Genomic DNA, 144,179 nt, shown 5'->3' with positions numbered 1-144,179 from the left:
AAAGATAAGGACTTGCCTGTGGAACGCGCTCAACTAATGAGAGCTGAAAATTGTTTGAAACATCCCAATGACCTCACAGATGGGGGATGCTGATTAAGGTAGCTACATGAGGCTCCTTTTTTGTCTGACAGCCCATTGAGAAGCTTTGGTGAGATGTGACTAACAGGCCGTGAAGGTGTCTCCATCTTCTCTGACATGGTCCATGCTTTGGGCAAAACAAACACGAAAAATAAGTCCAAACTGACACACATGTTTGAGTTTAGTTTCCAGAGACATGTTTTGGGAAAAGAGCACTGGTGGGGCCGTCAGCTAGGATTTCTTCATGGCAAGGGGGTTTGTGACTCCTTGCGTGACTAATCGCATGACTGCGCTGGGGGTGAGCCAACGGCAAATTTAGGTCTTGAACACTCGACAAAACAACCCCACTGTTCTGTGGGCAAAATTCTATGAGGCTTCATGTGTAATTAAATGAAAGCCTCACAAGGGTCTACACCTCAGTCATTCTCAGTGCTGATATGTGGCACAAAGGGAGGATTTTTGCCACATCAGAATGCTTCCATGAAACAGTGGAGAAATGGAACCAGATCTTTGTTTGCTTTGTCCAACATTTACTGAGACAGAGACATCTCACAGAAGAAACCCTGAAGTTCTCTGAGTCTTCATTTAATGTCTGGGAAAAAGACCCACCTTTGAAAAAAGACCACCTTTATGGATGCCTTACCCCACTATCTTGTACTAGAGATGAAGATGAGATCAAAACTCTTACAGTTCATCTCAACTCCTTCTCCAGCAAAACCGAAGTAATACCTGTCCATTTGCCACTTCCTTTAAAACTACAAGAATCACTTGCAAATACAGTAATATCGCCTCATCAGTTCAGTTCAGTCGCTCAGTCTTGTCTGACTCTTTGTGACCCCATGGACTGCAGCACGCCAGGCTTTCCTGTCTATCACCAACTCTCGGAGCTTATTCAAATTTATGTCCATCACGTCAGTGATGCCATCCAACCATCTCATCCTCTATCGGCCCCTTCTCCTCCCACTTTCAATCTTTCCCAGCATCAGGCTCTTTTCCAATGAGTCAGTTCTTCACATCAGGTGGCCAAAGTATTGTAGTTTCAGCTTTAGCATCAGTCCTTCCAATGAATATTCAGACTGATTTCCTTCTCCTTGCAGTCCAAGGGACTCTCAAGAGTCTTCTCCAATGCCACAGTTCAAAAGCATCAATTCTTCAGCACTCTTTATAGTCCAATTCTCACATCCATACATGACTACTGGAAAAACCATAACTTTGACTAGATGGACCTTTGTTGGTAAAGTAATGTCTCTGCTTTTTAATGTGCTGTCTAGGTTGGTCATAGCTTCTCTTCCAAGGAGCAAGCGTCTTTTATTTTCATGGCTGCAGTCACCACCTGCAGTGATTTTGGAGCCCCCCAAAATAAAATCTCTCAACATTTCCATTGTTTCCCCATCTATTTGCCGTGAAGTGACAGGACCAGATGCCATGATCTTAGTTTTCTGAAGGTTGAGTTTTAAACCAACTTTTTCCACTCTTCTCTTTCACTTTCAAGAGGCTCTTTAGTTCCTCTTAACTTTCTGCCATAAGGGTGGTGTCATCTGCATATCTGAGGTTACTGACATTTCTCCCAGCAATCTTGATTCCAGCTTGTGCTTCATCCAGCCTGGCATTTCTCATGATGTACTCTGTATATAAGTTAAATAAGCAGGGTGACAATACACAGTTTTGACGTACTCCTTTCCCAATTTGGAACCGGTCTGTTCCATGTCCAGTTCTAACTGTTGCTTCTTGATCTGCAAACAGATTTCTGAGGAGGCAGGTCAGGTGGTATGGTATTTCCATCTCTTGAAGAATTTTCCACAATTTGTGGTGATCCACACTGTCAAAGGCTTTGGTGTAGTCAGTAAAGCAAAAGTAGATTTTTCCCGGAACTCTCTTGCTTTCTTGATGAACCAGCAGATGTTGGTAATTTGACCTCTGGTTCCTCTGCCTTTTCTAAAACCAGCTTGAACATCTGGACGTTCACAGTTCACATATTGTTGAAGCCTAGCTTGGAGAATTTTGAGCATTACTTTGCTAGCATGTGAGATGAGTGCAACCGTGTGGTAATTTGAGCATTCTTTGGCATTGCCTTTCTTTGAAATTGTAATGAAAACTGACCTTTTCCAGTCCTGTGGCCACTGCTGAGTTTTCCAAATTTGCTGGCATATTGAGTGGAGCACTTTCACAGCATCATCTTTTAGGATTTGAAATAGCTCAACTGGAACACCATCACCTCCACTAGATTTGTTTGTAATGATGCTTCCTAAGGCCCACTTGACTTTACATTCCAGGATGCCCGGCTCTAGATAATCACACCATCGTGGTTATCTGGGTCGTGAAGATCTTTTTTGTATAGTTCTTCTGTTTATGCTTGCCACCTCTTCTTAATATCTTCTGCTTCTGTTAGGTCCATACGATTTCTGTCCTTTATCACCTCATAAAAACAGCTTATTACTGTATTAAATAAGATGATACAAGAGTTTTTATAAGAATACTTGGGACAATTTTCTCAAGCTTTCCTAACTAGTTGTACTAGTTATCAATTGCTTCATAACAAATTTTCACAAAACACAGTGGCTCAAACAACAATTCACTGTTACTATTTCACAAAGTCTCTGTGGGCAACCTCACAAGGTTGTAGTCTGGATGGTGACCAGGGCTGCAATATCATGTGATGGCTTGTCTGGGGCTGGAAGATTCACTGCCAAGCCGGCTCACTCACTTGTCCGCCAAATTAGTGCATACTGAATTACAGAGGCCTACCAGCTTCCCTGTGGAGCTGACTGAGTGTCCATGGGACGTGGCAGTAGCTTCCCTCAGAGCAATGATCCAAGAGAGAGAGACAGGGAACTTTCATAACATAGCCTCCGAAGTCAAGCACCATCATATCCAGTACCCAAGTAGTCATGCAGGTCAGCCCAATTCAGTATGAGAGGGGATTATGTATAAGTGTGACTATCAGAAGCAGGAATCTTTGGGTAACATCTTGTCTTGATATTTAGAATATTAAAAGTATTCCAGTTTGATTAAAAGATATGAACAATATGGTTGTTGATCTACTCAACCAGAATTCTACCAAAGAAACAAAAACAAAGAAATCCACAGCAAATTTTCTGAAGAAAATATACTCCATTTGACTAATTTTTTTTCTCATGCTAATTAAAATAAGTCTATATATTATTCCTGTAAAGCCAAAATGATGAGATGAATTAAGAGATTATTCAGGAGAAGCTGATTTTAGATTTTTTTTTTTAAGATTTTTGCAAAACAACCTACTTTTGACTTAAGAGCAGGATTTTTGACCTAAAGTATCTAGAAAATTTCAGAGCTGCCCTTTTTCAGTAGATATCTATGGAATAGTCTACAATCATTCACCAGTTTGCCACGTACAGAGAATTCAGGAGTAATACGGTAGAGAAAATCTAAACTGGCTAATTCTAGAATCCATTTTAGGGAGAGACCCATCTCTTTAGAGAAATGGACTTGATAAACTTATTTAGGAAAAGTGAGTCCTTGTGAGTATGAATGTGACCAAGGTTTATATATGTTCCATATTTATTAGAACTAAACTCAGTTATAAAATTTATCAGTATTTTATTTCATAAAAGAAATTCTTAAACACTTGATGAACCAGTTTAAATGAATCAACTTACGTCTTTATAAAATATGTGGTACATTTGTTCACCTAATCTGGTATTATCACAAAATTAGATATTTCATTCTTTCATTTATATTTAATTCCTATTTTCTTTTTTTTTAATTTTTAGTTTTTTTTTTTCCTTTACAATACTGTATTGGTTTTGCCATACATTGTTCTCAGACTGCTTTTGTTTCATTTCACTTCTATCATCAACACTAGAAGTTAGTATTCTTTTCTGGGCTATGTTTCATTAAAAGAAAAAAAATAGAATTGTCTAAGATACAAATGAACTTACCTACAAAACAAAAACAGACTTGCAGACGCAGCGAACAGTCTTATGGTTGCCAAGGATGAGGGAGGGTGGGAGAGAGGTGGACTGAGAGTTTGGGATTAGCAAATGCAGACTATTACATATAGAATGGGTATACAACAAAGCTCTACTGTATACCACAGAGAATTATATTCAAAATCCTGTAATAAATCATAACTGAAAATAATACGAAAAAGAATATAAGCATGTATGTATAACGGAATCACTCTGCTGTTCATCAGAGACTAACACAATATGGTAAATCAACCGTGGTGTGAGCTCAGTCGCTCAGTCATGCCTGACTCTTTGCAACCCTTTGGACTGTAGCCCTCCAGGCTTCTCTACCCATGAGATTTTTCAGACAAGAACATTGGAGTGGGTTACCATTTCCTCCTCCAGGAGATCTTCCCAACCCAGGGATCAAGCCCGCATCTCCTGTGTTTCCTACATTGCAGGTGGATTCTTTACCTGCTGAGCCATTGGGGAAGCCTATACTTCTGTAAAACAATTTTTTTTTAAAGAAGGAGAAAAGTGGAATTTTCTTTATCTCATAAGAGTTATGAAATGCACATGAATGAGTAGAGAACCCTAAGATAGATTTAATAGGTAGGTAGTCAGCTGGGCTCACCCACAAATTCAAGACTCAAATTCCTGGAAAATGACTCTACGTTGTGTGTCCTCAGGATCACAAGTGAAGAATTAAAGTCACAAATGTTAAATTCACACATACCGAGTCTACTATCTACCATATATCTTTTAAATAAAAGTAATAAAAGTTATTTATTTATAAGTAATAATTTAAATACTATTAAAATTGCTCATTTAATAGATCCACGTATATTACACAGAGCTAAAATCTAGATCCAAACAACCATCAGTATATATTAGATCTCTCCTTTCATTTAAATATTTAGTCAAGATTATCTAATTAGTGATGTAGTTTTAATAGTAATAGAATGTTCTCGGCACAATTAATGGAAATCAAGAAGTCAAAAAAAAAAGGCTTATTTACATGAAGTAATAAGGTTCAGCTCAGTTCAGTTCAGTCGCTCAGTCGTGTCCGACTTTTTTCGACCCCATGAATCACAGCACGCCAGGCCTCCCTGTCCATCGCCATCTCTCAGAGTTCACTCAGACTCATGTCCATCGAGTCAGTGATGCCATCCAGCCATCTCATCCTCTGTCGTCCCCCTCTCCTCCTGCCCCCAATCCTTCCCAGCATCAGAGTCTTTTCCAATGAGTCAACTCTTTGCATGAGGTGGCCAAAGTACTGGAGTTTCAGCTTTAGCATCATTCCTTCGAAAGAAATCCCAGGGCTGATCTCCTTCAGAATGGACTGGTTGGATCTCCTTGCGGTCCAAGGGACTCTCAAGAGTCTTCTCCAAAACCACAGTTCAAAAGCATCAGTTCTTCAGTGCTCAGCCTTCTTCACAGTCCAACTCTCACATACATACATGACCACAGGAAAAACCATAGCCTTGACTAGATGGACCTTAGTCGGCAAAGTAATGTCTCTGCTTTTGAATATGCTATCTAGGTTGGTCATAACTTTTCTTCCAAGGAGTAAGCGTCTTTTAATTTCATGGCTGCAGTCACCATCTGCACTGATTTTGGAGCCCAAAAAAATAAAGTCTGACACTGTTTCCACTGTTTCCCCATCTATTTCTCATGAAGTGATGGGACCAGGTGTCATGATCTTCGTTTTCTGAATGTCGAGCTTTAAGCCAACTTTTTCACTCTCCTCTTTCACTTTCATCAAGAGGCTTTTTAGTTCCTCTTCACTTTCTGCCATAAGGGTGGTGCCATCTGCATATCTGAGGATACCATTTAGGGATGGACATTTAGATCAATGGAACAAAATAGAGTCAAGAAATAGACTGATCCATTTAATATTTGGATTGTTTCCAATTTTTGACAAAGATGCCAAGGCAATTCAATGGAGAATGGAAAGTCTTTCCAATACATGCACTAATTATCCATGTTAAAAAAAAAAACATCAATCCTTACTCCCTGTCATACAGTATCCCACAGCTTAATGTGAAACCTGAAAATCTGAAACTTGTAGGAAAGGGAAGAAAAAAAATTGAGACCTTAGGGCAGGCAAGGATTTCTAAGATATGACACCAAAAACACTAACGATAAAAGAAAAGATATTAATAATTAAACTTTATCAAAATTCAAAACTTTTACTCTTTGAAATGTCCCAATAAGGAAACAAAAGGGTAAATAAAATACTGGTACAAAATATTCACACAACACATTTATCTGATCAAGACTTGCATCCAAAATATAAAGGCCTCTTAGAAACTTGAAATGATATGAACAGACTCCTCACTAAAGGCTATATATAAATAGCCAACAAATACATGAAAACATATTCAACATCATTAGTCATCAGTTGTGACATACGTATAACAATGCAAATTAAACCACAATGAGATACCACTACACACCCATTAGTTTAAGATTAAAAAGACTAATGTATCACAAATATTTGTGAATATGTGGAGGAATTAAAACTCATACCCTGACGATAGGAATATAATATGGTACAAACACTGCCAAACAATTTGGCAAGTTCTTAAATTTAATATATACCTGTCATGCAACAAAGTCATTTCACCCCGAGGTATTTAACCAAAAGAAACAAAATTATATATTCACACAAAGATTGTGCATGAATGTTCTTGGCAACTTTATTTGTAAAAGCCAAAAGTTGGAAACAATTCAAATATCTATCAATTGATGAAAGGATTAATAAATTATCATCTATCCATGCAGTGGATACTGTATGTACTACTCATCAATTAAAGACACGAATTATCAGTATATAAAATGACATGACTGAATCTCAAAATCACTATGCTAAATGAAAGAAATGAAGTAAAAATAGACATTTGAGCTCAAGAATCAATTCCACCTGGCTATGCAACATCAAGTAAGTGACTTACTATCTACCTGCTTTAGTCTCCCCACCTGTTAAATAGGAATAAAAATAATAATATTGCTACCACTTATTGAGTCTTTACTATGTTCAAGGTCTTTACTTTCAATGTCCCATTTAATCCTCAAAACCCCATTATATTTGATATAATATATGTTTAGCACTTACCATTATACTCAATAAATTGTAGTTATTGTAAGAAATTGTTATTGTAAGTTATTGCTTTCTTACTAATTTCTTATTGAAACGTGAAAGTGAAAGTTGCTCAGTCATGTCTGACTCTTTGTGACCCCATGGACTATAGTCCATGAAATTCTCTAGGCCAGAATACGGGAGTGGGTAGCTTTTCCCTTCTCCAGGGGATCTTCCCAACCTAGGGATTGAACCCAGGTCCCCCACAATGCAGGCAGATTCTTTACCAGCTGAGCCACAAAGGAAGCCCAAGAATACTGGAGTGGGCAGCCTATCCCTTCTCCAGTGGATCTTCCCGACCCAGGAATCAAACCGGGGTCTCCTACATTGCAGGTGGATTCTTTACCAACGAGAAATCAGGGAAGTCAATAAATAAATGAATCAATATATGCTGAGACTTAGTTATGAGAAAGACCCAGTGGAATGTCCTATAGAGAGACAGAAAGATGAATGAGACAGAATCTTACAATCCTGTCCTCCAGAATCTTACAACCTGGACTTGGAAACAAAACATAGAGACATGACTAAAGCACAAGATAGCATTAAGTAGAGACAAACATGGTATTATGAGAGAGGGCCATGGGAAAATCTCACAGAGAGATACAGCGCTTAAACTGGGCCCGGGGGGAAGGCGGCATCTCCCTAGGAAAAGCTGCTGGGGATGGGGAAACTTCGGATACCGTAGCATGGAGAAAGCAAGCAGGAACACTGAGAACAGCAGCAAGCGATGCAGCATTAGTGGAGCGCAGGTTGCATGAAAGTGTGTGTGAGCAAGGAGGGCCGGATCCTGGACAGTCTGGGAGAGCGGGCAAGGAGTGGGTTTCATTCTGAATTCACCCCAACACTTTGGGGTGTTCGGAGTCAAGAAGTGATAACATGTTGTGTTTTAGCAGGATGGCTACAGCAGGGATATGGCTAAAGGAGAGATGAGAGGCGGGAAGAGCGACTTAGAGGTGTTTGTGACGAGCTAAGTGGAGCCTGAACAGGGATGGTGGCTGAAAGAATGATAGGTATGTAAGAACTGATTCTAAAGTAGCATCAAATTGATATAGTGACTAATTAAATTGGACCAAAGCAGAGAAACAAATCAAAGGGACTCCAAAATGGCAAACTTGCTTGACTGGAAAGATGGGAAGACCATTATTAGAAGTACAGAAGTTAAGAATAAAAGGATATTTATTTGAACAGGATTAAAGGAGCGCTAACAAGAAAGGGTAGAAAATGGATATTTGGATTACATTAAAATTAACAGCTCTTTTTCATCCAAAAAACATCATTAAGAGAATGGAAAGCAAACCACAGAGTAGTTGAAATACCTAACAAAAGAATCACCTCTGGAATATACAAAGTACTGGTATAAATCAATATGAAGAAAATAACTCAATAGAAAAATGGATGGAAAGATACCAACAGGTACTTAACAGGATGCTTTGCAAATGCACAGTATACATGAAAAGTTGCCTAACTTCATAGTCACTGAGGAGATGTAAATTATAAATCATAATGAGATATGATTGCATATATACCAGAAATAAGTTAAAAAAAATTTTTTTAAATAGCCAATACTAAATGTTGGCAAAAGTATGAACCAAATGGATTTTTCATACATTTCTGGTAGAAAAGTTAGTTGATATTGGAAGAGCCACTTTGGAAAATCGTTCAGCAATATCTCCTAAAAACGAACTTGCATCTAGAGACCTAGCAATTCCATTCTTAAGCATGAACACGAGAGAAAAGCATATGTCCCCCAAGAAAAACTGATGAGAATGTTTAAAGCAGCATTATTCATAACAGCCTAAAACTGGAAACTACCCAGATGTCTATGAAAAGCAGAAAGAATTTTAAGAAATATGGTATATTTGCATAATGGACTATTATTTATTAATGAGAATGAATAAACTAAATCTACATGTAACAACTTGGAATGATACTATAAACATGATGCTGAATGAAAAAAGGCAGTCACAAAACATAAATATGATTCCATTTAAGTTCAGAAAAACAGAAAAACTAAACTATTGCATTAAAATCAGAATATTGGTTATTTTGGGGTGGTTACTTGGCAGTAATGACTAGAAGGGAGCAGGGGTGGGATAAAGGGGATAAAGCTCATAATATTCTCTTTCTTGATTTTGGTTCTGGTTATAAGGGTGTGTTCCTTTTGTGAAAATCTCTTGAACATGAATACATTTCTGTTCAGTTCAGTTCAGTCACTCAGTTGTGTCTGACTGCTTGCAACCCATGGACTGCAGCACGCCAGGCCTCCCTGTCCATCACCAACTCCTGGAGCTTGCTCAAACTCATGTCCATCGAGTCGGTGATGCCATCCAACCATCTCATCCTCTGTCATCCCCTTCTCCTCCTGCCTTCAATCTTTCCCAGCATCAGGGTCTTTTCCAAGGAGTCAATTCTTCACATCAGGTGTTATACATTATAAATGTATGTTATTCATTAATAAAAAATTGTTTTTCTTAAAAAAGCAAGTTTGGGGGTTAGATGATGCAGTCAGAATTAGAAATGATGATTTTTATAGAAATACAGATGTTAACAAGCAAGAAATGTGAGTCTATGTTAGGAGATGACAGGATGTTACTGGAGATAAATATATTTGTCATTCACTACAACAATCAAAGATAGTGATAAAGAGAAAGAAGAGAGAAAGCTAAAGAAAGAATCTTGGGAGACATTTACCCATAGGTATTAGAAGAAGAAAAATAGAGGAGAAGATGTTCAAAAAATGCATGCACGTAAGCCAACCCGGAAGACTGCTTCACAGAAAGAAGAGCAGATGATCAGCAACTCCAAACGCAGCGCCGTGGACAAAAGCATGGGCTTTGGAGTCAGAGTTTCTGGGTTCACATCCTCCGTTTCCTTGTCTTGTAAATTGGGGTGACAAATGGACATCATGTTATTATGTTAGTTTATCTGAACAGTGGCTAACAGCTGGTGATCTAAACAGCTCCAGGAGGGTGAGAAAAGTGTGAGGAAAGACTGCTGGATTCAGTAGTTAAGAGAGTAATCGGAAGAGAGGCAAAAACCAGACTGCATGTATGGTGAGAAAATAGATTTTAAAAAGAGTGGATCAAAGTTCAGCAAACAGTGTCCAAAACGCTACCAGTGGGTCCTCCAGCTTTCTAGCGTGACACCACTGTCAACTTCTTCAGTTTCCAAGTATTTATTCACTCACACTCCAGCCAGGAGGGTGGAGGCCACAGGTTGGCCGGAGTCTCCATTAGGCAGAGACCTCCAGGCACACGGCTCTGAAAAGAACCACTGGTTTTCTCAATTGTCTGAGAAGTCTGAAAGCAGCCATAACTAAAATCAAGAAGCCTCTTGAACAAAACCCATCCAGGAAAAGGAATCCTAGACAACTATCTGCGCAAAAGGCTAACTCAACAGTTCCATCTCGAGTTTCTTTTCTTTCCTTTTTAATATTTATTTATTTGGCTGTGTTGGGTCTTAGCTTCGGTACTCAGTACCTTTGTTGTGGAGCATGGGCTCCTCTTTGGTTGTGGCACACAGACTCAGTGGTTGCAGTGTGGGGGCTTAGTTGCCCCTGCAGCCTATGGGATCTTAGTTCCCCACCTGGGGATCAAACCTGTGTCCCCTGCATTAGAAGGGAGATTGTTAACCACTGAACCACCAGCAAAGTTCCAGTATTATTATTTCTTACAAGTGCATATGAATCAATGCTGCTGCTGCTACTGCTAAGTCGCTTCAGTCGTGCCCGACTCTGTGTGACCTCATAGACGGCAGCCCACCAGGCTCCTCTGTCCCTGGGATTCTCCAGGCAAGAACACTGGAGTGGGTTGCCATTTCCTTCTCCCATGCATGAAAGTGAAAAGTGAAAGGGAAGTCGCTCAGTCATGTCCGACTTTTCACGACACCATGGACCGCAGCCTACCAGGCCCCTCCGCCCATGGGATTTTCCAGGCAAGAGTACTGGAGTGGGTTGCCATTGCCTTCTCCAATATGAATCAATAATTGTCTTCAAGTAAAATAATGTCTCCTGTGTCACACTCTTTTTTTGTAACAAACCCTTTGATATTGAGAATAATGTGTCCAAACCTTTGTGCTTTGTGCTAAGTTGCTTCAGTTGTGCCACCCCAAGGACTGTAGCTGGCCAGGCTATAGTCTGGCCTGTCCATGGAATTCTCCAGGCAAGAATACTGGAGTGAGTTGCCATGCCCTCCTCCTGGGGATCTTCCTGACCCAGAGATCAAACCCACGTCTCTTACATCTCCTGCATTGGCAGGTGGCTTCTTTACCACTAGTGCCACCTAGGAAGCCCACCCAAACCTTCAGGAACCCCCCAATTTCAGAAAATCGACGTGCTCCAAAAGGCTTACTCCAACAGGCTTGCTCCCACATCACACTTCCTCTGGAATCACAGGTCCCCTGCAACAGTCCTCAGTTCACCTCACCACATTTTCAGCTTTTGATGGAGTTCTATCCTTCCCTTTATGTTCATTTCCACAGAGCCATCTTTATTTCCCCAGAATCGCTGCACGCACAGATGAATCAGGAGCTGTGGAGCTGCTTCACAGGGCAGCAGATGCCCAGTCCTGGACTGCTCAGATATTGGCAATAAAATGCCAAATGGCTGCAAGCACTAGGAAGAACCACAGTGTCAAATCTGGAGATGTCTAGGGCATGCCACTTCACTTTTTTCTTTCTTTCTTTAAGCATGAAAAAAAGGGGTCATTCATAATCACACTACTATAGATAGATATATAGATATAGATAACTAATAAGAACATATTGTATGGCACAGGGAACTCTACTGAATACTCTACAGTGGCCTACATGGGAAAAGAATTAAAAAAAAAAAAAAGAGTGGATTTACGTATAACTGATTCACTTTGTTATATACCTGAAACTAACACAACATTCCAAATCAACTACAATTTAAAAAAGAGTGGCTCAGAGGTTAAAGCGTCTGCCTGTAATTCAGGAGACCTGGGTTCAATCCCTGGGTCAGGAAGATTCCCTGAAGAAGGAAATGGCAACCCATTCCAGTATTCTTGCCTGGAGAATCCCATGGACGGAGGAGCCTGGTGGGCTACAGCTCACGGGGTTGCAGAGTCGGACACAACTGAGCGACTTCACTTCACTTCACAGTTTAAAAAAAAAATTTTAAGGGACAGGCATTAAATACCCATTCAGATGTGCCACAAATACATATGTTGCCAGATAGGAATTATTATTTACATTACCATATGTAATAGATAGCCAGTGGGAATCTGCTATATAATACAGGGAGTTCAGCTCCATACTCTTTGATGACCCAGAGGGATGGGATAGGGGAGGGGAAGGGAGGCTGAGGAGGGAGAGGATCTATGTATACTTAGAATTGATTCAGGTTGTACAGCAGAAACTATGTAAAACATTGTTTTACACAATGTAAAACAATTATATTCCAATTTAAAATTTTAAAAATGAAACTAAATTTTTTAAAAGAAGAAAAAAAAAATTTTTTTAATAAATAAAGGAATTATTCAGAATTGAAGATGATGGAGGTCTTCTGCTTGTGGCCTGACTCTTTCCATCTGAAGTTTAACTATTTCAGAACAAAGCTATATCCTAGACCTTCATCTCACTCCATTCAACCTGCAAGTTAAACACCAATCACACCTGGCTGAAAGCCTTTCATTTGGGAAAGATGTTGCCTTAGTCACCTCTGGCTGCTAGAACAAAAATACATAGACTGGGCAGCTTAGCCGCAAGAGAAATTTCCTTCTAGTCCTAGAGACTGGAATTCGGAGATCCCTGTGTGAGCATGGTTTGGTTCCGGTTAGAGTTCTGAGTTATAAACAGCTGTCTCCTCACCATACCGGCACGTGTAGAAGGGGCTAGACACTACGTGGGATCTCTTTCATCTGGGCACTAATCTCAATTCTTTTCTTGACGATTATTTTTTTCTAAGAGAAAAACCAGAATCCATGCCGAGCTGCTGTCAGAAGCTCATCATAGCCTCAGAGGGGTGAGGCCTGCTGGTGGCAATAGGGAAAAAATGAATGACTCTCCCTCCTGACTCAGACTGACTCCGGTCGAAGGTCCTCGACAGCGGCGGGGGTCCTCCTCAAGGGTGGGGGTCCTGGGCAGTGGCGGGCTCAGAAAGACGGCTTGGCGGCCCCGGGGCAGCTGCGCAAGGGGCCTCGCGGCTGTTGCTAAAGGCCCTCTGAGCGCCTCCCAGATGAAGTCCCAGCTGGACGCCAGAGCTGTTTTTTTAACCTTAACAAGATCTGTCATTAAACGTTACTGGAGCCTGACTTTGCCTCTTTCCCTCCGGGCCTTGCTAGTGGAGGTCAAAGGTCACATTATCCTTCCACACAGGCTCCTGGGCCTCTGGCTTTTGTTTGCCAGACCTCATGGTGGTGATGAGCAAGGAACCCCTGGGTCCTTGGAAGCCACACAAGAAACCAGCGAACCATGGTCTTTAACGAACGGCTCCTCCAAGGCCAGCCGGCAACAACCACTTACGATATTTACAGCTTTCTGTCCGTGCAGATTAAACACAGGCAACAAAAAATGGGACTCTTTTGTCCGGTAAACTTATGTCATTCCTTGTTAAGACAAATTGAGAACAAACCTAGATTTTGTTGGGAAGCAGTTTTTGCCTCTAAAGACAATCTTGGATGAGGATCGGAGGATTTCTGGCGACAAGGACATCTTGTGCAATATTATTATTAAGTGACAGTGTTTTCTGATAATTTCATAAACGGTTTAGCTGTATTGTTTTCTAGCAACAGGCTATATTCTTGGCCAAGGGCAATATTTCTCCCTCGTTCATCGGCAATTCATATTATAAACAGATACCTTGTGGGTGCATTCCTCAGCAGAGGGCCAACGCCAAAGCAGCAAGAGCTTAGCAGCCTGAGTTACCGCTTTTTCTTTGAATTCTGAGCATCTTTCCACAGGTACATCAGCACGTTGGGTGCTGAGATTGAGGGAAGTGCTTGGTTCATTGTCTTTGCAATCAGAGAAACCTGGGGTTAAGGGCAATGGATTTTAGCAGAGAAAAAAAATTTTTTTTTCAAAGAAGGCATTATTGTGAGCCCAATATGTCAATTTAAGTGGTTTAATTCAAACTAAGTAGGAGATTTGATAGACAGAGTGCCTGAAGAACTATGGACGGAGGTTCATGACATTGTACAGGAGGCAGTGATCAAGACCATCCCCAAGAAAAAGAAATGGAAAATGGCAAAATGGTTGAAAAAAGCAAAAAGGTCTGAGGAGGCCTTACAAATAGCTAAGAAAAGAAGAGAGGCTAAAGGCAAAGGAGAAAAGGAAAGATATACGCATTTGAATGCAAAGTTCCAAAGAATAGCAAGGAGAGATAAGAACGCCTTCCTCAGTGATCAATGCAAAGAAATAGAGGAAAACAATAGAATGGGAAAGACTACAGATCTCTTCAAGAAAATTAGAGATATCAAGGGAACATTTCATACAAAGATGAGCTCAATAAAGGACAGAAATGGTATGGACCTAACAGAAGCAGAAGATATTAAGAAAAGGTGGCAAGAATGCACAGAAGAACTGTACAAGAAAGATCTTAATGACCCAGAAAACCATGATGGTGTGATCATCCACCTAGAGCCAGACCTCCCGGAATGTGAAGTCAAGTGGGCCTTAGTAAGCAGCACTATGAACAAAGCTAGTGGAAGTGATGGAATTCCAGTTGAGCTAGTTCAAATCCTAAAAGATGATGCTGTGAAAGTGCTGCACTCAATATGCCAGAAATCTGGAAAACTCAACAGAGGCCACAGGACTGGAAAAGATCAGTTTTCATTCCAATCCCAAAGAAAGGCAATGCCAAAGAATATTCAAACTATTGCACAGTTGCACTCATCTCACATGCTAGCAAAGTAATGCTCAAAATTCTCTAAGCCAGGCTTCAACAATACGTGAACTCTGAACTTCCAGATGTTCAAGCTGGTTTTAGAAAAGGCAGAGGAACCAGAGATCAAATTGCCAACATCCCCTGGATCATCAAAAAAGCAAGAGAGTTCCAGAAAAACATCTATTTCTGCTTTCTTGACTATGCCAAAGCCTTTGACTGTGTGGACCACAATAAACTGTGGAAAATTCTGAAAGAGATGGGAATACCAGACCATCTGACCTGCCTCTTGAGAAATCTTTATGCAGGTAAGGAAGCAACAGTTAGAACTGGACGTGGAACAACAGACAGTTTCCAAATAGGAAAAGGAGTACATCAAGGCTGTATATTGTCACCCTGCTTATTTAACTTATATGCAGAGTACATCATGCGAAATGTCAGGCTGGATGAAGCACAAGCTGGAATCAAGACTGCCAGGAGAAATATCAATAACCTCAGATATGCAGATGACACCACCCTTATGGCAGAAAGTGAAGAGGAACTACAGAGCCTCTTAATGAAAGTGAAAGTGAAGAATGAAAAAGTTGGTTTAAAACTCAACCTTGAGAAAACTAAAATCATGGCCTCTGGTCCCATCACTTCATGACAAATAGATGGAGAAATAATGAAAATGGTGAGAGACTTTATTTGGGGGGGCTCCAAAATCACCACAGATGGTGATTGCAGCCATGTAATTAAAAGATACTTGCTCCTTGGAAGGAAAGCTATGACCAACCTAGACAGCATATTAAAAAGCAGAGGCATTACTTTACCAACAAAAGTCCATCTTGTCAAAACAATGGTTTTTCCAGTAGTCATATATGGATGTGAGAATTGGACTATAAAGAAAGCTGAGTGCCAAAGAATTGATGCTTTTGAACTGTGGTGTTGGAAAAGACTCTTGAGAGTCCCTTGGACTGCAAGGAGATCCAACCAGTCAATCCTAAAGGAAATCAGTCCTGAATATTCATTGGAAGGACTGATGCTAAAGCTCCCAATACTTTGGTCACCTGATGCAAAGAACCAACTCATTGGAAAAGACCCTAATGCTGGGAAAGATTGAAGGCAGGAGAAGGGGCTGATAGAGGATGAGATGGTTGGGTGGCATCACTGACTCAATGGACATGATTTTGAGTAAACTCCGGGAGTTGGTGATGGACAGGGAGGCCTGGCATGCTGCAGTCCTTGGGGTCACAAAGAGTCAGACACAACTGAGCGACTGAACTGAAGTAGGAGACTAGAGCTCGCCTGATCAGCAACCCTACTTCTCATGCGTATCCCGACCCACCACCCAGACCCATGAGTGTCCCCAAAGAGACTCAGTAGAGCAGAGCTTGAAAACCACAGTTCTGTCAAATGTGCCTGGACTGGTTTCGAGGAGAACTCACTGCCAAATAGACCTGTAAACCACAGTGAGCCCAGGGAAGCCCCATGGTCTCACTGAGTCTGGCTTTCTCATCAGGTAAATATGAACCCCTTATTCCATGGGCCCAATGGGCCTGGAATCAATTTGGAACAGAGAGGAAAATCTGCCCATAAGCCCATGGCACCCCACCACTGCCCATAATGGTTGTTTCTTTTTTTTTCACCACAGGGATCAGACATGTGCCACCTGCAATGAAAGCGTAGCATTCTAACTACCAGACCAAACGAGAATTCCCCCTAATGGTTGTTTCTTAAAAATAACTTTATTGAGATGTAATTTACATACCATAGATGTCACCCATTGAAAGAATACAACCCAATGACTTTAATATGTTCATAGAGTCAATATTAGAACATTTTCATCACCCCGAAAAGAAACCCTGTTCTCATTAGCAGTCAATCCCCATCTCTCCCCACCCCACATGCAGCCTTAGGCAACCACAAATCTACTTTCTGCCTGTATAGATTTACCTATTCTGGACATTTCATAAAAACGGAATCATATAATATACAATTCTTTGCGACTAGTTTTCCACTCAGCATGTTTTCAAGGCTCATCACACTTCAGAATAATATTCTACTGCATAGATAGATGTATCTGTTTTGTTTATCCATTTATCAGTTGAAGGACACTTGGACTGTTTTCATGTTTCAGCTGTTTTGAATAATGCTGCTATGAACATAACTGAACATTCAGTCAGTTCAGTTCAGTGGCTCAGTCGTGTCTGACTCTTTGCAGCCCCATGAATAGCAGCACACCAGGCCTCCCTGTCCATCACCAATTCCCAGAGTTTACCCAAACTCACATCCATCGAGTCAGTGATGCCATTCAGCCATCTCATCCTCTGTCGTCCCCTTCTCCTCCTGCCCCCAATCCCACCCAGCATCAGGGTCTTTTCCAATGAGTCAACTCTTCGCATCAGGTGGCCAAAGTATTGGAGTTTCAGCCTCAGCATCAGTCCTTCCGATGAACACCCAGGACTGGTCTCCTTTAGGATGGACTGGTGGGATCTCCTTGCAGTCCAAGGGACTCTCAAGAGTCTTCTCCAACACCACAGTGAGGTAGTACTTTGTATCCACTAGGACTGCTGTGATCAGAATGACAAACAATAGCAAGTGTCGGCAAAGGTGTGCAGAGGTTGGCATCCTCACACACTACTGGTGGGAATGTGAAATGGTGTCGCTGTTTTGGAAGGCTGGCAGTTTAGTTAAAAAAAAACATTAAAAACATACAATTTTTTAAATGGACATATATTTCCATTTCTCCTGGATATAACCTGGGATTAGTTCTATGTTTAACCTATGGTAACTCTATATATTTAACCTTTTGAGGAGCTGCCAGCCTTCCAAAACAGCGACAGCATTTCACATTCCCACCAGCAGTGTGTGAGGATGCCAACCTCTGCACACCTTTGCCGACACTTGCTATTGTTTGTCTTTCTGATCACAGCAGTCCTAGTGGATACAAAGTACTACCTCACTGTGGTTGTGATTTGCATTTTCCTGATGGCTAGTGCTGCTGAGTAACTTTTCACATGCTCTCAACAGGTCTTTATTTGTAAGATACTGGCAGGAAACTTAATAGTGAAACGTCAAAATAGACGAAACTCTAAGCATTCATTGTTTTCTATGTCTAAGTCTGCTTCTCATTTCAAGACCTGACATATTCTTACTTAAGTTATGGGAATTCTCTGTCTCCCCCAGGACCTCCTCCTCTGCCAAATTCACCTAACTCCATTACTATACCCTGAATTGAGCCAAACTCTACTGTGAGACAGATTATTTCTACAAAACTCTGAAAAACAGATGAGCTCCAAAACCCTGCCAATAATTCACTTTCTCAATAAACCCTAGCATGCCAGAGCATCTGAATTTGACAAGGCTGCTGCTCTGCAGAGCCCTAGAGGTGCTCTTCACAATGTCAGCTATGTGTCTGGAGCCCCTGGAAGCTGGGCAGTGCTCACTTTGTGAGGCAGTCTTTCCCGGCACTCTTCTGACAGGAAGCATCCCAGAGAGTTGCTGTTTAGTCAGCCCGGAGTGATCCGCACTGACCTCAAAGCTCTGCATCTGCAAGATGGCCAAGTCGGGGGAAGGGCAGAGTGAGCGTCACTGTGAGGATCTCTTCTGTTCATCTAACTGTTGATTTAACAGCCTTGCCTGAAGCAATGCCCCACACCCCCAGCATCCTCAGAAAGCTCTTTCTCAGCCATATGTGTGTGTGCTAAGTCGCTTCAGTCGTGTCCAACTCTTTGCGACCCCATGGACTGTAACCTACTAGGCTCCTCTGTCTATGGGATTCTGCAGTCAGGAATACTGGAGTGGGTTGCCATGCCCTCCTCCAGGGGATCTTCCTGTCTGAGGGATCAAACCCACATCTCTTGGGTCTGCTGCATTGGCAGGACCCACTTTCTTTACCACTAGCACCACCTGAGAAGTCCTACTCAGTCACTGTCTGTTACTAAAGGCAGCCCTGTACAAGGTTAGGAGCCAGTGCTGGCTCTGGTACCCAAGTCATAATGAAAGTATCTCCCACCACCCACCAGCTCTGTGATCTTACAGATTCCTTCATCACTCCAAGTCTCAGTTTCCTTATCTGTACAACTAATAATACATTGCTCAAAGAGCTGTGAGAATCAATAAAACAATGTATTTACAGCATGCTTAGGACATAGTAGGTCTACAACAATGTTGCTACTGTTGTCATTTTTATTACCAGCAGTCCATTAATGCATAAGGAATTTTACTTCCAGGTATTTACTATTTCCTCTGTCCAATATACTGCCCCATATGCTTTGTCCAAGTAATTCTTATTAATTCTCTGATCTATGTTTATAGGAAGTTGCCTCTAGGAACATTCCCTTTGCTGTACCCCCAAGAGTGGGTGCCAGGACCTCACAAGCACCCAGTCTTACCCTTATTATGGTCACTATTACCCTGCCTCTAATTGGCCGTGTGCTTGTCTGCATCCTCCACCAGACCCTGGGCTCCTGCACTCAGTGGGAACTTCATAAATATTTGTTCAATTTCTGCCTGCATCTGAATCTGAGTTATGGTCTCTTTGCCATCCTCAATATCTCCACGAAAGGAAAAGAAGCCAATATTGATTGAGTTCATCCTGGGCCAGTACTGTCCATATGTTAGTTCTTATAATGCCCAACAGAATACTAGGTGAGGCAGGTATTCCTTGCTCTAAGGATGAGGAACTGTTGGCATGGGAGGTTAATTAACTTAATTAACTCCCCTTAACTTGCCTAAGGTCCCACAGGTACCAGGCTGGGATTGGCATCCAGGATAGTGCTCCCTGCACTATCCCCACAAAGATTCTCCCTGTCTTCTTTAAGATCTAATTCCCAGTGATCCACAGAGTTCACTTCAGTTACTGCTGGAAACAGGAACCATGTTTTGGGCTCAAAGAACACATTTACCCCCTTACCCTTTATTACAAAAACACTCAGTTACTTACTAAAACCTGTTCCATTCGTTTAACTGATTTTGAATGTTTAGAAGGAGATGGAGCAAATCCTCTCTGGGGCCCTTTCTCAAGTAAGACAGTTCAGGTAGAGTTAGAAAGGGGCTGGGGTCAGGGATGGGTGCCTGGGGGAGAAAGACGGGGTAGACTGGCTGGAGGAAGGTGAAGGTTTGGCAGGAAACTGACCCTGCAAACCCCACACTCATTTGCTGAGAGGCTCTGTGGTCTGAGACAACTGCATACCTGTGGGTCTGCATGCCACAGCATCCTAGGACCTTCTCTGTGCTGTCCCAGCCCTGCTCAGCGACCAGGACTGTGTATGCAAAATTGCATGGAATTGTACAAGCCTGGGGCTCAGGGGACAAACTCCCTTCCTTATCTGGAGACTCTCGTAGAGGTGGCTCTTCCTAGGGAAAGTCTATTGCTGTGAAGCTGTGAATAAGGACTCTCTTAAATTTTTTTGGCAAAATGAAGGACTCCAGAAGCAACACACGCATTGGCAGCACAGCTGCTGTGAGCCAGCGTCTGCTCGTCTCACATGATTGTTAATGAACTGAAAAGGATCCTGCTGCTCTGATTTCCAGAGCACAGGAAAGCAGAAATAGAGAAGAAAACTGAAATTAAGTTATGGTCTGTGTTCTCTAGGCAGCATGTGGCGGGGGGAGGTGATGTGGTTGACAAATTACACCACTGATGTGTCTCATGCATGTTAAGTACTCAGCAGGGGAACTTATATTCTGAAAATGACAAAACATTGTTGAAAGAATTTATAAAATCTAAATCAATGAGAAAATATCTGTGTTGATGGGCTGGAAGATTTAATATGGTTAAGACAGCAAAACTCCCCAAATGATCTACAGATTCAGTGCAATCTCTATCGGAATCCCAGCTGAATACTGAATTCACATGGAAACTCAAGAAAACCAGGATAGCCAAAAAAACCTTAAAAGTGAAAAACAAATTTGGAGGACTTACACATCTTGATTTTAAAATTCATGATCAACAGTAATCAATACAATGTGTTATTGGCAGAAGGATAGCTAAATGGAACAATGAAATAAAATCAAGAATCCACATCTAAACCCATGTATCTATACAAAAACTTGTATTTGAATGTTTACAGTGGCATTATTTATAATAGCTAAAAGATGGAAGCAGTCCAAATGTCTACCAGTTGATGAATGGATAAGCAAAATGTGTTATATCCATAGAATGGAAGTTTATGTGGCCACACAGAAGAATGGAGTACTGATACATACTGTAACATAGATGAACCTTGAAAGCAGTATGTTAAGTAAAAGAGAATAGCCACATACAACAATATACATATTATACGATTCCATTTATATGAATTGTCCAGAATAAGTATATACAGAGAGACAAATGGAGAAGGAAATGTCAACCCACTCCGCATTCTTGCCTGGTGAATCCCATGGACAGAGGAGCCTGGTGGGCTACAGTCCATAGGGTCACAAAAGAGCAGGACATGCCTGAAGCAACTGAGCATGCACGCCCATAGAGAAACAAAAGTAGATGAGCTTAGTGTCAGGAGGAATGGCTACAGTGAAGGATGACAGCTAGAGAGTATGGAATTTCCTTTTGAGCTGATGAAAAGTTCTAAAATTGGTTATGGTGCCAGTTGCACAAGTCTGAATACATTAAAGCCACTGAATTGTATACTCTGAGTCTGTGAATTATATGTCAGTAGAGTTGTAACCAAAAATCGAGAAATGAACGTTGCCTTAGAGCACTTTATGTTCTTTTTAAAATATGGCCTCAAATTGCATTTAGCTAAATTGTACATTAGATACCCTTCATTCCACAGGATGGAAGTGCACAACTGACTTCTCTAGGTTCCTGTACCCATAAAAGGGGAGAGCAGAATGTTGCACCATCTCTGACTTCAATACCCAGACTTCTACTCAGGGTTTATCCATCATATGCAGTGGATTCCTGGGAGTCCCTGTTGGTCTGGGTGAAAATTTTAACAATGTATTTTTGTGGCATAACAAAGCCTGCTATTCCCAACCCTATTCTCCACGACTTGGTGCAGAACTGTGCCGGGAAGGAGATGGGAAATGTTAATGGGGCTCAAAATACTTCTGAGGAGGAAATTGACCAAGACTTATACCTTTTCCCTCAAGATCAATGTTATTAGATTCTGTGTAATATAGTAAGTTCTTACAGAGGTTCTCAGGCAAGAAAGGACACCTAAAAGAATCTAAACAGGAAGGAAAGAGACTAAAACAGAGACTGGTCTAGAAGAGAGATTGCCTCAAGAGCAGGCTCTTGGTTGGGGTGGGGGTAGGGGTGGAGCAGAGCCCATCCAGGTGTCCCTCATGCCCCAAGACAGGAACAGGCAGAATGTTAAAGAATAGTGAACATCCAGTCTGGGAGGGGAGTTTGGGGAAGAATGGATATGTGTATATGTGTGGCTGAGTCACTTTGCTGTGCACTGAAACTATGACAACATTGTTAACCAGCTATACAGTAGCTGGTTATTTTTTATTCAGTATAAAATAAAAAGTCAAAAAAAAAAAAAGAACATCCAGGGTCATGGGCCTATAGGTAGAGGGACTCTTTCTTGAGAGGGAAAGTCTGGAATTTCTGCCCAGAATACACATAAGTATATCATACAGAATGGTACAACTAAGGCAGAGCTTTGTTTGCTGGTTTCAGATACTGAGATTTCTTCCTTAAGGAAAATTCTGCCAGCAGGCAAATTCTCCAATGCCAATTTTAGTAAGGTGTTACCTGCTAATTAAGTAAAGATGATTATCTTCCACTGAAGACAGATTAGCATTGTGATATTTACTGGAAGCAGCATGAAATGGGTATCTACCTTTATTATTTCTGGGACAGAAATTAGAAATGAAATTTAAAAGGGTTTTGAATGTGGTCATTGCCATGGTCACTACGGTTGTTACTGAGTTGCAGCAAGTCAGCACATATACAGATAAGGTACCCCCACATGGTGTGGGCCCCATCATGAATCTGGTTCTGTCTACTTCAGGGCAAGCTCTTCTTCGCATCGCGTGATTCGTTCGCAAATTTCTCATGTACTTACTCAATTCACTCTCCATGTTCTTAATTTTATATTCCCAAGAAACCTAATTTGTAATCTTCATTTGGCCTCATGATCATAAACACAAACACTGATGCTGAGATCATGTGATCATAATCATCTAAAGATCTTCTCGAGCAAAGATAGTGAACTCTTTTGGGGATGTGCCAGATGGTAAGTATTTTAGGCATCGTGGGCCATACACTTTCTCCACCATTTTCAGCTCCACCACTGTAGCATGAAAACAGTCATAAACACTACATAAACACATGAACGTAGCTGTGTTTCAATAAAACTTGTTATACAAATAAACAGGTGGTGGGCTGGATTTAGACCATGGGCCATAATTTGCCAACCTCTGTTCTATAATATCCTTAAGCTATCCTAAATTTTATGTTATAATTAAAATGCAAACATAAAATTTTAAACTGTTCTTGGGGAACTCTTGAACTCTTCAGAATGTGGATCGATGGACTTGTTTGAGAAAAAGTTGTCTGAGGAAGTCAGAATATAAACACACAGACCAGGAATGGGGAACCTTGGCTCAGTTTGAGAGACAAAGTATGCACCATAAAAATGACCTCAGATGGTCCCTAAGGATAGGGGCTTGGACTGGCTATGCCTATGTCCCAACTAGATTAAGTATAAGGTCCTAGCAACAGATCATGCTCAATAAGTTGTCCCCTTCTCCTCCTGCCTCCAATCCCTCCCAGCATCAGAGTCTTTTCCAACGAGTCAACTCTTCTCATCAGGTGGCCAAAGTACTGGAGTTTCAGCTTCAGCATCACTCCTTCCAATGAATATTCAGGACTGATCTCCTTTAGAATGGACTGGTTGGATCTTCTTGCAGTCCAAAGGACTCACAAGCACCTTCTCCAACACCACAGTTCAAAAAGCATCAATTCTTCAATGCTCAGCTCTCTTCACAGTCCAACTCTCACATCTATACATGACCACTGGAAAAACCATAGCCTTGACTAGACAGACCTTTGTTGGCAAAGTAATATCTCTGCTTTTGAATATGCTATCTAAGTTGGTCATAACTTTCCTTCCAAGGAGTAAGTGTCTTTTAATTTCATGGCTGCAATCACCATCTGCACTGATTTTGGAGCCCCCAAAAATAAAGTCTGACACTGTTTCCACTGTTTCCCCATCTATTTCCCATGAAGTGATGGGACTGGATGCCATGATCTTAGTTTTCTGAATGTTGAGCTTTAAGCCAACTTTTTCACTCTCCTCTTTCACTTTCATCAAGAGGCTTTTTAGTTCCTCTTCCCTTTCTGCCATAAGGGTGGTGTCATTTGCATATCTGAGGTTATTGATATTTCTCCCGGCAATCTTGATTCCAACTTGTGCTTCTTCCAGCCCAGCGTTTCTCATGATGTACTCTGCATAGAAGTTAAATAAGCAGGGTGACAATATACAGCCTTAATGTACTCCTTTTCCTATTTGGAACCATGTTGTCATGAGGTCATTTTCATGGTGCATACTTTGTCTCTCAAACTGAGCCAAGGTTCCCCATTCCTGGTCTGTGTGTTCCATGTCCAGTTCTAACTGTTGCTTCCTGACCTGCATACAGATTTCTCAAGAGGCAGGTCAGGTGGTCTGGTATTCCCATCTCTTTCAGAATTGTCCACAGTTTATTGTGATCCACACAGTCAAAGGCTTTGGCATAGTCATTAAAGCAGAAATAGATGTTTTTCTGGAACTCTCTTGCTTTTTTGATGATCCAGGGGATGTTGGCAATTTGATCTCTGGTTCCTCTGCCTTTTCTAAAACCAGCTTGAACATCAGGAAGTTCATGGTTCACGTATTGCTGAAGCCTGGCTTGGAGAATTTTGAGCATTACTTTACTAGCATGTGAGATGAGTGCAATTGTGCGGTAGTTTGAGCATTCTTTGACATTGCTTTTCTTTGGGATTGGAATGAAAACTTACCTTTTCCAGTCCTGCGGCCACTGCTGAGTTTTCCAGATTTGCTGGCATATTGAGTGCAGCACTTTCACAGCATCATCTTTTAGGATTTGAACTAGCTCAACTGTAATTCCATCACTTCCACTAGCTTTGTTGGTAGTGATGCTTCCTAAGGCCCACTTGACGTCACATTCCAGGAGGTCTGACTCTATGTGAGTGATCACATCACCATGATTATCTGAGTCATGAAGATCTTTTTTGTACAGTTCTTCTGTGTATTCTTGCCACCTTGTCTTAATATCTTCTGCTTCTGTTAGGTCCATACCATTTCTGTCCTTTATCGAGCCCATCTTTGCATGAAATGTTCCCTTGGTAATTAGTCAACTCTAATCGACTTATTGGAAAAGACTTTGATGTTGGGAGGGATTGGGGGCAGGAGGAGAAGGGGACGACAGAGGATGAGATGGCTGGATGGCATCACTGACTCGATGGACGTGAATCTGAGTGAACTCCAGGAGTTGGTGATGGACAGGGAGGCCTGGCATGCTGCGATTCATGGTGTCGCAAAGAGTCGGACACGACTGAGCAACTGAACTGACTGAATCCCCTCTAGTCTTCTTGTATTATATAAAGTAAGGGAAAAGACTGAGGGACCTTTCTGAAGGTCACAGCCCAGGGACTCAGGCTCACTAAAAAACTAAGTTCTAATCATAAGATTATAAATCACCTCCCCCCCACCCATAGCCACCACTACATCAGCAGAGTTCCACCACAATTACAGTGGCATACAACCGAGAGCTCTAAGACACAGATTCTACTTAAGAAGGCTTTGAAGTGAAGTCGCTCAGTCGTGTCCTACTCTTTGCAACCCCATGGACTGTAGCCTACCAGGAGGGGGTTGCCATTTCCTTCTCCAGAGAAGAGTTTAGGGAGACATAAAGACAACATGAGGAAAAAAACAAGTAAGGAAACTAGAAGAAAATGAAGCCTCTGGCACTACAGCTGCAAAAGACATTAGACATAGCACAGCTCACACTAAGAGCCTAATTATCTCAGTTACTTTACCCAATATATCATGTCTGGATTTCAACAAAAAGGTAAATGATATGCTAGAAAGCAAGGAAAAACACATTCTGAAGAGACAAAGAAAGCATAAGAAATAGACTCAGGCATAGCATAGCTTTCAGAATTATCAGACAGAGAGTTTAAAATAGCTATGACTAATATGTTAAGGGCTCTCAAGGAAAATGAGAAAACATGCAAGAACAGATGGGTAATATAAACAGAGCAATGGAAGCTCTAAAAAGAATCAGCGAGTTTGAAGATAGGCCATCCTCAAACAGAAATGCAAAGAGAAAGAATGATTTTTTTTTAATGAAACAGAATATCAAGGAACTGTGAAACAACTGCAAAAGGCAAAACAAATGTGAAGCGGAAACACTAGAAGAGGAGGCAAAGAAGAAGGGAAAGAAAGAGAGAAAGGAAAAGAAGATATATTTGAGCTAATAATGGCTGAGAAATTCTCAAAATTAATGACAGACACCAAACCGCAGATCCAGAGAAATTCAGAGAACACCAAGTAGGATAAATACTCAAAAAAATCTATACCCAAACATACTAAACTATAGAAAGCCAAAGATAAAGATTTAAAAAGTTAAGAAAATAAGAAATCTGATTTGTAGAAGATCAAAGATAAAAATTACCACTGGACTTCTCTTCAGAATCCACACAAGCCAGAAGAGAATGGAGTGAAATGTTTAAAGTACTAAAAGAAAAGCCATCAACCTAGACTTGTGTATCTGGTGAAATTATCACTGGACACAAAGAATGCTTAAAACTCAACAATAACAAAAAAACAACCCAATTAAAAAATAGGTAAACTATCTGAACACACTTCTCCTTAAATAAAAAATACAGACTTCAAATAAGTATGTGAAAAGATGACATCATATATCACTAGGGAATTGCAAATTAAAACAAACTGAGCTACTACTACACACCTATTAAAATGGTTAAAAAAAAAAAACACCTCAGAGTACCAAACGTTCCACAATAATGCAAGATGTTAATAATAGGGAACCTGTGCTGGTGGAGAGGGACTACATATGGAGATTGCCTGTATGATCTGCTCAATTTGTGTGTAAATATAAAACTGCTCTAAAAAAATGAAGTCTCCTAATTAAGAAAAAAACAATTAGTGTAAAGTGGAGACACATGGAAGATTCGTGGAATAAAAACATGATAAAGATCAAATGGGTTTAGAGCTAGAAAAGACCTCAGGGTTGGCCATTCATTCATTCCATAATTATTGGGTGCTTACAGAGTGTCACTCTCTGTGTGAGACATGGGAAGTACAATGAAAACAAGATGGTGCCCTCACAATACAGTACTGAGTGAACAGAGTCAAAAGTTCCCACTTTTGATACATGTGTGCATATGTTTTGGGGATGAAGAAAAACTTTGAGAGGATGGTCACTAAAACATTAACAGTAGTTATTTCTGCTTGGGCTTTGTTTCCTTTTACTGTTTCATATCATTTCACAGTGTTTCTGTGATATATGTGCTTTGTTGTAATAAGAAAATAAAATAATAAAAGTACTTTTTCTTTTATTCTAAAGATGCTACTTTACAGAATACACCAAGGCAAAGGTGAATTCAGAGCCAGGATTGTGAAAGCACAGGAACTGGACAGGAGTGAGAGAGTGAGTGGGGTAAGGTCATTTTTGGCAGGGAAAGTATACAGTGAGGGCCCTGGGGACGGCCCAGGAGTATATTTTGTGGCTGCAGAGGGCAGGAATGGGGCTTCCATGGTGGATTTCACTCAACAGCAGCAATTCTTGACCATAGCTAACCACAGCCAGCTTTGTGACCCTGAGAGTTTTTAACACTTGTTCATGTCCACTGAGTTTCTGCCACCAACGTGTTCCAAATGTGTTTCACAGAAAACTAAGTATTGGTAGGTGGATTTCCTACTGATGCTTTTGATAAATGCTATATTGAACAAACAAAGAATACCACGATTATTGATAGCAGAACCTATCAAAAACTTTTTTATTCTATGATATGATACATGACCCCAAAACAGAGTATACCATATTTCCCAAATTTATTTAAGAAAAAAAAAATCGCCATCTCCACTTTGTTTGGGTGAGAGCAAAAGAGTTGTATGGAATTGGTGTCATCATTTGATACACAGTTTGAGAAGTGTTACTCTGCCATATGCCACGTCAGTGATTCATGGGCCATGACTGATCTTTTTTATTTATCCCCTAGTATCTCCAGCACCATGCACAACCGCTAGCATAAAAAAGGCTCTCAAATCTTTGCTAATTGAGTGAATGCACTTCATTAAGAAAAACTGATTTAGCAAAGCTCTACATCTTGTGTATCTCTTCCAGATTTTATTTACACTTCCTTACAGAAATCATCCCAATTTGATCAATCCATGTAGGTGTGGAAGAATTAAAAATCTAGATCCTTTCCACAAGACTCTCTCTCCCAAGGGTTTCTGACACTTGCAAATGAAATTCTCTCACCCGCTGAGAGTCAGGAACAAATCCAGGAGATGTGCTGGTGGTTACTCTTACCACTTCCCCTCCAACAAATTCAACTTGCTTCCCAAGAGTCAGTTGAGAATGGCCTCCAAAGAAAACAACCAGTTGGATGATAGGAAGTGAATGCGTGACTGTCAGAGCAATAAAGCCTTGCCCTTTGCCCTACTCCATCAAAAGTTTAGCAAGGACATGCTTTCCCCACATAGTCTGATAACAGCTGTCCCAGAAGACAGATTGCACACGGATTACAACTAATTGGGGTCAAGAAGAGATCGCCTATAGTTCCAAGAGCTCTTCTTGGGCTGAGAAAGTATGTGTTCCTGCAGATGTTTTCCTGTCCCCTATGGAACTTGTGCCTACCCTCTATGGACCTGTGTCATTGAGCAACTAAGAAGTTATTGATTTCATTTCTTCTAAGGGCTGAAGGAGTTCATGAGCTCCTCGAAGTACAACCAAGGGAAAAAAAAACTGCTCAGCCAGAATTTAAGCCCAAATGGGTCATAATGTCCACATGTTACAAAAATATAACTGTCTTTAAAAACAAAAAATTTCTGGTGATTGTACAATTTTGTGCAGCAGGCTGTTTGGTCTAGAGCTATTTCAAACTCTCAAAACTTTATACATGCAAGGCAAACACACTGAAAGCGAAAGTCGCTCCTTTTCCTTATTTCTAAGATTAGTTGCAACCTCCCTGGTTTTCAACACTCGTGCCAGTGTCCAGACTACTCAAGGGATTTCCTCAGTCGCATAGAGAACCTGGACTAAATTAGTCCAGAGGGATGTGTGCCATTTCTAAATTTGTGGTTGGCTTCATTGTGTTTAAAGCAAAGGTTATTAGACACCAATGCTGTGCAGATTTTCTAAATACTCTGGACTGCCAATGGCAGAACCAGATGTGAACTATATCAGGAGAGACATGCGTGACAGCGTCTTCCTAAATGCCTATGATGAATTATAACCTGCAGAGGAGAAAATTGCAACTGTGTGGTGCCAGGGTAATTTCCTCCAAATACCCCTTCCATCATATTATTTTCTGTCAGGGGAAGCTAGGGAGGGCTCTGTTGTGTGAAATCTAAAATCCAGTGTTAAGGACCTCAGTCATCTGCCTGTCCTACCTTGAGACAAGCCAAAAGGATCCCTAAACCCCAGGACAACCTCTTTATTCTCCTCCTCTATACTTTGCTTGAGTGCCACCCTCTGGAACCCATAGCTCCAGCGTCCATCAAAATCTGGCTTAAACCTCATTATTGTCAAGTCACCTTCCCTATCCAGCCCCGCCCCCTCCGTGCTGATCCTTCTCCTTTATTTGGCATTCCCTGTAGTTGTCTGTAAGTTGTCACTGTTTCTATTGGTGGGGCCACTGGAAAGCTTAGCATTGAATATGAGTACCCCGTAACACAAGTGTGTGGAAAAGGCTCCTTGGTGTGCATTTTCTGCACTTCCTTCTTCCTACCTTCACTGTGAGGGTCACCCTTGATTTTTGCTTTGCTTTCCGTCACTTCTAAGTTGTTGCCTTGCTCTAATTTAACTATTTTACATGCTATCTTAAGTCTTTTGTGGATCAAAGCAGAGTGTCAACATGATTTTTTGGACTTTATTCAGTTCAGTTCAGTTCAGTCACTCAGCCGTGTCCGACTCTTGGTGACCTCGTGGACTGCAGCATGCCAGGCTTCTGTGTCCCATCACTAACTCCCGGAGTTTACTCAAATTCATGTCCATCGAGTCAGTGATGCCATCCAACCATCTCATCTTCTGTCAGCCCCTTCTCCTCCTGCCTTCAATCTTTCCCAGCATCAGGGTCTTTTCCAGTGAGTCAGTTCTTCGGATCAGGTGGCCCAAGTATTGGAGTTTCAGCTTCAATATCGGTCCTTCCAATTAATATTCAGGACTGATTTCCTTTAGGATTGACTAGTTGAATCTCCTTGCAGTCCAAGGGACTCGCAAGAGTCTTCTCCAACACCACAGTTCAAAAGCATCAATTCTGTAGTGCTCAGGTTTCTTTATAGTCCAACTCTCACATCCATACATGACTAATGGAAAAACCATATCTTCGACTAGATGGACCTTTGTTGGCAAAGTAATGTCTCTGCTTTTTAATATGCTGTCTAGGTTGATCATAGTTTTCCTTCCAAGGAGCAAGTGTCTTTTAATTTCATGGCTGCAGTCACCATCTGCAGTGATTTTGGAGCCCCTCAAAAATAAGTCTCTTTCCATTTCCATTGTTTCCCCATCTGTTTGCCATGAAGTGATGAGACTGGATGCCATGATCTTGGTTTTCTGAAGGTTGAGCTTTAAGCTAACTTTTCACTTTCGTCTTTCACTTTCATCAAGAGGCTCTTCATTTCTTCACTTTCTGCCATAAGGGTGGTGTCATCCGCATATCTGAGGTTATTGATATTTCTCCCAGCAATCTTGATTCCAGCTTGTGCTTCATTCAGCCCAGGATTTCACATGATGTACTTTGCATATAAGTTAAATAAGCAGGGTGACAGTATGCAGCCTTGATGTACTCCTTTTCCAATTTGGAACCGTCTGTTGTTCCATGTCCAGTTCTAACTGTTGCTTCTTGACCTGCATACAGGTTTATGAACCTTTATGGACTGTGCTTTTCCTTTAGTACACATCCTCTCTGAGGGTCTTACCTCCCACTACCTCAATACTCCTCAAAGGAAAGAATATTTCAGAAGCAAGTTACCATCTTCTGTTCTAGTTTTTGAAATTAATATTTTTTGTTCTTCTTTTGATTAAAATATTATATGTACAAGATATCTTTATATATATTATCTGAACCCAGAGTTATCATAGCTTGTTATTCATAGCTTCTCTGGTCAGTCAGATGGTAAAGAATCTGCCTGCAATGTGGGAGACCTGAGTTCAATTCCTGGATTAGAAAGATCCCCTGGAGAAGGGCATGGCAACCCACTTCAGTATTCTTGCCTGGAGAATCCCCATGCACAGAGAAGCCTGGAGGGCTACAGTCCACGGAGTCACAAAGAGTCGGACATGACTGAGTGACTAAGCAAAGAACTATTCATGAAGAACCATCTGATTAGAAAATTTTAAGTATTTGGCTCAATGCTGCCCAGCTAAAAAGGAAAAAGCCAAGATTCGAACCCAGGTCTACCTGACTCTATATCCCTGGACTCTGCATCCTCTGAAAGTGCCTAAGCCCCAGAATAGATATTCAGTGTCCTGTACTAATTGATTGTTGAAGTACAACTAGGAAAACTTGGTCTAGAATTGAATAAAACGTGGAGGCAAAGCTATCGAAAGTTGAACTTGTAAAACTGAGTCGTCAAATGAATTGGCTTCATAAAAAGACAGCAGAGGCCCTAAGTAGGTCTCTCTGGGAAAGATGAGTCAGACCTACAAAGGTACCCAAAATGTGTAGGGTGTGGGCCGAACACTATATGAAAGAGATATCACGTTTGGATGCAGAGAAAAGAGTGCACAGGCACACTGGTTTATGTTTAGGTCCTGGACAAACTGATCCCACTGTGTGACCATCACAATCATTCTAGGGCTTCAGTGAGGGTAACCTTGGTGGTTATCTCCTGAGGGAGGAGGGGTCTGACAAAAACGCGATAGACAGAATTTTACATCAGCTACTCAAAGATCATAATATAATCTTTTGGAAAATCACACATAGGTGCTTCTCTCCAAACTGATCTAAAGATTGGCTACAACTCCAACGAAAAGTCAAACAGAATTGCTGAGGAACTTAACCAATAATTCTGAAATTTATGTGGAGAAGCCAAGATCTCAGAATAAACAAGGCACTCCTGAAGAGGAATATCAAGACTTATTATAAAGCTGATGTAATGAACACAGTATTTACTGGCACAGATATAGATAAACTGCCTGATGGAACAGACTAGAGAACTCTGTAGAAACAGAAAGAGAAGGAGAAAGGGGTAGGTCCCTGAGATATGATGGAGAAGACACTGTAGATCACTAAGGAAACAACAAAATTCTTCAATAAATAGTAGAGGTCAACTGGTTACCTATATGGAGAAAAAAAACTATAATCAGATCACACTATACAGAAAAATCAAATCCTGGAGAGTTGAAAATATAAAAGGCAAAAGTCAAATTTTTGAAGAGAATGTTGGAGAATATGTTTAGGACCTCAGGGTGGTAAAGACTTCTTAAAACAAAACATGAAAGTACAAATTATGAAGGAAAAAAATAGTAAATTTGACTACTTTCAAATTAAGAGCTTCTGTTTCACAATAGATCCCATGATGAAAGTGATTGGAAAGCCACAAACCAGGAGAAGATATATGCGATATATATAACCAATAAAACATACATAAAGAGGATTTCTTTTCATCTTCAAAGTCCAGTGATTAGATGAATAAATACAAAGCCAACAGCCCAGTAGAAAAATATGCAAAGGACAGAAACAGTCAGTTGACAGAGTAGTAAACTTGAGTCATCTATAAACCCATCAAAGAACACTCATCCTCTGAGACTAATTAAGACAGCAGTGAGATACCATTTTTCGCCCACTGGATTGGCAAAAATTAAGAAGTCAGACACTGTCATAGTCTTAGAGAGGGTGTGAGTCAACAGGAAGTTTTATATTCTGCTGGTAGAAGTCTAAATGAGTACAACTCCTTTGGAAAAAAATTAGTTGAATGTTCAAGTATTTTATAGCCTAGTTACTCTACTTTGAAGAAACTCTTGCACACATGCCTAAGATTCAAGTGATTCTACTTCTTTCTCAGTATAAACTCTAGAAGTTTATAGAGTTTTGCACAGTATTTATATAGAGAAATGTTCACAGTAACACTGTAAAAATAACTGGACAACTCTTGTCCCAAAGTAGCTGGAGAATGAGAACAACTACATATTCATACTCCTGCAATAAAATGTTACATATCATAGCAAAAATAATGAACTTCTTGCCACATGGATAAATCTTAGAAACATAATACTGAGTGAAAAAAGCAAGTGAAAAGACTGGGTATAGTATAGTACAGTAACATTTTTATAAAGCAAAAGTAAATATATTGCTTGATGTTATATACATATGTGCTAACTTATTTTTCAAAACCAAGTGTTTATAGCAATAAAATTCAGAACGGTGGCTACTTCTTAAGGTAGACAGGGTGTGGTATAGGAATACCAGCTGGTATACCAGCTGATGCAATGGTATTGACCATGACCTCTAAGGCACACATATCTTCCTGCTGCCCCTCTGCTTCATCATTACCTCTGTGATAGCCACATTCTGTTGCCAGTATCAAATATGACATCATAATAATAAAAGGAAAAACTAGGTGGCCAGGCTTTTCTGAGCACATGGAAACAAGATTCTTCCATGATTTTGCCAGTGCCCACAGGCTCGCCAGCACCTAACATTAGAGGTGGATGGAACAGTGAGGTCATTGAGGCCCATCGCTAATGTTATAGATGAGGAACCTGAGGCTCAGAAAGCCCAAGCGACTGTTCCGTGATCACCTGGCTGAACCAGGAGCCAAAGCCCAGTCTCCTGAGACTTCCTGCCCTCTGCCCTGTCTCCAGGCCATGCCCTCTTCTCTGATGGATAATAAAAAGAAAAGGCAACTCTAATCTTCTCTATCTCTGCCTCTCCAAGACCTGGCACAAAGCCTGACAATATGCTGGCTCTCAAAATATCTGTTAACTGGATATTAAGAAATTCTCGATGGTCTGTCCATGAGGTGTCTCTTAAGTGATAAAAGGGAACCCTCTCTCCTGGTTCAAGAGCTTCAAACACACACACACACACACACACACACACACAAGATTCCTGGAAGCAAAACAGAAGAAGCTACCAGTCCTGCCACCCCGGGCATTCCCAGAACTCACATGTGAGGGCATACAAGAGAAGGCAACTGAGGGAAGGGTGGCCCGGCACAGCCCGGACGCACTGCCCAGCTGCTCCCAGCAGGCCAGCCTTGCGTGACAGACTGCTTTAGCTTGAGGTGTAGGATTCAGAAGAAAGGAGCCAAGCCCTGTGAATGTGTCTTTGTTGCCTCCGAGGCGAGGAGTTGCCAGGATCTGTGGTTTGGCTGTGGAATGAGCAGTGGAAGCACTTTCTCTTCCATTACATGTGCAATAACAGCCTGGCTGATCCCAGTCGTGTGAGTAAGTTCCTGGCAAGGCGAGCAGTTTCCATCTTACTTCACTGATGGCTTCCCTGAACCTCGGGTTTCCCCAGTCCCCAAAGTCTGTGTGGTGAAAGGCCTCTTAGGTATCATCATTACAGTAGTTGTTCTATGGGGGATATTTATTGACTACGAACCATTTATTCTTTCAATTAAAACATTTTGCTAGAACCCTATTATGTTCTATATGTTTTAAACATTCATTTGTTAATATGATGACAACTTCAAGTTGATCTTATCCTCAAATTACAGATGACAAGAGTTAAGCCATGTGAGTTTTGATAAGTCCATGGTGACAGAGTTGAATCAGTTATTATGGCTATGGAATAAACCACCCCAAAACATAGTCTATAATAACACATTAAGCTTAAAATTCTGAGCAGCAACAATTTAGAATCTATCTGCAGAGCAACAACAGAGACACAGACACAAAGAACAGACCAGTGGACACAGCAGGGAAAGGGAAGTGTGGGACGAACTGGGAGATTAGGGTTCACACATATACACTACCATGTGTAAGACAGATAGCTAGTGGGACGCTGCTGTATAACCCAGGGAGCTCAGCCCAGTGCTGTGTGATGACGCAGAGGGGCGGGCTAAGGGTGGGGTGGAAGGGCGGTCCAAGAGGGAGAGGATACGTGTAGCTGATTCACTTCACTGAACAGCAGAAACTACCACGACATGGTAAAGCAATTATATTTCAATAAAATGAAAAAGAAACAATTGAGGATTGTTTCGCAGTCTTGGCTAAGTTATGTCATACATGGTGGTCAGCTCTGGGTTGATTAGGCAAGAAGTCAAATGACTGACTGGCTGGTGACTGGAGCCCCTCAGGTCTCCTCCATGAAGTCTCCCATCTTCTGTAGACTGACTTGGCCTTGTTCTCACTGTGACTCGAAAAGCAAATCAGCCCGATTCAAGTATCTTTATTCTTCCTTCCCTAGTTTTGCCAGACCTTCCCTATCACGAGAAGGCTGAGGCAGGGACCTCGTCTGTGACGACCTGGACAGCCAGCCTCCTTCTCTAACTTCCCGTGAATCTTACTTGGTTATTCACATTATACCTGTTTACATTTCAGCAGCTTTTGTCATTGCAACATATCTCACCTGATCTTCGTATCTCTACCTTGGGCTCTTGATTTGATTACTTTTGAAATTAATTTCAAAACATTTTGCCATAATTTTTTCCGATAGACTTACTTCTTAGAGAATTTTTAGGTCCATAGCAAAATTGAGTGAAAAGAACAGAGTGCCCATACACCCCTTGCCTCAACACATGCTTAGCCTCCTCCACTATCAATATCCCCCCCAGTGTGGCACATTGGTTACAGTTCATGAATCTACACTGACATACCATTATCACTCAGAGTCCTTGGTTTACATTAAGGTTCCCTGATGGTGTTGTACATTCTATGTGTTTTGACAAATGAATGATGGCTTGTAGCCACCATAACAGCATCATACAGAATAGTTCCACAACTGTTGAAATCCTCTGTGCTCCATCTGTCCGTCCCTGCATCCGCACAAGCCTCTGGCAACCACAGATCTTTTTTTTTTACTGTCATCACAGTTCTGCCTTTTCCAGAATGTCATACTTGTTGTTGTTCAGTCCTAAGCTGTGTCCAACTCTTTGTGACCCCATGGACTGCAGAACACCAGGCTTCCCTGTCCTTCACTATCTCCCAGAGTTTGCTCAGATTCATGTCCATTCAGTCAGCGATGCTACCCAACCATCTCCTCCTCTATTACCCCCTTCTCCTCCGGCCCTCAATCTTTCCCAGCATCAGGGTCTTTTCCAATGAGTCAGCTCTTCGCATCAGTTGGCCAAAATATTGGAGCTTCATCTTCAGCATCAGCCCTTCCAGTGAATATTCAGGGTTGATTTCCTTTAGGATTGACTGGTTGGATGTCCTTGCAGTCCAAGGGATTCTCGAGAGTCCTCCAGCACCACAATTCATCACAGAGTTGGAGTCAAATGCTACGTAGCCTTTTCAGATTGGCTTCTTTCATTAGTAATAATATGCATTTAAGGTTGCTCCGAATCTTTTGATAGCTTAAGTCCTGTAGCACTGAATAACATTCCATTGTCAGAATGTACCACAGTTTATTCGTCCATTCACCTATCAAAGGATGTCCTGGTTGCTCAATAGTTTTGGCAATTGTGAAAACTCTTCTATAAACAACAGTGTGCAGGTTTTTGTGTGAATGTAGATTTTCAATGCATTTGGGCAAATGCTAAGGAGCACAATTGCTGAATTGTGTGAAACTGTCCAGCTGTCTTCCAAAGTGACTGGACTTGAGTCACTGCCATACAGCAGAAATTAGCACAACGTTATAAATCAACTATACTTCAATTCAGAAAGAAAAAGTGGCTGTACCATTTTGCATTCTCACCACCAGTGAATGACAGTTTCTGCGGCTCCATATCCTGGTCAGCATCCTGTGCTGTCTGTGTTCTGAATTTTGGCCACGCTAGTGCAATGTTGTTTTAATGTCATAATTTTATCAGTGGGACTACGGTGTTTTCCTGGAGCGTGTACTTGATTTAACATTTGTTTTTCCTGTTACTTTCCTTCTTTCTTCTTCTAATATCTTTGTACAAGACCCTATGGTGGTTCATTTTTTATTTCTTTTTATAGAAGCAGATGCTATTTTCCTGTAGCAGCTTTTTGCTTTCTTACTCATGTTACTTGCCTGTATGAGTCCACCGCTTATGCTGAAAATTATGACATGGAAGGAAGGAGAGAGATAAGGCACTTTCATAATTCTTTTCCTTTCAGTCCTTCCTTACCCGTCAGGAAGCTGAGAATGTAGGCAGAATGTGTACAGATCAACAGTGAAAAGAACTAAGCTCATTGTGAGCAGTGTTTCTGCTGTTCTTTATATTTAAAGACAAGATACATCTGCATGTGCAAGCTACAAAATGTGAACTGTGTAATTTCAGGGCATGATTTAAGGATGAATGGTAACATTCATGCTAACACTAAATTTTAATTTTTCTTTCCTTAGAAAAACATTAACTAGTAAATTAAAAACATCCTAACTTGGGACTTCCCTAGTGGCTCAGTGGTGAAGATGCGTGTGCCGATGCAAGGGATATGGGTTCAATTCCTGGTCCAGGAAGATCCCACACGCAGCAGAGCGGCTAGGCCTGGGCACCACAACTACTGAGCCTGTGCTCTGGAGCCTGTGAGCTCAACTACTGACCACCTGCTGCAACTACTGAAGCCCACGCACCCTCGAGCCTGTGCTCCACAAGAGAAGCCACTGCAATAAGCAGCCCGCACACCACAACTAGAGCGTAGTCACCACTCACTGCAAGTAGCAAAAACCCAGGGCAGCAATGAAGACTCAGCACAACAGAAAATAAATTTAAAAAAATTTTTAAGACTGTCTATCTAGATTTTTTTTAAATGGTTAAGTCGAAAGTGAGATAACACAGGAGAAAGAAAAGAGCTTTATATTTTAGGAACTTTAAGGGCAATTTTCCCCTGATTTTTGAACAGGGGTCTTGCATTTCCACTTTGATTCAGCCCTGCACAAGAGGTTAGTGCTGAAAAGATCCTGGAGATTATCTAGCTCAGTTCCTTCATCAGACAGGGAAGATGAGGTCCAGAGAGGTGAAGTGACGTCTTGCTCAGGAAATGAAAAGAGAAGTGTGGGAGGGGAGGACCTTCATCCGTCTTCAGACCTTAAGGAGTGAGCGAGGGGTTTACTGAAACACGCTAAATCCAGAGGGACCCACAACTTTCAGATTTGCCTTTGTCCAGGTTCTCTCACACCCACCCGTTCCCATAATGATCCCAGGGTTCCTAGAGCCAGGCTCATCCCCACGGTTTAAGGGCAGTGGAACTAAGCCATTAGTTTCTTTGCAGCTCTGCATATCTTGGCCACATTCCCACCATCCTGGATTCCTACCCCCACTCCCGCTAGGGATCACTCCCACACATTCAACAGCCAGACAAGATCTTAACCAATAACAAGTCCCGCCAGCTCTGGGCACCTGGGGACTTTCAACAGACACGTGTTCTGTTCTTGGGAATACTCAGTTTCTAGTAAGGCCATAAGGCCTTCAAAAGTTTGGGAAATGCTGTATATCTCAGGGAACTCTTCTCAAAACTCTGTAGTGACCTATATAGGAAAAGAGTCTTTAAAAAGAGTGGATATATGTACATGTATAACTGATTCACTTTGCTGTACAACAGAAACTAAAACAACATTATAAATCAATTATACTACAATAAAAACTTTTAAAGCTTTAAACACATTTTATTTAAAATACAATTATATTGGTATGAATAAAAATTATGTAATCATAAATAGAATCAAACATGTACATTACAAACATTATTTTTGATACTGTTCAGATTTTCATATACTTACTAAGGAGCTATAATGCTAATGCTACTTTTAAATTAATTTATTTATTGAAGGATAATTGCTCTACATACTATAAAAACTTTTGATAAATAAAATAGATACTTTAAAAAGTTCAGGAAATGAATTGTTCAAGGTGCAGTTTAGGGGACAACGGGGAGTCCTGACGTGGTGTCCTGAATCTTCCTCCCTTGGAAAAATGTGTTCTTTGAAGAAAAAGCAGTAGGAAAAAGAAGAGAGCACTAGGAGGGCTGAATTAGGAAAGACCTGACGTCTTTCCCTGTTGTTCTCCTAAAATCCTTGCTGGGAGGCTTGATAATGCTGATTCTGAAAAATCTAACAATTTCTTTGGGAGGCAACTGATTCAAAAACATATATAACATGAGTTGTTTATCAGATGTCATGTCATCTGATAGTCCAGCCAGCACCACACACACACACACACACAAACACACATTCTGCTTTCACTTCTACAGGGAATAAGAAAAAAAATGGACACTTTCCCTCAAATTACAGTGAGATAATTTTACTCTCTCCTACATCCCTAGAGCCCAAGCCACTCCTGAAACACAGCACCACTTGAAAGGACACCATGCACCATTTCATTCCTTTGGGTGAAAATGTGATTTTGAACTCCACCCTCCCTTCCCTCCACCTTCATTAAAACCCTAGAAGGACATTTTCTTCAAGTGATGTTTTCTGGGATTTCTTGGTTTTCTCTGCAAAGTATATATTGAATCAAAACATTTTGGCCTAGGCCATGGCTCCCTTCAGGGACAAAGCAGACTGGAGCTGGGATTGCAGAAAAGGAGGAAGAAGGACCTATCTCCCACCCCACTCCACTCCCCCCACGCCAGGTACCCAGGGACCACCACACCCTCCCCCAGCTTTCAGGCTGCTCACAGCTTTTTTGCAGGAAAAACGAGATGGATAACATCTTGTCCAGCCACCACCAGCCACAGGGTTTACAAACAAGCCCACAGCCTCTGTGTTGAGCCGGCAGCTTCAGGCTCCACGCACCCCTCACCCGCAGCCTTCCCATCAGCCTCTTCCCTTTGGTCGGGTTCCTTCTGCGCACCAGCTTCTGTGCACTGGACTTCGGGATTCTCAGGTACTTCCTAGAGCTTCCTCGACAGGACTCAGAGCTCAGTCCTCCTGACCAGTTTCCCTCCTGCTCCGGCCAGAACCGGGTCAAAGATAACAGCCCCTCCAGGCCTTCCTCATGGCTCCGAGGCCCGTCCTAGCCCATCCGAACAAGACCAGGATCCCAGCATGTTATCTCCCCCTCGTCTTTGCTTCCTCCACTCATGAACAAGGACGTATTTTTCTCTGCCCCCCAACCCCATCCACCCCAGTCCCTAGCGCAGGATGGGGGTATAGGCACACAGTAGGTATTCAGTAAAGATGAGCTGTACAGATGAACAGTTCCCCACTGCAAGCACGAGGTTCTTTGTTTACTGAGTTCTGTTGCACAGAAACTCGGTTAACATACGCGGTGAAAACTTCGATTTCAGTTCGATAAATGTGTCTCAGCTGTGTTCTCAGACCCCCGGCCCCGTCGCTGCAAAGGCCAGAGGCGGGACACCCCTGAGACCTGAAAAGTCACGTGGCCTTCTCTGGCCAGCTGTAGGGCAGTCGGGGCTGTTGTTGAGCTTTGAACAAATCCAGGGATTATTTATAATTGAAAATCAGCCTCGGCGAGCCTTCAGAGCCATGAAGGAGTTTATTATTCTCCACCCCACGTGCTCCGCCTCCCCCTCCGCCTCCCATCCGGCCTCACTCACAGCAGGCTCTCTGGCAAGCGCGGGCCTCCGAGCACCTGGGCTGGGCGGGCGGCCGCCTTCCCAGGAGTCGGGAATCGCAGACCACCCTGCACACCCACACGTACCCTCCTGACTGGGACGGAGCATCCAAGGATGGGAATGGCCAGCTGAGGCGGAAAACTCCACCAGACTGACATACTCCAGGCTTATCTCAGCGGGGGCCTACAGAGGCTGGCAGAAACGGAGGCCCCGCGGGGAAGGCCTGGATGGGAGCTCAGGCCTGTCTCCACCCAGGTGACCACCTCCCGCCGCAGCCCCTGGGCTGCCCGGCCTGTGAACACAGCAGTCTTTTAGGTCTCGGATCATGCCCAGGCCAGGTGATTAAGAAAGGGAAACCATAAAGAACATTAGCCTTGGAGAGGCTAGTAAAGATCTTCTCAGCTGGTAAACATAAAACAATTCTAGCTACAGAGCCCTTTCTTCAAAAGAAACTTCCAGAAAATCCAGTGAGCAAAAGGGAGAAAACCCCAGGAAGAACAGGCCGCACTTGGGCCCTCCACTTTCACGGCTGTCCAGTCAAAATGTTTTTATTTTTCTCACCCTTCCATCCTGCCCAGAAGAGGCCCTTGATAGTTGGGAGCCCACCTAGGGTGTGCACTCAGGGACTCTAACCCCAACAAAGTCAGGCCAGCAAGCAGCCTTTTCTTGTCCATGCAGGATTGGTATTTATGGAAAGCCCTAGAAGCTAGGTACTTTGATGAGAGCGTTAGTCAGAATATTCTTTCTTGAGACTGATGGAAACCAGTACAAACATGCTCAGTTAAAATGCGGCTTCACTGTAAAGAACCTGGAGCATCCAAACACGTCTGTGCTCTCAGTGCCTAGAACTGGGTCTCGATGAAACCTCCTTTTTCCTTACCCCACTTGGCTTTATTCCCTTCATTCTGTGTGACTGAAAACATAGCCTTTGGAATCTAGATTCCCATCCATCCCTCCAACCTCCCCAAGTTAAGATGACTTCCCACTAGCTCTTCTATCAGTCTGAGGAAAGGCCTCTTATCACCCCAGAATCTGTCATGTGCCCATCCCTGAACCAATCACTGTGGTCTGAGGGAAGGATACCCATCTAAGCCCTGGACAAGGGCATGGAGCTCTGGGCTTGGCGGGCCCTCAGAACCGCAGGGAAGGGAGACTGGGAGAAATAATTCCCCAAACAAACATGGGTCCCTGATAAGTTAATGGTGATGAACAGCCCCGACTTTTAACATTTTGACAGACACTCTTGGAAAGAGTGCCCTAACCAAAAGGAATGATCCCCACAAGTTCACTGGGGCAAAGAGGGCCTTGCAGAGCCTGGCAGACCACCCACAGAGGGCGCCATCTACTCTTTCTTCCTACACAACCAGAGCTAAACCCAAGCGTTAGCTGGGAGCATGTGTTGCTTTTCCTTTTAAACTTAATTCAACTTGAAAGGACTCTTCATCTTATCTTGTGCAAGTGAGTAATGGCGAGTGTGTGTTGGTTCAGTGGTGCAATAAATAACCTCTCCTTATGAGAAACATGATGCCTCAGCCCCTAAGCCATTTGGTAACCATAATCTGACATTACAGAAGCTTTTCTGGTGAGACCAGAGATATCTGAGCCACTTCCCTTTTCAAACAACTTCAGCTAATGGCTTTCCATGCTATTAGTGGAATGAGTCCAAGCTATCTTTGATTTGTGGTCGCTTGATTGGATCCTGAAAGGGGAGGCTCAGCTTTGCAAGGAGAAATAATTGCCTGGGAACACTGCAGAGTGATACAATTCCCGTGGAGTCTGAGGAACCACAAATTTGGAGAAGCTTGACTCCCCTGGAGAGATGAAAATACTTGTCAAGGTTTCTAACTCTCCTGCTGGCCCCTTCCTCACTCTGACAGCTCACTTCAGCCTCCTCTGCCTCCACAATGTTCCTGATGCCGGTTTTGTTTTCTTTAGAGAGAAGGGGGTCCTTCTTGGATCCTGCTACACAATGCCAGAAGCCATTTAGAAAATGACCCAGCCACATAACCTGGCTGATAGGTCCAAGTATCCGTAGGCAAATGTCAATCCTGGGAGCGCATCTGAATCTCTACTGATGAGTGACTCCATTCACTGTAGGGCAGTTGGAGTAGGGACAGGGCTGTGTGTGTGGTCATTAAACAGAGCTTCTCTTTCTAGTAGAAAGAGAAGCACCATTTTGTAACATTGCCTGACCCCCTGCATATTTCTGGGCTCACTCACAGGCACATCTTAGGGGTCCTTGGTCCCGTTTGAGCTAAAAGAAAACGACAGTTGAACCTGATACTGTACTATGCACACATCACTGAGTGGAAGAGAGAACACCACCAGGGGACAGCATTTGTTGTGACAGTGGAAACCTGGCTTCATTTTCTGAACCATAACAACCAGAGGTTATCTCAGGCTTAGAAGGGACTTTTTCTTTTTAGTAAACTTTTGATTTTGAAATAAATTTATATTTACAGAAAAGTTACAAATAGAGTTCTGAGGGTTCCCATATATCCTGTGCCCAGTGTCTGCTAATGGTAACATCTTTTCTGACCATGCTGCTTTTGTCAAAATTATTAAGAAGAAATTAACATCGGTATCATGCCATAAGCTACACTCCAGATATGATTCGGATTTCACCCATTTCTCCATTAACATTCTAGGATCCTACGTTGTGTTAAGTCATCGTGTCTCCTCTGTCTCCTCCAATCTGTGACCATTTTTCTGTCTTTCCTTGTTTATCATGACTTTGACCATTGTGCAGATTCCTGGTCAAACACTGTCCCTCCCTCCGAGTTGTCTGATGTTTTCTTCGAAATGACTAAAATTATGGGTTTTGAGAAAGAAGATCCAGAAGTGAAGTAACTCAAAGATTACTTCACACAGATGAGCAGAGAAGGCTGAGCCATAAGCTCTAAAAAATGTTCCAAAGACAACTTCCCTGGTGGTCCAGTAGATAAGAACCCACCTGCCAATGCAGGGGACATGGTTTCGATCCTTGGTCCAGGAAGATTCCCACAGGCCCTGGAGCAACTAAGCCCTTGAGCTGCAGCTACTGAAGCTCACACGCTTTAGAGCGTGTGCTCCGCAACGAGAGCAGCCCCCACTCGCCACGAGTAAAGAGAGCCCACACAGCAACAAAGACTCAGAACAGCCAAAAATAAATAAATATATCTTATTTTAAAAAGTTCCAGAGGAGTAAACCTTCAGCCTGACATGTTATTGCTGGAGCTGAGGCCCAACAGTCCGCGGCCAAAGCAGGAGCCCTCCCAGGCCTCTCCATGGAGAAGGGCTGGCTCTTCAGGGCTGAGAACCCACCAAGCCAGGAAATGGCCAAGCTCACAGAAGGTGGAAGTGCAGACAAATCATATGAGCCAAGTGGCAAAACCAAGGGAGAGAGGCACAGCCAACTCTGGGCCTGACCAGTGGGATCCTGGTGAGGAAAGATTCCTCCTCCAGGAACTCAGATGGGGTTTGTCATAAGATTATGACATTTCCTAAGATTATGAAACATTGTGGAACTTGTGGTTCCTATAATTTGTCTGCCAAGGAGGCACTAATGTTTATTGATTTTCTTCTGGAAGAGGCAGAATCATCAATTTGGGTTGCAAGTATTGAAAGTTCTCAGGTTTCTGGAAGAAGCTTGAATGCAAAAAAATTAGGCATCTCTATATTGGTGTCATTCTTAATCACAGAAAATGTTATAGTGACATTACAGGCTTCACATATAGTGATATATAGGCTTCACAAACATCCAGAATCTTACTGTTTTTCAAATTCTCAGAGGTTTAAAGTGTTGGAAGGAATGAGCAGTTGAACCGAGCGTGTGTCAGGCCACTGAGCTGGGCCCTTTGACAAGAGTGGAGGGAATTTAATATGTGCGGAATCTCCAAAAATGATTATTATATCCATTTCACTGAAGAGAAAACTGAACTGTAAAAAATTAAATAGCTTGCCCAAAGTTCCACAGATGAAATAGAGACAAAGTGAGATTTCGATCCATGTCTGTGCATTTCAAGTTCCGAATCTTTCCATGGCTCATCCTGACTCTCTGTGACTGGTTTTTCTCTAATATTTTACATAGTTTACCATCCTATTGAGTTATTTGAAAATTCCAAAACAATAATTAGTAACAATAAAAGTGGTCAATGCTATTTGTTCTTGATTTTAAAATGGCTTCTCTATTTCATAATTCAATACAGTCATCAGCATGTTTTAAAAGCCTTATTTTTTTTTAATTTACATGGAATTTCTATTAGTAATTGTCGCTAGATTTTATGAATGCCTTTACTTTCTACTGCTGTAATAATACAGGTTTTTTCTCTTTTCATCTGAACACAGTCATTTTTTTGATGAATTTTCAACTTTTAGACTACCTTTACAAATCTGAAATAAATGTGGGCTTAATTTCCTTTCGTTCTTTGTATAACTTTCTACTGGATTGTGTTTACTAATTTTTGTTTAGTAGTTTAGCTTCTATATTCATAAGTGAAATTGTCTAGTTTTCTTCTTTCTCTATCCTTATCAAGTTTTAATATTAATATTACTTGGGAGCTATTTCTACCTGTTTTCTCTGGCCTGCTGCTGCTGAGTCACTTCAGTCATGTGCAACTCTGTGCGACCCCATAGACGGCAGCCCACCAGGCTCCCTCGTCTCTGGGATTCTCCAGGCAAGAGCACTGGAGTGGGTTGCCATTTCCTTCTTCAATGCATGAAAGTGAAAAGTGAAAGTGAAGTCGCTCAGTCGTGTCCGACTCTTAGTGACCCCATGGACTGCAGCCTACCAGTCTCCTCCGTCCATGGGATTTTCCAGGCAAGAGTACTGGAGTGGGGTGCCATTGCCTTCTCCGTTCTCTGGCCTAGGACAGTTTAAATAGTAATATGCCACAGTTTCCCAGTCTTAGGCCAGAAACAAAAGGCAGATTGTTACTCACAGCAATAACAGTAGTGACAAATCAGCATTTTGTTGCTCCAGTGCAAGACACACTCTGTCTTCCAAGATTTTAAGAAATCTTCCCTTTATTCTGAAGGCAACCACTATCTCTACCTTCCACACTTGTTTACCATCCAAACATCCTTAAAAAGATGGTCCAGTAGTTCACTCCTATATGTGCAAAAAGGTGAGAGATCCATGGAGAATTATTTCCCAATGATGGATGACCGAGGTCAAACAACTAAACATTAGTACTTGTTCATTCTAGGCAGTGGGCATATGAATGTCTTTTTCTATATTTCTTAAACATCCTCCTGCCAAAAAGAAAGAAAGAAAGAAGGAAGGAAAACTTTGTAGTACTGGAATAACTGCCTCAAGATTTGGTGAGTGTTTCAGCAGATTGTGGTGACTTCCTTTGGAGACACTATAGAATTCTTGACTTGGATGGGTGGCAGGGTAAGGCCCTTCTAATTCAAAGAGTCTACAATATTGGATAGGGCTTCCCTGATAGTTCAGTTGGTAAAGTATCCACCTGCAATACGGAGACCTGGGTTCAATCCCTGGGTTGGAAAGATTCCCCTGGAAAAGGGAAAGGCTACCCACTCCAGTATTCTAGCCTGGAGAATTCCACGGACTGTATAGTCCATGAGGTCACAAAGAGTCGGACACGACTGAGTGACTCTCACTTCACTTCATTTCACAATATTGGATGGTCAACAAAAATTTATTTGGCTGTGTCAGGCCTTAGTTGCAGCTTGCTGGATCTTCATTGCCTCATGCAGGATCTTTCCTTACAGTGCATGGATTCTCTAGTTGTGGCACGTGGGCTTAGTTGCTCTGTGACATGTGGGATCTTAGTTCCCTGACCAGAGGGTCAAACTTACATTGCAAAGTGGATTCTTAACCACTAGACCTCCAGGGAAGTCTCCTAGATGGTCAACTTTGAAGACATTTCAGGACTCCTTGTATTGTGTGTGTGTGTGTGTTTAGTTGCTAAGTCATGTCTGACTCTTTGTGACCCCATGGACTGTAGCCCACAAGGCCCCTCTGTCCATGGGATTCTCCAGGCAAGAATATGGGCCTGAGTTGCCATTTCCTTCTTCAAGGGATCTTCCTGACCCAGGTCTCCCTTGTCTCCTTCCTTACAGATGGATCCTTTACCATTGAGCCTATTCAGAATTCCTTAGCTATTCCTGCTCATTACCTCTCTATTTCATCATACTCATAGATGAACCAGTGACAGGTGATTGGAAATCAGTCACATACATGCATACATACAATTCCAAATAACTCATGGCTGGGATTATCCACATTTTTAAATCTCTTTAGGCTTTTCTTAATGAGGTCAGTGGGAGGGCTGTTATTTATGCTCCTAAACACTGGTGTGTGAAAAATGTAGAGGCACAGGCAAGTCAGTGGTGAACAAGATAAACATGACCCTGGTCCACAGAACTTACTATCTATTGGGGAAGAGAAATTATTCAACAGAATAAGAAGATGTGATTGACTCTCAGACTCACTAGAGACTGATTTAACTTCCTCCCTTTCTACTCACCCACTTGCTGCCTAGGAAGTCATTGCCAAAGATATTTGGTGCAATTTTCCCGTATTTGACCCATGGAGAGTAACAGAACAGGAGGGCCAAGGAAGCCATAGATTAAAGAATGAACCCAGCAAGGTGCTGGTCGATAAAAGGCATCCGCTCAGGTAATTCTCCTGTCTAACTCAGACTTTCCTTTGTGTAGAAAAGCCCATTGCCTAGCTTCATAGCTCAATTGAATACTTACGGCTTTAGAGTACCCAGCAAACCTAATGTACCATTAAAAAGTCCAAAAGCAGAATATTCTCTCAAGGTCTTTGGCCAAATGCAACACCCCACATCCCTGGTCCTTTCCTCTCTTCTGCTCCCCTGATGCATTCTCATGGCCATAACAATATGTCACACACACACACACACACACACACACACATACACGCATGTGCAGTTTCTTTCTCTACATTTCTAACATTTCCTCTTATTCACTCTGAAGGGATGTGGGAGTTGCTACTGTTTCTGAAATGGGAATAAGGTTAGCTAAAGAAAACTATGGTCTCTCTACTCATCCTCTCATCAAAAAATCAAAGCGCGACTGCAACTCAGTTTAAGCAAACATCTAAATTAAAAAATCAGATTTGTAGACAATATTATATGTTAATATTAAATCTACTTAATAGTTGTTATTTTTTAAAGCATTGAGAATAAAATCCATTTACTTAGGAAGCATCCCTCACAACTATTCCCCAAAAATACTTACTCTGAAGTCTGAATTCAGATGTTCATTGAATATGAAGAGAAAATGTTCCTGTAGTTTGACTTTTTCCCAGACTTGATACCAGAGATACCTAAAGTCAGGTAAGGCCTGAGCAAAATGCAAAACTAGATTCCAGTTTCTTTCAAAAACTGAAGTAAAAATTCTAATCTGCTATCATTTAAAATGCTGGGTTGCCACAAATGACTTTGAAAGATGGACTTTATCTGCCCCCTGCTGTAATCTAGGTAAATGACAGGATATCCTAACTGCAGCAGGAGATAGAGCTGATTTTGGTGTGTACTAGCATCCATGGGGTCTCGAAGAGTCGGACACGACTGAGCGACTTCCCTTTCACTTTTCACTTTCATGCATTGGAGAAGGAAATGGCAACCCACTCCAGTGTTCTTGCTTGGAGACTCCCAGGGACAAGGGAGTCTGGTGGGCTGCCGTCTATGGGGTCACACAGAGTCGGACACGACCGAAGTGACTTAGCAGCAACAGCATCCCTTGCTCGGAGAAGGCGATGGCACCCCACTCCAGTACTCTTGCCTGGAAAATCCCATGGATGGAGGAGCCTGGTAGGCTGCAGTCCATGGGAAAGAGTCGGACATGACTGAGCAACTTCACTTTCACTTTTCACTTTCATGCATTGGAAAAGGAAATGGCAACCCACTCCAGTGTTCTTGCCTGGAGAATCCCAGGAACAGGGGAGCCTAGTGGGCTCTATGGGGGGCCATCTATGGGGTCACACAGAGTCGGACACGACTGAAGTGAATTAGCAGCAGTAGCAGCAGCAGCATCCCTTGCTAGAATGGAAAGGCTATGGCAAAAAGACTGTGCCTGCGGGTCACCAGTGTGTCCCCAGCATGAAATTAGCTGGAATGTAGCAGGCACTCGATTAATGTGCCGAATGCATACACAAACAGAAAAGAATATAGGCTTACATACTCTGTTTGCAGAGGCATAATACAGAGAGTATATAGGCCCAAGGAAAGAAATGTTTTGCAATTCTCTGTTCATAACTTTGAAATAAATTGGTGGCAATTAGACATGCGTGATGTCCTCTAATAATTCCACTGGGTTAAACAAATTAATAAATTGGAATATTCAGACTTAACAATAAAGATAGATTTTCTGAATGTTTCTTACTGCCAAAAAATAAAACTTTGAGAGCTTAGGACCTAAAAGCTGCAAGGTTAAAAAAAAAAAAAATATATATATATATATATATATAATGATGGTTTCCAAGATGGCAGAGCCGATTAAGGTATAAAGTTCTCAGTGTTATCTTTCATCTGTTCTCAGAGATCCCTGCTGCTAGTCCTAAGGTCACAATCAGTCACAATCTGTGTATCTCCCAAGCATCAATGTAGGTAAGGACAGAAATAGATCTTTTGAAATAGAAGGGCTTTACCCTGACCCATCCATCCAACTCAAGAATTCTACAGTGTCCTGGGATTCCCTAGTGGTCCAGTGACTTTCATCCCAATGCAGGGGGGCAGGTTCAATCCCTGATCAGAAAACTAGATCCCACATGTTGCAAGTGAGACTCATACAACCAAAAAATAAATAAATAAAACACTAAAATTTTTTAAAATTTAAAAGAATTCTATAATGTTCCCAAAGGGAAGTCACCACATTCTACCAGAACACTCATCAAATCTTGAGGCAGCTCTTCCATTACTAAACAGCTCTTCTCCCTTCTTCCTTCTTTTTCTTATAGGCATCATCTTTAGTTGGAGGTGGATTTATTGAATATGAAGAGAGTCACATTAGGAAAAAGATTTTGACATTTATTATATCTCTATACCCACCTGGTCCCATCACTTCATGGGAAATAGATGGAGAAACAGTGGAAACAGTGTCAGACTTTATTTGTTTGGGCTCCAAAATCACTGCAGATGGTGACTGCAGCCATGAAATTAAAAGACACTTACTCCTTGGAAGGAAAGTTATGACCAACCTAGATAGCATATTCAAAAGTAGAGACATTACTTTGCCAACAAAGGTCCGTCTAGTCAAGGTTATGGTTTTTCCAGCGGTCATGTATAGACGTGAGAGTTGGACTGTGAAGAAAGCTGAGCGCCAAAGAATTGATGCTTTTGAACTGTGGTGCTGGAGAACACTCTTCAGAGTCCCTTGGACTGCAAGGAGATCCAACCAGTCAATCCTAAAGGAGATCAGTTCTGAATATTCATTGGAAGGACTGATGCTGAAGCTGAAACTCCAATACTCTGGCCATGTGGTGCAAAGAACTGACTCTTTGGAAAAGACGCTGATGCTTGGAAAGATTGAAGGCAAGAGGAAAAGGGGCTGACAGAGGATGAGATGGTTGGATGGCATCAGCAACTCAAAGGACATGAGTTCGAGCAAGCTCTGGGAGTTGGTGACGGACAGGGAAGCCTGGCATGCTGCAGTCCATGGGGTTGCAAAGAGTTGGATATAACTAAGCGACTGAACTAAACCAGGTACAGGCAAACCAAGTTATGGCTGAGGGCAAGGCAACATGGAGTAAATAAACATTAACTGTACTCTTATATTTCCCCTTGCTGGTGAGTTATGTTATATAAATCTAAGTAAATCTAAATCTTTCTCCTCTCCATTCCCCAATATATATTGTATGTAGTCTCTGTTGATATATTTTATAATTTATCCAGGGTAGGGATTCCCCGGTGGCTCAGATGTAAAGAGTCTGCCTGCAATGTGGGAGACCCGGGTTCGTTCACTGGGTCGGGAAGACCTCCTGGAGAAGGAAATGGCACCCCACTCCAGTATTCTTACCTGCAAAATCCCATGGATGGAGGAGCCTGGCAGGCTATAGTCATGGGGTCGCCAAGAGTTGGACACAACTGAGAGACTTCACTTTCACATTCCAAGGCATTAAGAGTGTGTTTAAATGAGGAGAATGAACAGCAAACCAAAATCCTGAATATAGATCTGAATGCAATCCACTGAAACGAGGGGCTTCCCCTTTTGAGGAGCGAGACTGTGTTCTGCAGCCTGGAGGTTTAAGGATGGAGGAAGAGTGTGCACTGACGTAGGGCATCCACAGAGTGACTGCGGTGAACATTTATCCCTTCCTGGATCTCTCAAACAGTTTCTCCACACTTGCATAATTCCCCCAATATAAATCTTACCTCCCTCATTGGAAATAGGTTTTTTAAATGTATTGAAATGTTGAATCCATTTCAAAATGCATTTTTAATTCATTTCAAAGATACATTTGAAATTTTGAAATTAATGTAAGTGTATTAAAGTCTACCAATCAGAAATACACGTGCAAGACTTTGTTTTGAAGGCAAGTTTTCTAAAAAAAAGAAAAAAAAGAACGTCCAGGGAAGCAAAGGTAGCTGGTTCTGAAGCCAGTGGTGATGGAACTGTCTCCTCTGTCCACAGCAGATTCCACGTGTTTTGCCTGCGGCTCCATTACATGGTCGAACCTGATCTGTGGTTCTGTGATCTGTTGTTCCCAGCAGCTCCGCCTAGCTTCTCCAAAAATTCTGCAAACTTTGAAGAGCCTTTGTGAATCCCTTCCCATGTAAACTAGCTAGAGAGGATTCTGTTGTGAAAACTAAGACATCCCATTAGTATAGAAAAATTTAGTAGCTATGTGCCTAAGGCAATTTGCTTTGCCTCTCTCAAACTCAGTTTTATCATCCTTGAAAAATTTCAAGCACTGTTGTAAAGACTAGAAATAATACAAAACGTCTTATATTTTTAAAAACATTATATTATGGCTTATTATTTCATCAAAGTATCAATTCAGTTAGCTGTTCAGTCATGTCTAACTCTTTGTGACCCCATGGACTGCAGCATGCCAGGCTTCCCTGTCCATCACCAACTCCCAGAGCTTGCTCTGGGATGAACCCAAGTCCATAGAGTCAGTGATGCCATCCAACCATCTTATCCTCTGTCATCCCCTTCTCCTCCTGCCTTCAATCTTTCCCAGCATCAGGGTCTTTTCCAATGGGTCAGTTCTTTGCATCACATGGCCGAAGTATTGGAATTTCAGCTTCAGCATCAGTCCTTCCAATGAATATTCAGGACTGATTTCCTTTAGGATAGACTGGTTGGATCTCCTTGCAGTCCAAGGAACTCTCAAAAGTCTTCTCCAACACCACAGTTCAAAAGCATCGATTCTTCACTCAGCTTTCTTTATGATCCAACTCTCACATCCATACGTGATTACAGGAAAAACCATTAGCTTTGACTAGACAGACCTTTGTCAGTCCTTTGACGTTTTTCAAAGTATATCCCTAATGTATTTCTTACCATCTGACCCACAGTCATCATCATCTCTCATCTGGACTATTTCCATCACTTTCTAATTGATCTTTCTTTTTCTTTTTCTGCCCTGCCCACCCCCCTACAATCTAGTCTCATTCCAACAAACAAAATGACCCAGTCAAAATCAGTTCATATCACTCTTCTGCTCAAAATGCCCTAACAGTTTCCAGTTTGCCTTCTACTAAAACTTTAACTGTGTAGAAGCCCTACATGACCTGACCCCTAAGAGCTTGACTGATCCCTTTCACAGGATATGCACCCTCATTCCTCAGGCCCCAGTACTTCCTTTTTTCTGGCATACTCTTCCCTGAAATATCGGTATGGTTCATTGCCTCACCTCCTCCAAGTCTTGGTTCAAGTGTCACCTTCACAATGAATCGCACCTCCATCATCCCACTTAAAACAAAAAAACCTCTACAGCATCATTAAAGTACAGATTTTGTTCAAATTTCACAAAATTTTATGCTTGTGTCCATTATTTGTTTTCATACCTTATTCAAGATCCCCATTGTGTTTAATTGTATTGAGCAACTTCAGCTGCGTGCAGCAAATTCTGGTAAATATTCTTTCCATTTTTATTCTATTACAAACATTTTCTCATTTTCCTTGTTATGGCTTCTTAGATGCAACCATCATTTAAAAGTGGACATTTAATTTCCAAATACATGGGATTTTGTTTAAAGTATCATTAATATTAATTTATCATCTTGATACTAATTTCTCGTTTAAATGCTTTCTTTTGTGCAGTCACCCAATGTGTTTTTTTCAGTCTAACTTTGAGGCTTTCGATGGCTAAGTTGAAGATCTTTCTTGGTAAATGTCACACCATACTTGAAACCATGTGGGGTATTTTCGAATATCTTTAGATACTGATTTCTAGTATAACTGCACAGTGATAAGAGAACAGACTTTATATGATTTTAATACCTTTAGACTATGAAAATTTTGCACTATGTGTCCCTGGATATGTTCCAGCGTCTCCTAGTTTACAGTCTATGAGAACTTCAATAGAATTTGTATCCTACTGTTGTGTGAAAATTTTATAAATATTATGTTGAATTGGTTCACAGTGCTTTTCAGGTCTACTATATCCTTCTACTTCTCTGTATATTCATTCTATTAATTTTTGAGAGTTTGACATTGAACTCTCCAACTAAAGATCCTTCTGTAATTATTTACTTATTTGTTGGCCGGGCTGGGTCTTTGTTGCCGTGTGGGCTTTCGCTCTAGTTGCGGCGCTCAGGCTGCTCACTACAGTGGCTTCTCTTGTCGCAGGGCAGGGGCTCTAGAGCACAGGTTCAACAGCTGTGACGCAGGCTCAGTGAAGAGCCCACGTACATTGGCAAGCAGACCCCTTACTGCTGAGCCACCAGGAAAGTCCTCCAACGAAAAATCTTAGTATACAGTGGAACTATATGTAACCTTGTTCTGTATTTTCCAAGTCTCCTGTAAATGTGTTATTTTACTTTCATAATTTAAAGCAAATGTTTTTAAAAAAAAAAAGAGAGAGAGAGAGAAAGAAAGTGCTTTAGGTTATGCCTCAGGCCCCTGGGCAAAGAGGTGAACAGGACCTTCCTTTTCAACCCTTCAGCTAGGCAGTTCTTCTCCTATAACCCAGCCAAGAGACACGCATGGGAATGTCACAGCTACCCAAACTGGAATCAGTTCAGACGTCATCCATGGACATATACATGCATATCTACCAGTGGGATGCAACAGAGTGGCTACTAAAGCATGAATCCTGGCAACAACTCAGCACTACAAATGTTCAGTGTTGGCTGAAGCTGAAGGAAACCAGACCCAAGCATACATATGTGTGAATTCATGCAGATAAAGTTCAAAATCAGGCAAAACAGAGTAACAGAAAATAGGTCAGTTCCCCACCCCCCAATAACAGGAGGATTGACATGGAACTTCTTATGGAAAGGGGGCACATGGGAACTTTCTGGAACAATGGGAAGCTTCTATATTTTTACCTAGGTGGTAGTTATGTAGGTGTGCACATTTGTGAAAACTGAGCTGTACAAGATATGTGCATCTTATGTAAATTATGCCACAATTTTTTAATTAATGAATTAAACCTCCCCACCCCTAGCACTCCTCATCCTGATCTTTTTTTTTTTTTTTTTCTGTAACACTTCCCACATTCTTGTGGCTTCTCAGGTGACTTAAGTGGCAAATGCAGGAGACACAAGAGACACAGGTTTGACCCCTGGGTCAGGAAGATCTCCTGGAGAAGGAAATGGGAACCCACTCCAGTATTCTTGCCTGGAAAATCCCATGGACAGAGGAGCCTGGTGGGCTACAGTCCATGGGGTTGCAAAGAGTCAGACACGAATGAGCAACTAACACGTATACACACCACAAAGAGACTAAGAATATACATACAAGAATAACTGGGACTTCCCTGGAGGTCCAGTGGTTAAGACTCTGCACTTCCAATGCCAGGGCCACAGGTTCCATCCCTGGTGGGGAAACTAAGATCCCACATGGCACGGCCAAATTTTTTAAAAAAGAGAAGAACGGTTGTAATGCTGGACCACTGCATCTAAGCTGAGTAAGAAAGAAGTGAGATGAGTGTGATATGTATGAATAAGTGGTAAGGCCAGAGAATAAGGTTTTGATGAGATCAGAGGATTGCTTGAAAGGAAATATAGGAGTAAATGAGTTGAAAGGTTAGGAGTGATAACTGTCAAAATTTTAGATTTGGGAGGCAGTATGGATATAGTAGGACAGTGTGACTGGGGAATAGTCCTACTTAGGACCAGGCAGAAATGGAGTGGAAAACAGATATCTTGGGAGGAGAAAAAAGTTAAGCTATGTGATGGGTCATTTCTGTGGTGTTACAGTTGCCAAGAATGACCACAGAAGGAGCAGAAAAGAAGCACTGCAAGCCAAGTGCTGTAGTTATCAGTGAAGGAGAGAGGTGTGGCAAATGCCAGCAGCAAGTTGGGGTGAGGAGTGCAAAAGTCTGACAGCTCTGAAGAAGCTGGTTTGTTTGTGGTCAGTTAATGGAAAAAAAAAATATTTGAATCAGCAATCAGTTCAGTTCAGTTCAGTTCAGTCGCTCAGTCATGTCTGACTCTTTGCGACCCCATGAATCACAGCATGCCAGGCTTCCCTGTCCATCACCATTTCCCGGAGTTCAGTCAAACTCATCTCCATTGAATTGATGATGCCATCCAGCCATCTCATCCTCTGCTGTCCCCCTTTCCTCCTGCCCCCAATCCCTCCCAGAGTCAGAGTCTTTTCCAATGAGTCAACTCTTCGCATGAAGTGGCCAAAGTACTGGAGTTTCAGCTTTAGCATCATTCCTTCCAAAGAACACCCAGGACTGATCTCCTATAGGATGGACTGGTTGGATCTCCTTGCAGTCCAAGGGACTCTCAATCAGCAGCACAATTAATCTAACCCTCCTTCAGGACCTGAAGAACATAGGTGTGGAGAAAAACAGCCTTGAAAAGGCTCTAGGGAGACTTCCTACTGAGGGAGTGCAAGAGTAACCCCATTTCAATTAAGGCAAGACATAAAGAGAGAACACAGAGGGACTGGGCTGTAGACAGCACAGAGGAAGGGGCAGGAGGGCAGCGGAGGGTCTTCAGTCCTACGTGCACAACAGAATCACCTGGGGAACTTTGAGAAAATGAAGCCTGTGCCGCAGACCACCTGAAACACAATCTCCAGGGTGGGCTGGGTGCAGTGATCCTGATATACAAACAAGAATGAGAACTACTGGATTCAATGGTAATTGAAGCAGTAAGAAGATAAATGGCTTCATTTTCTGATGGTAGATGGATGACAGGAACATGATGGGGTTGGTCCTAAAAGCACTGGTGATGGGACAGTATTCTCAAACACCACTAAAGGAGGTGTAAACTGGTACAAGACTTCTACAGGTCAGTAATTCTATTTCTAGGATTTGTCCCAGTCTCCAAGTTATTAGCAGAGATGTCCACAAAGACGTAGGTACAGAGTTATTCACTGCTGTGTTATGAACATACCAAGAATGAAGATGTTAAGTATACATTATGAAACTAAGTAAATAAATTATAACAAAATAAAATAGCTGTTAAAAAACTTAGGACATGATTTACTGTCATGAAAAAGGCTTCTGATATGTTAAATTTTTAAAATATATTAAATTAAAAAAAAAAACATGCTCTCAAATTCAAACATATGCTTACTTTTATACACCAACACTGCCTGCAATGCAGGAGACCCTCATTTGATTCCTGGGTCGGGAAGATCCCCTGGAGAAGGGATAGACTACCCACTTCAGTATTCTTGGGCTTCCCTGGTGATTCAGCTGATAAAGAATCCTCCTGCAATGCAGGAGACCTGGGTTTGATCCATGGATTGGGAAGATTCCCTGAAGGAGGGAAAGGCTACCTAATCCAGTATTCTGGCCTGGAGAATTCCACCATGGAGTCGCAAAGAGTCGGACATGGCTGAGCAACTTTCACTTTCATTCTATATACCAACACAGATGACAGACTGAAGGAAATTTTAAAAAGAAGGTATCAGTGTTTACCTCCAACAAGTTCAAAGTACTAAAGATAATTGTCTTTTATATTTTCTAAATTTTGTGCATTTTACATTGAGAGGAAAAAAAGACATTTTTGCTTGGGGGGATTGTTTAAAGAAATGTGTTTAAAATGTAGTCCCAATTCTCACTGTTCACAAATGGAATTTGGTCTGTCTGACCCAATCTGTTTCTGGTGAGAGGAGTATAACATAAGCTTTGAAATATTAAGAAAAATCATCCAAAACTTGGAAATAAGCAAAAGACAGTACAACATGTACTTTCAAAGTTCTGCTGGGGCATTGTTTAACATGCCTGCCAAGGGTATTTTTTAATAAAGGGTAGTGGTTCTCAAAGTGTAATCTAAGGACTCCTGAGATTTCCCAAGACATTTTGGGACTCTGTAAGGTCCTCCCTTTCCAACTACATAAGTGTGAGGTCAGATTTTCCTCATATACTTCAACCAAAACAACTATTGCAACATGTGAATGAAGAAATTGATATGAGAATTCAGCTGTCTTCTGATAAGCCAGTTTAGTGTTCTTTTTGCAAAAGTGTAAAAATGCCTTTTTTCTGAAAACATATCTAAAGTTATTTTTCATTTAAAAATGTTAAAGGCTTGTTTTTTTATTTTTAAAATATGGTTGACCTTTGGGACTTCTCTGGCAGTCTAGCAGTTACTTGACTTCGCCTTCCAATGCAATGGGATCCTTGTAATGGCAACCCACTCCAGTACTCTTGCCTGGAGAATCCCATGGAGGGAGGAGCCTGGTAGGCTACAGTCCATGGGGTCCCAAAGAATCAGACACAACTGAGTGACTTTCTTTCTTGAGATCCTACGTGCCTCATGGCAAAAAAAAAAAAAAAAAAAAAAACACAGAAAACAGAAAAAATATTGCAACAAATTCAATAAAGACTTTTTTAAAATAATGGTCCACATAAAAGAAAAAAATCTTTTAAGAAAATACAGTTGACCCTTGAAAAATATAGATTTGGACTTCGCAAGTCTGTTATACACAGATATTTTTCTGTAGGGTCTTCCCTGGTGTCTGAATGGTAAAGAATCCATCTGCCAAGCAGGAGCAGTGGGTTCAATCCCTGGGTTGGGAAGATCCCTTGGAGAAGGAAATGGCTAACAACAACAACAAATTTTTCCATAGATACCAGCTGCTGTGCTACATAATCTGTCGCTGGTTGAATTCAGAGAAGCAGAACCCAGGATGAAGGGTGGACTGTAAAGTGACTCCTGGAGTTTTGACTGTGGGGAGGGTGGGTAACCCTAACCCCTACCTTGTTCAAGAGCCTACTATAACTAATATTTAAACATTTTTGTTTTAGTGTCTAATAAGGTTAATATTGATAGATCACTTGGGAGCCTCAGTTTTTAAGAATATAAGGGGTCCTAAGAATAAAAGTCCTTGAGACTTGCTAACCTAGAGGTTTGACTTTGCTATTCACTTTGGAAGGCTTAGATCACTCAGCACACTCATTTAAAAACACCTTTTCTGGTAGACTACATAACTCCTGTTTCTCCAATTCTGCTTCCAACCAGCTTTGCCACCTTATCAGTTTCCTCATTAAGGAGGTGAATAAATTTGACAAACATTCACAGTCAAGTTTGATTTTTTTGAAGATTATACTTTGATAAGAGGTATAATCTCTGCTGATTCATTGAGACAATTTTATGATTTAGCCCTGGGGTTCTTTTCTTTGCCTTCAAAGTTGAAACAAGGAACTCTTTGAAAAGTCTCTTATCATTCTTAAATATTTCCCTAATGAAATGAAATAAGATAATTGTGATGATCAGCTGTGGCTAAAACTACTTTGTTCTTCAAGGGAAGTATTTTAAGGGAGAATCAGTCCAAAGCTAGGGAAACCGACTGACAGTTTAAAAGAATGCCTAAGGTTGATATTGAAATTCCATCTAAAAGTCTTAATTCATCTTAAAAAATAATATATAGTGGAACTATATGTAACCTTGTTCTATTTTCCAAGTCTCCTGTAAATGTGTTATCATACTTTCATAACTTAAAAATAAAAAAAGAGAAGGGAAAATTATTCCCTTTGGCATGAAAACTAAATGGAGGTGAGGTAGTTAAATCAATCTACTTTCCTCAACTGTTGACATTACTTGAGGATTTACTGTACAGTCATGACTTAATCCCTTTCATGTCTTGAACAACAAAAAAAACAAAAACGAAAACACAAAAACAAAAAAGAAGGTCTAAGGTTAAAAATAGGTCTGTAATTTGGGAGAGACATTATTCACTTTCATATGGAAGAATGTACTTTTAATCTACTGTCAATTGCTATCCTTTCCAAAGAACACAATTTCAGCTCTCTGCAGGACACTTTCCTAGTTAGTATAAAAACAGTGGAGTTGGGCCGGGTCTGAGTCCCCGGGGTGCTCCTGGCTCCCAGCCTGCCTCCCCGACACCACAGCCTGGGTGTGACAAGAGGTACCAGGTCCCGCTGTCGCTGGACCGGCATGGGACCCTGGTCCGGCTCCACTTCACCCTGCTGGCCCGGTCACGGTCGGCAGGCCACTGTCGCCTTCCTCTTCTGGGTCCTGGTCTCTGCTCTTCCACTTAAAGGAGATTAGGGCCCCACCCTGTGGGGTGCCCAGCTCTCTTCCGTCAGTGAGCTCAGCCATCGGCCGAGAGGTGCCCGGGCCCTGCCCCGGCCTGCACTCGGCGCCCCACGTCTCGGTGGCCTTCGCCTACCGGAACCACTCCTTCAGCTACGCCTCCCGTGTCCGGGCTAGTGCCCGCTTTACCAGCTCCGCTCCAGCCTCAGCCTCGTGGAGAACCTCATGCTCCTAGTGTTCACCTACGTCTCCTCTCCCGAGGACTTCAGCGTGCCCGAAAACGCTTCCATTGTGTTCAGGGCCTCCTCCCTGTCACAGGCTCCTCACCTGCACTCTGACGGCGGACCAGGAAGCGCACAGTAAGCCAAGAGGCTCGCAAGTCCGACAGCCGGAAACAGCAGCTCTTCATCGACTCCGTCTTCTGCAGGCCGCCAGCGGTCTACTTCCGGTACATGTATCGTGAGGCTGGAGTACCCACCATGTTTGCCATCCTAGGGTACACCGCTGTCCTAACCAACATGGCAGCCTGGTGGGACTTCCAGAACAAAGAGCTGCTGGTTACCTCTCAGCCAGCCTGAGGAAAAACGGTTCTAAGCCCTCTCTCCTGTTGGAGACGAGGCCCAGTGCCCAGAAAGTAATAACAAATACCACTCTGACCTGCTCTCACCATCTATGTCCTCGCTGGGACCAGGACAAGGCTTCACCCAGCCCTGAGGGCTTCTCCTTTCCCCCACCCCAGGTGAAGGCACAAGGGCCTTCAGGCAGCACCACCAGTTCCTGAGAAACCTTCAGAAGCTGAGCTGGCCAGAGCGCTCCACCCTCTGGTGCTAAAAAAAGTCCTGAGGTTCATAACCATGATCCCGTTCTTGGCCTTTATATAGCAACCTCTCGCTGAGGTCAGGGACCACACTGCTACCAGGAAACCACAGCCATTTCTCGCCACAGGGTCATTCACTTGACTTGCGTGTCTGATGATCTGCTCCGGACATGCAGGCCTGTGACCACAGTTATCTGCTAAGGTTGCCCAGGTGTCCTAGGCCTGACTTCACCTCTGATTTGTTGTGTGCCCTTCCCTATCTGGGGGTTTCCCAGGTGGCACTAGTGGCAAAGAAGCCTCCTACCAATGCAGGAGACATACAAGACATGAGTTCAATCCCTGGACGGATCAGGAAGATCCAGTGGAGAAGAAAATGGCAAAAAAACTCCAGTATTCTTGCCTGGAGAATCCCACAGACAGAGGAGCCTGGTGGGTACAGTCAACAGGGTTGCAAAGAGTCAGGCACAACTAAAGGGACTTAGCACACACTTCCCTATCTGAGCTTCTGTATGTCTGCATGGATGAAGGGGAGTGGGGGAGCTGTCTGATTTCCAAAGGCTCTGCCAGTCTGTGCTTCTTGCTGTGGAGGTGGTGTTCTGTACCTAAAGCAGGACCTGCTCCTCCTATAATCTCTGGCTTACAGACCCTTCCTCCGTGGCAAAGGAGTCAGGTAGAGGGATCAGGCACAAATTCCTATCCCAGAATGGGCTCTGGTGTCCCCCCATCCTCCCTACTGCCTCAAGCCCTGTGCTCTTTTGGTTGTACATTCTATTTCAAAGGAAAACAAATTTTTTTTAATTGCCAAAGGGGAAAAAAAAAACAGAAGTTGATTACCCTACTTCTCAAAATACTGGATATTAAGCTCCAGTATACATCAGAATGATCTGAGAGGCCTATAGAAATACAGATTCGAGTTCATTACAGTGTGGAGTGGGGCAACAATGTGCATTTAAAACAAGCACTCCCAGGTGACTGATTTAAAACTAAAACTGTACTTTGAGAAACTAAGACAATTAAAGCCGTTGCTTAACTGACTGCCTCTATTTCTCTCCCACCACTCCATCCTTCTCCACCCTACAACCACCTCCTACACTGGAACCCAACCAGCCCACTGCTGCGCTCCTCCTTACTGTTGACCTCTTTCCTTCTCCCTTGCCCTGCCTGTGCAGGACTGTTTATTCTTCACAACAGTGCAATAGGGAGCGTAGTTTCTGGCTATCTAGACTCTAAAGCCAGTACACCTGGCTTCCAATCCCAGAACCGTTTTATAAACCGTTTGGTAAAAGTGGCCAACCTCTGTGAGTCTCAGATAACTCCTCTATCAAAGACTGAGGTTAAAATACCCACCCCAAGATTACTAGTACATCAGCACCAGCAGTATTTTATTTAGAGGCTAAACGTATTAATTTGGTTTTCTTATCTCCTGTAAAACCTTCAACACTAACAGAACAGCTCTCGTGCTTTAAGCAGTTAGCATTCCTAGAGACACTCTTATCTCCTTACTGTGCAGGTCTATAAATCCAGTTCTCTAAGAATTTAAGAGTAGACACTTAATTTGAAATTTTTTACAGCTAGAGTTTCAGAAACAAAATTTGTGTGTCAGTTTAAGTAATCACGCACTTGTTTTTCCAGAAACACTTTATAAATTTATACATTCACACACACACACAAAGAGCAGATACTTAAGAAGCTGCATTGCTGCTGCTAAGTCACTTCAGTCGTGTCCAACTCTATGCGACCCCATAGACGGCAGCCCACCAGGTTCCCCCGTCCCTGGGATTCTCCAGGCAAGAATACTGGAATGGGTTGCCATTTCCTTCTCCAATGCATCAAAGTGAAAAGTGAAAGTGAAGTCGTTCAGTTGTGTCCAACTCTTAGCGACCCCATGGACTGCAGCCCACCAGGCTCCTCCATCCATGGGATTTTCCAGGCAAGAGTACTGGTGTGGGGTGCCATTGCCTTCTCTGAAGAAGCTGCATTCGATCAGTATAAATTCTAAAGTTAATCCAAATCCCTAAGGGTAGCCTACCCTCACTTCCTCAGTTATGAGATTTAGTTAATAATCATGGTTCCTTATTTTGAGGCCAAGGTGGAATAATACAACCACTGATACTTAGGGGTCCATCAGTTCAGTTCAGTCGCTCAGTCGTGTCCAACTCTTTGCGGCCTCATGAATCACAGCATGCCAAGCCTCCCTGTCCATCACCAACTCCCGGAGTCCACTCAGACTACCATCCATCGAGTCAGTGATGCCATCCAACCATCTCATCCTCTGTCGTCCCCTTCTCCTCCTGCCCCCAATCCCTCCCAGCATCAGAGTCTTTCCAATGAGTCAACTCTTCGCATGAGGTGGCCAAAGTATTGGAGTTTCAGCTTTAGCATCATTCCCTCCAAAGAAATCCCAGGGCTGATCTCCTTCAGAATGGACTGGTTGGATCTCCTTGCAGTCCAAGGGACTCTCAAAAGTGTTCTCCAACACCACAGTTCAAAAGCATCAATTCTTTGGCACTCAGCTTTCTTCACAGTCCAACTCTCACATCTATACATGACCACTGGAAAAACCATAGCCTTGACTAGACGGACCTTTGTTGGCAAAGTATTGTCTCTGCTTCTGTTTCCAGTTTCCCCATCTATTTCCCATGAAGTGATGGGACCAGATGCCACGATCTTCTTTTCTGAATGTTGAGCGTTAAGCCATATTTGCCACATAACCACCTTGCCATCTACAGCAGATGGTATAGCTCATACAGTGGATGTTTAAGTACAGAAAGTGGGTGAAGGGATGCAGTTGACCAGCCCAGCCATGTTCAAATATTCTGAGCATTTACCATGTATAAAAAAAAAAATACTAGACAATGTGAAAGGCTAAAAGATGCATGAAAAGGCTAAAAGATGTTTCTACTTTCCAAGGAACTTAGTCCTGTTGAGGAAAGGAACTCCTGATAATGTTTTTCTCCACAAAGACTATCACCCTCCAAGAGTCATCATGGTTATTCTCTTCAGAAAGCAGAGGGTATAAAATTAAAGAGTAGGTATGATTTGTAAGACAGATGCACATTTCACAAATATCATCCCCCATAAAAGGGATTCAAAAGAATGCCTATGAGGATTTTATGTTCTCATTCTATTTTCCCAACAACCCTGAGTGGTAGGTATTATCTCCGTTTAATAGATGAAAGTGAGGCTCAACTGTTACCTAAGCGTTGGCCCAAGTTCACAAAGCTTGGAGGTGGTGGTGCAAGGAACAAAGCTGTTATAACCCCAAGGTTCATCTCCTTTCCCCTCCCGAGTTTAAATTCAAGTATTCTTCCAGCTCCAGGTCACCCAAGCATTTAGTCTTCACGTTTTGCAATTGCAAAGTCTAAACTATGACATTTTAGATGACCTTTCCTGCTGTCAGTAGCTACAGAACCATTTTACTCCACAATGACCACATTGTTCGCCATATACACTTTCAGAAAGTTTAAAATTGTTAAATAACAGCACAGGTGGTACAGTGTAAAAAATCTGCCTGCCAATGCAGGAAAATTTGGGTTCAATCCCTGGGTCAGGAAGATCCCCTGGAGAAGTAAATGGCAACCCCACTCCAGTATTCTTGCCAGAAAATCCCATGGACAAACGAGCCTGGTGGCCTACAGTCCATGGGGTTGCAGAGAGTCAGACATGACAGAGTACACACACAAATCACAGTTCAGATGACCCCCACACACCATCAAAGTATGGACAAGCTTCAGGAAGTAGTTATTAGTCAACTGGCCAAACAGAGCCAGCAGATGGACAAACAAAACGGAGTACAAACTTTCTACAGTACCTGCTTCTTCTCTCCCCAGTCCTGTGGCAGGGGGCAGAACGGCACAAAAAGTAAGGTCCAAGGTCTAGGCTCTCTCCTCAAAACCCCATCGACCCTCAGAAGGGTCAAGGCAACTGCATGAGCACTGAAGAATTACTTAATAGCCCAAGAAAAGGTCAGTGTTGTATAGGAAAAATGTATAATGTACAGGCTAATTCTATTTTTGTGTAAAATAAAAACCATGTTTTATGCATACATAAAGATGTGTCAGTAAGCACAGGGGAAGTTTTCCATAGCACACACACCAAATATATATGGTTACCTCTGGCACATACAATCAAAAGGACAGAGAGATTTCCACTACTCGCTTAATACCACTTTTTAAACCTAGTATTATGGGTCATTTTCACCTTGCTTCAGTATTAACAAAATCTTTCTTGTCCACCTTCAGTAATTTTAAAATGCAGCTAAGACAGTTCTGAGTTATGAATATCACTCGTCTGTCTGAAACTTTCCACTGACTCAAACCCCTGGTGTGGAGTGGCAGAATCCTGGTTTGCAATCCTGAGACATCCGAGACAGCTGTTTTTTTTTTTAAGTGGTTTCCTATCACACGACGGTTGAACAGCAAGTACTAATGTACGTGCAAGTGCTTGATTGACTATATGAAGGCTGTGATTCCCCCCTTTCTCCTAAGCTTTTTTTACACTCCTCTTCAGGCACTTTTGACCTGGTCAGCTCCTAGCTTTCACTGAAGAATGTTAACAGGAGCTGTATGGCCCTCAAGTATGTCAAGGGTAGATCAATTCCTCATCCTAAATTTCAGCAAACTGCAAATCTGGAGAGGAGAAATTCCTAAAATCTGATAAAAGACGTAGGTAGAGAAGGTGGCATTTCTCTGTCCTGCATGAGAAAGCCCTCATGTCGCTTGCTTTGCCAAAAGCCAAGAACTCCCCAAAGTTAAGTTCCCTTTCTGACAAAGGCTCCAGACTGAATCCAAGACAGTCATTTGATGAGGAAATTCTGGCCAAGTAGATGGCTGCCAGGAACAGCTGCCAGCTCTCCAAGCCGATGTTCGCCATCACCTCACAACTAGGACACAAATGGAAAAACGTTTAGGTGCACAGAGCAATCCTGGTCAAAGTAGGGAAAAAAACCTCACGCCAAGAATGAAACTGCTGAAACCTAAAAATGTGTGCAACAGACCCAGGCAACCCACAGTGGCAAAGAAACAGCTAACTGGAAGGCCAAAAGACTAAGCAATTGCTTAAAAACTTTCCATGAGCCCATTTTGACCTTAGGGAACCATTAACAGTAACGTTATAGTGCTTTCTGGAATTTTACGATATATCCTCAATAGGTTCTTAACCCAGTTAAGTCCACCCAAAAAAACGGTTTAACCCCGCAATAATGCAACAATGTAACAAATTCCAGCAGCAGTCACACCTACAGCAAGAGTAACTGCTCAAGCCACCCATTTCTGGAAGTAAAATGACTAATGAACGTTCAACAAATAATATAAATTCTCAAAAATTACAGCTACTCCATTTCACAAGCAGAATATACTTAATGAAGCAAGGATGACTATTTTCATCCTTCATATAAGGCATACTCAATAGTAGGGTCACAAATTACTATCTCTTCCAAAGAAGTTATTTATATATTAATGAGGAAGACAGTTTGCTTTAAAAAAAAAAACTTTGTAATATAAATTACTAAAAAATTATACCACAGAAAATATACTAATACCAAAATTATTTCAGTAAACAGTTTGAAATTGTCTTTAATCCCTTTTACTGATTCTTGCTTAATAATATTCAGTCTTTCAGCTGAAACCAAAGTACTTTCTTGGAATCCTTAATAGAATTGTATCTCTGGGGAAAATACTCTTTCCAACAAGAAATATTAAGAAATCCAACGGTCTAGATTTCACAATTCTTTTGTTAAAAAAAAAAAAAAAACAGAACAGTTACCTGTGTCTCTTTAATTTCAGAAGAATTGCTATTATACAACAAACTTTTTATTTTTTTCCATTCATAAAAACAGTCCACAACATTCATAAAACATAGTAAAAGAAATAAGACACTTTTCAGGTGGATTCTCTTAAAGAACAGATGAGTTGGTAGCAGTGTAGTTATAGATGGAAACAAACACAATCCATATAAAAACAGGATTTGAAGCGGGAGGGGGCAGATATATACCAAAGTAAATTTTGAGCTTTCGGCCATGCAACTCAACATCTGAGTTCTCCTCACTTAAAAACCAAACTAGGTGCTTTAAACAGGTGTTCACAGAAAAGGCTACAAAAGTACTGCAAAATGTTAGCCTTACATATACCAGAAAAAAGAGAAACAAAAATTAATAAATCCCCTAGCTAATCACAAGTTTTCCCTGACAGAGACAGACACAGAAAAATAACTGTTTACAAGCTTAGCTTCGAGGTACAATAGCTTACAGCTCTCACATGGGTGTTCCTCACTCATGCTCTTTTCAGTATAAACAAATAGGTTTATGTAATGGAATACATATTTGAAGAATTCCTTTAAAAAAATCACAAGTTCTATTTTATATATGCAACAAATTTTTAATTATGTACTGAAAATAAATTACAGAAAATAACTTTAAAATGCAACAGAGGACAAAGTCACGATAAACATTCCCATTGAATTCCCTCGAGGGTGGGGGGTGGGGTGGGGAGTGAGATTGCAGTGCTCAAGAAGATAAATATCACAAATGTATCAAAAACTTCAAATTGTCTATGCATTCATACACTGACATGAGCCACAAACATTCCTTCACAGGGACTGTACTCATTAGCCTACCACAGAACCAGATTTTGCCATAAACTACAAAACTTTTAATACAAAATTGTATTTATATATTTATAATTCATATACATGCCCTATCTGTGATTTTAGAAAATAAAAGCTACACACTGTACAGACACTCTTAACTCATAGCTGTAGGCAACATTTTTGGATGGAATTTCTCCCCCAATAAAATTAATGGCATATTTTATGTACATGAAGACTAAACCGCATAAAGACAGTTTAGTTTCCGAGATATGCATCTCGTTTTAGGGCAGGTTTATAAATTTAAAAAGGCAAGACAAATGTACACTTCAGAATCACTTTCTTAGCTACAAGAGTTGTCGTGTAATTTCTGTGAAATTTCTGATACATGCATTTATGTAATACTGGTATTGAAGGCAGTAAAGCAATATATACTTTTAATGTCGTGGCTCAATAAAGGCTTCATTGTCATTCCAATCTGAATCTTGCTACAGTGATTCATAACTTCTCTAAAAATTAAAATTTCAATGGGACACTGTGTTAAAAAGACTCTAAATAGATTTCTTAAAATATTTCCCTGAAATATCCTTTTACATAAGACAAATTTCACTAACATCAAAGAAGGAAAAAAAAAAAAAAGAATTAAACATGGCACCAGTGTGCATGATAAACTAATGCTCCTCAGCCAATCATCATGTCTCAGGAGCCATGAACAGAATGCTTAAAACCAACAAACAATTTCACACTCTGTGGCAGCCATCTGTGAAGCCAGTTATGCTAAACTACTTCTACAGTTGATTGTAAACTTTGGTTTATTTTTATTTGAGTTCTCATTGTACAGCAAGCATGAAAAAAAGGGAGAGTGGAGTCCATGAGGAGATGAAGTGTCAGTCTGTCTTTAATCTGGCATGATGAGACACCTGGTCAGTCAGGCCTGCTTTGATAGAGTTTGTTACAGACTGCCTTATGTTTTCCTCCATCAAATTATCACCCAGGGGCTTCAATACCTGTGGTATGAGAAATGTGCAAAACAAATAAAAACATGAGGTAAAAAAAGAGTTACATATAAAAATAGATATAAAAATTCAATTCAAAGCAATGAAGAAAATAACCAGGAATGTGGGAAATAAAAAGATGCTTCTCCCAAAAAAAAGTTATGATGCTACAAATAATGCAGTTAGACATTTTATAATGTAACAAAAATTACTTTCTTCCTATTCAAACCATTACAATTCCTATGAGATGGATGTGCAATTCCATACCCTATATGCAGCATCAAATCTGGTATGTATACAGCATTTATGCAGACCGGCCCAGACGGTCCTGCTTATTGTCCTACATGTATAAGTGTGAACACTTCAGATAGGGAAAAAAGTTAAAAATACTGTCTAATTTTTCTTCTTGTTATTGGTGGATGACAGTCTCTGTCGCTGTGCTGACGAAAGAACACGATGAACCATTCGACGTCTAGTAACTTCGAACAGTTTGGAAAACACCTAAAACATGGAGTGATTCGTTAGCAGGATGACTCAGAGGGCCTTGAATTTAAAGAGTTTAATTAAGACTATAAAAACTTGAGACTTCATAGTTTCTCACCTTCCTGGGACTCCTCTGAAGCAAAAGAAAAGAGAAATGCAAAAAAATTTAGACAAGGTTTGTTGACACTGCACAGACCTTCCGCCTACTGATCATCTTACCTCGACTATACTAAAAATAATTGTACACACTTTAGATTCCCGTTGACCTGTTTTGTGATAGTGGCACCTCTAAAATCCTAGAATCAGTGATGTACTGGAGATGACTGATTTTCAAGACACTGTACTATTACTGAAATTCCATGTGGCAGAAAATTAATAATGATTCAACACTTTTAAAGTAGATAGTACTTTAAGTGATGCTGTGATAGCTTTCTTTTTTTTTTAGATTGTGATAACTTTTAATCCATCTTCTGTCAGAACATATCAGAGGAATATAAAGAATGAACTTTTTAAAGATATAAAAATTTAATAAATATCCAGACATAAGCTTCCAAATCAGATCTGAATAGAGCATTTCTCTAAAGAAATATAAAATGCAAATTAATATAATGGGTCACTATATAAAATAATAATGACATTATTAGTAGAAAAATCAGCATCAATCAACTTCTTCAGTCTTTGACTTTAAAACCAAAACCAGCATGGACCCACATTATCTTAAATCTTCAAATAAGCCCAATACTTCATCGGCCCAGAAATGGTATCTGAAAACGCTTTTTATATTGTCCATCAGTAATAACTGTAGCTTTCATTCTTGATATGATGCTCAGGTATTTCATGATGATCATTTTAATGACAATATCCTTAAGTGGAATTTTCTGAACACAGGCAATTCCAGACAACAGTTGGCTGATACACAACAAGGCTTTCTTTAGTAGATACTTGTCAGGCCCAACTTTGAATTCTGGTTTGAGGTAAAAAATCGTGATTTGAATTCTGGTTGAGGCAACAGAGTAAGAAAAGCTGGCTCACTGTGGTACTCTGCTTTGCTCATTAGCATTTCCGTAGTACAGAAGTCAAAGATTATTCACTGTAAGAATTCCCTATAAGATTGTTCTTTGTAGTAAGTACATCAGTAAACCACTACTATCTTCATGGAAGGCAATGAAGACCTGAATATCACCCATTTTTCCTGGAATATAGGCATGCATTGCTTCTTATCAATCCTAGTAAGAAACTTCAGAAGAACTCTACTTCCAAACTTATTTCCTTACCTTCATAACTCTTGCACTGATATTTTCTCAAAAAAAAAAAAAAGGGGGGGGGGAATCCTTAAAGACTCTGGTCCTGCCCACTTGTCTGGTATAATCAGGCCTATAACTAAGAAACTATCCAGAGTATTACAGATATAAGTCAACCAAAGCACACTATAACTTTAAAGGAAAAAAAACTTCAGTTTATATATATTCAGATTATGCAACTAAACAAAACAGAAAATATCCTTTTGCCATTCTCCATATAAAGAAAAAGTAGGTGTGGAAATATTGGGGGTGAGGGTGGGGAATGGGGGACTGGAGGAGGGGTGGGGAGCCACAAGGATAAGATTAGTCACTGAAAAACCAAAAGATAGATACCAACCTGTTCCCATAGTGTTTCAGCAATCTGATCAATCACTGTTCCAATTTCTCTGAACTCCCCAGAGTATTTAACATATGCCCAAGTACAAAGAGACGTCAGTGCTAACCCCATGACAAGGTTACACAAGACGGCTATAGAGTTTAGGCCAACGAAGCCAGTCAGTCCTGAGATTATATACATAGCAAACATGACCGCAAACAGTGTGGCAGGGGTACGAGCAGCATAGAAGATATTTTTGCCATCATTGTGCTTTATAAAATTTGCATAGGTTTCTTCAATTTCAGCCTCAAGCTGGTCCTGATAACGACGGCAGAATTCATCTCCACCCATTTTTTTCACTGAACGAAACTGTTTAATCGCCACTTCCTTAAGATCCAGGTGTTTTCGCTCCAGATCTGAAGGTGCAATGTAAGGCTTGTCCCCACCACATACCTGTGCAGACAGTAGGACAGATTACATGCTGGAAATAAGTCACACTTGAAAGAAATTCCATCAGTGAAGTTAAACCATCTAATTGGTTTAGTTTTAAATTTGTTTGTAATACTACACACGTCATCATAACCCACACATTTCCTATATATTTAACTGACTCAGGCAAAATAAATTTTCCCAATTAACTATATACCAATAAAGACAAAAAGAATTACACTACAATCTGTATTGATGTCAGCTGACCCAGCAATACACCAAAAAAGACTGCTGGCAAGAAAGTGGGTTAAGAGGTGTAACACATAAAAAAGGTACTTGAATATTTGAATTAGCAAGCTTAGCACAGAAATTGCTATTGGTCTTAGGACAATGTTACTAACATCAGAAGCTACTGATAATAGCACTCTGAATCATGTGTCAAAAAATATTTTAGTGCGGTCTATGTAATAACTTACTACTCTCATCCTGCACTCTAACAATGGAAATTATAATCTTATTTATTTCCAGTAGAGATGATAAAAGAAAATTTGGGAATGATGCAACATGACAATGTATAAGCAGTACGAATTGGTTCAATGATTTTAAATATAAAAATCTTCTCACTCTAGTGCTAATATAAATGTCAGTCACCAACCTGCTCCATACTTTTGCAATAGATCTCTCTTGCTCCTGCTACTGCAGCAAGATTATTGGCTTCAGCTGTTGCCTAAAAAAAAAGTAAAATGTGCCAACTTTATGTGAAATATCTGATGACTGTAAATGCTGATTAAGACAATAAATTATGTACAGTGACCAAGTCCGAGAAAAATATTATCAACTTCCAGTTTTCCCTTCTAATGGAGGAAACACTATTATAAAGGATATAGTAACTGCTTCTAATAGGACTACCTGACTAATTTTGTTTTGTTTAGATTTGTTAAAGTGAGTTTGTAGAATAGAACACATATGCCCAGGAAATTACAAGAGAATTAAATAAATACAGCCCTAATATATGTCCCGTCTCCAGGTGCAAAGAATTAAGAATACTCATATGGTCCTTTCTCTCATAATCAGTATGACACAGGATACATTTTTAAATCCACAAAACTGTTTACTACATGGATTTTATGAAACAACAGTTTAATCCACTATAAAATTAGGAAATTGCCCAAAGTAGCAATTTTTTAAAAAATGAAACAGGTTAAAATAACATTGCCCCTAAAGAACACCTTTTTTAAAAAAAAAAAAAAGAAAGAAAAAAAAAAAACTATAATCACTAGAAGTAGCTGTCACTCATTAAAATAAAGAGGAAAATAAGCCTATTTCAAACAACATTCATTGTCAAAGACCCAGAGAACAGAAGCAGCTTGGTTCAGCAAGGCCCACATCAAGCTATCTTCTGAAACAGAAATTTTCCTACATTTCTTGAGCAACTGAAGAGAAAGCACCAAGGACCTTCATTTCTATGAAGGTACTGTGTGGGTACAAGGTCTGCAATCCGTAGTTACAAAAACTCAAAAACTTCAGGACCCATGCCTTAAGTATCTAAAATGCATCTGCATGCAAAGAAGCACCACCCCATTTCCAGCATTTCTCTCTAAAGCAGATTTTTTTTTCTCTCTCATACATAAATGTATGTACAACATACACACTACCTGAAGCATGGACTTTGGATGTGGAAGTTCCTCTCCTTGATAAATTTTAATGTAAGCCTAAAAATACAGAAGACTCATTATATTGATAGGTTATGCACTTTGGCTCCATATCCCCAAAGAAACATCATTAGATAGAAAAATGATTCACATTATTAAAAGGAAAAGTCGAAGCTTTAAAAATCATATACTTTCATTCCAACAAAGTTAACCCTATTCTCAACATTATTAAAAATGTGTGTTGCAAAATAATATCCTAGAGAAATATCTCTAAATATAACTTCAACTTGGCAGAAAAGTTGTTTCATATTGAAAGTTACATATAAAATGCCATCTACTCTATGAAAAGAAATCCACAATTCTCTCCTACTGCCAAACTGCCAATGTTTCAAATAAATATGTAACAAAACATTTTAACTCAGTATTTTACTTTGTGGTTTAAGAGTAAGAAAGATGAAAATTTTTAAGTAAGTTCCATTTAGGAATCTTCCATCTCAACTTTCATCTGACTCTTAAATTATTTCATAACTAAACAAAGATAGTATGAAAGCGATCAAGTGTCCATTAAATAACACAAAAATGCCCTCTTTCATTAACTGTATTTTCCCATCCATCTACAACTACTACAAATAATCACAACCCTCAACAGTGGCCTTGCTCTGGCAAGCAAGTTATAAAGACTAGAGAGCAGAGGGGTGAAAAAAAAAAATCTGTGAATAATTTACTTGAGCTCAGAACCCACTTTTGATAACTTTCAAAGGCTCTCATCAAGTACTCAGACTCTGAGAGGTTTTTTATGAGAACTCAAGATGCAGAATTATGCTCCCAATATCTATTATAATTTTCAAATGATAGAGTGGTAGTATAATATTATGAATGGTTCTTCTGTGCATATCAGGGCTGGAGAAAAAGTAGGGTAACTGTATAAACAAATAAAATCACTGTGTAGAAGATACATGTTGTCTGCTACAATCTTAAATATTCTAAAATATTGATACATCCAATTCAAGGCAAAAAAAATTATAAATTTTACCTAATTGCTTTAAAATACAGATGAGAAATTTTTATAACATACAAATGAGTTTTAAGTCAACTATATTTCTAACTTACACAAAGTCATTTAATGTAAGCATTTTCCTACCTTAAAGTATTCTACAAGATCTCTACAAGTGACTTTAGATCCACTTATCTCTTTTTCTACCAAATTTTCTGGGGCAAGGAGCAAGGGAACCAGATTTCGAAGCTCTCGTTTAAACTCTTCATCAATATCTGATGGGCATGAAATTAGTCAACATATTAGTGAAAAAAAAAAAGTCACCATTGGTAAGAGCTAATGAGATTCTATTTTATAAAACAAGAGTATGACACTTACGTATAGATTCATTTCAAAAAACTCATCCAAACCTGTCATACTGACACATCTCCTAGGAAAAAATATAATGCCCCCCCCAACTCTAGTACCCCATTTTCTTCATCTTCCAATAATTCTGTCAGCTCAAATAATAAAAAAAACTGTGAACTATCAAAACAAATTCCACATCAAGTATTTTAAGTAAACTATCCTTTCCAAATGACAGGCAATTCATGAAACTGTATTAAATATTAAAACTAAATTTTGTTTTTCTAGCCATACTGTTAAAGTTTTGTTAATCCTCAAGTCTTCTGCTATCATGCTCAAAATAACCCTAAAACATACACAGAAAATTATACCATCACCCCGAAACAGACTTAAATCTAATTATATCAATACAATATATTGGTAATGCTTTTTAGCAGACTGCAATCAGATGAAATACTGAAATGTTCCTTCAGTATTTTTAGGACATCAGTGCTGAGCAATAGACATTAAAAAATCTGTTAATCAATATGCTAGGTGTTTGCAACATACCAATGGAAAGCTAGAAAGACCGCAGAGAGCACTACAATCACTTCATTAACAATGCATCGAAATATCCTCCAGTATAAGAGAAATTTTAAGGAACCATATATATATATACATATATATATGTTTTTTTTAAACTTTCAGTCTCTACAACTTGAGTTCTGATTTTAACAAGAATGGGAATTCCCACCTTTCAATCTCCCATCAAAACTAGGATTAGTTGCAACTTTAAGACCAGGATGTGGCAAAAGGAAGCAACCAAGATTTGAGAAACAATTGTGAATGTGCTTCCTTACATTCTGCAGCTCTTCATGTTGATTCTGTTTTACCTGGAGGTAGAAGGTGACAGGGTAAAGGAGCAAACGAGAAAAACAAATTTTTTTTTAAGTACACACACATACTCATAGGCATGCACAGTAATTGAAATGCTACTCCAGATGGGTGTTTTTTGACAATATAAAATTTTATTAAAGACCCATTTCTAACCATTTGGTAAGACCCACCTCCTCTCCTAAACCAAGAGATTTTTTTCCCCTGTTAGCTACCCAAAGTGAAAGTGAAAGTCTGACTGGCTCATTGAGACCCCATGCATTATACAGTCCATGGAATTCTCTAGACAGAATATTGAAGTAAGTAGCCTTTCCCTTCTCCAGGGGATCTTCCCAACCCAGGCAGGAATCACCCATGTCTCCCACACTGCAGGCGGATTCTTCACCAGCTGAGTCACAAGGGAAGCCCATTAGCTACCAAGGATATGAATAAATACAAATAATAATTAATCATAATATCTAACACCAGAACAACAGGTGTGACTGTGATTTCTAAACCCGTCTTTAAAGTACTTATAATGGCAAAGAGAAAGCAAAGTACTAATCCACCTATAAATAAAAAGGTCAGCCAATGAGCAAAACAGATAAGGTGAAAAACACCAGTGTAGTCTAAAGAACTTTAAAAATTCCAAAGAACCTTAAGATTTCAGCACTCATTCCAAATGATTATTTATGACATATGCTAGTCATCAGTTTTTTGCAGAAGAGAAACCGCTATGTATTTTCTGGAAAAATATACTAAAGTTACATTTTTAATAACTACTTATCCCAATATAATTCACATATTCCCTCCTAAATTCATCTCAAAAACCATTCTAAAATACATGTACTATTAGTAATCAACAAAACCTGGAAACTACCCAAATCTCCACTGAGAGTAGAATGGAAAAACTATTGTTATTCTTACAACGGAATACTGAATATCAATGAGAATAAGTGAACTAAACTACATGCAACAATATGAACTAATCTCAGAAACGTAATACTGGGCAAAAGAAACTGGACACAAAAGAATACATACCATGTGTGATTTCTTTCATAAAAAGTCCAAAAACAAAGCCTCCTGAAGGTCTGAACAGCAATGAAGGGTTTGGGGACTAGAGGGAGTTAGTACACAGAGGTGGGTGCTTCTGGGTTGTTATATGGCTATGCTCAATTTGCACAAATTCATCAAGGTGCATACTTATGGTCTGTGTACTTTTCTGTATCAATTTAATAATGTATTTAAAAACCCATTTGTCTTTGAAGTCATAATTCTGAATTTAGTTAGTATGCCTAATGTACTTCATGTCAATTTCTTCTAACAAACCAAAGAAAATGCTGATGAATGAAAATCTTTGACAGTCTAGAAATGCCTTTCATATAATCTAAGAATAAGGATTTGGTTTTAATCTCAGTTTAGGATTAAGAAAAATTATATTATACCCTCAATCTTTGAATAAGGTTGCAAAACTAAATGCATCCTTTCCACAGGGAACAGACAAAAGTTTATTACCCCAAAGAAAGAAAACTCCTATTTATGAATAAAGGGATTTTTATGTATCTTTTGTGGATGTCAGTAGGTGGGTAGTATTTGACCTTAGGGTTTCCATGGGAGGATACTTCTAGGAATAAAGGATCATGGTGGTGAGTTTATTTTCCAGTACTGCCTTGGTGAGGCATTTTGCACGGGTCAGAACAAGAATCTCGATATTTGGGTCCTATTACAGTTACCAATAATTTGTTAAATGACCAAAGGCAAGTTACTTTTCTGGGTTCCAGTTTTGAGGTATGTGTGGAACTGTAGTGTTGGGGAAGACTCTTGAGAGTCCCTTGGACTGCAAGGAGATCAAACCAGTCCATCCTAAAGATCAGTCCTGGGTGTTCATTGGAAGGACTGATGTTGAAGCTGAAACTCTAATACTTTGGCCACCTGATGTGAAGAGCTTACTCATTTGAAAAGACCCTGATGCTGGGAAAGATTGAGGGCAGAAGAAGGGGACAGTGGAGGATGAGATGGTTGGATGGCACCACTGACTCAATGGACATGGGTTTGGGTGGACTCCAGGAGTTGGTGATGGACAAGGAGGCCTGACGTGCTGCGGTTCATGGGGGTCACAGTCGGACACGACTGAGCGACTGAATTGAACTGTGTATAAATGCTATGCTATAAATGTTTCAGATCCCTTTTCTAGCTCTCTGTATGCTGCCACTCTATGAGACAATATTCCTTGGAAAGAAAGTCTCACATCATTTGCGTTCAATGCATGCACACTAGATTACCCAGCCTGTCTCAAATGTTCAGAAGCTCAGCTGGGCCAGAAAGAGACATGCATGCAATCTGAACAGACCAAAAGGTTGGTCTACTTCAAACTCTTACCCTGTGAATACTGATTTATTGAAATGTCCCTTCAGTATGTCTCTGGAGAGAAATATCTATTCCTTAATTTCTATTCAAGGGCATTTCTACTGTCCTCTTTCACAGGAGTGCTACCAATTTACACCTCATCAATTGCGTATGGGGTTACCTAGGTTAACCAGGGATACTCAATTTGTCCTGATCACACTTAGACATTGATCTAGGCAGCAGTCCAGGCAGCCCACTCCTTCACCTGACTTGGTGCTTATGCTCGCCTATCTCAGAAATAGGGACTTACCTGCAATCTCTTTTCAAGGAATTGTTTGCCACCTTCCAAACCATATGAATGTTCATAAGGATAACTCCAGTCTCGAATCAAAAACATTAATGTCTACAGAAAAAAGGAAAAACATAGACTATTTCTTATAAAATTTTACCAAAAATTACTACCTTAACAACTGAAGCATCCCTTACTCCCCAGAAACAATCCTTATCAAAAGTTATAGCAACCAAATGGTTTACTACTACTCATAGTTATATCAAGAGCCTACTACATAAACCAGTAACACTCCCAACTCCTATACCAAGAATCTACATCCACTTGAGAAACTTACTGTATATATTATCACCACAAGCAATAACACAGGGATTTTTAAGAAGAAACAAAAGACGTATCAGGGTATACAGATCATAATTTTAAGCCAAGATTGTATAATTTAAAGACCAAATAATTCACAGAATTTTTTATTTTTACATGCTTACATTTCTCAATTCAGCATTATTGATGCTTTGGGTCAGATAATTCTTAGCTGTACACACTTGTCCTATGTATTACAGGATGTTGAACAGTATGTCTGGTCTCTAAAAACTAAATACCAATGGTATTAACTTCCTCCCCAAAACTGTGACAACCTAAAATGTCTCCAAATATCAGCAAATGCCCTCTGGGTGGCAAAATTACCCCAGTTCAGAAAAACAGATATAGGCCAAATAGAGTAAATTTTATCATATACAAAAAATGACACCATAATCTGTCCAAATATTTCATAAAAGTGATCACTTGAGCCAGACAAGACTGAGGCTGAATTAGTGTAAATCCACTAACAGTAAGAACCACCAGTGATGCTTTCATATCAGGGAAGACTTCACACACAGATGAGCAAACAGGGTTGAGTCATTCTCACCTACTATAACACAACTAATCAAGTAATACGATGTCAACTTATAAACCACTTATTTCAAAGAAGAAACTATCTGAAATTAGCTTTGTTTTCTTCTTTTAAATCTCTGTAATGTTAAGACTCCAAAGAAGCAAGCAGAACATATGCTTCTCAAATAACTCCCCCCAGATTAATTTCTGACTTAATATTCTGCATTTAGCATTTAAAGGTAATGAAAAAACATGGAGGAGAGATATAATAAACTCTGAAACTTTTCTATGAATCAAAAATGAACAATAACAGGTCTAATTTCAACTAGTAATATACTCCCCCCACACACACACAACCAATAATATGGCAGTAGTTTATGATGTATACAAGAAGTTTACATGACTATCTCAACTCTGGGAATTAACACTTAATTAAGAGAAATGTTATTAACTTCTTTAAGTAAAAATTCTAAGAATCAATCTATAATCATTTGTTCTATTTCCTTTCTTGTAAATTGCTACTGTTAAGTTGGTGATGACTCTACCATAAATTAGTTTCAATTCCGCTGGATCTGTTGCTAAAAATAAGTTTGGCATAATGTTCTTATATCTTCAGAAATACAAGATAACAGCTTTTCATAGATAAATTTATTTTAATGATAAAATACTTAATTTACCTGAAATGGTTTCTGGTAGATTTCTTCCATTGCAAGTCTGCCGTATTCTGTAAATAACTATTAAATCAAATTATTTAAAATAATGCCCCCAAAGACATTGAAAGAAGACATCTGTAAAGCTGTTCTATATCAGACCACTAGATGTCAGGGCCTTTAAAATCATTTGAAAGCCAAGCATTTAATTTTTAAGACCAAGTATACATTAAAATTTCTTTTAGTTAAGAAGTCATGTATCTGTTTAAAATCATGTAACAGTCAATCTTCATACAATATTATAGATTACTGGTGTAAAGTAACAGTAATGTAGGAATTAAATTTTCAATACTTTGGCATACACTCTTTGAGACATACATACTTGCAAGTGTTGAAGATCATCTTCCTGAATATTTTGAGACAAATTATATACCTGTTAAAACAGAATTTGGTTTTCATTAGTGCTTTACTTTGAATACCCAGCTGTGTATAACTTTGCTTCTGGAAATGAAGGCTATTTTATACCTGAACACATATGAATGACTCGATCATTATCTTAACTAGTGATGAAAAGGATTTCTTCTTTCCTAACTGTAAAACACTAAGGGGGGAGCAGTGGTGGTAAACTATGTAAAAATCAGGAATACATGCATATGGGGCCAAGAAAGCAGCAGACTTTTTTTTTAAGTATATGCAGTATACTTATATTGTACGTTTACAGACTTACACTTATGTAGTAAGTTTCTTTAATGTTACGCCATGATTTGTCTTTTTTTCTTAAGTATAGGATTTCCTGAACTATTTTTCTAAGTGAATGAATGTGAAGGGCATAGTTCTACAAAGATCAAATTCCTCCTTGGAGCATTCACAATATATAGTTTATAGTTACTCATGGGTGCCTCAACTACCATTGACTCTAATATGATTATCTTTTTACTTAAGCAAACTCAGTCTAAATAACAGGAAAATTTTACCAGACTGTAGTAGCTGTTTAAAAAAACAAAAAACAAAAAACACAACATACACAACAGTAGGTGGCACTCTTGCCCTTTTCACAAATTTTTAGGAGGCTTTGCAAGCCACACAGGCCAGAGCTGATGATGGTAAATTAAGTAAGTATAAATATCAAATCGGCTAAGTTTTCAAACTGAATACAATGACATATAATTTCTTGTATGGTAAGCCACTTCAGTCATGTCCGATTCTGTGTGATCCTATCAACTATAGCCCGCCAGGCTCCTCTGTCCATGGGATTCTCCAGGCAAGAATACTGGAGTGGGTTGCCACTCCAGTTGTCCTCTCCACGGGATCTTCCTAACCCAGGGACTGAATCCGGTCTCCTGCACTGCAGGCAGACTCTTTACCATATGAGCCACCAGAGAAGGTCTTATAATTTCTTAAGTAATTTCTTAAGTGCCTTTGGTTGGATTTTTTTTGCCTGTTTGAAAGAACTGCCATTGTATGAAAAAAAAAAGCTAAAAAATTGCTAATTTAAATACTGATTATATTTGAAAAGTAGCTTTTCAAAAGAATTATATTGTACCTTTTATAGCTTCTTTATTTGAAAATTACTAATGTTTCTACACATATTTTTGAAGGAATGTGAAAAATGCAGTTATCAAAAACAGAATTTTAGAACCAGAAGGAGCATTGAGGAGCATCTGACCCTAACTTTGTATTGTCCATGAGTAAAACTGAGACCCTTTGGGTCCAGAATCCTCCTTGCTGAGAAACATGGAGAACTCATGGCTCTTGACCCCTTTTCTCTCCTCAGTCCCCAAGTCTGAGGAAGAAGCGTTCAGCAGTCCATTGGGAGATGGACCAATGTGACCTGGCATTCTGGAAGTGGAATGGTTTGGGTTGGGGCAGGGGAAAGGTAAGAAGAACTGGGTTTGAGACCTAATATCTATGGAGCATCATTCAGGGTACCTTCTGAAACCATTATACCCTAGAATGGAGCTGCAAGTACCTCATCCATGCAGAATTTTAGAGACTTTGCAAAAATTCTGTAAAGTGCCAGTGGCCAATGGGAATTAAAGGGATGTGTCTTGGGACTGGAGCTGTGCTTAGGGAGGAGAATGAACAGTCAGACTTGACTGCCTACCCACCATGCAGGCTTCTGAGTGGATGCAGGCAGCACCCCAGTGCCCCAAAATCCCACCATTAGGGATTGCTCCTTTTTGTGAGAGGGGCATGAAAGGCATTTGGAGAAGGAAATGGCAACCCTCTCCAGCATTCTTGCCTGGAGAATTCCATGGACAGAGGACCCGGGCAGGCTACAGTCCATGGGGTCACAAAGAGTCAGACACAACCGAGTGACTATCACTCACTCAAGCACTCGCAAGAGAGAAACTGGAGAGAAGATACACTAGGTCCAGTCCTTCTGAATCAGATCTTTTACCAGATCACCTAGGCCACCAAAGGAGAAAAGTAGTAGGTGTCCATAGTTGCAGCCTCTGCTAAGAAATAACATATCTAAGAAAATAGGGTTACTCCAAATAGAGAACAATCTATTCTAACCGCAAAAAAGTGCTGATCCAACTTAACCACTTGGAGGTCAAGAAAATAAACAGCCACTATAAGCCAGCAAACTTAAAATGATTTTCTCAGCTAATTCCAAATAGGTACTTAAAAAGGAATTAATGATTGAGGTGATTAAACTCTATTTAAACTTAAAAACTGAGAGCATGACCAACCTATTCTCACTGATATGGACCTTAGCATTTAAAAAATAGGCCCAGATCCTTTCATTGTCAGGGCCAGATTATAAACAGCAGAGAAAAGATTTGTTTACTGTAGATCATTAGTACTTAGTATACTGTGTTGTACTCGTATACCACACTGTACTTAACAAGATGCTCAACAATTATTTTTTGAAAAAATAAATGACAAAGGGATCAGTCTGTCATTAGCCTATCAATCATATAACTTACATAATAAGAAAGGACAGAAATCCGGCCTCAAGAATCAGGAAAGAAGTAATAATAAAAAATAATTTCAGGGACTTCCCTGCAAATTCAGTGATTAAGACTCTGTGCTCCCAAGGCAGGGGGAATGGGTTCGATCCCTGATTAGGGAACTAAGATCCCACGTGCCGGTCAGTGCGGCCTTAAAAAACAACAAAAAATTAATCTTTTTGATTATTTAGTTTACAAAGCGCTTTTTTATGCATTATCGCATTCGGATTTCATTTCTGACTGCACACAAAATCACATTATGAGACAGTCAAGCAAAGCTAGAATTTTCATTTTACAATAAGAAAATGGCTTTAAGTTTCCAAAATTAGGCCTCTCACTATCATAAAGTTAAATAAACAACAGAACGCCACAGTATAAGTTTTAGGACAGAGAGCTTATAATTAAAGCAAGTCAGAGAGTCAGCTAATCTGAAGGGCTATAATGTGATAATACAAACACAAAAATGTGGCTTCTGGTTGCCTCAGGAAAATGGCAGTTGTGCCACCCTGTAAAATCGGAAAAAAAAAAGTAGAACAAATAGGAAAAGAGAGATTCTAAGGGTCCCCAATAACATCATTTAGTTTATAGAGACAGGTATCTCCATCGCTATAATAAAAAGAAGCCCCTTCTCTTTTATCTCGTAATAATATCCACAAGTTGTTTCCACTGACAGCTAGATACTTCGAATTGAGGAAGGAGAAGGGAACTTTAATCGAGGCTAGTCGTACACTCCAGACACCAAGGGAAAGCACAGAAGCCAAGGCACTGTGACGGCATCACCTATAGTCTCTCATCAGTAGGAAATATTTCTTGCCTCAGGAGAGGCACATACTCTTTAAAATATTTGCAAATATGTATCTTGAAACATCACCAGCTGGACCTAACCACCATACTTCAATAATTCTTTTTTCAGCCAGAGAAGTATCGACCACAGATGAGCCCATAAAAGGGAAAGTAAAAAAATACAAAATGACCTGTGGTGGTTTAATTCAGTCCAATCAGTCTACATTATACAGAAAAAAGATGTCCTAGCTCAAAGAGACTAGAACTTGACACAACACCAAACATAACTAGGGTATAGCATAAGTGAAAAAAGAAAAGAATTTTACTCCTTTCTAAGTGGAAACAGGTGCTATCCTAGATTATATAAACATTACTTAGGTTTCCTAAGTTAAATATGACCCTAGTTTATTATATAAACATACCTCCATTCATCCAAATAATCAAGTACTAGTTGCCATGCACATCCAGTAGAAAACTAAATTTAATTACTTGGTTTTGCTGTTTGGTCGATTTAGCCAAAAAATAAAAATACACTCTACATTTTACTGTATCTGGCAGCCACAGTATCAACTGAATATCCTTGAGTTCAATTAAGGATAATATACAATAATATATACTCCTTAAAAAAAAAGAGCATTGATGCCACAACAAAATACCAAAGACACTGGCTACTGGTTCACTGCTTCCCCGCTAAGCACTTAAAAGTACGAAATTTCACATTGTAAGCCCAGACAGCAAGCACAGAAACGTAAGTGAGCAATAAGAAATGTAAATAGTTTCTCTAATTTTGGTCCTTCTTTTCTTCCATCAAATAGCATTCTGAGGAAAAGCAAAGGTATTAGAGTTATGTGAACTGATCATGCTAGAGCATCCCTGTGTCTCACCTGAACAGAACTAGTCATGGTGCTCAGAGCAAACACTGTGGCACAATCCTTGATAGTTGACTGGCTGTCAAAGGCACCCTGGGTATCCATTAGCAGCACAGCCACCTAGGAATTTAAAAGTTTGAAATACTAAGTAAAAACTCACCAACAGTGATTTATGAAAGTCAAATATAAAACGGTTACCATAAATATCAGTAATTAAGTCAAGAAAAGTACATATCTCACACATTTTGACATAATAGTCCACATGTTTAAGTTACCAGATAATAAGAGTTCTGTGTTGTTTTGCTCAAGAAATAAGGAAGAAAAAACAGTAAAAAAAAAAAAAAAACTATAAAAAGAATTTTACTTTTGTTCCATTAGGTCTCTCGATCACAAATACTTCATTCCAGACTTGTATGCCTGTTGTTTCTCTTTCGCAACCACCTCGCCATGTAAAGCCAGTCAATGGTTCATTGTTTCCACCAATCCAACTCTGAGAATCCTGTTGAAATCAAGCATAAATATAAAATAAAACACACAAAAATAAGAACTCAAAAGGAATGTAGGAAATCACCCAATCTTTACAACATTGTAAATCAACTACACTTCAATAAAAATTTTAGGAAAAAAAGAAAGAAATCATCCACTCCTTATTTTATAGATAAGGCCGGTACATCCAGGGAGATAAAATATACTGTAACATTAAACAAGCAGTTACAAAAACAGTCCCAAATCCCACATCCTTCACAGAGGGACCTGAACCTTCTCAAATCTGCTCACATTTTCACTCTAGGCTTCTAGATAAGTGGGGTCACACCCACTTTTCCCACTTTGGAAAGACTTCCTATGTTCAAAATCATAAAAATAGGATACCAGCTATTTTGACACCTCCTTCTACAAAACCAAGTTCCAGACAGAATGACTGTCAAAACAGCACTGCTCTCTTAGAATAGCTTATACTAAAATGTTTTCACACTGCCTTAATTTTCTCTTCAAAAAACATCAACTTTAAAAATAACCACAAGACTTGTATAAAATCTGATTCAAACAATCCAACTATAAGTCTTTTTCAAAACCAAAAGGGAAATCTGAATCCACACTGGGTATTGTATTAGATGGTGCTAAGCTGGGGTAAAGATGACTGTGTGACATAATAATGGCTCTGAGGTTGTAATAATAATAATAATAATAAAGCCTTATCTAGTTACAGTAAATACATAAGTAAAAGGGCAGAGAGGAAAACAGATGAAATAAGACCAGGAAAATGTGGGTGGGTACACTGGAGTTCATTATACGCTACTATTTTGGGGTATATTTAAATTTTTCTATAATAAAATGTTTCAGCACATACATTACGGGACTAAACTGTTGTAATATTATAAAATTATATGAAATTTAATATGCCATAAGCTAATTTATCTAGAAAATTAAATCTGGAATGATAAATGAGTTAACTTTGACATATATTAAGAGCCCTCTACTTTAAGTATATTTAAAGCCCATATACCCTTTTCTCAAAGTACCACCCCTCATAGGAAAAATTCCTTTGTTTCAGAAATACTTCTAATAAGCTTTACTATATAGTCCAAAATAGATAACAAAGCTCCAATTAGGGGTGGAGAAAGATGTGTAAGGTGGACTTAATGAGGAAAAGGCGGGAGAAAAAAGTGTTGCCCAAATTATCACTACTTAATATGAAGATCAGTCTTAAACATCAGTAGGCTTCCCTGGTGGCTCAGATGGTAAAACACAAACCATCTATAATTATTATTCCACAAAACTCCATCCCCAGTAGTTACCAATCCTATCACTTACAAAATTCTCTTGGACTCTCTTCTTCACTTTCAGTATCTTCAACTTAAGACCCTCATCCTCTGTTGGCCACAAGGCTGACACATGGTACAACTCTATTTATACTATATACTACAGACTTGTGCTTCAAGAAGCACCCTTCACAGGGATCAGAAGATTAACAGTACACCCTAGATAAGCCCAATTATAGTCTTGCACTAACTATAGTTTTTAGATGCTCCAAATCACCTTGAACCTCCCTGCTGTACCCTCCAACCCATCCTTCCCAACTGTCACTTAATGTTCTCAACAAGAAACCTAAAATCATGCCATGGTCCCACTAAAAAGCCATCTGTGGCTCCCCATTTCTTTACAGGACCATCTGGAGACCTGTTGTATACAATCCACCTTTACATTCCCTATCTCTGCTCCTAAAGTACCCCCAGCACATACACACATCTTCCAGTTTGTCCCACAACAAAAAAGGTCAATATTCCCAAATACATAGGTTGCTTAGCATCGCTATGCCTTTGCTCCATCTGGTCTCAGCCTAGACTGAGCGGGTGGTCAGGAAAAGAAACTCCAACTTTTCTGAACTCTTAAAGCCTATTACTGACACTTCAGGTGGCTCCCTTTAAATGGCTTTGCACTGCAGTGTAAGGGTAAGTATTGCGAGCACAGGTTATAAACCATCTGATTTACAAAACTGTTTCTACCAAAGTGCCTTCCTTATTCTACGTTCTCACACGTAGTACCTCATTCCCCAACAATGGCAAACTGATATTTAATGAACTGATTCAACCTACACAAGTAACTTAAAAGAATTTATCCTATTAGAGAAATCTGCTTTTATTCTACATATTACTTAATTTTACTTATTTTTTTCCCCTATCTCTTCTATGAGAATTTAAGTTCCATGAAGAAAAAAGTTTGTCATTTTTTTCCTCTCAAAACACAGGATAGTATCCCCAGAACACAGAATAGTGCCTGGCTCGCAGTAGGTGCTCAAAATATTTGCTCAATAAATACATTAAATTTTTTAAATTATTAAGCTTCAACATGTTCCTTTTTGCACATGGGTAAGAGAGATGGAAGAAATAAAATCCTTTCAATCACTGCTAGAAACAATACATGAATAAGAGAGTAAAGCTAAATTTTAAAAAGTATAGATGACTGAAATCATAGGCTAAGTAAGATGCTTGTTAACCTTACTATCTCCAAAAGAACTTTAAAAAGAACTGGTGTCTCATTAACAAAAGATGTACTAACTATATATTACTCTTCTTGGTTTACCCTGTAATGGAGATGTTTACTGCATTGCTAGTGTTCAGCCACTAAGTCGCCCAACTCTTTGTGACTCCACCCACTACAGCACATCAGGTTTCCCTGTCCCTCACTATCTCCTGGACTTTGCTCAAACTGATGTCATTGGGTTGGTGATGCCATTCAACCGTCTCAGCCTCTGCTGCCCACTTCTCCTCCTGCCCTCAGTCTTTCCCAGCATCAGCGTCTCTTCCAGTGAGTCGGCTCTTCACATCAGATCGATGCAAGTACTGGAGCTCCAGCTTCACCATTAGTCCTGCAATGAACGTTCAGGGTTGATTTCCTTTAGGACTGACTGGTTTGACTCCTTGCTCTTCAAGGGACTCTTCTCCATCACCACAGTTCGAAAGCATCGATTCTTCAGCGCTCAACTGCAGCCTGCCAGGCTCCTCTGTCCATGTAATTCTCCAGGCAAGATTACCATTTCCCCTCTAGGGTATCTTCCCAACCCAGGGATCAAACCTGGGTCTCCCACACTGCCGGCAGGTCCTTTACTGTTAGAGCCACCACAGCTTTGACTATACGGACCTTTGTCGGCAAAGTGATGTCTCTGTTTTTTAATACGCTGTCTAGGTTTGTCATAGCTTTCCTTCCAAGGAGCAAGCATCTTTTAATTTCATGGCTGCAATTACCATCTGCAGTGATTTTGGAGCCTGAGAAAATAAAGTCTGTCAATATTTCCACTTTTTCCCCATCTATTTGCCATGAAGTGATGGGACTGGATGCCATGATTTACTTTTTTGAATGCTGAGTTTTAAGCCAGCTTTTTTTTTTTTTTTAAATTTATTTATTTTTTTAATTTTAAAATCTTTAATTCTTACATACGTTCCCAAACATGACCCCCCCTCCCACCTCGCTCCCCACAACATCTCTCTGGGTCATCCCCATGCACCCGCCCCAAGCATGCTGCATCCTGCGTCAGACATGGACTGGCGATTCAATTCTTACATGATAGTATACATGTTAGAATTCCCATTCTCCCAAATCATCCCACCCTCTCCCTCTACCTCTGAGTCCAAAAGTCCGTTATACACATCTGTGTCTTTTTTCCTGTCTTGCATACAGGGTCGTCATTGCCATCTTCCTAAATTCCATATATATGTGTTAGTATACTGTATTGGTGTTTTTCTTTCTGTAAGCCAGCTTTTTTACTCTTCTCTTTCACCCTCATCAAGAGGCTCTTTAGGTCCTCTTAGCTTTCTGCCATTAGAGTGATATCATCTGCATATCTGAAGTTGTTGATATTTCTCCTGGCAATCTAGATTCCAGCTTGTGTGCTTCCTTCAGCCCGCATTTCCATGATGCACTCTGAATAGAAATAAGCAAGGTGACAATATACAGCCTTGACATATTCCTTCCCTAATTCTGAACTGGTCCATTATTCCACATCCAGTTCTAACTGTTGTTTCTTGACCTGTACACAGGTTTCTCAGGAGGCAGGTAAAGTGGTCTGGTAGTCCCATCTCGTTAAGAATTTTCCACAGCTTGTTGTGATCCACAATCAAAGGCGTTAGCGTAGTCAATGAAGCAGAAGTACTAAATTGATCAGTCAATAAAAGAATGAGAAAAAAGGTAAATCAGAGAACCTAGCTAATTAAAACCACTTAAGTTTTGACATTTCAAAACATGAAATTAAGAAGTCTTGTTATTTCTCTAACATACTGAACACTGGTATATTTTTAATAAGTCATTCAACAAATATTTATTGAACCCCTACTGTGTGCCAGCCACTGTTCTAGATTCAAGGGACAGAGCAGTGAAAAAGAACAAATATCTCTGCCCTCAGGAGCATGCTAATGAATTTGAGAAGGAGCCTCGCTCATAACAGATACTGTCTGCTGTCATAAGTTAGCAGAAGCAAACTTAAGACCTTGAAAAACAGTAACCTGATACCATTTACTAATACAGGTACAAAAACTAAAAATTTCAAAAATTATCTTAATCCTCCAGTTAAAAAAAAAAAAAAGCTTACTGAATAAGTCCCAGTTGCAAAAGGCATCTCAGCTGGAAAGACTTGAACTTTGAATGTAGTCAAATATTATAGTGAATAAACACAAATCCTTGCCAAAAAGACTCACCAATATAATATAATTATCAACAATAAAGAACCCCTACCTGCTCTAAACAATAAGAAACAAATTCTTATTTCACCATAGGAAAGATAACATTCTCTAGCAACAAAGTGAAACAAAATCTAGGTTAATCTGCACACTGAGTTGGTGGTCCAGCCAGGTCTCCTAACTTCAACAACCGGCAGGCCAAAAGACAAAGGTGCACTGAGAAGCCTAACAACTCAACACAGCTATAAGGAAAATGGACAGAAGGATGAAATTAAAGATCCAAGTAGCTGTACAACAAAATGGCAGATCCTTCCAAGCTATGCAGCATTCCTCATAAAAACATAACAGATAAAAATCTTAATCTGTATAAACTAGTACCTAACTTAGGAGGTAGGTTATTAACAGCAAACACCCAAACGATAGAATAAGCTAATATTAACATTCTGACCACCAAGCATAACTTAAAGAGTTTTCATTTGAATACGTAAGACTACTCTGCAAGTCCTAGAGCAAATTAAGAAACATTAGACTTTGAAAACAACTTTAAAACTGTCTAACATCTTACCCATCTCCTCATCCAACTCTTCCCTTTTGGGGCTGGACAGACAGATAGCATAATGACTGACCTAAGTCACAAGCTCAGACAAAGGACAACTATATCAACTTAGCTACACGCCAAAGAAGAATAAGTTTAAATAATCTTTTTTTCTTATGATTCTGGTTCAACGATGACCTTGACCTGGAAGACACGCTTAGTAAAATAAGCCAGATACAAAATAACAAAATTGTATGATTATACTTACATGAAATATCTAGAGTAGTTAAACTCATAGAGACAGAAAGTGGAAAAGCAGTTATCAGGGGCTGGAGGAAGGAGTTTATTGTGTACAGATCTTCAGTCTGGGAAAATGAAAAAGTTCTGGTGATGACTGCACAATAATATGAACAGTCTTAATGCCATTAAATTGTACACTTAAAAGTGACTAAAAAGGGAAATTGTTATGCATTTTTTAACCACAATTTTTCAAGTGTACTTAAGTGCTACTAGAACAGGAAAGGGAAAACACTTCTAGTTTGGTGTTGAGACCTGATTTTATAGCCTTCCACTGGACTTCTGGTCTCAGTGCTCCCATGTATAAAGCTAATGTAAAAAAGCAGATCAGCCTCACAACAAGAAAAAAGCTCAACATGAAAACCAATGACCTTTCTTTCTCTGATCAGAGAATCAGGGTCACAGGGAAAATTGCACACTGAACTCTGGAGAGAGGGCAATACAAAGAATTGCAAGCCGAAAGTCAGTTTACCAGAAGCAGAAACTCCTAGAGCAAACTGAAGAAACACTTAAATTAATATGGACAAACTGCTGGAAGCTAAAGGAAACTAGCTTGAGACCTAAGAGCTCCTGTGGAGGTTCATTTTTACCACAAGAAGTTCCCTGAGGTTCTCTCTGTTTGTTTTGAACCTGCCACACGGTTTGTGGAATCTTAGTTCCTCGACCAGGGATTGAACCCAAGCCATGGCAGTGAAAGCACTGAGCCCCAAAGAACTGGACCACCAGGGAATTCCCTGCAACCATTTTCAAACACACACGGGGCAAGTAAGCCCTGAGAGCAGTCCCCACTAACAAAGGCCAGCCCTTCAAGGCAAACTACCTGATCAGAGCTTTATCTAACTCTGGGAAAGTCCAATTCATCAACTCCAGTTCCCTCTAGCCTTCCTGTTTCAAGCAAAGGGAGAAAAAAAATTTCTGAAGGTCACAGCCCAGGGACTCAGGTCCACTTACAAAACTGAAATTTAATAATAAAATGATAAAGCTCTCCTCACACACACATTACCACCACATCAATCAATGGATTACAACTGACACAGCGGCAAGACAGAGATTCTATTTAAGGAGTTCTTAGGGAAACCCAAGGACAATGGAGGAGGGGAGAGAATATCGAAGTCTATGGGATCTAAAGCAGCAAACTTTAAAAACACCTCCGAGCTAGAACTAGATTAACATAAAATTTCATAGTAAAAGCTTAACTCTCAGTTCCGATTTTCTGATAGTTCATGTCTGATAAGTACAGTTCAGTTCAGTCGCTCAGTCGTGTCCGACTCTGTGACCCCATGAATCGCAGCACGCCAGGCCTCCCTGTCCATCACCAACTCCCGGAGTTCACTCAGACTCATGTCCATCGAGTCCGTGATGCCATCCTGCCATCTCATCCTCTGTCGTCTCCTTCTCCTCCTGCCCCCAATCCCTCCCAGCATCAGAGTCTTTTTCAGTGAGTCAACTCTTCGCATGAGGTGGCCAAAATACTGGAGTTTCAGCTTTAGCATCATTCCTTCCAAAGAAATCCCAGGGCTGATCTCCTTCAGAATGGACTGGTTGGATCTCCCTTGCAGTCCAAGGGACTCTCAAGACTCTTCTCCAACACCACAGTTCAAAAGCATCAATTCTTCGGCGCTCAGCCTTCTTCACAGTCCAACTCTCACATCCATACATGACCACTGGAAAAACCATGGCCTTGACTAGACAGACCTTAGTCGGCAAAGTAATGTCTCTGCTTTTCAATATGCTATCTAGGTTGGTCATAACTTTTCTTCCAAGGAGTAAGCGTCTTTTAATTTCATGGCTGCAGCCACCATCTGCACTGATTTTGGAGCCCCCCAAAATAAAGTCTGACACTGTTTCCTATTTCCCATGAAGTGATGGGACCAGATGCTGTGATCTTCGTTTTCTGAATGTTGAGCTTTAAAGCAACTTTTTCACTCTCCTCTTTCACTTTCAAGAGGCTTTTTAGTTCCTCTTCACTTTCTGCCATAAGGGTGGTGTCATCTGCATATCTGAGGTTATTGATATTTCTGAGGTTATTGATATGGCAATCTTGATTCCAGCTTGTGTTTCTTCCAGTCCAGCGTTTCTCATGATGTACTCTGCATAGAAGTTAAAGAAGCAGGGTGACAATATACAGCCTTGACGTACTCCTTTTCATATCTGGAACCATTCTGTTGTTCCATGTCCAGTTCTAACTGTTGCTTCCTGACTTGCATACAGATTTCTCAAGAGGCAGGTCAGGTGGTCTGGTATTCCCATCTCTTTCAGAATTTTCCACAGTTTATTGTGATCCACACAGTCAAAGGCTTTGGCATAGTCAATAAAGCAGAAATAGATGTTTTTCTGGAACTCTCTTGCTTTTTTGATGATCTAACAGATATTGGCAATTTGATCTCTGGTTCCTTTGCCTTTTCTAAAACCAGCTTGAACATCAGGAAGTTCACGGTTCACATATTGCTGAAGCCTGGCTTCCTCATCAAAAGGTGAGGAAAAACAGACTGATGAGACAAAGCAATCAAAAGAATCAAACTCAGGTATAATGTAGATTTTGAAATATTAGACAGGAAATTTAAAGTAATAAGGTAAATATCATAAAAGTTCTAATTTTAAAAAGTGGAAACCATGCAAAAACAAGTAATACAAGCAGAGAGATGGAAACTCTAAGAAAGAATCAAAAGAAAATGTTAGATAGAAAAAATACTATTATAGAAATAAAGAATACCTTTAATATACCTGGGCTTTCCTTGTAGCTCAGCTGGTAAAGAATCCACTTGCAATGCGGAGACCTGGGTTCAATCTCTGGGTTGGGAAGACCCGCTGGAGAAGGGAAAAGCTACCCACTCCAGTATTCTGGCCTGGAGAATTCCATGGACTGTATAGTCCCTGGGGTCATAAAGAGCTGCACACCACTGAACGACTTTCACTTTTAATATACTTATCCACAGACTGGACACATCAACAAAAGAATCAGTGAACACAAACATGTATCAACAAAAACTTCCCAAACTGAAATGCATAGACAAAAAAGGATAAGAATAACAGAAGAGACTATTCAAGAACTGTGGGACAATTATAAAAAGGTATAAATAGTTATGGCTTCCCTGGTGGCGCAGTGGTAAAGAATCTGCTTGCAAGCAGGAGACATGGGTTCAATCAATATATAGGAAGGTATACTGGAGGAGGAGATGGCAACCCACTCCAGTATTCTTGCCTGGAAAAGCCTATGGACAGGGGAGCCTGGTGGGCTATAGTTATAGTCCATGGGGTCATAAAGAGTCGGACACGACTGAGTGACTAAACCAGTAAATAGGTATAATGGGAATACCAGAAGGAGAAGGGGAAAAAGCATAAAAGAAACATCAGAAGTAATCAATTCAGTTCAGTCGCTCAGTCATATCTGACTCTGCCACCATGGACTGCAGCACACCAGGCTTCCCTGCCTATTACCAACTTCTGGAGCTTGCTCAAACTCATGTCCATCGAGTCGGTGATGCCATCCAACCATCTCACCCTCTTGTCAGCCCCTTCTCCTCCTGCCTTCAATCTTTCCCAGCATCAGGGTCTTTTCAAATGAGTCAGTTCTTCACATCAGGTGGCCAAAGTACTGAAGTTTCAGCTTCAACATCAGACCTTCCAATGAATATTCAGAACTGATTTCCTTTAGGATGGACTGGTTGAATCTTCTTGCAGTCCAAGGGACTCTCAAGAATCTTCTCCAACACCACAGTTCCAACGCATCAATTCTTCGGTGCTCAGCTTTCTTTATAGTCCAACTCTCATATCCACACATGACTACTGGAAAAACCATAGCTTGACTAGATAGACCCTTGTCAGCAAAGTAGTATCTCTGCCTTTTAGTAAGCTGTCTAGGTTGGTCATAACTTTTCTTCCAAGGAGCAAATGTCTTTAATTTCATGGTAATAATGGCTGAGAATCTTCTAAAATTAATGACAAATACTAAAGAACAGATCTAAGACAATCAGATAACACCAAGGCATATCACAGCCTAACTGCAAAATGACAAAGACTAAAAGGAAATCCCAAAAGAAAACAAAGACAAAAACACTTATATCTATGGAGGATCAAAGAACAATAAGAATCACTTTGGACTTCTAGTCTGAAACCATACCAACAGGAAGAAAATGGAATGAAACATGTAAAGTGTTAAAAGAAAAAAGCCACCAACCTAAAATTCTGTATCCAGTAAAGTTATCCTATAAAAGTGAAGGAGAAATAAATTCTTCTTCAGATAAAAAATGAAGGATGTTGTCACCAGTACACCTGCCTTGTAAGAAATGTTAAAAGTTCTTCACAAAGAAAGAAAATAATAACGCTGGAAACTCAGACACATATATAAAAGAATATCAGAGAAAGACAAGAAAATCTTTTATTCTTCCCTTAATTCATCTAATAGACAACAGCATGTCCAAAGTTCTAATTGCAACAATGTATTAGGTGATTATGGTACATACAGAGAGGAAATTAACAACATAAGGTATAGCAGGGAGGCACTGGGAATACTCTGTCATAAGGTACCTGTACTACCCATAAAACAGTATAGTAATATTCTAAAAGCAAACTTAGATCAGTTGTAAATGTATATTGCAAACTCCAGGCAATTAGATTTTAATGTTTAAATAAATAGATACACTAAGAAAGAACAGAATGTGGAATCACATAAAATAGTGAATTCAAGCTAAAGAAGGCAGAAAAGAGAATAAAAAAGAACCAACAAGTATCAATAATCACTTCAGACATACATGACTGAAATAAACCAGTTAAATGAAAGAAACTGTCATTGGATTAAAAATAAATCCAACTATTTGCTCTCCACAAAAAAAACCAGTTTAGACACAAAGAAAAGGAATGGAGAAAGATACACAATGCTGCTACTGTTAAGTCGCTTCAGTCGTGTCCAACTCCGTGCGACCCCATAGACAGCAGCCCACCAGGCTCCCCCGTCCCTGGGATTCTCCAGACAAGAACACTGGAGTGGCTTGCCATTTCCTTCTCCAATGCACGCTAACACTAATCAAATAAAAGCTAGAGTAGCTATACTAATTTCAGACAGAGCTGACTTTAAGACAAGGAAATTATCATTATAAAGAGCAGTAATACATAATGATAAAAGGAGTCATTTCTCCAGAAAAACTTGACAATTTTCAATGTGCTTAATAAGAAAGCATCAAAATATATGAGGCAAAAACTGAATTCCAAGGACAAACAAGAAAATCCGCTATTACACTTGGAGACGTCAACACCCCTCAATCAGTAATTGACAGATTCAGAAGACAAACTATCAGTTCCCTGATAGTACAGTTGGTAAAGAATCCGCCTGCAATGCAAGAGACCCTGGTTTGATTCCTGGGTGGGAAAGACCCACTGGAGAAGGAACAGGCTACCCACTCCAGTATTCTTGGGCTTCCTTTGTGGCTCAGCTGGTGAAGAATCCATCTGCCATGTGGGAGACCTGGGTTCGATGACTGGATTGGGAAGATCCCCTGGAGAAAGGAAAGCCTACCCACTCCAGTATTCTGGCTCGGAGAATTCCATGGACTATAGAGTCCATGGCGGCAAAGAGTCGGACATGGCCGAGAGACTTTCATTTTCAAGGATACAGCTGAACTAAACAGCACCAACATTCAAGCAGATCTAACTGACCTTATAGAATCCTTCATCCAACAATGGACTACACATTCCTCTCAGTCTCATACAGAACATTTCCCAAAACAGAACCCTGAACAGATCATACAAAGCATGCTATCAGACCACAAATGAATTAAACTAGAGACCAATAATGTAAACATAGCTGGAAAACCCCACAATAGTAGAAGTGTACACAACACACTTCTAAATAACACATGGGTCAAAAAAATCCCAACAGAAAATTTTAAGTATTTTGAACTAAATGAAAATGAGAAAAACAACTTATGAAAACAGGTGAAATGCAGTGACAGCAATGATTAGAAAAGAATTTATAGAACCGGGTGCACATATTAGGAAAGAGATCCAAAACCAAAACTAGAATAATAATTTTTAACCTAAAGAAGCAGAATAAAATTACAGCAGAAACCTTAATAACACTGAACACAAGAAAAAAGGATAGCAAGACAACAGGAAAAAAAAATCAAACCAAACCTGCTCCTTTAAAAGATCAATAAAATTGTTTTGAAAGAGAAAAGATAAAAATATCAGAAATTAGAGGAATCAAAACTACTAATTTCATGGACTTTAGAAAGATAATAAAAGAATATTAAGGACAATTCTATGCCCACAATTTTGATAACTGACTTGAAGTGGATTGATTATTTGTAAGAAATAAACTACCAAACTCACATGAGGAAAAAAATACATCATCTGAATAGGTCTGTATCTACTAATGAAATTTAATCAACAATTAATAATCTTCAAAGAAGAATGAACTAAGTTCAGACAGTTTCACTGCTAAGTTCTTCCAAACATTTAAGGAAGAAATGATACTAGTTCTCTCTAAGCTTTTCCAAGACATAGAAGCAGAGGGAATACTTCCTAATTCATTCTATGAGGCCAGTGCTATCTTAATATCAAAACCAAATGAAGACATTTAAAAAAAAGAAAACTAAAGACCAATATATTTCAGGAATATAGATGTAACAATACTCAACAAAATACTAGAAAATTGAATCCAACAATGTATAAAAAGAATTATATACCACAACTTAGTGGACTACTCTAGGGATGCAAGGCTAACTCAACATTCAAAAAATTAATATGATCCATTTCATTGAAAACGTGAGAAAGTTCCAGAAAAACATCTATTTCTGCTGTACTGACTATGCCAAAGCCTCTGACTGTGTGGATTACAACAAACTGTGGAAAATTCATAAAAGAGATAGGAATACCAGACCACCTGACCTGCCACCTGAGAAATCTGTATGCAGGTCAAGAAGCAACAGTTAGAACTAGACATGGAACAACAGACAGTTTCCAAATTGGGAAATAAGTATATCAAGGCTGTATATTGTCACTCTGTTTATTTAACTTATGTGCAGAGAACATCATGAGAAATGCTGGACTGGATGAAGCACAGCTGGAATCAAGACTGCCGGGAGAAATATCAGTAACTTCAGATACACAGATGGTATCACCCTTATGGCAGAAAGTGAAAAAGAACCAAAGAGCCTCTTGATTAAAGTGAAAAAGGAGAGTGAAAAAGTTGCCTTAATACTCAACATTCAGAAAACTAAGATCATGGCATCTGGTCCCAACCACTTCATGGCAAACAGATGGGGAAACAATGGAAACAGTGTCAGACTTTATTTTGGGGGGCTCCAAAATCACTGCAGATGGTGACTCGCAGCCATGAAATTAAAAGACGTTTGCTCCTTGGAAGAAAAGTCATGACCAATCTAGACAGCATATTAAAAAGCAGAGATAGTACTTTGCCAACAAAGGTCCATCTAGTCAAGGCTATGGTTTTTCCAGTAGTCATGTATGGATGTGAGAGTTGGACTATAAAGAAAGCTGAGCACTGAAGAACTGATGCTTTAGAACTGTGGTGTCGGAGAAGACTCTTTGAGAGTCCCTTGGACTGCAAGGAGATCCAACCAGTCCATCGTAAAGGAAATCAGTCCTGAATATTCACTGGAAGGACTGATGCTGAAGCTGAAGCTCCAATACTTTTGCCACCTGATGCAAAGAACTGACTCATTTGAAAAGACCCTGATGTTGGGAATGATTGAAGGCAGGAGAAGGGCCCGACTGAGGATGAGATGGTTAATGGCATCACCAACTCGATGGACATGAGTTTGAGTAGGCTCCGGGAGTTGGTGACGGATAGAGAAGCCTCACATGCTGCAGTACAGGGGTCACAAACAGTCAGACACAACTGAGAGACTGAACTGATAAAATCAACAGACTAAAGAAAAACCATATGATCGTATGAATAGATGCAGAAAAGGCATCTGACAAAATCCAACATCCATTCATGATTTAAAAAGCAAACAAAAACTGTCTTAGCACACTAGAAAGAGAGAACTTCCTGAACCTAACAATATCTCTAAAACAATTCACACACAGCGGTGAAAACCTAAGTGTTTCTCCCTAAAGGTTAGGAAAGCAAGAAGAAGACATGCTCTTATCACCTGTATTCATCATTGTACTGGAGATTCTAGCCAGGACAATCAGCCAAGAAAAAAAGATAAGAGGTACTCAGATTGGAAGGGAAAAAGAAAAACTATATTTACAGATGACATGGTCATATATATATATAACATTTACAAAGTCCACTAAAAAGCTATTTGAATGAATAAATGAGTTAAACAAGATTTCAGGATAAAAGATCAACATAAAAATATCAATTGTATACTTACAACGAACAACCTGAAAATGAAATTAAGAAAACAATTCTATTTTTAACATCATCAAATGAGGAGTAAATTTAACAAAAGTATAAAAAATACAAACTACAAAACATTTTACCCCCCAAGCTGGATTTATTTATTTAAAGATAACCCACATAAATGGAAAAACATGCCATGTTCAAAGATCAAAGTGCTTAATATTCAGACAACATTACCCAAACTAATCTTTTAGATTCAATACAATCACCAAAAGAATCCCAACTAACCTCTCACAGAAAATGACAGGCTAAGTCCAAAATACATACTGAATTGCAAGGGACCTAGAACAACCTTGAGAAAAGAAAAATGAAAAAATAAGAGAACTCATTTCCTATTTTGAAAACTTACTATAAAGCAACAGTAATCAAGACATTCTAGTACTGGCTTAGAATAGACCAACACAATAGAATTGAGAGTGCAGAAATAGTCACATGTCTATGACCAACTAATTGTCAACAAGGGTGCCAAGAGCATTCAATGGGGAGATAGCCTTTCCAACAAATGGTGCTGGGACAACTGGATAAGCACATCCAAAAGAATGAAGCTGAATCCTTATACCATACCATTAGCATTCATTATTACATATTAATGTACTATATACATAATTAGTAAAAATATGTTAAATTAACATATTGATAATTATAGGATCAGTCATAAGCCAAAGGTGGAGACAACCCACTAACAATGAATGGATAAAGAAAATGAGGTATATTTATACAACAGAATCTTATTCATTCTTAAGAAGGAAGGAAGCACCAGTAATACTAGAGCATGTAAACAAACATTTAAAACATTATGCTAAGTGAAAGAAACAAATCACACAAAAGACAACATATTATATGACTTCATTTATATGTATGCCCAGAATAGGCAGAATCAGAGAGACAGAAAATAAGATTATAGCTCCTCAGGGCAAGAGGCTGGGAGAAGAGGTTATAAGGGATAGGTGGGTTAACAGCTTAAAAAGTACAGGGCTTCATATTTTTCATTCTGAGGTGATAAAAATGTTCTAAAATTTATTGTGATGATGATTATACAACTGTGAATATACTAAAATCATGGGACTGTGTATTACCGGTTTCAAGTAGATGAAATTATATATTATATGTGAATCATACTTCAATAAAGCTGTTAAAAGAAAAACAAAGTATCAAATACACTTCGTACATGAACTTAACAAGAGACTCCCAGTCATACAAAACCCAGCCTATAACAAACACTACAGAAGTCTAAGAGGAAAAAGAATGGTCCACTGGCAGTTCTGTTAAATGTCCATATACTACTGCAACGTGGCATAAATCCTATTATTTTAACTTGCTTCTTGACAAAAGGATTACAGTGAACATTCCCTAAAGCTTCTATAGAAAATACATCCTATTAACTATAGAAAGAAACATGGCAAGAAAAAAAATGTTTTAAAGAGTGAGAAAAAAGAAATCTTGAACTAGAACTCACTGAGTCAAACATCGAAACTGTCCCAGGGGGAATAGGGGAATGAAGCAGGGAGTTAATCACTTAAAAATTTCTTTCTCCTCCAAAAAAAGTTAGTATTAAGGAACTTAAATTCTATAAAACTGTTTTAACTCCCCAAATGTTTTAAAGCTGGTGTTTGAGTAATCAGTGCTTATGTATAACAGTATATTACTTGAGATATTCTTCAAAAAAATGACCTCATAAAGTCAATTATTTTAGAGAAAGTAAATTTTCACTTGCAAGAACAAATACTTTGGAATAGAAAAAGGTCTACTGGAAAAAATAATTAATGCTCTCTCAAGTACAAAACTGAAATAAATGATAACATAGGTATAACACTTTTGATATCACAAAACAGGCAGTACATACATTTGGAGCTTAAAACTAGAAAGGTATTTCAAAGGCTGACAGATGACTGAACATTTTCAGGGAATAGATTCAGAAATGCAACCAAGAAAGGCCCTCCTAAAACATGGCAATAAGGACTTTGAACAACGTATTGTAGCCTCCTTCACGTCATCTGATTCCTCTGGCTTTGACAACATCTGATGAAGCCTTCTAAGTGAAATCACACTAATTTTAAATCTGCATATGAAAGAACAGAAATATACAATTCAGAAATCAAGGGAAAATCTAATATGCTAACAGAAAGAAAGTAGTCAACAGTCCACATAACCTCTATACCCAACTCTTTAGTGTATTTTCAGCAGACAAAATAAGCCCACCAATTTTTATTTTTCCTTACTGAATCTTAAAACTCTGACCAAGTTCTGCCTGCTTCTTACAGAAGCAAAAATAGTAACAATATCAAATTTTCAATTTCAGCAGTTTGTTACCTAAGTTATATTCAGTGTATCACTTGGAATAGGTGAAATATTCAAAAGCAAATTCAGTTAAAGCAATAATTAAATGAATAAGCTAAACTTTTACATTAAATCTGGCAATTAAATCATGCCATTAGGAATGTTAGGATCAAAATTTTTTCAGTAGTGGTTTTACCAATTTTGTACTCCCATCAGCGATGTGTAAAGGAATTTTGATCCTAACATTCCTACTCCTGGGTATAAACTCAACAGAAATAAGTGCTTACATCACCAAGACTTTTATAAGAACATTCATTATAGCTTAATCCTAACAAACAAAAATTACAAACAACCCATAAGTCTGTCAATTCAGTTCAGTTGCTCAGTCGTGTCCGACTCTTCACAACCCCATGGACTGAAGCATGCCAGGACCCCCTGTCCATCACCAACTTCTGGAGTTTACCCAAACTCATGTCCATCGAGTCGGTGATGCCATCCAACCGTTTCATCCTCTGTCATCCCCTTTTCCTCCCGCCCCCAATCCTTCCCAGCATCAGGGTCTTTTCAAATGAGTCAACTCTTTGCATGAGGTGGCCAAAATACTGGAGCTTCAGCTTCAACATCAGTCCTTCCAATGAACGCTCAGGACTAATCTCCTTTAGGATGGACTGGTGGGATCTCCTTACAGTTCAAGGGACTCTCAAGAGTCTTCTCCAACACCAGAGTTCAAAAGCATCAATTCTTCGGCACTCAGCTTTCTTTCTAGTCCAACTCTCACATCCATATGTGATTACTGGGAAAACCTTAGCCTTGACTAGATGGACCTTTGTTAGCAAAGTAATGTCTCTGCTTTTTAATATGCTGTCTAGGTTGGTCATAACTTTCCTTCCAAGGAGTAAGTGTCTCTCAATTTCATGGCTGCAATCACCATCTGCAGTGATTTTGGAGCCCCCCCCAAAATTAAAGTCTGCCACTGTTTCCATTGTTTCCCCACCTATTTCCCATGAAGTGATGGGACCAGATGCCATGATCTTAGTTTTCTGAATGTTGAGTTTTAAGCCAACTATTTCACTCTCCTCTTTCACTTTCATCAAGAGGCTCTTTAGTTCTTCGATTTCTTCCATAAGGGTGGTGTCATCTGCATATCTGAGGTTATTGATATTTCTCCCGGAAATCTTGATTCCAGCTTGGGCTTCATCCAGCCCGGCATTTCTCATGATGTATTCTGCATGTAAGTTAAATAAGCAGAGTGACAAAATACAGCCTTGAAGTACTCCTTTCCTGATTCAGAACCAGTCTGTTGTTCCACATCCAATTCTAACTGCTGCTTCCTGATCTGCATACAGATTACTCCAGAGGCAGGTCAGGTGGTCTGGTATTCCACCTCTTTCAGAATTTTCCACAGTTTATTGTGATTCACACAGTCAAAGGCCTTGGCATAGTCAATAAAGCAGAAACAGATGTTTTTCTGGAACTCTCTTGCTTTTTCAATGATCCAGCGGATGGCAATTTGATCTCTGGGTCCTCTGCCTTTTTTAAAACCAGCTTGAATTTCTGGAAGTTCACGCTTCACATATTGCTGAAGCCTGGCTTGGAGAATTTTGAGCATTACTTTACTAGCGTGTGAGATGAGTGCAATTGTGCAGTTGTTTGATCATTCTTTGGCATTGCCTTTCTTTGGGATTGGAATGAAAACTGACCTTTGCCAGGCCTATGGTATCTTCATCCAATGAAATACCACTCAGCAATTAAAAAAGCAATTACTGATACATGCAACAACATGAATCTCTTAGACTTAATATTAAGTGAAAGAAACCAGACACGAGTGCACACTTTATGATTACATTTATATGAAATTCAAAAGTAGATAAAACTGATTGATGGCAATTTAAGTCAGAACAGCAGTGACTCCTGAGAGCTGGAAATAGTAGTAACTAGGAGAAAGAACAAGAGAGCCTTCTAGAGTGCTAAAAGTGCTGCTTTTCTTTATCTGAGAGGCAGTGGTCACAAAAGTATAACTCAATAAAAATTCACTGGCTGTACTAAGGCTTACCTACTTTGCTATATTTAACTCACACCACAAAATAAAAATAATAATAAAGTGACCCTAGGAAGAAACTTATAAAAGCATTATTCTTCCTCTAAATACATTTCTTTTTTAGAAAGCACAAGAAACCAAGTTTTTTTTTCATAGATTAACATTTCCAAGTCTTAATCTCAGATATTACTAGCCTTAGAGAAAAAAGTGAAACCAAGTTCAACATCCCATATACTGATCCTGATATAGTCATGCTTTTGGCAAATTATATGTAGTAGCACATATAATCCTTAAAGATAGTTCCTACTCTTGATCTCTGGAAGAAGTTCTGGGAGCAGCTCTTAAAATGGAGAAGAATAAAAACTATAGATAAGTCCCCTTAAAGTGCCACTAGAAATTATGATATAAACAGAGTCAAAACTCTTACTTATTAGGCACAGATTCCAGCAGGGAGCAAGAAAAGTTATCAGGCATGTACTCCTGTCAGTCTACTTCAATTTCTCAAGTAAACAATGAAAAGTAAACACTTAAAAAAGAACAACTGAGTGTAAGTATATAAATGGACCAAACATCATCTTACATAATAGTTTCTAGAATAAAGGCTCAGGCGTCCAATGGCCTGCCTTGGAATCCCGGCTGTGCCACTTACTCTGAGTTTCATTCTTCAACTCCAGGCTGAAATGCTAACACAACTCCAAAGCGTTACTGTGAATACTGAGATAATACCTGCTAAATGCTTAGGAATCAGAATACCCAGAAATCAGTAAAGATGCAAAAACTGTTACGTGAGAAAATAACATGCGCCTCCTCATAGAAGAAAGTATCATCTATGAAATGCTCTTGCCAAAAAGTCAAATCTGAGTCTAATCTAGGTTCAACTAACAATTTACAGGAAATTCACAAAACAAAAGAACAAGAAAACTGCACCAATGGGGTAAAATCAGCAAACCCAGAATGGGAAACTCTGTAAGACCAACAATCAAATTTTTTAACAAATAAGTTTACCAAGAAAAAGAAATGGAAGAAAATCTTAAAAGAATTAAAATCACTTTTTGCTAAAAATTATTAAGTACATGGGCATTCACTGTCTACTTTTATACATTAAAAATTGCTCACAAAAGTTTTTTAAAAAATAAGGAATGATTAAAAATAAATTTAAAAAATAAGAAATATTTAAAAAGGGAAGCAATTCTATAAAGGATTAAGAATCCTTATCTAAAACAGCTCCCATTACTTAGTGTTCAATATATCCCCCAAACTAAGTTTTACTAATTTAATTCTACATTACATTTCTACCTTCCTCAACTGATTCTTGAAATTGGAATCACTTTCATATGATCACTTGATCAACATTTTTCTAGCAATTCCTACTGACAACAGAGTAATCTACTTTTCTTCGGAAACACGTGAAGCAAAAATCAGCTTATTAAAACTTATTAGGATTATCCACTGACAATTAAATGGATTGAAAAAATGTATAATTATATAATGGAATATCAAAGTAACAAAAACAATGGACTATCACAGATGCAAAAACATGGGTAGTTCACAGATATGTTAATGAAATAAACCAAACATAAACCCATATCTTATGATTTCATTCATGTGAAGTTCAAAAACAGACAAAATTAGCCTGGGGTGAGAGTTCAGAATAGTGGTTACCTTTGAAGATATCAGCTGAGAAGGCTACAACAATGTGTAAGGTTCTACACCGTCTATTAGTTCAGAAATAACAAATATGACACATGTGTGGGCTGCTACGCCCCCTCTAAACAGCCACTACTAACTAATCAGAGATCAAATAAGAAATTGCACCTAAGGTGAAACTTGCTAGGCAAATGATCTAAGTTTCCTTCCCCTTCTAACATTCTATCTGTCACCTACTTGGAATCAAACACACTTGCAGTGAACAGCGCAGACACAGACAGATACAATATACACAAGCTAACTTAAGAAGTTAGAGCCTCAAAATACAGAAATCCATCATCTTTAAATGTAGTCTTTTTTTCTTTTTTTTAAAGAATAAGTCATTATACATTTCTCTATTTCAGATGTAAAATTCTGGAAAATAATCAAGTTTAAGTGGAAAAACTTTACCGTTTCTTTCTCAACTCCCAATTTCTGCAAAATAGTGTTCTTTAACATGAACTATATCCTTGATCCTCAGGTGTATTTAAGTATGCCTGCAGAGATTCCTACAAAAAGAATACTGAAAAACTTCCTGGAAAATCAACTAGGAATGTTTGCCTTATTACTTAATCTCAAGGTACATACACAGCCAGTTACAGATTTTACACAGAATTCGTAAAGATGTACACCACGACAGATGTTTAGACAATTACATAATTCTAAGTGTTACTTCCAGCACCTTCATGTGGCCTTCTGAACATTTAAAGCCTCTTACTATAAAGCCGTTCCCCCCTAAGTGTTCCACTCCAAAATTTCAATTCCTCCTTCTTGGTTCCTATCAAACTCTCATTCCCTCAGCCCAACTTTCAACTATTAGAAAAATATTCTGACTCAAGTCGGGGGGAGATTTTTTTTTTTTTCTCTTTTTCCAGAGGAGAAAGTCGAAGTCAGGGAAAGGGAAGGAAATTAACAATTGTCTGGAAAATAACAACTGTTCAAAAAGTGAAAATAGAAAGGGTGATTCATTAGTCAAAACAGAAAATAAGTGCTTACTATGGGACAGAGGATGAGATGGCTGGATGGCAACACTGACTCTATGGACACGAGTCTGAGTGAACTCTGGGAGTTGGTGATGGACAGGGAGGCCTGGCGTGCTGCGATTCATGGGGTCACAAAGAGTTGGGCACGACTGAGCGACTGAACTGATCTGATGGGCCAATTACAGTGCCAGGCACAAGAGAGATGGTAATCAAGATAAGGCCACTCCTAACAGAGGTTACACCAGCCAGGAAAAATAAGTAACTAAAGTAGTATCAATGTAACACATGACCTGAGCCATACAGTCATAACATAGTCTTAGAAATCATGGAAGGCTTCCAATGAAAAGATAAGCCAACAATACAGCAACATCTGAGAGATAATATGACGTAGTCAAGAACTGCAAAAACTACAGAGGCAAGGAATGAGGCTTAGAGATCATGGAAGGCCATGGAAGTCACTTTAAGGAACTGAATCTTACCTCAAAAAGAAAAATTCTCTAAAGGAGACTTATTTGAGGAGCATAAGTATACCTTTTCAGAAGTCTCTATCAGCCTACTTCACCCATTACTGCAAAGGTGATCAAGAAGGGGAAGGTGTGAGGAAATACAAAAAAGGAGAGACTGAACAATGCTCAGGAAATTTAAAGTATACTCAGACATTTTGAGTTAGAGTTACAATGCTTAGAGCACACTGAACACAGGTGCTCAATCATATGCCTCAATATGTACTACCTGCAAAGAGGAATTATGGAGATAGGAGATGAAGAAGAATCAAGAGCTCAAACAAACTTACATTACTGTCTTAACTGAGCAGTCTTATCAAGAACTATATCTTTTGAAACTAAAGATACAGCTCTTACTGCTTTTTATCTATTATTTTTAAACAAGACTGGTTGGTAATTTTTGTTTTTAACTTGGTTCAATTTAAAAGACACTATTCACCTTGTTATACATATATCTAAGCATGAAGTCCAGTAGAAATGATTTCCCTTTACGAAAAGCTCCTGCCACGGATACCACTACTATGTTTAGATCTCGTATGTGCTCCTGTAGTAATATCTGCTCCAAAGCTTCTTCATCAAGCTCAAAGTTATGGTCATCTTCATGTGCAAGAACAATCTGTACTGGACATGGTTTCTTCATAACCTCATCAGAGTTTACTAGGTCATCATCTTCATAATTCTCACCTAGAGTTAAAAAAGAGAGAAAACAGGTTACTTTAATTCCTGCATTCTAAACTTTTTCCTAAAGGACCACAACTAAAGCAAAATTTCAAGTAACTTCTTCCCCATTATAGGTCACTTGGAAATAGTTACAAAAGAGATGCTCAAATACATACTGAACATCTCACTCCCTCTATAGTATCAGATAGGACCAAGAATACCAATCACTTTCCTACTACATATACAGATAAGCAGCAATACTAAATATGGCTCAATTAAGTCTTAACAGCTAAATGTGAGCAGCACTGTTCTTGAACACTGTATTCATCCATAAACAACTTCTGCTACTGGATGCACACAGAAACTATCAATTTCACCTGATAATTCGGATTCCATTCTTCCTCCCAGACTCACTTAGAGATAATTTCAAATTTACAAAGACTAAAATACATATTTATTTATGTGTGTGAATATATATAAACATATACATATATATATAATTGTTAAGATCCTAAAAAGTTTTCCAAAATGGCACATGATAAAGCTAATGGGTCCTAATTTAATAAAAGTTACCTAAAAGAATAGCCTTCCTTATTAAAACAGAGCACATGATTAATGTTTCAGTGGAAGACACAAAGAAACAAGAAGGACAATTAGTGAGGGACAGAGTTTCATTTGCCTCTAGGACCCTTTCTCACCAAACACCATAGACAGCCCTTCAAAATTACATAACTCCTAAGAAACAGCTAGCTCAGTTGGTAAAGAATCTGCCTGCAATGCAGGAGACCCCACTTCAACTCGTGCGTTGGGAAGACCCCCTGGAGAAGGGGAAGGCTACCCACTCCAGTATTCTGGCCTGGAGAATTCCACATACTATATAGCCCATGGGGTTGCAAAGAGTTGGACACAACTGAGCGACTTTCACTAAGAAACAGCTACATAAACTCTTCTGTTCACCCAGCACACAACAAGAAGTTAACCTTTGCAGAAGAACTTTACTGAATAGAGATGAAAAAGTAACAACAGAATATGTAACAGAAGAGAGAATTTTCTAAAGTTTAGGTTTCTATTTTGTTTTTTTTTAACCCACCGAATAGCTAGTTTCGGCTTCCCTGGTGGCTCAGTGGTAAAGAACCTGCCTGCCAATGCAGGAGACGCAGATTAAATCTCTGCGTTGGGAAGATCATCTGGTAAAGGAAATGGCAGCCCACTCCAGTATTCCTGCCTGGGAAACCCCATGGACCGTGGAGCCTGGTGGGCTACAGTTCATGGGGTCACAAAAGAGTTGGACATAACTTAGTGACTAAACAACAAACAGCTAGTTTCAGAGGCTATGTACAATAATACCTTGTCTGCCTTTCTTCCCTATCAACTGCTTGATCCCACTAGCACACTCCTGGGGGATCTTATCCTTTCCCACTTCAGTGTCTTTAAGGGACTCTCCCCCTTGAGCTTGTCTACTCAGTGCCAGTTTCCAATCTAAGGAAATATATGGCATCTACTACGTTCAACCCAATGACAGCCTCCCCTCTCAGAGGAGACGACAGCCAGTCCACTGAGGAGTGGCACACTATTAGTGTGCCAATATCAGTCCACAAAGACACTATTCTCAGAGCAAAGATACATACCTACATTAATGAATTTTTAGTCTCTTTACAAAAAGAAACATCTAGCTTATGTGATTTCCAAAGACTATTAGAGACTTTGGGCTTCCCAGGTGGCAAAGAACCCACCTGCCAATGCAGGTTTAATCACTGGGTGGGAAGATCCCCTGGAGGGGGAAATGGCAACTCACTCCAGTATTCTTGCCTGAAATATTCCACAGACAGGGGAGCCTGGCGGGCTACAGTCCATGGGGTCACAAGGAGTTGGACACGATGGGGCGACTGAGTATGCATGCACGTTAGAGCCTTTACCTTCACTTTACGAGGCACATTTAACCGTACAAAGTAAAAGCAACACTATTTCAAAAGGTGCTGCCAACAGTAACAATACAAAGACCAAGCAATTTCAAAGAATTAGGGTGGCATTAGTGGTAAAGAATTTGCCTGCCAATACAGGAGACATAAGAGATGCAGGTTCAATACCTAAGTCAGGAAGATCCCCTGGAGGAGGGCATGGCAACCCACTCCAGTATTCCTGCCTGGAGAATCACACAGACAGAGGAGCCTGGCGGGCTACAGTCCATGGGGTCGCAAAGAATCAAACACGACTGAAGTGACTTAGCGCGCGCGCGCGCACACACACACACACACACACACCAAGACCAAGCAATTTCAAAGAATTTTAGAAAATAAAAGAAAGCAATATTTAATTAAAGAGGATATTACCACTGCTTGTTTCAATGCTATAAAGATATAGCCAGGTATGCTATCTAAATGCACGAAAAAGTAAACTTCCCAGGATCAGACTTTTGGAAGTTAAATTCCAATTTAATGTATCATTAGGTGAGTCTAGATAATTACCACACAGTATGCAAACTGTGATTAAAACATTCCAAGCCTAATTAGTAGTTAAGAATGAACCAGGAAGCAAAACTGTCTAGATACATCTTTTAACTTCTCTGCACCTGTCTTCTCATCTGTAACATGGGGATAGTCACATCACCAACCTATTAAGTCATCAGGATTCAATGAGTTGAAATATGCTTGATACATAGGAAGCATTATATGTGCTTGTCAGAAAGTGACAGTAAATGGCTCAGAGGTAAAGAATCTGCCTGCCAGTACAGGAGACACAAGAGATGACAGTTGGATCCTTTAGTCTGGAAGATCCCCTGGAGAAAGGAAATGGCAACTCACTCCAGTATTCTTGCCTGGAAAACTCCCATGGACAGAGGAGCCTGACAGGATACACCCAGAGGGACGCAGACAGTCAGACATGACTGAGCACATACTGCACTGTAATTTCACAATAATCAGTCCCATAGGAGAAGCTTTTATTTGCAACCTTAGGATGCTAAGTCTCTACAGTCACCTTTAATTGACCAGTGTCGCTATGTAACAACATCACCGTCTACCCATTTGCAGGTACACACCTGAGGCCTGTCCATGATACATTTCAACATTTCCATACCCCTAAATCTAACCAAGGTCTTAAATGTGTCTTCACTCAAAATCTCTACTGATACCATCCTTATTCTCATCACCACCATCTGTCAGGGAAATTAAATAGTCTTGTTTAGGCTTCAGAGACAAAGCAGAGTAGGCCTCTGACCTGGCTTCTAAACTGCCTGGACACTGCCTGGTCTGCGAGTGACTGGGAGTGACTGCCTGCTCCGAGTGCAAGACTTGCAGATAAAAGGGGGGAAGAGTTTTGAGATGGCTGAGCCCCAGCAGGGGGCCTGGCCAACCAAGCCTCAGGCTGAACAACATTCCCAGTTTTACAAGACAAAACAAAGAACATTAACAGGGAACTAGGCTTGCAATTTGGTCACAGATTGATTACGGTATCAGTTTGCATCCTGGGATTACAAATGGGAACCCTGAACTGAACCCTGAACCTTTGATGTCTCACCCACGGAGTAGATGCCTGGGACCTTTCCAACTGGGACTCCAGATGTGCTGTGTCACGAGACTTCCTAGCGTTGTTTACGTCTGGATGTTGGTCAAACCCAATTAGGTGATGTATTCTCTGCTCTATTTCTCTTTTCTTTTAATGTTAGTATATTCTTTTAATGTTAGCAACCTAGATAGCATATTGAAAAGCAGAGATATTACTTCGCCAACAAAGGTCCGTCTAGTCAAGGCTATGGTTTTTCCAATAGTCATGTATGGATGTGAGACTGTAAAAGAAGCTGAGTGCCGAAGAATTGATGCTTTTGAACTGTGGTGTTGGAGAAGGCTCTTGAAAGAGTCCCTTGGACTGCAAGGAGATCCAACCAGTCCATCCTAAAGATCAGTCCTGGGTGTTCACTGGAAGGACTGATACTGAAGCTGAAACTCCAGTACTTTGGCCACCTCATGAGAAGAGCTGACTCACTGGAAAAGACCTTGATGCTGGGAGGGATTGGGGGCAGGAGGAGAAGGGGATGACAGAGGATGAGATGGCTGGATGGCATCACCGACTCGATGGACGTGAGTGAACTCCGGGTGTTGGTGATGGACAGGGAGGCCTGGCATGCTGTGATTCATGGGGTCGCAAAGAGTCGGACACGACTGAATGACTGAACTGAACTGAATGTTAGCTAGGTAATTCTCTAATAAATATTTGTATTATTTATTCATATATAATAAGTAGCTTATTTTAACAAATCCTTTAAACCTGAGACAAAAGTGAAAGCAAAAACACCATCCTAGCTCATTTAAAGTGGAACCAAACTGGTCTCCCTTCTTGCCCCCTTCTCCAATCTAATCCTCAGAGTAGCAACTACTACTAATATTAAATGCACATGTGCTTAAGTTACTCTCGTTAAAATCACTGTTACATGTAAAGTAAAATAAAGTAAAAATAAAAATTAAAAGAAAGAGAGAGAGAGAGGCCCTCTGTCCAAAAAAAAAAAAAGAAAATGTTTGATATTTTTTAGAAGGGTATAAAAACAAAATTTTATACACAGAATGGTTAATTTAATAAAACTGATAAAATACAAAAATTTAATTAAAATTTTTAAAAAATCACTGTTACAGAGGATTAACAGCTAAAATCGTACATGTGCCTCACAAAATCCTGTTCAGTTCAATTCAGTTCAGTCGCTCAGTCATGAATGACTCTGCCACCCCAAAGGCTGCAGCATGCCAGGCTTCCCTGTCCGCCACCAACTCCTGGAGCTTGTTCAAACTCATGTCCAATGAGTTGGTGATGCCATCTAACCATCTCATCCTCTGTCCCACCCTTTCTCCTGCCTTCAGTCTTTCCCAGCATCATGACCTTTTCTATTGAGTCAGTTCTCTGCATCAGGTGGCCAAAGTATTGGAGCTTCAGCTTCAGCATCAGTCCTTCCAATGAATATTCAGGATTTCCTTTAGAATGGACTGGTTTGATCTCCTTGCAGTCCAAGGAGCTCGTAAGTCTTTTCCAACACCACAGTTCAAAGCATCAATTCTTTGGTGGCCAGCTTTCTTTATGGTAGCTCAGAGATTAAAGCGTCTGTCTGCAATGCGGGAGACCTGGGTTCCATCCCTGGGTTGGGAAGATCCCCTGGAGAAGGAAATGGCAATCCACTCCAGTATTCTTGCCTGGAGAATCCCATGGATGGAGGAGCTTGGTGGGCTACAGTCCACGGGGTCTCAAAGAGTCGGACCCAACTAAGCGACTTCACTTTCACTTTCACTTTTCTTTATGGTCCAATTCTCACATCCATACGTGATTACTGGAAAAACCATAGCTTTTGACTAGATGGACCTTTGTCATAAAACCCTGTACTCACTGCCAAATCTCTCCTGCCCCATTTGGTGCTATTTTCCCCTCTGTAAACTACAAATAGACAAGCTAGCCTTTTTCGGAGTCTTATGCCACTAAACTTTTTCTAGACTCATATTTCACCATGCTATTCCTCTGTATGGAATACTCTTTCCCATGCTGTTCCCCTAATTAATTCCTTAAGCCTCAGTTTAAATGTCATTGCCTCATGAGTATCTTCTCCCAAGGTTCCTAGTCCTCCTACACTCCCCCAAATTTTATCCACCCATCATTTGAATATTTATGTAAGTGCTTATTTATTATATGTCCCCCCCTAGATTACCAACCCTTGCTTAACACTCTCAATTAGCTTCCCACTGTAACCGGAAAATAGAGGGGGGAAAAAAAAATTCTTCCAAGTTCCTGGTCACAGCCTCCACAGTTCTGGGCAATCTAGCCCTCCTGCTGTTCCTTGAATAGGCCAAACCTGTTCCCCACCTTAAAATCTTTGTCTTTATTCTTCCCTGTCTGGAAAGCTCTGTCCTTGGAAATTCAAGTGGCTTGCCTCTCCATCGTTTAGGTGTCACTGCAAATGTTATCCCCTCCATGTGGCTTTCACTCTGTCTAAATTACAGATCCTACCCATCACTTTAACAGAACAGGGTTTTTCTCCCCACAGCCTTTTTCAGTATTTAAAAATGACCTTTTTTCATTCATTGACATGTGTCCATCACAGCTCCTCCTTCTGCATAGAAGGTGCAGGCCACCAAAAAAAGGATCCTAATCACCCTGTTGACTACTCTTGCTCTTAGCGTTTGAAAACCGCCTAGCACCTAGCAAGTGTTTAATAAATATTTCTTGAATGAATGAAACATACATATTTTACTCAGGAGTTTTACACATGCCTCTTCCCACCCGTTTTATAAGCAAATTTAACAATCATATAATTAGTTTGGGAAATACTTCTAGCAACTCAAGAGTAGTATATTCATCACAAAAATCACAAATAAAAGGACGAAGACCTAACAAATAATACATTTTAATTTAAAAGACCCTGGAGTAGGAAATGGCAACCCACTCCAGTATTCTTGCCTGGAAAATTCCATGGACAGGGGAGCCTGGTGGGCTACAGCCCATGGGACCACAAAGAGCCAAACACAACTGACCACATACTTATGTGCACAACTGAAAGGAACTCAAAACCAGTAAAGCGCTAAAATATTACAATGACCAAATTTGGAGATTGCTATTTTGTTAAAACCAACAAGTAGTCTTATCTTTAACGTAAAGAAAACATTAGTTGGTTTCCTAAAAATAAAAACAAAAACTAACCATTTGGCAGGAAATCTTTGTTAAGTTGAAATTTCACCTAAATTAGTTGACTACAGTAGCCTGTTTTCCTTTAATGTCATGGATAAAGATAGATACTACAGATACACAGGCAGCATATTTGTCACTATTTCTGTCAACAGACGTCTAAACGGAAATGTCGCCAATACTGCAAAGGTACTCTGGAGCACAGCAACATGGCTCAGCTGACTTCACTCCCACCACACCTGCTCTACCAAGTTTGGACTAAAGACAGGCGAAGTATTTCAGCCATCAAATACTGATATAGGACATTGAGGGGAAAAAAATTAAGAATTACATGCAAATTTATTTAGAATACCTGTAAATATTAATAGTGATCACCTACAACTGGAAGTCTTTTTAAATGTAGCATTACTTAAGATTTTAAACTGAAGTTAAATTCTATGCAGAGAATACTGATTTCATTTCCACTTTTCAATACTAAGAGATTGCTGGGAAAGTAGGTTTCAGCCCGCCAATATAGTTTACCTAATATACTTAACCTATTTGCTACAAAGCCTACAAAAGAAAAAAAAACACACTACCTTTGTTTAAAAACAAAAGTCAGTATTTACCAAGGGTTGGGGAAAACAGAGATGAGTAGGTGGAGGACAGAAGAATTTCAGGGCTTTGAAACTGTTGCTGCTACTGCTAAGTCACTTCAGTCGTGTCCGACTCTGTGCGACCCCATAGACGGCAGCCACCACGCTCCCCCGTCCCTGGGATTCTCCAGGCAACAACACTGGAGTGGGTTGCCATTTCCTTCTCCCATGCATGAAAGTGAAAAGTGACAAGTGAAGTCACTCAGTCGTGTCTGACTCTTGGCGACCCCATGGACTGCAGCCTACCAGGCTCCTCCATCCATGGGATTTTCCAGGCAAAGTACTGGAGTGGGGTGCCGTTGCCTTCTCTGATGAAACTGTTAGGTAGGTAGAATAGAGAAAGGGAGTCCAAAATGGCGGTGGCTAAAAGACAAGGAAGGGAAAAGCCCGCAAAAATAGAACAAAAGAAGATCCGAGGATCGGAGTGAGGACCTCAGGTAAAATAAACAACACTCCTGGCTGGCCCAATTTACACAGGACAGGCCCAGGGAGAGATAAACATATAAAAAAAGGAGCCAAAGCCAGCTCTCTCTCTCTCCCCTCCCCCAACGCTGGGATGCTCTTCTCCTCATGTCTTTGGATAGACATACTCTCACACCTCAAAGATGGATTTTCCTGCTATCTTCTAAATAAAATAGAGCTATAACACTGGGCTGTAACACTGATTTGTCTAAGAGCTATAACATGGTCCATTCGAGACCTGAGAGCTATAACACGGTCTATCCAAGACCTGAGAGCTGTGACACGCCGAGGGGGCTTTAGTGTCCGTCACTCCAAATCTCTGTTGTGACGAGACAAAGAGCCGAGGAACATACACGCGAGTGACAAAACTAATGTTAGAGACACATCACACGTTTGCCAAAACCCACAGGATACACAACTCCCAAAGTGAAACCTACTGTAAACTCTGGACTTTGGATGATAATAATTTGTCAATGAAAGTTCGCTGACTGTAACAAATATACCACTCTGGGGTGGGATGTTGGTAGGGTTGTAGGTGTGTGAGGAAGTGGGGGGGCCTCAACACTCTCCTTTGTGCTCTATTTTGCTGTGAACCATTTTAAACTGCTTTAAAACGTAAAAGTCAATTATTAAAAAAAAAAAAGACACCTATCATTTTGCCTTTTTTTGGGCCGTTGAATCATACTTTATCTTATATTTGCCAAATTTATGCATTCAGTACATATTTCAACACTTCAGGACTGACCTGAAAAAGTGACACTTCAGGACTGACCTAAGTACATTTGAAAACTTCAAGCTTAATTAGAAGCTATGACAATAAAAGGTGCTGTAAATCTACATTACAATAAAATGCTACTAGCATTAGATTTCATCAACCCAAAACTAAACTTGTAGAAAGAGAACCAAGTAAAAAGTATTTCACTTTTCAGAAGCAATGAAAGTATATTTTAAGTTATTATTCACATTCCAAATAAAAACTTAAAACAAATTTTTATGGAAAGTGGCGTGGATTCAGTGCATTTAGTCTATTTACAAAAATTAGTTAAAAAGCAAAGTGATATTTTGGTGTCTGGTATTTATTTGTTCCACATCTACACTCTGTAACAAAATAAAAATAGTATATAAGTATATATAAGTCACTCCTGGTTGGTCACTCACAGACTAGGCAGTGTCCAGGCAGTTTAGAAGCCAGGTCAGAGGCCTACTCTGCTTTGTCTCTGAAGCCTAAACAAGACTATTTATTTAATTTCCCTGACAGATGGTGGTGATGAGAATAAGGATGGTATCAGTAGAGATTTTGAGTGAAGACAGATTTAAGACCTTGGTTAGATTTAGGGGTATGGAAAGGGAGAAATGTATCAATGGACAGGCCTCAGGTATGTACCTGCTCAACAGTTTATTTCAGCACATATTTTAAAAGCTTTAAAGAGGTTATATCATGGCAAACCTATTTTAGATATTTATTACAAGAAAATAAATAAAGATGCTAACAAAGATATACAAGTTGGTTTATCAGTATTATTTATGGTAGTAAAAATTAATGCTGAATGTCTCAAAACTGGAAAATGCCCCAATATTTTAACTACATATTGACATATTATGCAGCTTTAAAACACATATACACGTTTAAGAAATTAAAGTTATCTTTAAGACTGGTATAAAATCACCAGGAAAAAGGCAGATCACAAAGTAGTACAAATCTCCCCCAATTCTGTTTTGCTTTGTTTTTAAAAACACAGGCTCACTTGGGAGTTGCGGTGGGAGACAGAAACAACATTGGAGGCTGCTTCTTTCAGTCATTAGAATAATTGCTACCAGACTGGCCCTCCGTCACAAACTATAAAACTAAACTAAATATACACGGCATCTTTTTTCAAGCGATGAGCAGAGAGAAGAATCCTTGGGAAAAGATTACACACACACACCCCCCACCCATGGTGCCTCTGTGTGCACCTGCATACACACACACACGCACACGTGCACACACACACACACACCCATCCACAGCCTCTCTCTGCCTAGGAACGATTTCCTAAACCTAGAGTGGCGAACCAAAGCACAGGCAAAGATCTGAGCTCAGGACTACTACAGGCAGTGGGGTGGGAAGCTGTGAGACAGGACAGAGAAAAAGGAACCGTGCAGAAGTATTCATTGGAAGGACTGATGCTGAAGCTGAAGCTCCAGCACTTGGGCCACCTGATGTGAAGAGCCATTAGAAAAGACCCTGATGCTGGGAAAGGCAGAAAGCAGGAGAAGGGGATGGCAGAGAACAGATGGTTGGATGGCATCACCAACTCAATGGACATGAGTCAGAGCAAACAGGAGATGGCGAAGGGCAGAGAAGCCCACCATCCTGCAGTCCACAGGGCCGCAAAGAGCCCAACACGACTGGGACCGAACACCACCAATGCAGAGGCAGAGCCCGGAAGTCCCAGGCCAAGGGCGACAAGCTTCACAGGCACAGGAGAACACGCTGCACAAGGCTCACCAAAAAGCAGCAACCACAGCGTTGTAAGAGGAACAGAGATACCAGAAGTCAAACTGAACCGGGACACTGGGACATTTTGGCCCAGCCACTGTGGTGGGCAGAGCACCTCAGGCAGCAAGCTAAAACACCAGGAAGACCGTATCTTAGATTCAAAGCCCATGCTTATCTATTTTAAGGTCTACTTAAGATCCACCCAAACAAAGCCTAACACTAAGACCTGAAAAGAGAGGAGACACTTTGGAGATTCTACTTAAGATCCACCCAAACAAAGCCTAACACTAAGACCTGAAAAGAGAGGAGACACTTTGGAGATTTACTATCCCCAGGTTAGGAGGATTTCCTCTAAGCTTTCTACAGAGTCATACTAAAAAGATACAAAGTCAAGCCTATAAAAGGTCAAGAGCAATTAGTAACTGAACTTTGAAGTGAGTGAAGTCGCTCAGTCGTGCCTGGCTCTTTGCGACCCCACGGACAGTGGCCTGCACCAAGCTCCGCCAACCATGGGATTTTCCAGGCAAGAATACTGGAGTGGGTTGCCATTTTCTTCTCCAGGGAATCTTCCCGACCCAGGGATCGAACCCAAGTCTCCCACATTGTAGACAGACGCTTCACCGTCTGAGCCACCAACACAAATTAGACAACAGAATCCAGAATCTCCAGAATGCACACATACAATTAAAGAACATGATCAGAAATCATCAGAAATGCAGAGAAGAAAATGTGGCCCACAGTAAAGGGAAAAAAAAAAAAGCAGTTGCAGAAAACAATCCTGCAGTGGCCCAGATGTTCAACAAAAGCTTTGAAGAAAACATTACAAATATGTTCAATAAGCTCTTAATAAGTGAATAGTTAGGGAGTTTCAGCCAATAAACAGATGAATAGGAAACGAATATTCTAGAGCTGAAAAGTACAATAATTAAAATGAAATATTCACTGGACAGACTCTGGCCACCTGATGAGAAAGAACTGACTCCTTAGAAAAGATCCTGATGCTAGGAAAGACTGAAGGCAGGAGGAGAAGGGGATGACAAAGGGTGAGATGGTTGGATGGCATCACCGACTGGACGGACATGAGTTTGAGCAAGCTTGGGGAGTTGGTGGACAGGGAAGACTGGCATGCTGCAGTCCATGGGGTCGCAAAGAGTCATACATGATTGAGTGACTGAACTGAACTGAGTCAAATGTTACTAAATTTGGTGTCAGAGACATATATCCAACAAGCAAACCTCAAATAGGGTAAACACAAAAAGAAAACCACATCAGTCAGAGTGCTAAAAACCAAAGATAAATTAAAGGGAAAATTTTTAAAGAAGTGATGTGGTGAAGAAAGTGAAAGTCACTGAACGGTGTCCAACTCTTCGAGACCCCATGGCCTATACAACCCATGGAAATCTCCAGGCCAGAATACTGGAGTGGGCAGCCATTCTCTTCTCCAGGGAATCTTTCCAACCCAGGGATGGAACCCAGGTCTTCCACAGGATTCTTTAGCATCTAAGCCACCAGACGGTAAAGGGAATAATTCAAATGACTACTTTTCATCAGAAGCAATGGAAGCCAGAAGACAACAAAATAATATCTTTAGAGTGTTTAAATTAAAAAAAAAATGCCAACTGAGACTTCTATATTGAGAAACTATTATCAAAAAATGAAACTAATATACAGACAATGAGCAAAAAAGCTACACAAATTTGTCACCAGAAGATATGCATCACATGAGATGCTAAATGATGTTCTTCATTCTTCAAGCTGAAAAGAAATTATACCAGATGGAAAGCCTCCTCACTCCCTCCTATAGTATCCAAAGTAGCAAATAAATGGATACAAAAATTAAAAACTGGTTGTTTCCCCCAAGTAATGTCCTTAAAAGATAATTGATCATTTAGAACAAAAATATAGCCTGCAATGCGGGGTTTATAAAGTATGTAGAAGATTTTTAAAAATTACGACAAATACGTGGGGACAAATAAATTACATTCTAAGGTTATTAAGATTCTGAAGTGGAAAGCGATAAAAACACTGATTCCAAATGGACTTTGATACATTACAGATGCATACTATTGGCTCTAGCACAAGGACTAAAAAAGTAAAGTATAAGCTAAAAGAGACAGTAAGGAACCAAAATGAAACACTAAAAAATATCCAATTAGCCCAAAGAAAAAATAAGAACAAATGACAAAAGGATCAAATGGAAAACAAACAGCAAGATGGCAAACTTAAATCCAGTGAAATAATTACATTAAAAGTTAATAAACATTCCAACGAAAACACAAGAGATTGTCACACTGGGTAATAAAAGCAAAGCTGTATACTGTGTTAAGCAGCAGCTCTTTTAATATAAAAGCAGTGATCAGTTCAGTTCAGTGGCTCAGTTGTGTCCGACTCTTTGTAACCCCATGAATCGCAGCACGCCAGGCCTCCCTGTCCATCACCAACTCCCGGAGTCCACTCAGACTCAAGTCCATCGAGTCGGTGATGCCATCCAGCCATCTCATCCTCTGTCGTCCCCTTCTCCTCCTGCCCCCAATCCCTCCCAGCATCAGAGTCTTTTTCAGTGAGTCAACTCTTCGCATGAGGTGGTCAAAGTATTGGAGTTTCACCTTTAGCATCATTCCTTCCAAAGAAATCCCAGGGTTGATCTCCTTGCAGTCCAAGGGACTCTCCAACACCACAGTTCAAAAGCATTGATTCTTCGGCGCTCAGCCTTCTTCACAGTCCAACTCTCACATCCATACATGACCACTGCAAAAACCATAGCCTTGACTAGACGGACCTTAGTTGGCAAAGTAATGTCTCTGCTTTTGAATATGCTATCTAGGTTGGTCATAACTTTTCTTCCAAGCAGTAAGCGTCTTTTAATTTCATGGCTGCAGTCACCATCAGCAGGGATTTTGGAGCCCAAAGAAATAAAGTCTGACACTGTTTCCACTGTTTCCCCATCTATTTCCCACGAAGTGATGGGACCAGATGCCATATCTTCGTTTTCTGAATGTTGAGTTTTAAGCCAACTTTTTCACTCTCCTCTTTCACTTTTATCAAGAGAAAGTGAAGTCGCTCAGTCGTGTCCAACTCTTTGCAACCCCATGGACTGCAGCCTCCCAGGCTCCTCTGTCCATGGAATTTTCCAGGTAAGAGTTCTGGAGTGGGTTGCCATTTCCTTCTCGAATCAAGAGAAAGGTTGAGAGTAAAAGGCAGGAAAAAAAGATACATATACAAATAACCATAGGAAAAACAGTGCAGCTGTAAGAATGTCAAAGTAGATGTCGAGACTAAAAGTGTTTCTAGATATAAAATGGATCACCATCAGAAAAACATAACAACCCTAAATAAGAGACTTAAACTACATGGATTAAAGAGAAAAACAGACAAATGCATATTCATATTTGGAGATAACAACCCTGTCTCAGTAACTACTAGATGGAGACAAAAAATGACCAATATAGGATAGGCCCGTCCACACGAGAGATGAGTCACATAGGTAATTTTTAGTTCTCTTTAGTCACATTAAAGAGTAAAAAAGCAGCAAATAATTTTAATTTATGCAACACACATATTCTCATTTTGACTCAAAATCAATGTTTTAAAATTAAGGTTATTTACATTTCTCTTTCACTGTCTTTGAAATTCACTGTGTATTTTACACTTATAGCACCTTTCAACTCAGACATAAATGCTTACCAAAAATACATGATCACTTAGATTTCATAAAATTTACAAATAGATAAGATCTACATACACAAGGTGTTCCCAACATAAGTTTTCCAATAACTGAATCAAATACCAAACAATCATTTCCCATTCATATGTAAACCTATACTGACAAAATTGTTTTTAAAACATAAACTAAAATGAAAATTTAAAACTCATTTCTTTAGTCACAGTATCCATTTTGCTTTAATACGCATATCCTTGACTGAGGCTGATCATTTTTCTGTGCATATTTGTTTCCTCTTGTATGACTGTCTATTCATAATCTAGGCAGCTTTAAGAAAACACATAGTCATAAACTGTAACCCAGAAGTTACTTTAATTCTATGTTTAGTCGCTAAGTCGTGTCTGACTTTTGCGACCACATAACTGTAGCCCACCAGGCTCCTCTGTCCATGAGATTTCCCAGGCAAGAATACAGATTGGGTTGTCATTTCCTCTCCAGGGGATCTTCAAGACCCAGGGATTGAACCCACGTCTCCTGCTTGGCAGGCGGATTCTTTACCATTGAGCTACCAGGGAAGTCCCTTAATTCAACAGTAGCAAATTATTAAATGCTTAAACAGTATATTTTGCAGATAGTTTTTTAAATTCAAAAAAAATCATGTGCTGCTTGCATATTTTAGAGCACAGAGGGGTACCTTCTATACAACACATAATTTAACGCTGAAAACTAATTGAAAAGATTTAGTTGATATACAGTTGCTCGCATAATATATCAATGATTTACTTCTTACAGAATGCTCAGTCAAGAATGTTTTGTTTCAATTTAACATTATAAAGCAAACCGTGTTTTTTTCCATTAGAATAACTGTGGTTCTCTCAGCTGAATGGGGTTAAAAAGCTGGAACTGGCTATAAACACACAACAGACAACAGAACTGGTTAAAGTCCCACTGCTGCCTCTCTTACAGACATATAGACAAAGCCTCAGAAAGAAATGGATTTTCAATAACCCTCCTCTGCTTCCATGACCTTTATTACAATTAATATTACCACAATCAGGGTCAAAATTCAAATTTATAACTATAAACACTGTGAACAACTCAAAATTAAGGATCATTGGCTAATGAGCTGAGGTTAATAATCCAGAAAAAAATCTGGATTCGGTGCTCAACACAAATACATACTCTGCTCTCTACTTTTTGCATATTTTCTTCAAACTCTGGTACTTTTTTGCTTTAACTATGATCTCAAAAAATATATATATATAAATCACCAAAAAAAAAAATTCTTAAGTAAAAAAATTGTCACTCTAGAAATAAAGGATGGCATTTAAATCTACCGAAGTGATATATCAAAGAGTACGAGTTATCTTCCAGGTTCAAACTATCATGTTCAACAAAATACAGTTGTGAAAGACAAGAAAATATAACTGAAAGCCGCAGAGATCTGTAGGTCAATATAGTCACCAGTCTTTCTGTTAAAATGGACAGGCTGATTATCAATGCGGGAAAACTTGATAGAGTATTATGTATCAGCAAATCCACAAAACTCTGAACCAAATAAGTGAGCTATCAAAGGAAAAAGTTTTTAGCTTAAAAGACGGTTTGAGAGGTTTAGGAAGAAAACTGGCACTGAAAATTCAATGGCAATGTTAAGTGCCATTACAGATGGACTGAAGAATTTTCCCATAATGTTAGTGGAATTTCAGAAAGAACTAACTAACTGAATCACTAACATCAACAACCAAAAATTTTCAGGAAGTGAGTGCATAAGTAAAGCCAAGAAAGATACAACAATGCATAGTTTCAAGGCAAATCTGACCTGATTGTTAGAATCTCACTCAAAATAGTTCAGCTAGAAAGCACTTTCAAAGCGGAAAAAGCAAGTAATCACTGGAGACATTTGCTATTCAAAGTTTTAAAGAATCGCCAAGAAAAATATTAATCTTAATATTAATTTTGGAAATAATTATAAGATCTTTGGAATAATGCAGACTTAACTTGCTAAAGCAAATTCTACCAAGGAATGAAGGACTCCTGACTTGCACTTTATCTTGCTCTTAAGAAGAGGTTGGTTATAGGGAATTCCCTGGCAGTTTGGTGGTTAGGACTCCTTGCTTCCACTGCAGAAGGCACGGGTTCGACCCCTGGTCCATCTAATAATTCAGCCAACCTAGTTTAAGAAGAAATACTCCTTAAAAGGTTGCATTAGCAGTAAATATATAATCATTGTTTAGTTGCTAAGTCCTGTCTGACTCTTTTGCGACTCCATGGACTGCAGCCCACCAGGCTCCTCTGTCCATGGGATTTTCCAGGCAAGAATACTGGACTTGGGTTGTCATTTCCTTCTCCAGGGGATCTTCCCAACCCAGGAATGGGACGTAAGTCTCCAGTACTGGCAGGCGGATTCTTTACCACTGAGCCATCAGGGAAGCCATATGATCATTGCTAAGTAATAATACATTCATTTATTTATATGTTACGTGTCTAGTTTATATTCTTAATCATTATGCCTGAAAAATTTTTGTCCAATTTTCTTTTCATTTTCAAGATCAACCATGATATAGAAAGATTCCCTAAAACAAAACTCAATTGGAAATAAAACACACTTATAGGAACTAATGATCTGACTTAAGACTGCTTATCCAGGAAACAATTTAGTAGTAAGGTCTTAAAGAAAATTCAGGTAGTCTTCATTCCCTAGAAATGAGGACTTCAAAAGGCAGCAATGCACGAAGACTGCTAAAACAACTGAGTGAAAAGCAAAGGGGACAGATTACAATGGATAGATTAACCCACCCTTAACATCACAAAGTGGAGAAGGCAACGGCACCCCATTCCAGTACTCTTGTCTGGAAAATCCCATGGACGGAGGAGCCTGGTAGGCTGCAGTCCATGGGGTCATGAAGAGTCAGACACGACTGAGCTGCTTCACTTTGACTTTTCTCTTTTGTGCATTGGAGAAGGAAATGGCACCCCACTCCAGTGTTCTTGCCTGAAGAAACCTAGGGACTGTGGAGCCTGGTGGGCTACTGTCTATGGGGTCGCAGAGAGTTGACACGACTGAAGCACCTTAGCAGCAGCAGCAACATCACAAAGAGACAATCAAAAGTTTCATGGACATCATGCGAAATGCCGGGTTAGATGAAGCACAAGCTGGAATCAAGATTGCCAGGATATGCAGATGACATCACCCTTATGGCAGAAAGCAGAGAAGAACTAAAGAGTCTCTTGATGAAAGTGAAAGAGGAGAGTGAAAAAGTTGGCTTAAAACTCAACATTCAGAAAAAGAAGATCATGGCATCTAGTCCCATCACTTCATGGTAAATAGATGGGGAAACAATGGAAACAGTGACAGACTTTATTTTGGGGGGGCTCCAAAATCACTGCAGATGGTGACTGCAGCCATGAAATTAAAAGACGCTTGCTCCTTGGAAGAAAAGCTATGACCAGCCTAGACTGCATATTAAAAAGCAGAGACATCACTTTGCCAACAAAGTTCCAAGTAGTCAAAGTTATAGTTTTTTCAGTAGTCATGTATGGATGTGAGAGCTGGACTGCAAAGAAAGCTGAGCACTGAAGAATTGATGCTTTTGAACTGTGGTGTTGGAGAAGACTCTTGAGAGAGTCCCTTGGACTGCAAGGAGATCCAACCAGTCAATCCTAAAGAAAATCAGTCCTAAATACTCATTGGAAGGACTGATGCTGAAGCTGAAGCTTCAATACTTTGGTCACTTGATGTGAAGAACTGACTCACTGGAAAAGACCCTGATGCTGGGAAAGGCTGAAGGTGGGAGAAGAAGGGGACAACAGAGGATGAGATGTTGGATGGCATCACTGACTCAATGAACATGAGTTTGAGTCAACTCCAGGAATTGGTGATGGACAAGGAAGCCTGGCTGCAGTCCTTGAGGTTGCAAAGAGTTGGATACAAAGTGACTGAACTGAACTGAACTGTGAGGTATCAGAAACCAAAAGATACCACCAAAGACAGTGTGTTTGAGGAAAATTTTTAAAAACATCAAACTGATCAAGCCTCTAGATCTAACTATGGGAAAGAACACAGACACATTCACTACCACCACAGAGATGGAGTCAGGAAACGAGAATATAGGAAATTTCACTGCAAGCAAACCTGGACAAAAAATTGAAAAAACAAAGGGGGAAAAAGAGAAGGAGACTCAAGAGCCATATCAACCAAATGCAGGGCCTTGTTCAAGCAAAGCAACTACAACAAACCTGAAGTGATCAGGGAGATCCAAACTCTGGATATTTGGTGTTAAAGAATTATTTTTCTAGCACGGTAACAGTACCAAGGCTGTTTCTTTAAAAACCTTTACTCTTTTAAAGACACAGAACATTCATATAATCTGTTATTTGCTTCAAAGTAATCTGGTAGGGAGGCTGGGTACGGAAAATAGATAAAAGAAAGTGGCCATTGTATTGATAATCATTTAATCTTGGAGATGTATATACACAGGTTTCCAACGTTGTTCTCTTCTGTACATATCTGAAATTTCCCATAATAGTAAGTTTTTCATGTGGTGAGGCTAAAAGAGGCTTTATTAGGAAATGAAGTAGACCTAAGTACAAAAGATAGAAATATAGAGCAGAGCTATTACAAGTGAGAAAAGGTCTCTCAGACTGTACTTCTCAATCTTTCTGCTACTTCCACAGCATTTTAGTGACTGGGAGGGGCAGGATGGTGCCATGAAAGATTAAAACAAAAAAGGTAATCCTGAGTATCTCCAATAGTGACAAATTCACTCCTTTGTGAATCAATTCCTGTGAGTCCTCATCACACCAAGATATCATGGTTAAACAATAAATATTTTTTTAAAAGAACTCAAGAAACAGCTTTCTAAATTGGAGAGGGGGGCATTTTTAAACTCCTTACAAGGTGTTTACGCATAAAGGGAATATATGAACACACTCCCCAGAATGTCAATAAATTTTAGGGCATTCAAGTTCTAGTACAGATGCTTAAAAATTAGCCTCCATATTTAAAATTAAATCTAATATATCACTCACAGGGGCTTTAGAGATTATGCAGCCAAACTCATTCATTTTTAAGACAAGGAAAACACATGATTGGACCACCGTGTGGAGGGAGCCCTGACTGTGGTTTTATTTAGTGTTATTTCCTCTACATTAGTATTTCTCAAACTTTTTACATGCATATGAATCACCTGGCTCTTCTCAAAATGAACATTCTGATTCAGGCAATCTGGGATGGGAGGCTAAAACTGCATTTCTAACTCCCAACATGATAATGTTGTGATGCCAACACTGATGGTCCTCTGAACAGAGTACTGATGATCATGGTACTGTACAGGTATTTAGAAAGTAAAGATCAGTCATTTTATTTTATTTCATGTAGTTTCCAGTGGTGCTAAAGTTTTCAGTAACGGAAAACAGGTTTCAAGCTATGCTATAATCCTCCATTTTCCTGGGAGACTGCTAACCACTCTAGTTGAGCTGCTCTGGATGCCGTATAAAGCGAAAAGAGGCAGTGTACATAGACACTCATACTTCCAAAATATAAAAATTTTTCTAATTTGTTAATATGATATACAGCTAGGGTTGAAAAGTATTGGTCTGGAGCCATCATCAATCACCTGGTGAGCTTTTAATTAGCAGGCTTCCCTTTCCCTGCCCAGATGCAGCCCACAATAAGCATACTGACAAAGACATAAACTTGGACTTCAAAACAAACTTTTTTAAGAAGAGAAGTAGCTATTAGCCAAACAGGTACCACAAAAAAGAGTTTAACAATTTGCTCCTATAAAATACTGTTATTAATAACTTAGTTAAATTTCTCATAAAACTGGAACTATGATGCAAATGGTAAAAATGAAAACTTTAAAGACTCCAAGAGACCTTCCAGTAATGTCATACATCAGATACTTTCCCCCATCAGCTTTGCCCATCTGACCAACAAGACCATCCTAAATCACCAAGCTTTAAAAATACTTTTCCTTTCTTCATTACTCTCAAATCATGAGATAAACAAAAAAATGTTTTCCTATAAGACTCAAACATTATTTCCCACTTGTAATCTACTGTTTCCACAGTAACCAGCAGTTATGACATAGAATCTTTGCTGTTTCCATTTAAAGAATACTGAACAACCCACTTCAGTATTCTTGCCTGGGAAATGCCATGGGCACAGGAGCCTGTCCATGGGGTCGCAAAAGAGTTCGACACAACCTAGCAACTAAACAACAAGACTATACTAAAAAAATTTTCAAGAATGAAGGATATTTTCTTATTGCCACTGCTGTTTTAAAAATAGCATTTAAAAAAGATAAATTTAGTATGCCCAAACATTGTTAATAAAAGACAAAGTAACTAAAAGTTATTTCTCTGGGAGACAAAAATGTTGTTCAGTCATGTCTGACTCTGCAGCCCCATGGACTGCAGCACGGCGGGCTTCCCTGTCCATCATCAACTCCCAGAGCTCACTCAAACTCACGTCCATCAAGTCGGCGATGCCATCCAGCCACTGCATCCTGTCGTCCCCTTCTCCTCCTGCCTTCAGTCGTTCCCAGCATCAGGGTCTTTTCCAATGAGTCAGCTCGTCACATCAGGTGGCCAAAGTATTGGCTTCTGATTTAAAACTGTTCGTTATATACTCACTTCTAATTTAAAACTGTTCATGTTATTAAACATGATTTGACTCTGGTTGGCTTTTAAGTTTATATAAAACAAAGCTGATTTTCCTCAATATGGAGGATTTAAATTATTCCCCACACTGAGCAAAGAATAAAATCTGAATCTATTAAAAAAATAAAACACTGAAGAATAAAAATGCTTTTTATGCATTTATCTAAATAGAAGAAAAATGTAAATAGATCACAAAATATTTCTCTCAAAGTTTATCATCAAATAATAACCAACTCTTAAAGCATAAATTTAAATATATGTGCATATACCTTAAGATTAGCAAATTTTCAACTGAAATTAAGTTACATTATTTCTAAAAAGGTGGCAGTTTATGAAGTGAATTTTGTTGACTAGTTAAGAAACGCTAGAATAAATAATGGCTTGGGAGGCTCTAAGCAACAAGACAGAAATTCAGAAAAATTCTATTTAGGTTCTGCAACTTAAAAGTCCTCAGTAGGAAAGGACTTTCCTAAAGGAAAGTCTTACAGAAAATCTCACCCAAGTCACCCCAAGGGGCCTGCATCTTTTGTACCTTTAAAAAAAAAAAAAAAGAATGGGAAGACACACTTTTGTTGTGTGGTACACTATTTTAGAGAATTTGAGTAAACAGTATTGAAGCTTTTTCTATTTAGATAAGTTATTTACATGCCAGAGAATTCTTATCCAAATGCACAGAAGAGACATGGTTCCTTTTCAATGGAGGATTGTCTCTAACTGCAAAAAAAAAAAAAAATCTGGAACCTAAATATCTGCCGATAAATAAACTATGAAAGAGAATTAAAATTAGTGCATAAGATCCAAATGTGTGAGGTGAAAAATGTTAGTCACTCAGTCGTGTCTGACTCTTTGAGACCCCAAGGACTGTAGCCCACCAGCCTCCTCTGTCCATGGAATCCTCCAGGCAAGAATACTGGAGTGGGTTGCCATTCCCTTCTCCAGGGGATCCTTCCTGACCCAGGGACAGAACCCAGGTCTCCCACATTGCAGGCAGATTCTTTACCATCTGAGCCACCAGGGAAGCCAGTGCAATAGAGAAAAATAAAACCAGGTAAGGGAAATGAAAATAGGGGTTGCCATTTTATAAAAGAACAGTCAGGCAAGCCTCCTCTAATGAGGAGACATTTGAACACAGAACTGAAAGAATTGGGTATCTGGGAAAAGAGATATTATTAAGAATTTTCTCATTCCTTGAAATAATTTACTGTATGAAATAATTTTAGATGTGGTACCTTTTACTTTAGAAGAGAGAAAAACACTTACTCTATGCTAATAACTATATAATCCTCAAAAGCAACTAAGAGTTTTCTTATCTGTATGAAGGAGGACACTGAGGTTTGCTTAATGTAAACAAAATCTAACATCTTGAAGTGGTCAGATCACAATGTACACCCAGCTGTTGTAACTAGGGTCAGATCCATCATTCTCCAACTACGCCAAATGAGCATGTTTGTTGAACATGCTCAGAAGTGAATTCTTATGTGCTCAAGATCTTTATAAAGTTATTTTTAAAAGTTACCAAAAATACAGTTTGTTTAAAAGCAAAAAAGTTTATTTCTCATTTTTATAACAAATCTTAGCATACAGCAGTCTTTCTCTTTATTTTTTCAAAAAATTTCCTTGTCAAAACTTAATCATTTATAGTTAACAAATCATTTATACAGTCCCCCATTAGTGAAAAAATTTTTTCTTCATAAAACTTCTAGAAGGGCAGGTTTTAATTGAAGACTTCAAAAACATAAGATGCAATAAAATTATACCTTCCCATCTTTGGTAAGATATTCATATATAGGTATATGTAAACAAATATGCAACTTACTGTTTCATATTCACTGATTCCAACAATGCTCAGTGATGTGTCATGAAGATTCTCTCAACATAACTACTTCAGACTAATCATCAGAGAGTAAGGCACTATTGCTAGACACTAGAGAAGTACTATTTGCTACTAAAAGTCCTTACTCTCAAAGTTCTGACACAAACAAGTATCAAGTGACAGTATGATGAGAAAGAGATAATACAGGAATATTTAAACCAGGGTTGTCAATGAAGATACCCTGGAGAAGGCTGCATTTCTCTAAGTCATGAGAATCAGATTAAGCTAACCTTAATTTAAGCTAGACTTCTCTGGTGGTCCAGTGGCTAAGATGCACTCCAGTGTAGAGGGTCTGGATTCAATCCCTGGTCAGAACTAGGTCTCACATGCAGCAACTAAAGATACTGCATGCTCTAACAAAAATGGAAGATCCCATGTTCCACAACTAAGACCCAGTGCCACCAAATAAATTTTTTTTAAAAAAAGAATAAAGAAAGTTTAAAAATGCTACGCATTAGCCTGAGGAGAGCCAGGGAAAATTCTGAAGCAGAGTGATAGGATCAAAGCTGTGCTGCACAGATAAATTGAAAGTGATGAGTGAGTAAGAAGTGTAATAATAAGAGTCTAAAAACAGGGAAATCAGACATAAGGCAAATGAAGGAGCCTGAGTATAAGGTGAAACACTCAAAGTCAAGAGGTGACAGTAAAAATAGAAAGTGATACATGCAAGAGCTAGCTAGTGTCAACATCCTTCTTTAGAGAAGGCAACAGATAATACCAAATTATTCCATATTTTTTTAAGGGACATTCTCTTCTCTGTAAGCCTTTACAAAGCGACAAAGCACTGAATTTCCATTTCCAAAAGTACTGTTGGTACAGTGACTCCAAGATTTTTTAATACAGCAATCAGGAATCCAACAGAATCAGAGGATGCTGCCTCAATTTAGGCAAATGGTTTAATCATTCACTTTGAAGGCCTCCAAACTAACTCCACACTAAGACAAAAGATATTAAACTCACAGAAGAGCTACTGAAATTTGGGGTAACAAGCTAGCAAAGAAGTTATTAAAAAAATACATTCAAGCTTAAATAGGCTTTTCATGACAAATCTCAGACAGGTATCTGTCAAGTCTCTGGAAACAAGACACTACATTCCACTTGGCTCCAACTCTCAACCTCAGATGACTTATTACAGCAGCAGTTTAAAGAAAGGAAAGCAAAGAATATACTCAAATCCCAACCCTGGCTCAGTGCAGGCAAAATCCTACTAAAAGCAGGGGTAAAAAGGAAATAGGGCCAAAAAGGGACAAATAACCATCTTTCCAACTAGATAAAATGTGATTAATTTGAAAAAAAAAAAAAAAAAACAAGGTAAGAGTGTCAAAGGTTCGCACTATCCTCTCCTTTGTTCTTTCTCTAACTTTGGCAATTTTAGAGTAAGTATCAAGATTTCTTACAGCAGGGAAATACATACATAATCAAAAATAGAGGCAGGGAGCACACATCTTTACAGTTTTTAGGTACACCTGAGGGGGCTATTCAGACAGTTTTTCTAGCAGTTATTCAGTTATTTAAATCAATTGTTTGCTGTACTTGGCTACAGAAAAACTCATGTCCTTTTTTATTAAACATGCTCTAACAAATTTGATCTTTCAGTTGCTTCTCATTGCTTTTAAATATTTCAAGCATCCTTTTTAGAAGAATTCTCAGAAAGCAGGAGCAAGTACTTTAGCTAAAGCTTCCCAACATATGCCTATCTGTCTTCAAACAAGTGGCAAATCCTACAACTCTGCTAAGGACTTCAAGGACTGATAAACCCAACTTCCCCCAAGTCTTCCTTAACAATATCAACACACTAATTTCTACTTCTGAAATTAGAAACCTAATGATAAACTTTACTCACAAATATGCATAAGGTCTATCTGATCTCCCAACTACATGAAAGCTTAGAAGAGTGATCTGTTCTACACTTTTCTACATAGGTATTCACCACAAGAAACAGAAAGCCTTTTTATAAGGTAGGTGTCAATACAGTAACATAACATCAAGGGGAGAAAAAAGCTAGTTCTCTGTCCAAGGATGGCCCTCTACCTGACTGTCCTACTCTACCTCTTTACCCCCAAAAGAAAAAACTAGCCGTAGCCCCTTCAGGCTCTCCTTTATACTGAGGAGTAACCCTGTACACTCAATAGATGTCAGGAGCTTTGAAAAATATTATCTTGAACCTTAAATTTCTAAAGTAGGGTTTTTTTGGGTTTTTTTTTTTGCTGTTGTTGTTAAGGAGGCCAAAGCTTGAAAACAATAGTGATCTGAATCCAGCTCCTAAGTTTGGAAGCTTCTACCACCCTACTAGGCACTGAAGCAGAGGCCCATGTGAGTGAAAGTCACTCCGTCATGTCCAACTCTTTGCAACCCCATGGACTATAGTTCAGGGATTCTCCAGGCCAGAATACTGGAGTGGGTAGCCTTTTCCTTCTCCAGGGGATCTTCCCAAACCAAAGACTGAACCCAGGTCTCCCATATTGCAGGCGGATTCTTTACCAGCTGAGCCACAAGGGAAGCCCAAGAATACTGAAATGGGTAGCCCATCCTTTCTCCAGAGGATCTTCCCAACCCAGGAATCAAACCGGGTCTCCTGCATTGCAGGCTGATTCTTTACCAACTGAGCTATCAGGGAAGCAGATGCTCAGACTTTGGTATTAAAAAGAGATAGGAACAAACAATCAATATCTCACAAAGAATTCAAAACAAAAAAGAAGGGAAAAACCTCCAGGTGTGCATACCTAAATATTCAAGAGACTAGCACTAAGTTATTAAGTTCAGACATGCCATCAGAGATGCCAATTTAAGGAAAGAACTCATATGGAACCATTTTAAGTATTTTTTTTAATATAGTTATTTCCCAAAAAAATCCACAAAGTCAAAAAGCAAACACGAAAAAGAATTTCTTGTATACAAAAAAATGCAACTAAAAAAATTCACATTCAATTAGCATGTTAAAATTTCAATATCAACTGTAATCAAAGAAATGCAAATGAAACAAACAGTGCGATCTCCATTTTTCCCATGTGTTGGTATTTATTTTTAATTAACAACATTCACTTGTGAACAAATAGAGACAATAAATGGGTATAACCTTTCTGAATGGATATGCTGATGTGGTCTTCAATTTTGAAACTGTGCAGGCCATTTGAACCCTGAAATCTACTTTTAAGACCTTACCCTGTAAGTCAAGATTTATCTAGAAAGATGTTTGGCCAGCATTACTCAGTAAGAAATAACTCCATAATCAAAAGGAAGACTAAACAGATGTGGAAACAGTGACAGACTTTATTTTCTTGGGCTCCAGAATCATTGCGGACGGTGACTGCAGCCAGGAAATTAAAAGGCACTTGCTCCTTGGAAGAAAAGCTATGACAAACCTAGCCAGTCAGTGATCACTTAGCATCACTTAGTGAACCTAGCATCACCTTGCCAACACAGGTCCATCTAGTCAAAGCTATGGGCTTTCCCATAGGGGTACCAATTTCACCCCTTTACAGAGTTTCGTTATAGGAGGCTTTAAGTTTCTAAAGTGCCTCCACAGATTATCTACTTAGTAATCAAAAAAAAAAGATCTACCAGCTTGCTAGGGTAGATATTTCCTTCAGGAAGGAAAAAACGTTAATCCATTCGGAAGGCCATGGAAGTTTACAGTACTCAAAATTCAAAATTAAGTCTTGAGTTAAAATAAGCACATTCTTATCACTATCCAAGACTCTTCCATGAATGACGACTACAGAAAGGGGGAAAAAAAGCTTTTTATGGGATTCATGATTAGTGTGGCTTCAAGTCAATCGCTGTTTCAGGCATTCTTGTGCATACAGACATAAATTAGATTTTGCATCTTTACTATTTAAAAAGCCAATGTTTTCTACTTGAAAACTGTCATGATTCATATTGAATCCTCAACTTCAGAAGATTATTTGCCACATGATTAAATGATTCTCTAAAATTCAAGTTTATTAAAATAAAGGTAGCTGAGAAATATGAATGTTTATTTTTATCTGATAAAAACTGAACGAAGACTTTTCAAATCACCTATTTTAAAAATTAAATGTTTAGTTCAAAGTCTAATCTTAAATAATCACACATTATAGTAGCAAGTACCACCAAATAGAATGTTTGATACTGAGTTAAGCACTTAATCATGTTTAATAACCCATATCATGAACACATTATCAGCATTTTATAGATAAAAGTTAAAAATTCACCCACCACTCTTGACCACACTAAACTGTCCACATTACAGGGGAAAAAAATTGAAAGAAACTTAATATAACAGAACAAGTAGTTCAACTGGCATATTCTCACCTACACATCACTATACCTTACACACAGCTTTCTAATTCATGAAACACTTGTACCCTCCCCTCATTTGTTTCCCACAGCAGCCCTTGCGGGATGATTATCAGTACTGCATGTGAGGGGTTTCAAGCCAAGAGTTTAAATGAAGTCACTCAGCTTTTGATTCCTCATTTTTTTTTCCCACTGGACTTCCCTGGTGGCTCAGACGGTAAAGCATCTGCCTATAGTGCGGGAGACCTGGGTTCAATCCCTGGGTTGGGAAGATCTCCTGGAGAAGGATTCTTGCCTGGAAAATCCCAAGGACGGACGGAGGAGCCTGGTAAGCTACAGTCCATGGGGTCGCAAAGAGTCGGACACGACTGAGTGACACGGTTAAAGAAGCATTGCCCCCACAATCAGTATTATACAATAAAAAGTTAAAACCTGCTAGAAAGCCTAGATTATCCTTCATCAGTTACACATTTCACCAAGTTATTATTTACTATTTATTTTGATGCCAATCATAGAAATACAAGTTGTACAAATAACTTTACTAAACTGGTACTTTAGCAAGGGAATCCCCTAGATTCTACTTGTACTGGCCAGAAGACTAACCCCCAAGGTCTACTTTATTAATTCTTCTTTCTACAAGATCCACTTTTTCCCTTCCTACTTTAAAATTTCCCACTCCACTTAAGTGATTTGCCCTACCTTTACTTTTTACCTGCCCCATCTTCTCATTAGTATGATTTCAGACTTCATTCAACAAAATTTTACCCAGTCAGAACTATGATATGTGACAATCTGAATGAGAAGAGGCCCCTACCCGCCTCCAAGTCTGGTGAGGAGGAGAAAGAGCACCTCTGAGTCACTTCTGTGACTGCAGACCAGTCTCAATCACTCCCTTCAGTGGCAATAACATAGTTCCTCCAGAGGAAAGTTTTAAGAACAAAATCAAAGCACGATGTTTGAAGCGCTTTATAAAGTATCAAGTATTATCCTACTGACACTGTATCCTCAGGTTGGTCTTTCTTTCTGGATATCCACTTTCAAAGCTATGGAGAAAGCCCTCAATAGGTCTTCTGTATTATGGGTGATAAAGAAGAGTAAAGGATAGCAAGAAACTTATATTAGCAATGAATTGGAGGATCAAGTTTGGTTATCCTATATTCACATCTATCTTCCTAAAGTTAAATAATGTCCAAAAGAGTAAACAATACAACCCTAAAATGGCTAGACAGCAGAATACCATCACACTTTAAAAAATATTTTTTTTAAAGCTGTTTCCCTGCACCCAGTCTATAGAGAAAAACTCCTTCTGTAAAGCTATAAGTCACTATTATAAAAAGTCTAACTTCTATTCCCACCCCATACATTTCTGGCCCTTTGACAGACTGCCAAACAGCTTTACTTACAATTGTGTATCAAAAAGGTCTTCCAATTAAGCATAAACAACATAAAAATTACTACTAGGTCTCACAATTTTAAATATGTCTTGAACCCCAGCATCAAACTAGGTGACAGTCCTCCAGGTATACTCTTAGTAGCTGCTTAATAGCAGATAAATGGAAAAGGCACAATTTTGCAAACGGTCTAAAAATTTCAAGAAACTTACTTTCACTTGTGAGTATTCCAAAACCCTGCCCTAAAGTTAAAACAGAGAGGCAAACTAAAAATGAAGCTGAAAACAGGTGCATTCCACTTAAGGCCTGAATCTCATTTTAACTCCTGGTTTATTTGCCCTTTCATAAGTGCCTCTCTACTGTAATGCAGCTCCTTCTTCCCCAAATAAAAAATCTGAAGGATTTCGAAACACTTTACTAACTAAATTTAATCACATCCACAGATTCTTATCATCCTACAAAGTCAACGGAAGAGTTCCTAGGTCTTTTATAAAGGTCTTACAATCCTAAAAAGAATAAACACTAAAGAGACACAAAGCATCTTCCCAAGACTGAACTACAAGAGCAGCACGACTCACCCCAACTCTGCAACTTTATCCAGAAAGCAGAGGGAGACAGAGTTTCTACAGCCGAAATCACCAGATGAGTACCTACTCATTCAGAGCCTGTTTGCACAAATCTCAGCCAACTTACTTAGTTTTTAATGTGGTAATGGGTGACTCAGAGAAAATTAGCTGGGAGAGGGACTATTTTGGGCAGTCATTTGATAGAACTGGCTTTCAAGTGAAGGACTACACAAACGCACACAAAAGACAAAACCCTGTGAGCAGCAGACAGAGCATTTAATAAATGATGACCCCGATATATCAAGTCTTAAGAATAGCATCTCTTCTCAATATGCCATAGCCTAAAAACGATGTTCATAACTGTGAGTCATAAAGCAATGTTTCTCCTAATAAGGCAAGCACATAAAACGCTTTGAAACTACATCTAAAACGGTATAACAAACACGTGCACACACATTCCCAGGTGCAAAAGAGCTAAATTAACCAATCCATCGGCATTCCAGAACAACTAACGACTTGAGAATTCCAACCAGAATAGACTAAAGGCATACCTCTCTTCTCTGGTGGCATTTTTTTCTGTGTAAACAGCTCTGTCAAGTGCTTTGGTTGGCAAGCAATAATAAAATCAACTTTATTTCCTGTTCCCTGTCCCTTAAAACTTCCAGTTTGTCCTTACCGCTGACATACGTTCAACACGTTCAAGGGCTAACGTGAATGATAAAATATATTTCACATAAACTTTTCTATTAAAGGGAGTTTTTCATCAAAATGGTTTACATTTTACCTCACAAAACCTTTATCAAACTGTGGAGAGAAATTTGAAAAACACAGTTCATACTTAATATACTTAATAAACTCTTATCTATGTCACGACCACACTTACCTAAGCTCAAGCTTTTACTAATTTTAAGCCTTGGAAAAACATGCCTTTAAGTACCATCAAAATTCTCAATCAAGATTTCAGGCGTTCAATTCACACCACAGTGAAAGATCATATGCTAAACTCCTAAAAATAGGGTGTTAGGAGTAAGAGAGACACACAACACTCCGCTGCTAAAGCCAGTGCGTCTTCCAAGGGGCAGGGGCGCTCCTTTACCGGTACAGTAGGCGCTCACATTCAGCAAAACCGGGGAGCGAAGGATCAGGTGACTTCACACCACCGACACTTTCAGCCCGACTGGGCCTCACTATGGTCTCAGTACTAAGTAAACAGCTCAAAAGCCCAGTTTTGACAATTAAATCGGAACTTGCATGCTAGCCACGCACCACCCGCAGGAATGGGTTCGGGAACTGCGGGGCCCCGGAACCCAAGCCCCGGGACACAGCCCTGGCCTGCGGACTGCGGTTCCCTCTTGGAAGGGTGTCTGGAGAACCTCCCGACCTGGCAGCGAGGTGTCTGCTCCTCCCGCGCGCTGCGCGTCCTCCTCCACCGCCGGGCCCATCACGACCTGGTTAACCCTTCCTCCCTCTCCGCGCGCGAGACACAGGGCAGCGAGTGCCGGCGGGTGACAGGTCGCCCGGCGGGTCCGGAGCTCCCGAGGACAGAGCCGCGCCGCCGCCGCCGACCTCCCCTCGCCCCGGGTCTGCAGCCCCTGCTCAAGGCCGCCCCCTCAGGTCGGGGCGGACACCGCGACAGCCACGCGGCGGCGGCGGCGGCGGCGGCGGCGGCGGGCGAGCAGGGGGGCCGGGTCGGACGCAGACGCGCGCGCCGCCCGTTCACCCGACAGCTGCGGGAGCCGCGGCCCCAGGGCCGCCCTTTTCAGGCCGCGCGCCGCGGGAGCTCGGGGCGCGGCGGGGGCTAGGCCTGGCGGCCAGACGCGGCGGCGGGAGGAGAGCGGAGCCAGCCGCGGACGACGACCCCGCCGCCTGCGGCCGGTGCCCGCGAGCCCGAGCGGCCCGCGCCCTCTCCCTGCGCGGGCCTTGCGGCCTCCACCCTGCCGGCCCGTACCTAGGAGGGTCGTGGACGAGACGTGGTTAACCCCGGTGTTTGAGTCGCTGGTCCGCCGCCGGCGCCGCAGCCCTTGGTGCGGTTCTTGGCTTCGCGTTACCTCGTCCCCCTCCGCCATCTTGTACCGATTTAAAATTAACTCCCCACTGACGTCAAACGCCGCCGCCGCTTTATCAACCTCCCGGGAGCCGGCGGGGAGCCGGCAGGTCCTAGCGCCGCCCTTAGCCTGCGCCTCCTCCTCCTCCCGACGCCCTCCCTCGTCCCGCCCCTCGGCGCCCTCGCTCCGCCTCCTCGCTGGTAGCCTGCTTGCCTGCCGCTCGGTTTTCCCAGGCTTCCACTTTGGGGAGAAATTGGGCGGCGCCCCTACCGCAACCCTCTCGCACTCCCATGGCCTTAAACTCAGGACCACACCCCCCGAGCGCTGTGTAATCGCAGGACTCTCCAGAGAACCAGGTTCCTCCTTCCCAATTCAGTAACCCAATTCCCTTTACGTTTCTTCTCCATAATCGTTGACTTCGTGCACCGCAAATGTTTCAGACTCCTTTCCTTCTCTCTTTTTTTATCCCCCACCTCCTCCCCCAGTGCTAGTCTCCCCCTCCTTCCCTCGCTTTCCCTCCATTCCTGAGCTATTGCTGGTGGCCTGCTTTTCCTTTTGACCTTTCTTCGCACAAGTCTCTCATACCGTTTCCCATCTAGAGACCATCCTCTGCTTTGTTTGTCATAGCTTCCTTCTACTTGAGACCCACCTCCTATCTTCTTAACTGTGCATACCCTTGCCCTTCTGTTCCTAGCCCCTTATAGGGTCAACCAGAAAGGGCTGTAATCAGAAAATGTATGGTAGCAGGTCCTTTCCTAACTGATGCACCTTCTTGTGGGGATCCAGTGATATCCTAGAGAAAGTTCGGGTCACTTTTAAAAATAAATATCTGCCTGTGGAGGCTTCTGTGAAACATGGTTTCTGTTCTTTCGGATCTTTGCCCTTATCACCAGCTTCATTAGAAATTCCTTCTCTATGGTAAAGGCATGTGTCCAGGTGTCCAAATCGCTGTCTTATCCAGGTCTTTTCACAGATCTCAGTCTCCTGACTCCAAGGAGTGTAAAGAAGCCAAAAGAAAGTATAGTCAAGAAATCGAGCACTGTCCCATGGTCACCTCAAATCCATAAGTTTAGAAGGCCATCCTTGGGCCTCCCTGGGGGACCAATGGTTGGGAATTCGCCTTGCAGTGCAGAGGACACCGGTTCAATCCCTGGTCTGGGAAGATCCCACATGCAGTGGGGCAACTAAGCCGATTAGCCACAACCACTGAAGCCCCTGCACCAAGAGCCCATGCTCCACAAAAAGAAAAGCCCCCACGGTGAGAAGCCCATTGCACCACAGCTACAGAGTCGTCCCTGCTCGCCACAGCTAAGAAAAGCCTGAGGGCAACAATGAAGACCCAGTGCAGCTACAAATAAGTAAATAAATAATTTTTTTTAAGCCAGTCTCCATTTTCCCCATCAGTCATCCCCTTTCAATTTCTTTCTCTTTTTTTGGCTGTGCCAAGAAGCATGCAGGATCTTAATTTCCCGACCAGGGATCAAACATGCCCTCTGCTCTGGAAACACAGAGTGTTAACCACTGGACCGCCAGGGAAGTTCCTGTTCTCAGTTTCTCACAGTGAAATCTCAGCGATGCTGCAGCCTTCTTCCTCCCTCTACAACCCAGCACGTCCGGGTGATGCCAGCTCTGACTTCCAGCTCATCTCCTCTCCATCCCCTCAGCTTCCCTCTTGATTTGGACCTCATCATCTTGCGCCGGACTGATTATAACAACCTCCCTGTTGTTCTCCCCCTGTGTAGATCCTCCACACAGACCGACTTGAGTTTTCTTAGATGCAAATCTATTTCACGTGATTTCTGTGCTCAGGATGAAGTCCAAACTCTTCAAAAGAGTTGACAAGGCTTTTCGTGATCTGGGCCCTACCTATGCATCCAGCCTCATTTTTCACTACTTTGTCATTTCTTCCTTCATTCTTTCATTTAAACAAACGAATTTTGACACTGTTGTGTGTGCTGAACAGACTACTGACGAACAAGACAAACAAAATTGGTTTCCTTGGGGACTACCCTAGAAGTCCCGTGGTTAAGACTCCATGTTTCCAATAAAGGGGCTTCGGGTTTGACCCCTGGTTGGGGAACTAAGATTCCACATGCCACACGGTGTGGCCAAAACACAAAACTGTTTCCTTGGGTTTTCTTTCCACACCCTACACAGGCCTCTTCCATCACAAAAAAGTGAGCATTCAGGAGCCCAAAGATCTATCTTGTTCAGACTATATCTCCAGTACCTAAGCCAGTGCCCAGTAGGGTCTCAAAAAATAGCTGAGAATAAATGAATAAATAAATTAATGAATGGGTTACAATTCCGATTCTATCTACTGAATCACCTAATGTTTCTACACTTCCAGGTCTTCATTTTTTATAACTAACTATATAACAAGATTCTTATGGGATCAAATCAACGTACTGAGAGCATTTTCTTGACTCAAGAGAGCCAACATTTATGGAATGTTTCCTGCTCAAAGTACTTTACATATGCTAAGTCATTTAATCCTAACAATAATCTTAAGAAATAAATGCTAATGTTACTTTCATCTTACAACTGGAGAAACTGAGGCACTAAGAGATTAAAAACTTGCCTAAGTGGCAGGACTGGCGTTTAAAGACAGGCAATCTGGGTCCACAGCTTATGCTCATATCCACTGTAATGGTGTTCAGCTTACAGACTGTAAATTCCTGGAGGGCAGAATCCATAGTTTATCCACAGCCAGGTACTTTGGGATTCTTCTCTCGGGTAGCATAAATCATTTTAAAAGCTATTTCTGCCAAATAAACAACTTTTAAATGTTTAAAATCCTGTTACTAAATTGGCAAAAACATCCACAGACTATTCACCAAAAAGAATGATCAAATTATGGACCTTAAACATATAAAAAAAGTTTGGCTTTACTCATAATAAGAGAAATGCAAACTAAAACAACACTGAGACACCATTTCTCACCCATCAGGTTGGCAAAAAATCAAAAGCTGACGATTACACTCTGTTGGCAAGTATGTGGGGGAACTCAGGCACTCTCCTACATTGCATCCTCACTGGGAATGCAAAATGGTATAACCCCTATGGAGAAGAACTCGGCAATATCCAACAAATTTCATTCGCATTTACACTTCAACATGCCAATCTCACGTCTGGGCATTAACCCTGAAGATACAACTCCAATAATCCAAAAGAAATTTTTGTGCACAAGGTTATTTATTGTAGTGTTATTTGCAGTTGCAAAATATTGGAAGCTGAATATCTGAGCATAAGTGATTGGTTAAAAAAGCTATGCTAATTCTTCATGATGAGCACTTCTTAACTGCAAAGAAGGAACAGGAAGATTTCTATGAACTGATACAGAGTGATTTCCAAGAGACATTCTTAAGTGAAAAAGCCAAACTGCAAAAGAGCCTACGTAGAGCCTACCTATTATGCCAAAGGGAAAAATAAGAAAGCATACATACATCTACCAACCTACCCAAAAAGAAACTTGGAGAGCTGAAAAAATAAAGTGAGTTGCCTCCAAGGAGTTGGGAGTAACGGGGATAAGGTCGAAGTAATACAGAATAGAGAATACCTTTTTGTCTAGTGTTGACTTCTGTTACATGAGCAAAAAGTAAAATCAACAAGAAAGGGAACAAGGTGCTAAAACTGAAAGCAAACCAAAAAAATGATTGCTGTTATTCAGTTGCTAAGTCATGTCCATCTTTTTGCAGCCCTGTGGACTGCAGCGACCCAGGCTTCTCTATCCTTCGCTATCTCTAGGAGTTTGCTCAAATTCATGTCCACTGAGTCGGTGACATGACTCATTTCAATCTCTGCCGCCCTCTTCTCCTTTTGCCTTCAGTCTGTCCCAGCATCAAGGTCTTTTCCAGTTAGCCAGCTCTTCGCCTCAGGTGGCCAAAGTACTGAGCTTCAACTTTAGCAGATGAGTATGTACATGAATATATTTCCTAGTTTTGTCCAGAGAAAAGGCCTATAAGCACAGACACCCAAGTAGTAATGATCATGACCTAGAGCCTACTCTTGCTCTTAATACTATTCCCTACTAAAAAGAAGTGGAGTCCTTGGAGAAATGACTGGTTCCAGAGCTAGGGTAGGATGCGTACAAGATGAGCCATGAGCATCACCTTTGTGGCAGAAATGAAGGAATAGGTCAAAAATATGATGGAGCATGTCTCAGGGAGACTTTCCTTCTGAGTCTTTTAGGGAAGGAAAGCACAGCTTACTGTGTATGAGATCTGGCGGGAACCGACTGTAAGATCTTTTTAACCTTCATGGAAATGGTATAAGACAGACAGAAACTTCGCCTCCTGTAAGAGTCAGAGATTTGGGTAACCATTAATGAAAACTGTTACCTTGATTTAGGGAAGGGACAGCAAATGGATGGGGCAGGGCTAGAGTAGGGGAACAAGAAAACAAATGTAAAACAAAGGCCACAATAGAAAAGTTGGATATTGCTGTGGCTAAAATGAGATAAACTGCTCTCTGAGAATGAAGAAGGTTGTGATAGAGGAAAATTGCATCTCTGTAGACCTTATCCTTTCAGTGATGTGTTTGCTAGAAATTTAATTTAAGGTACACACCACGTTTGCAAATTGTTGCTCCTTCATGTGAAGATACGTGTTTTCTGTCCAACAGCGGTTGGCAGAAGATGAATGAGTCATTTCCCTGAGGTTACGGGAGACTAAATCTGGGCACAGGCAGTACTGCTCCAGGGCCTAGTTGACAAAATGAAGAACAAGGCTGGAAAATTGGTCCAGCAGCCTGGGAGCACTAGGGAGCTTGACCCCATCAACTGGCATCTCTCGGTGGATTCTGCAGGCTCCTCTCACTGACCTCGGGAGCAGTAGCCACTGATTGATCTCAGAAGTTGCACAGCAACTGTGGCTAACCAACCAATTTGCCACATCAGCTTTGGTTTTCTTTGGGATTAACATTTTGAGGGAGGGGCCTAAGAGGAAATTTTTGCAGGGAAGGAGGGAAATCAAGGTTCTTGCTGGAACAGTTGTGAACAGTAATATAGACTCTGAGTTATTGATTGGCAGGGAAATGTTATTTCTATCCAAACCTAAGCCAGGGTCATTGAATTTTATCTTATAAAGGAAATCAAATGAAGAACATCAAGGGTTCCATGAGGCTACTTCTAGTAGGACTCTAGACATGCGTACATGCCTCTCTGACAGAGCCAGGCTGGTCTCATGCTGAGAATTGTGGGCATCATAAAAGGCACTTGCTCTGTGTGGAACACTGTGGGCAGATGGATTTCCACCCAGCTCGCTGCATAATATTAGGTGTCCATTGTTCTCTGAAGCATGAGACAGCTGTCCCTCATGAACGTGACAGGAAATAGTGACCCTTCCAATCCATATTCATCCTCAGAGGTAATGATTTGAATCAGGATATGTGACATCAGAGTCACTTAGTGAAAAGAACACCAATTCTGGAGTTCAAACTCCAGCTATACCACTTGATTCTCTGACCTTCAGAAAGTAAATTAACTTCTTTGATCCTCAGTTTCCTCTGCTATAAAGGTCTCTTCTTGCCATTTTTTCATGATGATTACAGACAATATAGATAAAGTATTTAGCCCAGTGGCTGGCACATGGCAATAAACGATAGCCATCATGATTATTACTCCAATCAAATCTAAGAATTGAAGAGCAGGAGCATATTAAAAATGATAACACCTATAATTTTATTTAGCCTATAAAATGTCTCTATGAGGCAAGGACTATTGACACCATCAGCCTTTTACAAAAGAAGAAACTAGGGCTTTAAAAGTTGGCATAGGGACTTCTATGGCGGTACAGTGGATAAGAAGTGTGTGTGTGTGTGTGTGTGTGTGTGTTAGTCGCTCAGTCATCACGTGCCTTGGAGCAACTTAGCCTGTGCACCACAACTAGTGAGCATGCACGCTGCAACTACTGAAGCCTGTGCACCCTAGAGCCTGTGCTTCCCAACAAGACAGGCCGCCACAAAGAGAAGCCTGCGAATCGCGTCGAAGAGTAGCCCCAGTTCGCTGTAACTAGAGAAGAGCCCACGGAAAGCAACAAAGGTTCAGTGAGCCAAAAATAAATAAATAAATAAAATTCTGAAGAAACAAATAAATTTAAAAGGTGGCATACATTGTTCAGGGCCACACGATTAGTAAATTGAAAAGCTGAGATCTAAATGCAGAGTCTATGTTCTTAACCATCAATCTCTGGATAACACACTGGCCTCAGGGTTAGACGTTGGAAACGCTATATAAGAACCATTTATGTTGATCACTAAACAGCTTCTGGATATCCAGGAAACTTTCAAGTGGCTGGAGTGGAGGTAAACACAACTCAAAGTCCAGAAAAAAGGCACCCAGGAACACCGTGACAACAACAGAAACATTACCTGAATGTTCAATGTCTATGGAATTTACAGAAGAATTCTCTGGAATTCACAGATGCTATGGAATCTTGTGGTCACTAAAGTTGTTTAGTGATAGCAGAAACGAAAACCCAAATTCGTGAACTGGACTCATCGGAGTACATTTTGAAAAGTAGGTAGCGACTTGATTTTTTAATTAAGATAAGCATACAAAAGAACACTGGTGGGAACTCTTTAGGAACTACACTATAGTCAATAACACCTTTTCAAAAAAAAATGATGGAGTGAATGTAGCCCCCAGGGTAGCAAAAACATGCTGGTATCTTAAAGCAAACACTGCCACATGCTTTCAGTTCCTCTGAGAACAGGGCCCTGAATGATATCCACCCTAGAGAGCTCATCCAGACACAGTTTACAGCACCCCTTCCCCATCACTCCCATCCTTAGGAATGCCTTCAAAGTCAGTGGGAAATCCATGCTTCACAAAAGGAGCTGCACATCTTAGCCCTCTTCTAAGATTAAGACAATATCCACTTGGGCATATTACAATCAACATATTCAATATTTTCTTTGTAACCGGAGATCAGTCAGATCTTTCTCACACCCAAGCTTAATTCCAGACTCCCCAAAACTGGTTGCCGAGTTGGCAGGCAAAACGCTCCACCTTGATGACGCACCTAGAATTAATTGTCCCTGTTATAACCTACTTAATCCTTGGATTCACCGCCAACAGTGTGTAATTCCATCATTATATTCTGACTGTTAAAGCTGCACTTCACTTCAAACACTGCCCACTCCCCCAGCCCCCACCTCCCCAGCCCAATGCCATTTCTCCTGACCCCTAATATTCGTGAAGTTGGTCTTCTGGTATAAACACCAAGAAAGTGAGTTCCTTATTTCTTTTCCCATAAGAGTTTTATGCTCAAGCTGAGATATCTGCAAGTAATGCCACTGCCACCTGATCTGATAAAAGGTAAATATTCACCTTTTAAGCTTGTCCTGATTGCCCTCCAAGAAGGTGAGCTAACATAAATCATAATGAAATGATTGTTATTTTGACGTCCAGTTTTAGGGTAATTTGTTATACAGTAATAGATAATCAGACCACATGCACATAGTATACTACCGGTGTGTGAACATATATAGGCAGTGAAAGTATAAACTAGTACACAGTAAGAGTAAAGATTGAACTCAGGATATCACTCAGGATAGTTGTTTGCTTTTGCTATGTAGAGCAGTGGTACTTTATTTGTTGTTGTTTTGTTTTGTTTTATTTGATGAATAAATACAGATGATACAGATGATATATAGCATTTGCTTACACGTCAGGTTCCCTTACTACGCATGCACAAATATCCACTGGTGGCCACTGTCAATGACCGTGGCCACGCAACTCCCATCAGGAGCAGATCCAGGATTTGTGGGGTCTAAAGCATCTGTAAATTTGAAGAATTTTTTTAAGACAACAAATTATGAGTTAAAATTAGATTTGAAAGTAAATTTTTTTTTAAGTGGGCCATTTTTAGTCTTTATTGAGTTTGTTACAATATTGCTTCTGGTTTCTGGTTTTTTGGCCGCAAGGCATGTGGGATCTTTGTTCCCAGCCAGGCATTGAACCACACCCTCTGCATTGGAAGGTGAAGTCTTAGCCACTGGATCACCAGGGAAGTCTCAGAAAGAAAATATTTATTTAGAATGAGAAAAGG

At 40.2% G+C, this 144,179-nt stretch overlaps 1 protein-coding gene and 1 pseudogene across 4 annotated transcripts; one reads left to right on the top strand and one right to left on the bottom strand.

Annotated features, from left to right (window-relative positions):
- The first annotated feature begins 55,116 nt into the window (after positions 1-55,116).
- On the top strand, positions 55,117-59,961 carry LOC138436274 (post-GPI attachment to proteins factor 2-like; annotated as a pseudogene).
- A 6,576-nt stretch (positions 59,962-66,537) lies between these two features.
- ATL2 (atlastin GTPase 2) lies at positions 66,538-136,389 on the bottom strand. 4 transcript variants are annotated; one of them, XM_069583528.1, is made up of 14 exons: positions 136,032-136,389; positions 105,201-105,445; positions 83,265-83,399; positions 82,916-83,020; positions 78,674-78,724; positions 78,319-78,375; positions 76,790-76,882; positions 74,015-74,153; positions 73,084-73,211; positions 71,946-72,002; positions 70,946-71,017; positions 69,883-70,314; positions 68,363-68,377; positions 68,066-68,262 (listed from the first exon to the last, which is right to left on the bottom strand). In XM_069583528.1, exons 1-14 carry the CDS (start codon positions 136,147-136,149, stop codon positions 68,155-68,157), a joined length of 1,755 nt encoding a protein of 584 aa, XP_069439629.1. In that variant the 5' UTR covers positions 136,150-136,389; the 3' UTR covers positions 68,066-68,154. The 4 variants fall into 4 exon arrangements, with proteins under 4 accessions (XP_069439625.1, XP_069439626.1, XP_069439627.1 ...); XM_069583524.1 differs by lacking the exons at positions 68,066-68,262; positions 68,363-68,377 and adding an exon at positions 66,538-67,773; XM_069583525.1 differs by lacking the exons at positions 68,066-68,262; positions 68,363-68,377; positions 136,032-136,389 and adding exons at positions 66,538-67,773; positions 135,465-135,866.
- Positions 136,390-144,179: the final 7,790 nt, after the last annotated feature.

The sequence above is a fragment of the Ovis canadensis genome, chromosome 3 (genome assembly GCF_042477335.2).
Source record: "Ovis canadensis isolate MfBH-ARS-UI-01 breed Bighorn chromosome 3, ARS-UI_OviCan_v2, whole genome shotgun sequence".
NCBI classification, from domain to species: domain Eukaryota; kingdom Metazoa; phylum Chordata; class Mammalia; order Artiodactyla; family Bovidae; genus Ovis; species Ovis canadensis.
Note: the sequence above shows the minus strand (reverse complement) of the source record. Positions and strands in the feature narration are given on the sequence as shown.

Excerpts from the sequence above, each read along its gene's own strand:
- ATL2 (XM_069583528.1), bottom strand. The coding sequence starts at position 136,149 with ATGGCGGAGGGGGACGAGGTAACGCGAAGCCAAGAACCGCACCAAGGG. Across the intron at positions 105,446-136,031 it reads CTCGTCCACGACCCTCCTAG|GTGAGAATTATGAAGATGAT; the intron begins GTACGGGCCGGC and ends TTTTAACTCTAG. Across the intron at positions 78,725-82,915 it reads CCATGACTAGTTCTGTTCAG|GTATATAATTTGTCTCAAAA; the intron begins GTGAGACACAGG and ends CTGTTTTAACAG.